The following is a 139,924-nucleotide window of genomic DNA, read 5'->3' as shown; positions in this document are numbered from 1 at the left end:
CGTCTTAAGGCCCCCTTTTTGAAAAGGCAAATCTTTTTGGGACCCCCCCTTTCCCCCAAAGGCCTTTTCCCCCCGGGGGCCCCGGGGCCTCCCCCCGGGGGGGCTCGGTTTGGGGCGCTCCCCTAAAAATGGTTTTAAAGGCGGTTTTCCCCCCTTTCCCCCCCCCCCCCGGGGTTTCCCCTCAAACCCTTTTTTGGGGGGCCCCGGTTTGGGGTCCCCCCGGGACGATCCCTGGGAAACTGCCGGGCCGCCTTTAACTGACAACTGCGGACCACCTGGGAGAGACTGATTCAGGGGAACAGGCACGCCCCCGGTGGGCAGGAACAATGGCAACTTAAACGTCGATTAACTGGTTCATGACTATATGAAAGGCGCTCTTGAAATGTCGGGAAGGCCTCACCGGCTGCAGGGCGACAGCTTCAGGCGAAGGGGCCTAACTAAGAGAGATCACTCACCCTCTAGTTCTCTCGATGGTCTCGTATCGTCCCGAGCTTAAGATTCTCTCAGGACCTAAGCCTTCATTCGCCCGGACCCCTAAAATCTTAAGGAATTTGCTATGAGCTTCTAAAAGCTCCCTACAAACGTCGGGACCACTGAGTTACTAAGATTTAAAGCCTCCCATCTGGTCTCAGATGCCTTTGAGTTCATTTCAATCCTCTTAGTGAACCTGCACTTCAGTCTGTTGCAGGCTGTATGACTCTAGTCGCCTCTAAGAAGCGCTTCCTCCTTGCAGAGCACTCAGTCTGATCTAGGCTCTCCACCTGGCTCGCGACCGCCTTTATTCGTCTAAGCTCATAGTGCTGGGAGCTCTTAGAGTGACTGATGTCCATATCCCCTCTAAGAGCTTCTCTCCTTACGGACCTGATCCTTTCTCCTCGTCTCTGGACCTCTGACAGACTTCTCCCGTCCTCCGGACACGCCTTCCCCCGACCTTACGTCTGGGCGTACACGGACCTCTTTACCACGTGCTAAACCTCGCTCTCTGCATGTATTGCAATCAGGCCTCTGCCGATGCTGCTTCCTGCTCACGTTGACTGGACTATCTGCCTCCTTTTGAGACTCTCTCATACTCTCTGCTTCTCCCAGTCTGATCCGATGGCATCGTGATCTCCATAACTGGCAATAGAGCCTCATCTCCTGCACTGGTCTGCGATCTGCACTGCTTCAGTATCAGCATGCACTTTAACCCTCTCGTCTTACACCTTCACATCTGCCTCTGATGCATGACTGTCCATCCTAGGACTTGCCTCTTACAGTTCCCCTGGCAGGCTTCCTTTTCCTCTAGGACTCTGGCCAGTTCTTCCTTGGCCCCGTCTCGTAGTTTTGAGGAGCAGGTTGCTCTCTTGTAGCCCAGCTCTCAAGCATCTCGAGGCGACTTTCATGCTAAGAGTATACCTTCTCAAATGACAGGTTCATTTCTCTCACGCGTCTCGACCTCTGCGCCTCTCCCCCGCTCTGGCCTCTACACGCTTATCCCTGCGCCCGTTCTTTACGGCCTCACGAGACTATCTCCTCGTGTCTCGGCTTAAACTGAGAAACATTCTCTCCCGTCTGGCCTCTACGCCTTCTCTCCAGCCCTCGGCCTCTACGGCCTTCTCTCCCGCATCGGGCCTCTGGCTCACGGCTATCTCCCCGTCTCGCCTCTACACGTGTTCCTCTCCCGTCACGGCCTTAGCACGGCCTTCTCTCCCTCTGGCCCTCTCGACCTTCTCCCGGAGTTCTCCCGTCTCGGCCTTCCTGACCTTCTCTCCCTGTCTCGGCCTCTAACGGCCTTCTCTACCCTGCTCAGCTCTACTGGCCTTCTCTCCCGGAGGTCTCCTCTGTTCTCTCCCACGTCTACGGCCTCTATACGGCCTTCTCTCCCCGTCTACGGCCTCTATACGGCCTTCTCTCCCCGTCTACGGCCTCTATACGGCCTTCTCTCCCCGTCTACGGCCTCTATACGGCCTTCTCTCCGTCTACGGCCTCTACCACGGCCTCTCTCCCCGTCTTCGCCTCTCGGCCTTCTCTCCTCGTCTCGGCCTCTACGCCTTCTCTCCCCGTCTCGGCCTCTACAGGCCTTCTCTCCCCTCTGGCCCTCGGCCTTTCTCTAGCCATCTGCCTTCTCTCCCCGTCTCGACCTCTGCAGCTTAAGTCCCGGCCTCTGCTCTGGACTTCTCCCCCGTCCTCTGACCTCTACAACCTTCTCTCCCGTCGTCGGCCTCTACTGACCTTCTCTCGTCTGACCTGACCTCACCACCGGCCTTCTCTCCCCCGTCTACGGCCTCTATACGGACTTCTCCCCCCGTCTACTGACACCTCTACCACAGCCTTCTCTCCCCGATCTCTGGCCTCTGCAGCCTTCTCTCTCGTCGTCTCGGCCTCTATCTGGCCTTCTCTCCCCGATCTCGTACTCTATCACCGGCCTTCTCTCCCCGATCCGGCCTCTCGGCCTTCTCTCCCCGTCCTCTGGCCTCTACAGCCTTCTCTCCCCGTCCACCACGGCCTCTACCGGCCTTCTCTCCCCCATCACCACGGCCTCTCGGCCTTCTCTCCCCGTCTCTGACCTCCTACCGGCCTTCTCTCCCGTCCCCACGTCTCGGCCTCTACCACGGCCTTCTCTCCCCGTCTGGCCTCTGCAGCCCTTCTCTCCCCGTCTCACCGGCCTCTGCAGCCTTCCTCTCCCGTCTGCGGCCTCTACCGGCCTTCTACCCCGTCTACGGCCTCTACTACCACGGCCTTCTCTCCCGTCTCGGACCTCTACGGCCTTCTCCCCGTCTCAGCCTCTACAGCAAACATTCTCCTCCCCGTCTCCCAGCTCTACAGCCTTTCTCTCCCGTCTACGCTCTATGCAACTTCCTAAATACTCTACACCCCGTCTACAGCACTCTCAGCATTCTCCCCATCTCACCCGGCCTCTACCGGCCTTCTCTCCCCGATCTCTGACCTCTATCAGCGAACCTTCTCTCCCCGATCTCGGCCTCTACGGCCTTCTCTCCCGTCTCCCCGGCCTCTATCGGCCTTCTCTCCCCCGTCTACGGCCTCTACACGGCCTTCTCTCCCTCAAATCTCCCAGCCTCTATACGGCCTTCTCTCCCTAAATCTCACGGCCTCTACCGGCCTTCTCCTCCCTAAATCTGACCTTTCTACACGGCCTTCTCTCCTGATCTGACCTCTACCAGCCTCCCACGTCTACACGGCCTCTGCACGGCCTTCTCTCCCGATCTACGTATCACTGGCCTTCTGCTCCCCGTCTACGGCCTCTCACCGGCTTCTCTCACCGTCTACGGCCTCTACTCATTCTTCTCTCCACGTCTGCTACGGCCTCTATCGGCCTTCTCTCCCCGTCTTTCCGAGGCCTCTACTCGGCCTTCTCTCGTCGGCCTCACTACGGCCTTCTCCCAGATCTCTGTACTCAAAACTACACAGCCTTCTCTCCCCCGTCTACGGCCTCTACACGGCCTTCTCTCTCCCCGATCTCACAGCCTCTACCACGGCCTTCTCTCCCCGTCTGACCTCTACGTCTGACCTTCTCTCCCCACAGTCCCAGCCTCTACAACCTTCTCTCCCCGTCTCGGCCTCTACAGCCTTCTCCCAGTCTACAGCCTCTACCGGCCTTCTCTCCCCGTCTCGGCCTCTACCACAGCCTTCTCTCCCGTCTCAGCCTCTGCTCCTTCGTTCCCCCGTCCTCACGGCCTCTACGGCCTTCTCTCCCCGTCTCCGGCCTCTACAGGACCTTCTCTCCCCGTCTCGGCCTCTGTCTGACCTTCTCTCCCGTCTCGAGCTCTCTATCGGCCTTCTCTCCCCACGTCTCGGCCTCTGTCTGCCTCTGTCTCCCCGAGCCTCTCCTCCCCGGCCTTCTCTCCCGTCTCGGCCTCTGCTCCCGGCCTTCTCTCCCGTCTCTGACCGCCTCTACGGCCTTCTCTCCCCGTCTCTGACCTCTACGACCTTCTCTCCCCGTCTCGTACACTCTACGAAGCCTTCTCTCGCCCGTCTCGGCCTCTCTCAGCCTTCTCCCCGTCTCTGAGCCTCTACGGCCTTCTCTCCATGATCTCGGCCTCTACTGCAGCCTTCTCTCCCCGTCTCTGACCTCTACCGGCCTTCTCTCCCGTCTCGGCCTCTACGGCCTTCTCTCCCCGTCTCCCGGCCTCTACCACAGCCTTCTCATCCCCGTCACGGCCTCTACCGACCTTCTCTCCCCATCTCGGCCTCTACGGCTCTGACCTTCTCTCCCCGTCTCGGACCTCTACTGCAGCCTTCTCTCCCCGTCTCGGCCTCTACCGGCCTTCTCTCCCCATCTCTGACCTCTACTCTGCCTTCTTCTCCCCTAGTCTCCCGGCCTCTATCGGCCTTCTCCCCGTCTCGGCCTCTATCACGGCCTTCTCTCCCCGTCCTACCGGCCTCTGCTCCCCGTCCTTACTGACCTTCTCTCCCCGTCTCGGCCTCTACAAGCTGCCTTCTCTCCCGTCTCACGGCCTCTACTCTGACCTTCTCTCCCGTCTCTGACCTCCTCGGCCTCTCTCCCCGTCTCTGACCTCTGCTGACCTTCTCTCCCCCGTCTACGGCCTCTACGGCCTTCTCTCCCCCGTCTACGGCCTCTACACGGCCTTCTCTCCCCGTCTCACAGACCTCTACTCCACAACGACCTTCTCTCCCCGGCCTTCTCGTCTACGGCCTCTGTCTGGCCTTCTCCCCGTCTACGGCCTCTACACGGCCTTCTCTCCCCGTCTACGGCCTCTACACGGCCTTCTCTCCCCGTCTACGGCCTCTATACGGCCTTCTCTCCCGTCTCACGGCCTCTGTGCAGCCTTCTCTCCCGTCTCGCCTCTATACGGCCTTCTCTCCCCGTCTACGGCCTCTACACGGCCTTCTCCCGCCGTCTACGGCCTCTACACGGCCTTCTCTCCCCGTCTACGGCCTCTACCTGACCCTTCTCTCCCCCGTCTGACCTCTACCTGACTTCTCCCCGTCTACGGCCTCTGTCACGGAACTTCTCTCCCCGTCTCTGGCCTCTACAGACTTCTCTCCCCGTCTCTGGCCTCTACCTGACCTTCTCTCTCCCGTCTCTGGCCTCTACTGCAGCCTTCTCTCCCCCGTCTACGGCCTCTACACGGCCTTCTCTCCCCGTCTACGGCCTCTACACGGCCTTCTCCCGCCGTCTACGGCCTCTACACGGCCTTCTCTCCCCGTCTACGGCCTCTAACCTCTGACCTTCTCTCCCCGTCTAAGGCCTCTATCCTCTGACCTTCTCTCCCCCCGTCTCTGACCTCTACCGGCCTTCTCTCCCCGTCTCCCCGGACCTCTACCACGGCCTCTGTTCTCCCCCGTCTAGGGCCTCTGCACGGCCTTCTCTCCCCCGTCTCTGGGCCTCTGCCTGACCTTCTCTCCCCATCTCTGACCTCTACCGGCCTTCTCTCCCTGGTCTACGGCCTCTACACGGCCTTCTCCCCCCGTCTACGGCCTCTACGGCCTTCTCTCCCCGATCTCGGCCTCTTTGGACCTTCTCTCTCCCCACGTCTACGGCCTCTACGGCCTTCTCTCCCCGTCTCTGGCGGCCTCTACAGGCCTTCTCTCCCCGTCTCTGACCTCCTCACCACGGCCTTCTCTCCCCGTCTCGGCCTCTACGGCCTTCTCTCCCCGTCTCTGACCTCTACCTGACCTTCTCTCCCGTCTCCCCACAGCCTCTACCGACCTTCTCCCCCGTCTCTCACGGCCTCTACTCTGAGCCTTCTCTCCCCGTCTCAGCCTCTGCAGCCTTCTCTCCCCGTCTCACAGCCTCTTGACCAGACTTCTCTCTCTCCCCGTCCTCTACGGCCTCTATCTCCCCGGCCTTCTCTCCCCGTCTACCGCCTCTACACGGCCTTCTCTCCCCGTCTCTGACCTCTGCAGCCTTCTCCCCCGTCCTCACGGCCTCTACCTGACCTTCTCCCCCAGTCTACGGCCTCTACTCTTGGCCTTCTCTCCCCCGTCTACGGCCTCTACAGCCTTCTCCCCGTCTCGACCTCTCTACTGACCTTCTCCCCCGTCTCTGACCTCTGCAGGCCTTCTCTCCCATCCGTCTGACCTCTACTCTGGCCTTCTCTCCCCGATCTCGGCCTCTGTCTGACCTTCTCTCCCCGTCTCTGACCTCTGCACACAGACCTTCTCTCCCCGTCCTACGGCCTCTATCAGCCTTCTCTCCCCGTCTCGGCCTCTGCAGCCTTCTCTCCCCGTCTCGGGCCTCTACCCGACCTTCTCTCGTCTGATATCCCCTGTCTCTCGCCTCTCTACTGACCCTTCTCTCCCCGTCTTCGGCGCCTTCACGGCCTTCTCCCCCGTCTCTGGCCTCTGCTCTGACCTTCTCTCCCCGTCTACGGCCTCTACACGGCCTTCTCCCCCGTCTACGGCCTCTACTCCCTCGTCTCCCCACGTCAGCTCTGCCTCTACCCGTCTCGAACCTTCTCTCCCGATCTGCTGACCTCTACACGGCCTTCTCTCCCCGTCTACGGCCTCTACACGGCCTTCTCTCCCCGTCTCCGGCCTCTATTAGGCCTTCTCTCCCCGTCGTCTGACCTCTACCACGGCCTTCTCTCCCGATCTCCCCAGCCTCTACAGCCTTCTCTCCCCCTCTCACAGCCTCTACCGCGACCTTCTCTCTCAATCTCCCAGCCTCTCTGACCCTTCTCTCCCCGTCTCTGACCTCTACCGCGACCTTCTCTCCCCGTCTGACCTCTGCCTCCTCTATCTTGGCCTTCTCTACAGTATTCTCCCCCGTCTACGGCCTCTACACAGCCTTCTCTCCCCCGTCTTCGGCCTCTGCAGCCTTCTCTCCCGTCTCGACCTCTGCAGCCTTCTCTCCCTCGTCTACGGCCTCTACACGGCCTTCTCCCCCCGTCTACGGCCTCTACACGGCCTTCTCTCCCTCGTCTACGGCCTCTACACGGCCTTCTCTCCCCCGTCTACGGCCTCTACCGGCCTTCTCTCCCCAGTCTCGGCCTCTACATCTAGCCTTCTCTCCCGTCTCTGGCCTCTACACTGACCTTCTCTCCCCGTCTCGGCCTCTACAACCTTCTCTCCCGTCCTAGGGCCTCTATCTGGCCTTCTCTGCCCCTCTACTGCCTCTACACGGCCTTCTCTCCCCGTCTAGTCCTCCCCGTCTCTGGCCTCTACTGCAGCCTTCTCTCTCCCCGTCTCTGGCCTCTATAACCGGCCTTCTCTCCCTAAGTCTCGGCCTCTACACTGACCTTCTCTCCCCGTCCTGAGACCCCAGTCTCAGCCTCTACAGCCTTCTCTCCCCATTCTCTGGCCTCTACGGCCTTCTCTCCCCGTCTCACAGCCTCTACCATTGACCTTCTCTCCCCGTCTCGGCCTCTACTCTGACCCCTTCTCTCCCCCGTCTACGGCCTCTACACGGCCTTCTCCCCGTCTACGGCCTCTACACGGCCTTCTCTCCCCGTCTACGGCCTCTACACGGCCTTCTCTCCCTCGTCTACGGCCTCTATACGGCCTTCTCTCCCCGTCTACGGCCTCTATACGGCCTTCTCTCCCCCGTCTACGGCCTCTATACGGCCTTCTCTCCCCGTCTACGGCCTCTACACGGCCTTCTCTCCCCCGTCTACGGCCTCTACACGGCCTTCTCTCCCCGTCTACGGCCTCTACACGGCCTTCTCTCCCCCGTCTACGGCCTCTACACGGCCTTCTCTCCCCGTCTACGGCCTCTACACGGCCTTCTCTCCCCGTCTCCCCAGCCTCTGCTCGGCCTTCTCTCCCCGTCTCGGCCTCTCGGCCTTCTCCCCGTCTCAACCTCTACCGGCCTTCTCTCCCGTCTACACGGCCTCTACAACCTTCTCTCCCCGTCTGGCCTCTACGGCCTGGCCTCTACCTTCTCTCTCCCCGTCTCTGGCCTCTACCACGTTCTCTCCCGTCTGACCTCTACCTCTATACCGGCCTCTGACCTCTCCCCGTCTCACAGCCTCTACCGGCCTTCTCGGCCTCTCCCGGCCTCTACGGCCTTCTCCCCCGTCTCGGCCTCTACCGACGTTCTCTCACCGATCAGCTCTCGGCACCACGGCCTTCTCTCTAACCTCTCTGACCTCTACACGGCCTTCTCTCCATCACCAAATCTCTGGCCTCTACACGGCCTTCGGCCTTCTCTCCCCGTCTCGGCCTCTACGGCCTTCTCTCCCCGTCTCCTGACCTCTATCGGCTCATTCTCTCCCCAAACCACGGCCTCTACCAGACTTCTCCCCCGTCTCACAGCCTCTACTGACACTCTGCTCTGACCTTCTCTCCCTCGTCTCTGACCTCTACCTGTAGCCTTCTCTCCCCGTCTCTGACCTCTACAAAGCCTTCTCTCCCGTCTCCCCGGCCTCTGACCTTCAGCCTTCTCTCCCCAAGTCCTCGGCCTCTACACGGCCTTCTCTCCCCGTCTACGGCCTCTATACGGCCTTCTCTCCCTCGTCTCTGACCTCTGTCACACGGCCTTCTCCCCCGTCTACGGCCTCTACACGGCCTTCTCTCCCTCGTCTACGGCCTCTACACGGCCTTCTCTCCCCCGTCTACGGCCTCTATACGGCCTTCTCTCCCCGTCTACGGCCTCTATACGGCCTTCTCTCCCCGTCTACTGACCTCTACGGACCTTCTCTCCCCGTCTCGGCCTCTATCGGCCTTCTCTCCCCCGTCTCCGGCCTCTACGGCCTTCTCTCCCCGTCTACGGCCTCTACACGGCCTTCTCTCCCCGTCTACGGCCTCTACACGGCCTTCTCTCCCCGTCTACGGCCTCTACACGGCCTTCTCTCCCCCGTCAAACCTCTGACCTTCTACCCCGTGCCTCTGGCCTTCTCTCCCGTCTCTGACGGCCTCTATCAGCCTTCTCTCCCACCGTCTCTGAGCCTCTACAGACTTCTCTCCCGTCTCTGACTCTGCGGCCTTCTCCCCGTCTCACAGCCTCTGCCGACCTTCTCTCTCGATCGTCTGCGGCCTCTACACGGCCTTCTCTCCCCAGTCTACGGCCTCTACGGCCTTCTCTCCTCGTCTCACTAGCCTCTACAGCCTTCTCCCCCGTCTCACGGCCTCTATACAGCTCTGACCTTCTCTCCCCGTCCTCACGGCCTCTGCTCTGCCTTCTCCTCCCCCCGTCTCCCCGGCCTCTACCACAGCCTTCTCTCCCCGTCTCGGCCTCTGCAACGCTTCTCTCCCCGTCTCGGCCTCTACCTGACCTTCTCTCCCCGTCTCTGGCGGCCTCTACGGCCCCTTCTCTCCCGTCTCTAGGAGCCTCTGACGGCCTTCTCTCCCTCGTCTACGGCCTCTACACGGCCTTCTCTCCCCGATCTCCTGACTCGTCTCTGCTCTATCTGGACTTCTCCCCGTCTGCCTCTACATTCTCTCCCCGTCTACGGCCTCTATCTCAGCCTTCTCTCTCCCCGTCTCGGCCTCTGGCCTTCTCTCCCGTACGTCTACAGCCTCTATCTGGCCTTCTCTCCCCGTCTCGGCCTCTACTCTGGCCTTCATCATGATCTCTGGCCTCTACGGACCTTCTCTCACCGTCTGCAGCCTCTACGGCCTTCTCCCCGAATCTCAAGGCCTCTGCGGCCTCAGCCTTCTCTCTCCGTCTCTGGCCTCTGCAGGCTCCCCGTCTCTGGCCTCTGTCTGACCTTCTCCCCGTCTACAACTCTATCTGCCTTCTCTCCCGTCGTCTGACAGCCTCTCTACGGCCTTCTCTCCCCGTCTCACCTCTATCTGACCTTCTCCCCCGTCTACCTCTACCTGGCCTTCTCTCCCCCGTCTACGACCTCTACTCGGCCTTCTCTCCCCGTCTGGCCTCGTGCTTACCCGTCTCTGACCTCCTTCTCTCCCCCGTCTCGGCCTCTACCGGCATTCTCTCCCCGTCTCGGCCTCTACCTTCTCCCCCGTCTCTGGCCTCTACCGGCCTTCTCCCGTCTACCCGACACTCCTGCTCGGCCTTCTCTCCCCGTCCTAAAACCTCTACCGCTGACCTTCTCTCCCGTCTCTGGCCTCTACACGGCCTTCTCTCATCTGGCTTCTCTATGACCTTCTCTCCCCACGTCTCTGACCTCTACGCTCCATCTGCCTTTCTCTCCGATCTACTGCATCTCCCCGTCTCGGCCTCTGTCGGCCTCATTCTCCCGTCTCGGCCTCTGACCTTCTCCCCAGTCTCTGACCTCTACGGCCTTCTCTCCCCGTCCGTCTCGGCCTCTAGCCTTCTCTCCGTCCCTGTCTCGGCCTCTACCGGCCTTCTCTCCCCGTCTCTGACCTCTGCAGCCTTCTCTCCCGTCTCGGCCTCTCCCGGCCTTCTCTCCCGTCTGACCTCTACAGCCTTCTCCCCGTCTCACAGCCTCTACCGGCCTTCTCCCACATCTCTGGCCTCTACACGGCCTTCTCTCCCCCGTCTACGGCCTCTACACGGCCTTCTCTCCCCGTCTACGGCCTCTACTGGCTTTCTCTCCCGTCTCACGGCCTCTATCGGTCTGCCTTCTCTCCCCGTCTCCACGTACTCTATCGGCGCCTTCTCTACTCCCCGTCTCTGACCTCTATCGACCTTCTCTCCCTCGTCTCGGCCTCTACGGCCTTCTCTCCCTAGTCTCTTGGCCTCTGCTCTGGCCTTCTCTCGATAGATCTCATAGCTCTACACGGCCTTCTCTCCCTCGTCTACGGCCTCTACACGGCCTTCTCTCCCGAATCTCTCTGACCTCTACCGGCCTTCTCTCCCCGTCTCGGCCTCTGCTCGGCCTTCTCTCCCATCTCATCGGCCTCTCACGGCCTTCTCTCCCCGTCTCAGCCTCTATCGGCCTTCTCTCCCTCTCCCATCTCTGACCTCTACTGGCCTTCTCTCCCGTCTGACCTCTACCTGGCCTTCTCTCCCCCGTCTACGGCCTCTACCTGACCTTCTCGTCTCTCCCCCGTCTCTGTACTCTATACCGGCCTTCTCCCCGTCTCTACGGCCTCTGGCCTTCTCCCCGTCTCTGAGCCTCTGCAGCCTTCTCTCCCGTCTCGTCTCTGCCTCTACTCGACCTTCTCCCCCCGTCTCGGCCTCTGACCTGCCAGCCTTCTCTCCCCGTCTCTAGCCTGCCTACTCTGACCTTCTCTCCCGTCTCGGCCTCTGCTCGGCCTTCTCTCCCCGTCTACTCAGCCTTCTCGGCCTCTACGGCCTTCTCTCCCGTCTGGCCTCTATGCGGCCTTCTCCCACGTCTCTGACCTCTATCCTTCTGACCTTCTCTCCCCGTCTGGCCTCTAGACCTTCTCTCCCCGTCTCAGCCTCTACTCTGGCCTTCTCCCGCCGATCTCGGCCTCTATAAAGCCTTCTCCCTTCTCTCCCCGTCTCAGCCTCTGTCGGCCTTCTCTGCATCTATTCTCTCCCGTCTCTGGCCTCTGACGGCTTCTCTCCCCGTCTCTTGCAGGACCTCTACTTGAGCCTTCTCTCGCCATCTACGGACTCTACGGCCTTCTCTCGTCAGATCACGGCCTCTGTCTACGGCCTTCTATCGGCCTTCTCCCCACCGTCCCTTTCTATCACGCCTTCTCCCGTCTCACGGCCTCTCTCTCTCCTTCTGATCTCATCGGCCTTCTCCCCCGTCTCGGCCTCTACTGCAACCTTCTCTCCCCACGTCTACTGGCCTCTATACGGCCTTCTCTCCAATCTGACCTTCTCTCCCCGTCTCACGGCCTCTACCGGCCTTCTCTCGCCGTCTCTGGCCTCTATCTGACACAGCCTTCTCTCCCCGTCTCGGCCTCTGCTCTGACCTTCTCCCCGTCTCGGACCTCTACAGGCCTTCTCTCCCCGTCTCAGTCCTCCTGGGCCTTCTACGATCCTCTCTCTCCCGTCTCACGGTCCTCTGCTCGGCCTTCTCTCCCGTCTGCACGTCTGACCTCTACGGCCTTCTCTCCCCGTCTACGGCTCTATCGGCACTTCTCTCCCGTCTCTGACCTCTACTCTGACCTTCTCTCCCCGTCTCTGACCTCTGCTCTGAACTTCTCTCCCCGTCTACGGCCTCTATACGGCCTTCTCTCCCCGTCTACGGCCTCTATACGGCCTTCTCTCCCACGTCTACGGCCTCTATACGGCCTTCTCTCCCACCTCTGACCTTCGTCTGGCCTCTATCTGGCCTTCTCCCTCCCATCTCGGCCTCTATCGGCCTTCTCTCTCCCGATCTCTGACCTTCTCTCCCAGGCCTCTAAGCTCTGTTACTCTACCGACCTTCTCTCCCGTCTCGGCCTCCTTCTCTCCCATCTCGGCCTCTGCTCGGCCTTCTCTCCCCGTCTCTCGGCCTCTGCTCGGCCTTCTCTCCCATCTGCAGCCTCCTCCTGCCCGTCTCCTGACGGCCTTCTCTCCCGTCCTCTGGCCTCTACTCGGCCTTCTCTCCCCGTCTAGGGCCTCTATACGGCCTTCTCTCCCGCTCTGGGCCTCTACTCTGACCTTCTCTCCCCGTCTCTGACCTCTATCGGCCTTCTCTCCCCGTCTCTGACCTCTACTCTGGCCTTCTCTCCCCGTCTCCCCGGCCTCTGCTCTGCCTTCTCTCCCCGTCTCTAAAGGCCTCTGCTCGATCTCGACCTTCTCTCCCGTCTCGGCCTCTATCGGCACTTCTCCCCGATCTCTGACCTCTGCTCCTGACCTTCTCTCCCGTCTCATCTCGGCCTCTATCGGCCTTCTCTCCCGTCTCACTCACGGCCTCTACTCGGCCTTCTCTCCCCGTCTCGGCCTCTACCATCGGCCTTCTCCCCGTCTCGGCCTCTACGGCCTTCTCTGCATCTCGGCCTCTACGGCCTTCTCTCCGTCTCTGACCTCTACGGTCTTCTCTCTCCCGTCTCTGACCTCTGGCCTTCTCTCCCCGTCTCTGACCTCTACTGACCTTCTCCCCGTCTGACCTCTACCTGACCTTCTCTCCCGTCTCGGCCTCTACTGCCTTCTCCCCGTCTCTGGCCTCTCGGCCTTCTCTCCCCGTCTAAAACTCTCGGCCTCTTTCTCTCCCCGTCTCGGCCTCTCCCGCCTTCTCCCCAAATCTCCTGGCCTCTACGGCCTTCTCTCCCGTCTGACCTCTGCTCGGCCTTCTCTCCCGTCTCGGCCTCTCGGCCTTCTCTCCCCGTCTCGGCCTCTACTCGGACCTTCTCCCCGTCTCGGCCTCTATCGGCCTTCTCTCCCTCGTCTCCGTCTGGCCTCTACGGCCTTCTCTCCCCACGTCCTCTGACTCTACCGGCCTTCTCTCCCGTCTCGGCCTCTCTACGGCCTTCTCTCCCCGTCTCTGACTCTATCGGCCTTCTCCCCGTCTCGGCCTCTGCTCGGCCTTCTCCCCGTCTACGGCCTCTATAGGCCTTCTCCCCGTCCCCGGCCTCTAAACCTTCTCTCCCGTCTCACACCTCTCTGACCTTCTCTCCCCCGTCCGGCCTCTACAGCCTTCTCTCCCGTCTCGGCCTCTGCAGCCTTCTCTCCCCGTCTCTGGCCTCTACGGCCTTCTCTCCCGTCTCGGCCTCTACGGCCTTCTCTCCCCGTCTCTGGCCTCTCGGCCTTCTCTCCCCGTCTCGGCCTCTACAACCTTCTCGTCTGGCCTCTACCTTCTCTCCCCGTCTCGGCCTCCGACCTTCTCTCCCGTCTACGGCCTCTGCAGCCTTCTCTCCCCGTCTCGGCCTCTACAGCCTTCTCCCCCGTCGGCCTCACGGCCTTCTCCCCGTCTGGCCTCTACCGGCCCTCTCTCCCGTCTCGGCCTCTACAGCCTTCTCCCCCATCTCGGCCTCTCGGCCTTCTCCCCGTCTCGCCTCTACGGCCTTCTCTCCCGTCTCGGCCTCTCTGGCCTTCTCTCCCGTCTCGGCCTCTCTCTGACCTTCTCTCCCGATCTCACGGCCTCTACGGCCTTCTCTCCTCGGACCACAGCTCTGCTCACGGCCTTCTCTCCATCTCTGCCTCTCGGCCTTCTCTCCCCGTCTCGGCCTCTACCGGCCTTCTCTCCCGTCTCACGACCTCTGTCTGACCTTCTCTCCCGTCTCGGCCTCTATCTGACCTTCTCTCCCCGTCTCGGCCTCTACCGGCCTTCTCTCCCCGTCTCGGCCTCTGTCTGACCTTCTCCCCCTCTCGGCCTCTACGGCCTTCTCTCCCCAATCTCTGACCTCTACCACGGCCTCCCCCGTCTGGCCTCTACCGGCCTCTCCCCGTCCCACAGCCTCTACCTGACCTTCTCCCCGGCCTCTCGGCCTTCTCTCCCCGTCTCTGACCTCTATCTGACCTTCTCTCCCCGTCTCGGCCTCTACTGCCTTCTCTCCCCGTCTCTGACCTCTATCGGCCTTCTCCCCCGTCTCACAGCTACTCTACCTTCTCTCCCGTCCTACAACTCTACTCTGCCTTCCCCCGTCTCGGCCTCTACGGCCTTCTCTCCATCAGGGCTCTATGCGGCCTTCTCCCCATCTGCAGGCTCCTGCCTTCTCTCGTCTCGGCCTCTATCCTTCTCTCCCCGTCTCGGCCTCTATCGGCCTTCTCCCCCGTCTCACCTCTGTCAGGCCTTCTCTCCCCGTCTCGGCCTCTATCGGCCTTCTCTCCCGTCTCGGCCTCTCTGCCTTCTCTCCCGTCTCGGCCTCTACGGCCTTCTCTCCCGTCTCCGGCCTCTGTCGGCCTTCTCTCCCCGTCTCGGCCTCTACAGCCTTCTCGCCCGTCACCAGACTCTACGGCCTTCTCTCCCCGTCTCGGCCTCTATCTTGACCTCTAAAATCTCGGCCTCTGACGGCCTTCTCCCGTCTCTGCCCTCTACTGACCTTCTCTCCCGATCACGTCTCCTGACCTCTATCGGCCTTCTCTCCCTCACGTCTGGCCTCTACAAACCTTCTCCCCGTCTCACAGCCTCTACAGCCTTCTCTCCCCGTCTGGCCTCTACAGCCTTCTCTCCCGTCTGACCTCTACGCCTTCTCCCTTCTCCCCGAGCCTCTGTCGGCCTTCTCTCCCCGTCTACCCTCTATCACGCCCTTCTCTCCCGTCTCTGCCTCTACGGCCTTCTCTCCCCGTCTCGGCCTCTATGGCCTTCTCTCCCCGTCTCGGCCTCTCTACGGCCTTCTCCCCGTCGGCCTCTACGGCCTCCCCGTCTCGGCCTTCTCTCCCGTCTGTAGCCTTCTCTCCCGTCTCTGACCTCTCGGCCTTCTCCCCGTCTGGCCTCTGGCCTTCTCTCCCCGTCTCGGCCTCTCGGCCTTCTCTCCCGTCTCTGACCTCTCTGACCTTCTCTCCCCGTCTCCCCAGGCCTCTGCCTTCTCTCCCGTCTACAGCCTCTATCAGCCTTCTCCCCGTCTCACAGCCTCTACCTGACCTTCTCTCCCGTCTCGCCTCTGCTCCTGACCTTCTCTCCCGTCAGCCTCTGCAGCCTTCTCTCCCGTCTCGGCCTCTACGACCTTCTCTCCCGATCTCGTGTGTTGTGGTTCTCCTCCTGTGATACAGCCTTCACTCACCTGGGGACACGACTGCTCACCTGGGAACCCAGCTCACCTGGGAACACCCCAGCTCACCTGGGAACACGACTGACTCACCTGGGAACACGACTGACTCACCTGGGAACACGACTGACTCACCTGGGAACACGACTGACTCACCTGGGGACACGACTGACTCACCTGGGGACACGACTGACTCACCTGGGGAACACGACTGACTCACCTGGGAACACGACTGACTCACCTGGGAACACGACTGACTCACCTGGGAACACGACTGACTCACCTGGGAACACGACTGACTCACCTGGGAACACGACTGACTCACCTGGGGACACGACTGACTCACCTGGGGACACGACTGACTCACCTGGGAACACGACTGACTCACCTGGGACGGCAGCTCACCTGGGAACACGACTGACTCACCTGGGGAACACGACTGACTCACCTGGGAACACGACTGACTCACCTGGGGAACACAGCGAGCATCCTGGATAAACTACACCGCTGTAGTTTCTTCGACGAGGAGATCTCGACCTCCATCTTGTTCCCGAGCCTCCATGACGGCGTGCTGCAGGCCGGAGGGTACGGGAAGCTAACATGCTAACGCCTCAGAGGTGAACCTGAACACGGAGCAATATGCAGAGATATATATATGATGCACACAGATGATACATACATGAAGCTCACTCATGAAAAGCGTAACTCTGGTTATGTGGAAGATTTAAAGTCTGAATAAAAACAAAGACACTAGTTGTCTTGAGGTCATGTGACACGTCGTCTTCTGCAGGTGATGGAGCAGACTGTAGGAGCATGAAGGTCACGTGACCTGTCCTTTAGTGGAGGAACGCTACACATTGTCTCGTGTTCCTCGAGTCTCAACCCTGGCAAGAAGACCACCAGCTGACCCCGACGACCTTGAAGTCCCGGCCTGCCTCCAGCGCCACACGGTGTTTACTGAACGGCTCCAACAGACGGGACTGAAGGTCATCAAGGAAACCGCTTTTTATTATTCACTGGTCACCAACACACCTGAACCTTTATTTCAATGTACACGCGTGTGAACTCAGCCCACATAGACACACACAAATATTTACCAGACGCTATTAGAAAACTAAAATAGAGGCTGCTCCTCTCAGTCTATTCCAAACAAAAGGTCCAGGACACTCGATGACACACGTTGGCTTTGGGGTCAAGGAGTCCTGACCCCGGAGGGCGACGGTCCTCCGGGGAGCGGCTACTGGTAATAAGGCCGGTAGCGGCCCTGGTCGGGGTGGTGAGGCCCGGGCATCTGGCCCTGCGGAGGACCCTGCATCCGTGGTGGGGGGGGCCCCCTGGGAGCGGGCCACATCCCGGGGCTGAGCCCCCCCGGCTGGCTGAACGGGGGGCTGAGGGTGCCCTGGTCCTCGGGGAACTGCTGCATGGCGTTGGGGTTGTAGTGGTGAGGCGGGGGGGCGTTGCCCGGCGGGCCGCTGTGCTGCGGCGGCGGTCCCGGCGGCGGGTGGTTCATATAGGGGGGCATCTGGCCCATAATGTGGCCCGGGGGCGGAGTGATGGGCGGGGGAGCGCTGGACATGGGGGGCCTGGTTGTACACCATGTGCGGCGTGCCGGAGGCCTGGGCCGGATGCTGCATGGGGTGGCTGATGGGGGAGGCGGGGCAGTGCTGCTGTGGAGCCATCATGTGGTGAGAGTGGGACCCCACAGGGGGCTGACCCGGGTAGTCCCCCGGGTGGTGGTGGGGCGGCTGAGCGGGGCCCCCGGAGAGGGGCTCCCGGGAGGAGGAGGAGTCGTCCTGGATGGGCACGGTGATGAGGTTGCTGTGCTTGCGGGTCGTCACCGTGGAGATGCGGAATGTCTCGGGGCCGAGGGCGGGCGGGGGCGGGGCTTCGTGGGACAGGCGGGGGCTGGCGTGGGGTCGTGGCCCCCGTGCTGCAGGGGGCCGGGCAGGTGAACGTGGTTCTTGGGCAGGTGGGGCGGGGGCTTGGCGGTCGAGACCTCGGACTGGGGGGGCAGGTGCACGGGCTCCTGGCGGCCGGCGGCCGGCTTGGCCGCCCCCAGGTGGCGGTGGTTGACATGCGCCTGCAGGTCGCGCTGAGACAGGTAGGTGCGCTTGCAGCCGGGCACCACGCTGCACATGTAGAGCGCGCCGCGCTGGCTCTGCTCGATGCGCTGCACCGGGTCGCTGCAGGTGTACATGGTGAGGCTGAACAGGGACACACGGTCAGAGACTCTGAAGACCAGCGGAGAGTTAGTCACGGTACGCTCACAACACGCCAACAATGTGACCACAGGCAAAGGGCTCACCCGGGACACAGCTTGTCTCCTTTCTTCTCGTGCAGCAGAGCACAGTCGTAGCAGAACACGTGTTTGCAGGGGATCTGAGGAGAGAGGGAGAGCGTGAGGCGAGGCCACGCCTCCAGACGGAGCTCCGCCTCCATACGTACCATGCGCCCGTACAGGTGGATGGGAAGCCCACATTTATCACAGAAGTGAATGGGCACGTCGTCTCTTTCTCCAATCAAATTCAACTGTAGAGAAAAGAGGAAACTCGGTCAGAACCAGGCGCGTCTCTAGGATTTGGATACATCTGGGACTTAGCCCACGGCGATCGTTGTCGACGGGGGGGGTGCTAGTGAGTTTTTCTAGTGAGAGTGTGCTCATCTGTGTGCGCGGATGTGTCAGCGCGTATCACGGCAGAGCGATGCGCGTTATGGGAGCGGCGGCGCTGGGCTTAGCCCAGAGGGTGAAGCAACGAAATGTGAACGCATAGAAACACTCTCAGACAGCAGCTTGCTGTTACGTGCGCCTGCTGCCAGCCTGACTCCGCTGTTTTGGGTGAATGACGTCACGTGCGACCTGGAGGTGTTAACCACTTGTGTGCCAAATCTTTTTCATTTTTTTTAATTAACATTGGCTAATTAAAACATCCGGCTTTAGCCCGGATGTTTAAACCCTAAAGGGACGCCACTGGTCAGAACCACCAGAACATGTCGACCGGCGGCTCTAACTCTTCATCGCCCCCGAGGAGAAGGGACACGCTGAAGGACTGGAACCACTTGGTGACTGTCAATGGAAGCAGAGGGCTCCGTCAGACACTCAACCTCAGAACACAAAGACACTTCTGTCTGTGCAGAGGAACTCCTTGTGGCTGCAGTTGACCTGTTTTACACAGAGTACCTTAAAGATAACAACAATGTGCAACCTTTGCAAACCGAGTGCAGATGTGTGAGTGATCACGTGATCTCATTAACGCTGCAATGAGCTTTCACCTAAACCTCTTTTTAAAGCTCAATGTTGAGCTCTTATTTTGAAGGGCATCAGCAGGAACGCCAAACTCAGCTGCAAGCCCGTTAACGCCGTCACCTAAACATGGCGCTCTTTATTTATTAATGACTCAGTTTACATGTCTGTGTAGTTTGTAATATGTCAAGTAATCAATAAAAGTCTTGAAATTAAAGAGTTAGCATTTCCCTCCATGCCCCCCTGGGGTCCTCTGGAGGACATGTTCACCACTCGATTGGCCTCTGCTGTTCGTGACGTACCTTATAGTCCCAGAACAAGGCCTGGGGGAATCTCCTCTGAGTCGCAAACACGTCACCGGATTTCGCTCCACAGTCAAAGCGCTCCTCCTGCTTGAAGCCAAAGTTATCTGGAACACACAAGAGGAACATCGATGTGAAGCCGGAGCGGACGGCGACACGTCGAGAACTGGAGGAAGATGATCTCTAGAATATGAACTCGGAGCTCCGCCGCGTCTCAGACGGTATTCTTTGGAGCTGAACGAAGCAAGAGGATACGACTGGTGAGCACTCGGCCGTCAGAAGCTCACACGCAATGCTCCCTGGGACACGTAGGCAGTGCTGGCTCAGCGAGCAGAACTCTCGCCTGTCGGTCCGGCTCACATGAGGCGGTGCCAGTCGAACTGCAGAGGCCAAGAGCAGAGGTTCTGTAGAGGGTCTGGGCTGCACTCTTTGGTCTCTAGAGGACTCAGTGACACCCCCTGGTGGAGCAACGGTGAACTGCATGGCGTCGCTACAGCTTCATTGTGAGAACCGGTGTAATAACTGATGGACCCGAGTTCAGAGTGGACAGGGACATCAGAACGGGTCCAACAGAACAACTGAGAAACGATGACCACAACGTGATGTCCCCGATGGGCAGAGACACAACAGACTATCAGTTATTACTCAAACGCAGATTGATCTTTTCTTTTACAAATGACACTTCATGCCCGAGACGGCCGGTCCATTCAAACTGATCTTATTACTAGGGCTGTGAAACGATTAACATTTTTAATCAGGTTAATCACAGGTTTCTGTGGATTAATCATGATTCATCACATATATACATTTACAGGCTCTCAAGACAGGCGAGAGCTCCGAGAAGAGTTGTTGACGGGGGGGGGGTGGTGCTAGTGACTTTTCATGCGTGCAGACCGGCATCGGAACTCTGCGGCGACCGCGATCGACATATGGAGCACCCCTGCATTAAAACATTAAAGAGCCGAGAGTTTTTTTCAACGTGAGAAATACGATGTGTGGCGGGAGTGCGTGAGTCTCACGCTCAATGCGTGACACTTGAGAGCCCTGCATTGCTCACCAGCATCGGAGCTCTGCTGCGCGAGACGGAGATCGGAGTCGTGTTAGCGACACTAGAGACAGAATGACACGCTGCTGGAGACGACCAACAACAGACGGATTGAAGCTCATTCTGCGCATGCGTTAAATGCGTTAAGAGAAAATAACTTGTTAAACCTGTAATTTAATTAACTGAGTTAACGCGTTATTTTTCACAGCACTACTTATTACACGACCTGCACACCTGTTCCTCAGGTATCCCTGGTACATACGGTTCCACCGCGGCCCACCAGACCCAAACCAAGTGACATCGGACACATCGGGGCGACGCCTCGTGGTCCTGAGTGCAGCGGGACAAACGTCCCCCAGTGAGACCAGAACCAGAGGCCCACCTCAACGCGTTGACTCCATTACTTTACATTTTCATACGTCACTCAACCAATGCAGGAGGAGGAGTAACCATGACGCCCTCCAGGCGGAGGCTCCTCCTCCTGATGACCACAGCTGGAGCCGCGACTCGGACCCCAGCGAGGAGCTCGTGCCTCACGGCAGCCAGCGGTTGGTCCGGTGGCCTGAACACCACGGCGGAGTCGTTGGAGGCAGCCGGCGACCCGGCGGTCCAGACTGTGTGGGTCCGGTGGTTCTGTTGGCGCCGGGGCTCGATCGACAGCTTCCGCATCAAACAAGCCGGATCCCAGGGGCCACAGGCCCGATGGGTCGTGGGTGTGACGCCACGGCTGCAGAATGTGCCTACCGGGTTCCACAGGCTCGGTCTTGGCGGGCCGGCTGCCGGGCCTCGGGGCGCGGGCCGGGGGCTTGGTCCTGATGGGCTGCTTGGAGATGAGCTTGATGGGGATTCGTCTCCGGACATCCGGGCCGCCCAGAGTCCCAGAGCCGTCGCTTCCTTGCAGGTCATTGTCTGTGGGGGAGACACAGCTGCTTCAGAGGCGGGTCACTCACTACAGACACACCAGAACCAGAACCGCAGGTCGACGTTTGTGTTTCACATACAAGGAAGGCGTCATGGCGGTGCGAGACGACTCAGAGCGAGGATGAGGAAGATAAACATGGGATGAAGGGCACAGACGGGCCGGCTTCAGAACTTTAACCAGTCAGTTTAAAGTGACGCGCTGTGAGTTCAGTGAATAACTCGAGGTCGAGTCGGCGGTGCACCTGTGCGATAGGTGCAGGACACTTCTTGGACATCTGTTGTAACATTAATCGTTAATTAATAGTCCTTTTGGAGACGGCTTTAAACCGGCTGTCAGACTCATGTGGTCCAAGTCGTGATGCGCAACAAGCACCGAGACCGCGAGGCTCACCTGACGGACACGTGACTCTCAGGTGAGGAGCACACCTGTCTGAGAGCCTCGTCAGACAGGTGTGCTCCTCCCTTTGATCTCCTGAGAGGAGCGCCCAGGTGAACTCATCCTCAAAGGAGCACACCGGTCTGTCAAACTGATATCCCGGAACAGCGATGTCTGTCGAGCCCGAGCGGCCTGCCGCCCCGACCGGAGACAAGACGCTCAGAGCCTCGACCAGCACCGGAGGACGGGAGCAGCTGTGGCGGCGCGTAGCTAACGTTCATTAGTTAGCACGATGCTAACGTCGATGTAGCATTCGCGCCGCAAGTCAACCGGAGCACGAGCAGCATTCACCGTTCGCCCCCGGTAGTTCCGGTGTGAGCACGGGACCGAGCGGCTTCTCTATACCGTAACGGTAACTTATTGCTCGGCATGGCGCCGCTGCTCTATCGAGAGCCAGATGGAAGCTAACGTTAGCCTGTAGCACGTTAGCCGCAATGCTACTCTGGCACTAAAGTGGAGGTCGGAGCAGAACAATGTGCCGAGAGGAGGACGTGAGGCTATCCGAGGAGCCGAGGCCCCCACCCGGGGGCCCGCGAGGGGCCACGGGCACCGGGGGGCACATGAAGATAGCGAACGGCCGCCTGCCGGGAGGCTTAGCTTACCGCTCGGGTCCATGATCCAGCGAGTGACCGCAGTGCATTGTGGGATGGAGAAGAGGGGGAGAGGACAAGGGAGGTGAAGAAGATTAATATAAATTAAAAGAAAAAGCATTTAGAAGGTAAATGAAAGGATGCATTGTGTGAGGAGTCCTCGGGCTGTGGAAGCAGAGCGGCCCTTCATGTTGGAACTGTGTATGTATATATATATATATATATATATATATATGTATATATACAGGACTGTCTCAGAAAATTAGAATATTGTGATAAAGTTCTTTATTTTCTGTAATGCAATTAAAAAAACAAAAATGTCATGCATTCTGGATTCATTACAAATCAACTGAAATATTGCAAGCCTTTTATTCTTTTAATATTGCTGATTATGGCTTACAGCTTAAGAAAACTCAAATATCCTATCTCTAAATATTAGAATATCATGAAAAAGTATACTAGTAGGGTATTAAACAAATCACTTGAATTGTCTAATTAACTCGAAACACCTGCAAGGGTTTCCTGAGCCTTGACAAACACTCAGCTGTTATAATCTTTTTTTGCTTGGTCTGAAAATATTAAAATTTTATGAGATAGGATTTTGGAGTTTTCTTAAGCTGTACCATAATCAGCAATATTAAAGAATAAAAGTCTGCAATATTTCAGTTGATTGTAATGAATCCAGAATCATGATTTTATTTTATTACATGTACACATGTAAACATACATGTGTACATACTGTCGCCTACATGAATACATGTATACATGTATACATACATGTGTACATACTGTCCGCCTACATGAATACATGTAAACATACATGTAAACATACATGTATACATGTAGGCGGACAGCATGTACACATGTATGTTTACATGTACACATGTATACATGTATGTTTACATGTGTACATGTATGTGTACATGTATGTTTACATGTGTACATGTATGTGTACATGTAGGCGGACAGCATGTACACATGTATGTTTACATGTACACATGTATACATGTACACATGTAAACATACATGTATACATGTACACATGTAAACATACATGTATACATACTGTCCGCCTACATGTATACATACATGTAAACATACATGTATACATACATGTAAACATACATGTATACATACTGTCCGCCTACATGAATACATGTAAACATACATGTATACATGTACACATGTAAACATACATGTGTACATACTGTCCGCCTACATGAATACATACATGTAAACATACACGTACACATGTACACATGTAAACATACATGTGTACATGTTGTACGCCTACATGAATACATGTAAACATACATGTATACATGTACACATGTAAACATACATGTGTACATGCTGTCCGCCTACATGTACACATGTAAACATACATGTATACATGTACACATGTAAACAAAAATGTGTACATGCTGTCCGCCTACATGTACACATACATGTATACATGTACACATGTAAACATACATGTGTACATGTGTACATGTACACATGTATACATACATGTATGCATGTACACACACATGTATACATGTATACATGTGGCGGACAGCATGTACACATGTATGTTTACATGTACACATGTATACATGTATGTTTACATGTGTACATGTAAACATGTAAACATACATGTATACATACAACATGTATGTATACATGTGTACATGTGTACATGTAAACATACAAACATACATGTATGCATGTAAACATACATGTATGTACATGTGTACATGTACATGTATACACATGTAAACATACATGTATACATAAATGTAAACATACATGTATGTATACATGTAAACATACATGTATACATACTGTACGCCTACATGAATACATGTATACATACATGTATACATGTACACATGTAAACATACATGTGTACATGTACACATGTAAACAAAATGTGTACATGCTGTCCGCCACATGTACACATGTAAACATACATGTATCCATGTACACATGTAAACATACATGTGTACATGCTGTCCGCCACATGTACACATACCATGTACACCATGTAAACATACATGTACCCATGTACACATGTAAACATACATGTGTACATGCTGTCCGCCTACATGTACACATACATGTATACATGTACACATGTAAACATACATGTATACATGTGTACATGTACACATGTAAACATACATGTATACATGTGTACATGTAAACATACATGTGTACATGCTGTCCGCCTACATGTATACATGTATGTTTACATGTACATGTAAACATACATGTGTACATGCTGTCCGCTACATGTACATGTAAACATACATGTATACATGTACACATGTAAACATACATGTGTACATACTGTCCGCCTACATGAATACATGTAAACATACATGTATACATGTATACATGTAAACATACATGTGTACATGCTGTCCGCCTACATGTACACATGTAAACATACATGTATACATGTACACATGTAAACATACATGTGTACATACTGTCCGCCTACATGAATAAATGTATACATACATGTAAACATGTATACATGTAAACATACATGTGTACATGCTGTCCGCCTACATGTACACATGTAAACATACATGTACACATGTAAACATGTAAACATACATGTCCACATGTACACATGTACACATACATGTATACATGTACACATGTAAACATACATGTGTACATAATGTCCGCCGACATGTATACATACATGTATACATGTAAACATACATGTGTACATGCTGTCCGCCTACATGTACACACATGTAAACATACATGTATACATGTGTACATGTAAACATACATGTACATGCTGTCCACCTACATGTACACACATGTATACATGTACACATGTAAACATACATGTGTAAATGCTGTCCGCCTACATGTACACATGTAAACATACATGTATACATGTACACATGTAAACATACATGTCACTGTCCGCCTACATGAATACATGTAAACATACATGTATACATGTGTACATGTAAACATACATGTGTACATGCTGTCCGCCTACATGTACACATGTAAACATACATGTATACATGTACACATGTAAACATACATGTACACATGTAAACATACATGTGTACATACTGTCCGCCTACATGAATACATGTAAACAATAAACATACATGTATACATGTACACATGTAAACATACATGTGTACATACTGTACGCCTACATGAATACATGTATACATACATGTATACATACATGTGTACATACTGTCCGCCTACATGAATACATGTAAACATACATGTAAACATACATGTATACATGTAGGCAGACAGCATGTACACATGTATGTTTACATGTACACATGTATACATGTATGTTTACATGTGTACATGTACACATGTATACATGTATGTTTACATGTGTACATGTATACGTATGACATGTATACAGCATGTACACATGTATGTGTACATGTATACATACATGTAAACATACATGTACACATGTACACATGTAAACATACATGTGTACATACTGTCCGCCTACATGAATACATAGATGTAAACATACATGTATACATGTGTACATGTAAACATGTAAACATACATGTATACATGTAAACATACATGTATACATACTGTCCGCCTACATGTATACATGTAAACATACATGTATACATGTGTACATGTAAACATACATGTGTACATGCTGTCCGCCTACATGTACACATGTAAACATACATGTATACATGTACACATGTAAACATACATGTATACATACTGTCCGCCTACATGTATACATGTAAACATACATGTATACATGTAAACATACATGTATACATGTACACATGTATTATACATACTGTCTCATGTAAACATACATGTATACATAAATGTAAACATACATGTATACATACATGTAAACATACATGTATACATACTGTCCGCCTACATGTATACATGTAAACATACATGTATACATACATGTAAACATACATGTATACATACTGTCCGCCTACATGAATACATGTAAACATACATGTATACATAAATGTAAACATACATGTATACATACATGTAAACATACATGTATACATACTGTCCGCCTACATGTACACATGTAAACATACATGTATACATGTACACATGTAAACATACATGTATACATACTGTCCGCCATGTATACATGTAAACATACATATAAATGTAAACATACATGTATACATACATGTAAACATACATGTATACATACTGTCCGCCTACATGAATACATGTAAACATACATGTATACATGTGTACATGTAAACATACATGTATACATACATGTAAACATACATGTATACATACTGTCCGCCTACATGTATACATGTAAACATACATGTATACATGTGTACATGTAAACATACATGTGTACATGCTGTCCGCCTACATGAATACATGTAAACATACATGTATACATGTGTACATGCTGTCCGCCTCCATGTGTTGGCTCTATGATAGCTGCTGTCTGAGTCCCTGGTGTCCATCGGCTCCTCCATCTCCTCTATCAAGATGTTAAACTGTTCAACATAATGCTCGCATGGTGTCGTTATGATGCATGAGGGATAACTTTATGTTATAAGTGCGGCTGTAGCTCAGTGGGGTAAGAGGGCCGTCCTGCAACCGCAAGGTTGTGGGTTCGATCCCCGCTCTCCCCATTAGTTGCAAGTCGAAGTGTCCTTGAGCAAGGCACTGAACCCCCAGTTGCTTCCCGGGCGCTTCACCGCAGCCCACTGCTCCTTAATAACTAAGGATGGGTTAAATGCAGAGAACTAATTTCCCCTTGGGGATTAATAAAAGTGTATATTTATTTATTTATTTAAGTGTCGCAGCTCCAACGGCTCATCGAAGCTGGAGTCAGTGCGCGTGCACCGCGGAGGGCGATGCGCGCGCTCGTAACCATGACGCCATTTTGATTCGCAAAAATATGACAGAGTTTTTCCTGCTTTGCGTCTTAAACTTCTCCCCGCGGTGGAATCACTGTGCGCGGGAGTGAAGGAGCCCCTCCGCGCGACGGACCGGCTGCCGGTACCGTTGTCAAGTGGCCGTGACCGTCTGGGAACCGTGGATTTGATAGACTTGAAAACACCAATGGACTAACGCGAGCTAAGTTGAGCTAGCTCCCAGTAGCGGACTGCCTCTTCACAACAAACCACTGATGGTGGAGCTAACGGCTAGCTCGCAGCTAGGCTAGGAGCTCGCTGCCGGACGGGGAACTCAACTACCAACCTCGGACCAACGGAAGGAGTAGCAGCGGTATTTTGTTAGCCAAAGGTACGTTTAGAGCGCCGATGTGGCGGCGAGCTGGGAGCGATGTCCCGGTGACTCGGTGACCCGGTGACCCGGTGCACCGCGAAGTTGAGCCAGTTGGAGAGCTCGTGAAGCCGTCTCACGGGGACTCAGGAGCTTCACTGTTAGCTGACGGGCTAATCAGGGGAAGGAGGAACTCACGTGAAGTTAGCGACATTGTTTATTTTACATAACTTTGTGCCTTTTTAAACTCGTCGATTAATAGATGTTTAATAAACTCGTGTTAGCTCATCGGCTAACGTCGCCGTATCTCGCGGTTTGATGACGTTACTCAAGAGTCCCGTGACATGGCCGGTAAGTCGTGACATGGCCGGTAAGTCGTGTTTGTTCTGTGACCCTCCACCGCGCACGCGCTGCTGCACGCGGGGACGCGCTCCTCCTCCGGAGTCAGCCGAGGCCGACAGCGACGAGGAACGCACCGCCTCTGTTAATTGGTGCCTTGCTCACGGGCGGGCTGCAGAAGGAAGGGACCCGGTGGCCGCGGGCCGCCTCGTGATGCTCCGGTCATTATTGGGTCGAGGTGTCTCCACTGAAGCTGAAGGCAGCAGACACGTGAGCCCCTCAGTCAGGTGACGTCACTCGCTCCAGCAGCACAGTGTCTCCTGTTGGGTGGAGGTGGCCTGGTGGGTGGAGTGGCCTGTTGGGTAGAGGTGGCCTGTTGGGTGGAGGTGGCCTGCTGGGTGGAGTGGCCTGTTGGGTAGAGGTGGCCTGTTGGGTGGAGGTGGCCTGCTGGGTGGAGTGGCCTGTTGGGTAGAGGTGGCCTGCTGGGTTGAGGTGGCCTGGTGGGTAGAGGTGGCCTGTTGGGTGGAGTGGCCTGTTGGGTAGAGGTGGCCTGGTGGGTAGAGGTGGCCTGGTGGGTGGAGGTGGCCTGTTGGGTAGAGGTGGCCTGGTGGGTAGAGGTGGCCTGCTGGGTGGAGTGGCCTGTTGGGTAGAGGTGGCCTGGTGGGTAGAGGTGGCCTGCTGGGTGGAGTGGCCTGTTGGGTAGAGGTGGCCTGGTGGGTAGAGGTGGCCTGCTGGGTGGAGGTGGCCTGTTGGGTGGAGTGGCCTGTTGGGTGGAGGTGGCCTGTTGGGTAGAGGTGGCCTGTTGGGTAGAGGTGGCCTGGTGGGTAGAGGTGGCCTGCTGGGTGGAGTGGCCTGGTGGGTAGAGGTGGCCTGCTGGGTGGAGTGGCCTGTTGGGTGGAGGTGGCCTGTTGGGTAGAGGTGGCCTGGTGGGTAGAGGTGGCCTGTTGGGTGGAGGTGGCCTGTTGGGTGGAGGTGGCCTGTTGGGTGGAGGTGGCCTCTGGATGTAAAGCGTCTCCTGCTCCGTGTCCACAGGGAGCGTTCAGATGGTTATTATTGCCCTTGTCCTCTAAATGTATGAGGCTGCTGCATGGGAGGGCCCTCCTGAGGAAGCGAAGGAGGAAGCGCTTTGATTTCCCCCTCAGGTTTCCTTCCCTGATCTACAGTTGGTCGCATGTTGCTCAGAGCCACACGTTGGCGTGGGAGGAGCCAGCGCACAGCGTTGGTTTCAGGTGTTTTAGGTCAGTCGCCACGGTAACCACACGAGGAAAAACTAACCCAACGTACCTGAGATGTCACAAACGTGTGAAACGTCTATTCTTCATAATTTCTTGAATGGTATTGTTTGGAAGAGACGGAGTGAAGTTGTCTCCATGAGGTCGGCAGCTCTGCATGATGCAGCTCTGCGCTCACATGGAACATGCATGTCGCTGACGTGTTGCTGGTTCCTCTGTTCCAGCGGGTGATGGAGAGGCCCGTGTGTTAGGCCCACGCTGGTCGCCGCCTCGCCGCTCTCTGCACACACTCAGATGCCCGGCTGCCCGCGGGGGAGGGCCGAGTGAAGAGGTCCACGGGTACCACGCCTCTCTGCCGAGGGTAACCACGGAGACGCCATCTGCATCCTTCATATGAGCTGCTGCCCCCACAGAGCGTCCTGAACGGCTGCATTGACGAGGCAGCCCTCACGTGTGGGAGGACCGGTGCTGCCGCTCCATCCCTCCTCTTCCTCTCTGTTGTGTGGCTGCTGCTCGCCCTCGGTCCTCACCCTTCACCTCCTCTTCCTCCTGTGTTGTGTGGCTGCTGCTCGCCCTCGGTCCCCACCCTTCACCTCCTCCTCCTCCTCTCTGTTGTGTGGCTGCTGCTTGCCCTCGGTCCTCACCCTTCACCTCCTCTTCCTCCTGTGTTGTGTGGCTGCTGCTCGCCCTCGGTCCCCACCCTTCACCTCCTCCTCCTCCTCTCTGTTGTGTGGCTGCTGCTTGCCCTCGGTCCCCACCCTTCACCTCCTCTTCCTCCTCTCTGTTGTGTGGCTGCTGCTCGCCCTCGGTCCCCACCCTTCACCACCTCCTCTTCCTCTCTGTTGTGTGGCTGCTGCTCGCCCTCGGTCCCCACCCTTCACCACCTCCTCTTCCTCCTCTGTTGTGTGGCTGCTGCTCGCCCTCGCCCTCGGTCCCCACCCTTCACCTCCTCCTCCTCCTCTCTGTTGTGTGGCTGCTGCTCGCCCTCGGTCCTCACCCTTCACCTCCTCTTCCTCCTCTCTGTTGTGTGGCTGCTGCTCGCCCTCGGTCCTCACCCTTCACCTCCTCTTCCTCCTCTCTGTTGTGTGGCTGCTGCTCGCCCTCGGTCCCCACCCTTCACCTCCTCTTCCTCCTCTGTTGTGTGGCTGCTGCCTCGGTCCCCACCCTTCACCTCCTCTTCCTCCTCTGTTGTGTGGCTGCTGCTCGCCCTCGGTCCCCACCCTTCACCTCCTCTTCCTCCTCTCTGTTGTGTGGCTGCTGCTCGCCCTCGGTCCCCACCCTTCACCTCCTCTTCCTCCTCTGTGTGGCTGCTGCCTCGGTCCCCACCCTTCACCTCCTCTTCCTCCTCTCTGTTGTGTGGCTGCTGCTCGCCCTCGGTCCCCACCCTTCACCTCCTCTTCCTCCTCTCTGTTGTGTGGCTGCTGTCCTCGGTCCCCACCCTTCACCTCCTCCTCCTCCTCTGTTGTGTGGCTGCTGCTCGCCCTCGGTCCCCACCCTTCACCTCCTCCTCCTCCTCTGTTGTGTGGCTGCTGCTCGGTCCCCACCCTTCACCTCCTCCTCCTCCTCTGTTGTGTGGCTGCTGCTGCCTCGGTCCCCACCCTTCACCTCCTCTTCCTCCTCTGTTGTGTGTGGCTGCTGCTCGCCTCGGTCCCCACCCTTCCTCCTCCTCCTCCTCTCTGTTGTGTGGCTGCTGCTCGCCCTCGGTCCCCACCCTTCACCTCCTCTTCCTCCTCTCTGTTGTGTGGCTGCTGCTCGCCCTCGGTCCCCACCCTTCACCTCCTCCTCCTCCTCTGTTGTGTGGCTGCTGCTCGCCCTCGGTCCCCACCCTTCACCTCCTCCTCCTCTGTTGTGTGGCTGCTGCTCGCCCTCGGTCCCCACCCTTCACCTCCTCCTCCTCCTCTGTTGTGGCTGCTGCTCGCCTCGGTCCCCACCCTTCACCTCCTCCTCCTCTGTTGTGTGGCTGCTGCTCGCCCTCGGTCCCCACCCTTCACCTCCTCCTCCTCTCTGTTGTGTGGCTGCTGCTGCCTCGGTCCCACCCTTCACCTCCTCTCCTCCTCCTCTGTTGTGTGCTGCTGCTCGCCCTCGGTCCCCACCCTTCACCACCTCCTCTTCCTCTCTGTTGTGTGGCTGCTGCTCGCCCTCGGTCCCCACCCTTCACCTCCTCCTCTTCCTCTCTGTTGTGTGGCTGCTGCTCGCCCTCGGTCCCCACCCTTCACCTCCTCCTCCTCTGTTGTGTGGCTGCTGCTCGCCCTCGGTCCCCACCCTTCACCTCCTCTTCCTCCTCCTCTGTTGTGTGGCTGCTGCTCGCCCTCGGTCCCCACCCTTCACCTCCTCCTCTTCCTCCTCTCTGTTGTGTGGCTGCTGCTCGCCTCGGTCCCCACCCTTCACCTCCTCTTCCTCCTCTGTTGTGTGGCTGCTGTGCCTCGGTCCCCACCCTTCACCACCTCCTCTTCCTCTCTGTTGTGTGGCTGCTGCTCGCCCTCGGTCCCCACCCTTCACCTCCTCCTCCTCTGTTGTGTGGCTGCTGCTCGCCCTCGGTCCCCACCCTTCACCTCCTCTTCCTCCTCTGTTGTGTGGCTGCTGCTCGCCCTCGGTCCCCACCCTTCACCTCCTCTTCCTCCTCTGTTGTGTGGCTGCTCGCCCTCGGTCCCCACCCTTCACCTCCTCCTCCTCCTCTGTTGTGTGGCTGCTGCTCGCCCTCGGTCCCCACCCTTCACCTCCTCCTCTTCCTCTCTGTTGTGTGGCTGCTGCTCGCCCTCGGTCCCCACCCTTCACCTCCTCCTCCTCCTCTGTTGTGTGGCTGCTCGCCTCGGTCCCCACCCTTCACCTCCTCCTCTTCCTCTCTGTTGTGTGGCTGCTGCTCGGTCCCCACCCTTCACCTCCTCCTTCTCTCTGTTGTGTGGCTGCTGCTCGCCCTCGGTCCCCACCCTTCACCTCCTCCTCCTCTGTTGTGTGGCTGCTGCTCGCCCTCGGTCCCCACCCTTCACCTCCTCTTCCTCCTCTGTTGTGTGGCTGCTGCTGCCTCGGTCCCCACCCTTCACCTCCTCTTCCTCCTCTGTTGTGTGGCTGCTCGCCTCGGTCCCCACCCTTCACCACCTCCTCTTCCTCTCTCTGTGTGGCTGCTGCTCGCCCTCGGTCCTCACCCTTCACCTCCTCTTCCTCCTCTGTTGTGTGGCTGCTGCTCGCCCTCGGTCCTCACCCTTCACCACCTCCTCTTCCTCTCTGTTGTGTGGCTGCTGCTCGCCCTCGGTCCCCACCCTTCACCTCCTCCTCCTCCTCTCTGTTGTGTGGCTGCTGCTCGCCTCGGTCCCACCCTTCACCTCCTCTTCCTCTCTGTTGTGTGGCTGCTGCTCGCCCTCGGTCCCCACCCTTCACCTCCTCTTCCTCCTCTGTTGTGTGGCTGCTGCTCGCCCTCGGTCCCCACCCTTCACCTCCTCTTCCTCCTCTGTTGTGTGGCTGCTGCTCGCCCTCGGTCCCCACCCTTCACCTCCTCTTCCTCCTCTCTGTTGTGTGGCTGCTGCTCGCCCTCGGTCCCCACCCTTCACCTCCTCTTCCTCCTCTCTGTGGACAGGGCTGTGCCCCCCATCCCGGCGGCCACCATGTTTTGGAAGTTCGACCTGCACACCACGTCCCACATCGACCAGCTGCTGGACAGGGAGGACGTGACGCTGAGGGAGCTGATGGAGGAGGACGACGTCCTGCAGGAGTGCAAGGCCCAGAACCGCCGGCTGCTCCTCTTCCTCTCCCAGGACCACTGCATGCACGAGCTGGTCAGCCTCATCACCACCGAGCCGCCGGCCGAGCTGGAGGAGCGCAGCCGCTTCAAGTGAGTGACCGCTGGGCTCTGACCGGCGGCCGGTGGTGACTGGTGACCGGCGGCCGGTGGTGACCGGTGACCGGTGACCGGCAGCCCTACTCTCACCGTCTCTTGAAAACACAATAAAGCAACATTTGGCTTTGAGTTGCTGCTCCGCTCAACATGAAGGACTTCTTCTCGTTGTCCGTCTGTTTTCTTTGAAAGGTTTCCCAACATCGCCTGTGAGCTCCTGACATCCGACGTGTCCATCATCAACGACAAGCTGGTCACCAACGAGTCCCTCCTCGAGGTGCTCTACCACTTCCTGGAGCAGGACCCGCCCCTCAACCCGCTCCTGGCCAGCTTCTTCAGCAAAACCATCGGCAACCTCATCGCCAGGAAGACCGAGCAGGTACATGGGAAGAGGTGGTGTCTTGATGGTTCCTTCTGTGAATCCATGGCACTGGGACGCCCTCCAGACCGGCGAGAGGGGCCTAACGCGGGGAGCGCTGTGTTTGGGTCTCCAGGTGATCTCCTTCCTCAAGGTAAAGGAAGGCTTCATCGGTCTGGTGCTGAAACACATCGACGCCTCGGCCATGATGGACCTCCTGCTCCGCCTCATCAGCTGTGTGGAGCCCGCCCCCTTGAGGCAGGAGGTCCTCCATGTAAGCGTCTCTGCACTTCCCTCAGTGAACACGGCCGCTGAATGTCCTGCTCACCCCGTCCAACCGACGACGGAGGGAAGCCACTCGTCCTCTGGCCGCACGTACATTTTAGTGCGTGTGCCCTGGTGCCCCCCCCCTCTGGTTCTCCCCTGGTGTTTGCAGTGTCAGCCCGCTAGCTGCTCGCCGCCGTGTGGACACAACACATGTGCTCTGCATTAGTATTGAGCATGTTTTGATCGGTCTAACTCATTTATGTTCTCCCCCAAGTGGCTGAACGAGGAGAAGCTGGTCCAAAGACTCACGGAGCTCATCCACACCGGCGACGACGAGGAGGCGAGTGTCCCGTCTCGCTGCACGTTGACAACATTAAAGGTCTTCATGAGGTTTTTCTAATCCATTGATTCACATTTCAGAGACAATCAAATGCATCCCAAACGCTCTGTGACATCATCCGCCTTAGTCGAGACCAGGCCAATCAGATGCAGGAGAATATGGAGGCCGACCCCCTATTGGCCGTGCTGGAGTCGTAAGTACACGATGCTCTTGCTTTGTGGCCATTGGCTGCTGCTCACGCTGCCACGTCATTGGCCGGTTCCTCTGACGCGTTGCTTTGTCTTTGACTCCGTCTGAGGGTCGACCTGAAAGAAGTGAGTTCTTCCACGTGGACACGAGCGAGTAAACATACTGAACGCTGCCACCAGGGAGCTCCGAGTTCTTCAGACACGTGTTCTGTGTCCGAAGAACTGCTCAATGACCTCTTGAGGAGAACCGCTGAGACGCGTGTCACCGTCCGGTGTCCTGTCTCCCAGAGCAGGAGGCGTGCTTGAACTCCTGAAACGCATGTTCGAGGAGAAGGCTGAGCCATCATCGATCAGACTCAAGTGCTGCTCACCTTACTGGAACCAGGCGGTCTGGGTGAGTCACGTGCTTCTGAGCCGCTGTCACAGGAGCTTTCTGATGTGTTGCTCTGTGTGTGTCCCAGGTTGGAGGGCTGGATCTGTATTCTCAGAGGTTATGAAGCGGTCTTACACTGTCAGCAGTATTCTAAATACCATTGAGCCCCATTTAAAGGACTTCCAGCAGATTCTCGTGGGTCCCAGTGAAAGCCCGACGCAAGCCCTCCCTGAGGCCGTGTGTGTACCTGATGGGTGTGGTCCCGCTCTGCCCCTGACTAAACACCCGTCGTGCTGTTCTCATTGGGCGTCTGCAGAAAATTGCAATATTGGCGGCCCGTCGGCGTCCTGGAGCAGCAGCTGGGGGCGCCCGCCTTCACGTGGCCGGGCTGGTGGCGCCCTGCGCAGACCAAACCCCGGCGTCTGCCAGCAGCTCACAGACTATACCATGGAGCAGCTACTACTGGTAGGCTGAAGCCGGGCGTGGCGTGTTGACCCTCCCCTTCCTGTCGTGTGCTATCTGTAAACCGTTCGTCAGATTTGCACAAGGTTGGTCGTGGTGGCAGCTCTGAAGACCAAAGGGCAGCGGCTCATAGGGCTGTGTGTGAACTCTGTAACCATGGCGTCTCCTCATGCTCCACCAGGCATGTGTCAGAGGTCAAGCTGACATAGCTGTTAGTCATTCTGATGCGGATGGACATCTGGGCTGAGTCAATCAGTCTGCTCACATGCGTAACTCTCTCTCTCCTCTCCCCCCTCTCTCCTAGATAGGATCTGTTCTTCATCTCCTGGAATAACTTTTTGCACTTCCAAGTGGAGCTGTCGTGGCGGCGATCCTGAGCCATCCTTCCTCAGACGAGCGGCCCGGCCCATCCCTCCAGAACCACGGCGGGCGGCCCGCGGCGTCTCCCCCCCCCGAGGAGCACAACGCCATCCACAACGACCTCGTAGCACATGTAGGCGGCTTCAGCGGCTCGCCGGCCGACACCTTCGCGCCCGCGTGGCCCTCGGCCTCAACCCCTCACTGGCTCTGTTTGTGTTCAGCTCTTCCAGGAGAGTAAACTGGTGCAGAGGATCCTGGACGCCTGGGAGGAGAACGACAAGATACAGTGAGCATGTCTCTAAGTTAACCACGGCCAGGTCGAGACGTCATAAGACATTCAAAGAGCTCCACAGAAGCTGTGACTGTTTAACATGACCTTCGTTTCAGACGTCCTAAAGTTGTTTTTTTATTAGGTCTCAAACTCGTGAACCAGATTTTTTCAAATTTGTTGAAGTGTTTCGGGTTTAATATGCGAATGACAATTTCACAACATAGGATCAAACGTGGATGTAAACTGTAACTTAGAAGTTGGTGGAGGCTCTAATGCCAGTTGGTGTTGATTATGTGATTAAAATAAAGGGAAATATATGCAATAAAATAAAGAAAGCTCATGTTTGAGATCACAGCGCGAGTCAAACCAGACTCCCTCATCATAGCCGGTTCACACACCTGTCCAACACCTACAACCAGAACCTTCCTCCAACTCTTTACATCTGCTAAACTGCTCCGTGGTGAAGCTTTACGCCAAGTGAACCGTCTTGTGGATCTTAGGAGTGAAGGCGCCCCCAGGAGAGGAAACATGGGTCACCTGACCAGGATCGCCAACATGGTGGTCCAGAACCTGGAGAAAGGACCAGAACCGTCCCAGATCATCGACCTCATCAAAGGTAAGCGCCGCTGCGCCGGCTGCCAGGTGGCGTTCCCGGTGAAGTGAGTGAACATGACGTCTCTGCAGAGCTGCCAGAGGAGTGCAGAGGGCGCTGGGAGAGCTTCGTGGACGAGAAGCTGAGGGAGACCAACCGGAGGAACACCGTGGAGCTGGTGAGGCGCTGCCCGGGAGCCCTGGACTCCTTCTGCATGCTCAGCTCCTCCCTCTGTTTAAGCCCCTCCCCCAGGATGCCGGCGTCCTGAAGCCCCTCCCCTTCCCTTTGAACAGCAGCGTTAATAAACACAGAAACGTTTGGTGTCCCAGCATGCAACACATCCTCATCTCTGAAGAGAACATATCCATTTCCTTTGATTCCTGATGCATCTTTCACTAGAGGAGGTACTAGGGGAGGTACTAGGTCTTCACAGGGAAGGAAAGGTCTTCACAGGGAAGGACAGGTCTTCACAGGGAAGGACAGGTCTTCACAGGGAAGGACAGGTCTTCACAGGGAAGGAAAGGTATTCACAGGGAAGGAAAGGTATTCACAGAAAAGGAAAGGTATTCACAGAAAAGGAAAGGTCTTCAGGGAAGGAAAGGTCTTCACAGAAAAGGACAGGTCTTCACAGGGAAGGAAAGGTCTTCACAGGGAAGGAAAGGTATTCACAGGGAAGGACAGGTCTTCACAGGGAAGGAAAGGTATTCACAGGGAAGGAAAGGTATTCACAGAAAAGGAAAGGTCTTCACAGGGAAGGACAGGTATTCACAGAAAAGGAAAGGTCTTCACAGGGAAGGAAAGGTCTTCAGAGAAGGAAAGGTCTTCAGGGAATGAAAGGTCTTCACAGGAAAGGTCTTCACAGGGAAGGAAAGGTCTTCACAGGGAAGGAAAGGTCTTCACAGAAAAGGAAAGGTCTTCAGGGAAGGAAAGGTCTTCAGGGAAGGACAGGTCTTCACAGGGAAGGAAAGGTCTTCAGGGAAGGAAAGGTCTTCACAGAAAAGGAAAGGTCTTCAGGGAAGGAAAGGTCTTTACAAACGAGGCTCAGCATGATGTCTGTCCCGTGTTGACCCCTGACCCCTGCCCTCAGGTGAGCACCCACAACATGCACTCGTCCAGTGAGGACGACGACATGGAGAGCCCCTTCCCCAACGACCTGTCCCTGCAGCAGGTAGGTGGCCTCCTCTAGGGAGACGCTGGTCTTCAGGTCTAGCGATATGCATAACCATGTGACCCTGTGACCTTCCAGGCCTTCTCTGACTATCAAATCCAACAGATGACTGCCAACTTTGTGGATCAGTTTGGCTTCAACGACGAGGAGTTCAGCGAGCACGACGAGAACATAAACATACATGTACACATGTACACATGTAAACATACATGTGTACATACTGTCCGCCTACATGAATACATACATGTAAACATACATGTATACATGTGTACATGTAAACATGTAAACATACATGTATACATGTAAACATACATGTATACATACTGTCCGCCTACATGTATACATGTAAACATACATGTATACATGTGTACATGTAAACATACATGTGTACATGCTGTCCGCCTACATGTACACATGTAAACATACATGTATACATGTACACATGTAAACATACATGTATACATACTGTCCGCCTACATGTATACATGTAAACATACATGTATACATGTAAACATACATGTATACATGTACACATGTATACATACTGTCCGCCTACATGTATACATGTAAACATACATGTATACATAAATGTAAACATACATGTATACATACATGTAAACATACATGTATACATACTGTCCGCCTACATGAATACATGTAAACATACATGTATACATGTGTACATGTAAACATACATGTATACATGTACACATGTAAACAAAAATGTGTACATGCTGTCCGCCTACATGTACACATACATGTATACATGTACACATGTAAACATACATGTGTACATGCTGTCCGCCTACATGTACACATGTAAACATACATGTATCCATGTACACATGTAAACATACATGTGTACATGCTGTCCGCCTACATGTACACATACATGTATACATGTACACATGTAAACATACATGTGTACATGCTGTCCGCCTACATGTACACATGTAAACATACATGTATCCATGTACACATGTAAACATACATGTGTACATGCTGTCCGCCTACATGTACACATGTAAACATACATGTATACATGTGTACATGTAAACATACATGTGTACATGCTGTCCGCCTACATGTACACATACATGTATACATGTACACATGTAAACATACATGTGTACATGCTGTCCGCCTACATGTACACATACATGTATACATGTACACATGTAAACATACATGTGTACATGCTGTCCGCCTACATGTACACATGTAAACATACATGTATACATGTACACATGTAAACATACATGTATACATACTGTCCGCCTACATGAATACATGTAAACATACATGTATACATGTGTACATGTAAACATACATGTGTACATGCTGTCCGCCTACATGTACACATGTAAACATACATGTATCCATGTACACATGTAAACATACATGTGTACATGCTGTCCGCCTACATGTACACATGTAAACATACATGTATACATGTACACATGTAAACATACATGTGTACATACTGTCCGCCTACATGAATAGATGTAAACATACATGTATACATGTGTACATGTAAACATACATGTGTACATGCTGTCCGCCTACATGTACACATGTAAACATACATGTATACATGTACACATGTAAACATACATGTATACATACTGTCCGCCTACATGAATACATGTAAACATACATGTATACATGTGTACATGTAAACATACATGTGTACATGCTGTCCGCCTACATGTACACATGTAAACATACATGTATCCATGTACACATGTAAACATACATGTGTACATGCTGTCCGCCTACATGTACACATGTAAACATACATGTATACATGTACACATGTAAACATACATGTGTACATACTGTCCGCCTACATGAATACATGTAAACATACATGTATACATGTGTACATGTAAACATACATGTGTACATGCTGTCCACCTACATGTACACATACATGTATACATGTACACATGTAAACATACATGTGTAAATGCTGTCCGCCTACATGTACACATGTAAACATACATGTATACATGTACACATGTAAACATACATGTATACATACTGTCCGCCTACATGAATACATGTAAACATACATGTATACATGTGTACATGTAAACATACATGTGTACATGCTGTCCGCCTACATGTACACATGTAAACATACATGTATACATGTACACATGTAAACATACATGTACACATGTAAACATACATGTGTACATACTGTCCGCCTACATGAATACATGTAAACAATAAACATACATGTATACATGTACACATGTAAACATACATGTGTACATACTGTACGCCTACATGAATACATGTATACATGTATACATACATGTGTACATACTGTCCGCCTACATGAATACATGTAAACATACATGTAAACATACATGTATACATGTAGGCGGACAGCATGTACACATGTATGTTTACATGTACACATGTATACATGTATGTTTACATGTGTACATGTATACATGTATGTTTACATGTGTACATGTATGTGTACATGTAGGCGGACAGCATGTACACATGTATGTTTACATGTACACATGTATACATGTACACATGTAAACATACATGTATACATGTACACATGTAAACATACATGTATACATACTGTCCGCCTACATGTATACATACATGTAAACATACATGTATACATACATGTAAACATACATGTATACATACTGTACGCCTACATGAATACATGTAAACATACATGTATACATGTACACATGTAAACATACATGTGTACATACTGTCCGCCTACATGAATACATGTATACATACATGTAAACATACATGTACACATGTACACATGTAAACATACATGTGTACATACTGTACGCCTACATGAATACATGTAAACATACATGTATACATGTACACATGTAAACATACATGTGTACATGCTGTCCGCCTACATGTACACATGTAAACATACATGTATACATGTACACATGTAAACAAAAATGTGTACATGCTGTCCGCCTACATGTACACATACATGTATACATGTACACATGTAAACATACATGTGTACATGCTGTCCGCCTACATGTACACATGTAAACATACATGTATACATGTACACATGTAAACATACATGTATACATGTAGGCGGACAGCATGTACACATGTATGTTTACATGTACACATGTATACATGTATGTTTACATGTGTACATGTAAACATGTAAACATACATGTATACATGTAAACATACATGTATGTTTACATGTGTACATGTAAACATGTAAACATACATGTATACATGTAAACATACATGTATACATGTAAACATACATGTATACATGTGTACATGTAAATATACATGTATACATGTATACATGTAAACATACATGTATACATACATGTAAACATACATGTATACATACATGTAAACATACATGTATACATACTGTCCGCCTACATGAATACATGTAAACATACATGTATACATGTGTACATGTAAACATACATGTATACATGTACACATGTAAACAAAAATGTGTACATGCTGTCCGCCTACATGTACACATGTAAACATACATGTATCCATGTACACATGTAAACATACATGTGTACATGCTGTCCGCCTACATGTACACATACATGTATACATGTACACATGTAAACATACATGTATCCATGTACACATGTAAACATACATGTGTACATGCTGTCCGCCTACATGTACACATACATGTATACATGTACACATGTAAACATACATGTGTACATGCTGTCCCTACATGTACACATGTAAACATACATGTATACATGTGTACATGTAAACATACATGTGTACATGCTGTCCGCCTACATGTACACATACATGTATACATGTACATGTAAACATACATGTGTACATGCTGTCCGCCTACATGTACACATGTAAACATACATGTATACATGTACACATGTAAACATACATGTATACATACTGTCCGCCTACATGAATACATGTAAACATACATGTATACATGTGTACATGTAAACATACATGTGTACATGCTGTCCGCCTACATGTACACATGTAAACATACATGTATACATGTACACATGTAAACATACATGTGTACATACTGTCCGCCTACATGAATAGATGTAAACATACATGTATACATGTGTACATGTAAACATACATGTGTACATGCTGTCCGCCTACATGTACACATGTAAACATACATGTATACATGTACACATGTAAACATACATGTATACATACTGTCCGCCTACATGTACACATGTAAACATACATGTATCCATGTACACATGTAAACATACATGTGTACATGCTGTCCGCCTACATGTACACATGTAAACATACATGTATACATGTAAACATACATGTGTACATGCTGTCCGCCTACATGTACACATGTAAACATACATGTATACATGTGTACATGTAAACATACATGTGTACATGCTGTCCACCTACATGTACACATACATGTATACATGTACACATGTAAACATACATGTGTAAATGCTGTCCGCCTACATGTACACATGTAAACATACATGTATACATGTACACATGTAAACATACATGTATACATACTGTCCGCCTACATGAATACATGTAAACATACATGTATACATGTGTACATGTAAACATACATGTGTACATGCTGTCCGCCTACATGTACACATGTAAACATACATGTATACATGTACACATGTAAACATACATGTACACATGTAAACATACATGTGTACATACTGTCCGCCTACATGAATACATGTAAACAATAAACATACATGTATACATGTACACATGTAAACATACATGTGTACATACTGTACGCCTACATGAATACATGTATACATACATGTATACATACATGTGTACATACTGTCCGCCTACATGAATACATGTAAACATACATGTAAACATACATGTATACATGTAGGCAGACAGCATGTACACATGTATGTTTATGTACACATGTATACATGTATGTTTACATGTGTACATGTACACATGTATACATGTATGTTTACATGTGTACATGTATACATGTATGTACATGTATGACAGCATGTATACATGTATGTGTACATGTATACATACATGTAAACATACATGTACACATGTACACATGTAAACATACATGTGTACATACTGTCCGCCTACATGAATACATACATGTAAACATACATGTATACATGTGTACATGTAAACATGTAAACATACATGTATACATGTAAACATACATGTATACATACTGTCGCTACATGTATACATGTAAACATACATGTATACATGTGTACATGTAAACATACATGTGTACATGCTGTCCGCCTACATGTACACATGTAAACATACATGTATACATGTACACATGTAAACATACATGTATACATACTGTCCGCCTACATGTATACATGTAAACATACATGTATACATGTAAACATACATGTATACATGTACACATGTATACATACTGTCCGCCTACATGTATACATGTAAACATACATGTATACATAAATGTAAACATACATGTATACATACATGTAAACATACATGTATACATACTGTCCGCCTACATGTATACATGTAAACATACATGTATACATACATGTAAACATACATGTATACATACTGTCCGCCTACATGAATACATGTAAACATACATGTATACATAAATGTAAACATACATGTATACATACATGTAAACATACATGTATACATACTGTCCGCCTACATGTACACATGTAAACATACATGTATACATGTACACATGTAAACATACATGTATACATACTGTCCGCCTACATGTATACATGTAAACATACATGTATACATAAATGTAAACATACATGTATACATACATGTAAACATACATGTATACATACTGTCCGCCTACATGAATACATGTAAACATACATGTATACATGTGTACATGTAAACATACATGTATACATACATGTAAACATACATGTATACATACTGTCCGCCTACATGTATACATGTAAACATACATGTATACATGTGTACATGTAAACATACATGTGTACATGCTGTCCGCCTACATGAATACATGTAAACATACATGTATACATGTGTACATGCTGTCCGCCTCCATGTGTTGGCTCTATGATAGCTGCTGTCTGAGTCCCTGGTGTCCATCGGCTCCTCCATCTCCTCTATCAAGATGTTAAACTGTTCAACATAATGCTCGCATGGTGTCGTTATGATGCATGAGGGATAACTTTATGTTATAAGTGCGGCTGTAGCTCAGTGGGGTAAGAGGGCCGTCCTGCAACCGCAAGGTCGTGGGTTCGATCCCATTAGTTGCAAGTCGAAGTGTCCTTGAGCAAGGCACTGAACCCCCAGTTGCTTCCCGGGCGCTTCACCGCAGCCCACTGCTCCTTAATAACTAAGGATGGGTTAAATGCAGAGAACTAATTTCCCCTTGGGGATTAATAAAAGTGTATATTTATTTATTTATTTAAGTGTCGCAGCTCAACGGCTCATCGAAGCTGGAGTCAGTGCGCGTGCACCGCGGAGGGCGATGCGCGCGCTCGTAACCATGACGCCATTTTGATTCGCAAAAATATGACAGAGTTTTTCCTGCTTTGCGTCTTAAACTTCTCCCGCGGTGGAATCACTGTGCGCGGGAGTGAAGGAGCCCCTCCGCGCGACGGACCGGCTGCCGGTACCGTTGTCAAGTGGCCGTGACCGTCTGGGAACCGTGGATTTGATAGACTTGAAAACACCAATGGACTAACGCGAGCTAAGTTGAGCTAGCTCCCAGTAGCGGACTGCCTCTTCACAACAAACCACTGATGGTGGAGCTAACGGCTAGCTCGCAGCTAGGCTAGGAGCTCGCTGCCGGACGGGGAACTCAACTACCAACCTCGGACCAACGGAAGGAGTAGCAGCGGTATTTTGTTAGCCAAAGGTACGTTTAGAGCGCCGATGTGGCGGCGAGCTGGGGGCGATGTCCCGGTGACTCGGTGACCCGGTGACCCGGTGCACCGCGAAGTTGAGCCAGTTGGAGAGCTCGTGAAGCCGTCACACGGGGACTCGGGAGCTTCACTGTTAGCTGACGGGCTAATCAGGGGAAGGAGGAACTCACGTGAAGTTAGCGACATTGTTTATTTTACATAACTTTGTGCCTTTTTAAACTCGTCGATTAATAGATGTTTAATAAACTCGTGTTAGCTCATCGGCTAACGTCGCCGTATCTCGCGGTTTGATGACGTTACTCAAGAGTCCCGTGACATGGCCGGTAAGTCGTGACATGGCCGGTAAGTCGTGTTTGTTCTGTGACCCTCCACCGCGCACGCGCTGCTGCACGCGGGGACGCGCTCCTCCTCCGGAGTCAGCCGAGGCCGACAGCGACGAGGAACGCACCGCCTCTGTTAATTGGTGCCTTGCTCACGGGCGGGCTGCAGAAGGAAGGGACCCGGTGGCCGCGGGCCGCCTCGTGATGCTCCGGTCATTATTGGGTCGAGGTGTCTCCACTGAAGCTGAAGGCAGCAGACACGTGAGCCCCTCAGTCAGGTGACGTCACTCGCTCCAGCAGCACAGTGTCTCCTGTTGGGTGGAGGTGGCCTGGTGGGTGGAGTGGCCTGTTGGGTAGAGGTGGCCTGTTGGGTGGAGGTGGCCTGCTGGGTGGAGTGGCCTGTTGGGTAGAGGTGGCCTGTTGGGTGGAGGTGGCCTGCTGGGTGGAGTGGCCTGTTGGGTAGAGGTGGCCTGCTGGGTTGAGGTGGCCTGGTGGGTAGAGGTGGCCTGTTGGGTGGAGTGGCCTGTTGGGTAGAGGTGGCCTGGTGGGTAGAGGTGGCCTGGTGGGTGGAGGTGGCCTGTTGGGTAGAGGTGGCCTGGTGGGTAGAGGTGGCCTGCTGGGTGGAGTGGCCTGTTGGGTAGAGGTGGCCTGGTGGGTAGAGGTGGCCTGCTGGGTGGAGTGGCCTGTTGGGTAGAGGTGGCCTGGTGGGTAGAGGTGGCCTGGTGGGTGGAGGTGGCCTGTTGGGTGGAGTGGCCTGTTGGGTGGAGGTGGCCTGTTGGGTAGAGGTGGCCTGTTGGGTAGAGGTGGCCTGGTGGGTAGAGGTGGCCTGCTGGGTGGAGTGGCCTGGTGGGTAGAGGTGGCCTGCTGGGTGGAGTGGCCTGTTGGGTGGAGGTGGCCTGTTGGGTAGAGGTGGCCTGGTGGGTAGAGGTGGCCTGTTGGGTAGAGGTGGCCTGTTGGGTGGAGTGGCCTGGTGGGTAGAGTGGCCTGTTGGGTGGAGGTGGCCTCTGGATGTAAAGCGTCTCCTGCTCCGTGTCCACAGGGAGCGTTCAGATGGTTATTATTGCCCTTGTCCTCTAAATGTATGAGGCTGCTGCATGGGAGGGCCCTCCTGAGGAAGCGAAGGAGGAAGCGCTTTGATTTCCCCCTCAGGTTTCCTTCCCTGATCTACAGTTGGTCGCATGTTGCTCAGAGCCACACGTTGGCGTGGGAGGAGCCAGCGCACAGCGTTGGTTTCAGGTGTTTTAGGTCAGTCGCCACGGTAACCACACGAGGAAAAACTAACCCAACGTACCTGAGATGTCACAAACGTGTGAAACGTCTATTCTTCATAATTTCTTGAATGGTATTGTTTGGAAGAGACGGAGTGAAGTTGTCTCCATGAGGTCGGCAGCTCTGCATGATGCAGCTCTGCGCTCACATGGAACATGCATGTCGCTGACGTGTTGCTGGTTCCTCTGTTCCAGCGGGTGATGGAGAGGCCCGTGTGTTAGGCCCACGCTGGTCGCCGCCTCGCCGCTCTCTGCACACACTCAGATGCCCGGCTGCCCGCGGGAGGGCCGAGTGAAGAGGTCCACGGGTACCACGCCTCTCTGCCGAGGGTAACCACGGAGACGCCATCTGCATCCTTCATATGAGCTGCTGCCCCACAGAGCGTCCTGAACGGCTGCATTGACGAGGCAGCCCCCACGTGTGGGAGGACCGGTGCTGCCGCTCCATCCCTCCTCTTCCTCTCTGTTGTGTGGCTGCTGCTCGCCCTCGGTCCTCACCCTTCACCTCCTCTTCCTCCTGTGTTGTGTGGCTGCTGCTCGCCCTCGGTCCCCACCCTTCACCTCCTCCTCCTCCTCTCTGTTGTGTGGCTGCTGCTTGCCCTCGGTCCTCACCCTTCACCTCCTCTTCCTCCTGTGTTGTGTGGCTGCTGCTCGCCCTCGGTCCCCACCCTTCACCTCCTCCTCCTCCTCTCTGTTGTGTGGCTGCTGCTTGCCCTCGGTCCCCACCCTTCACCTCCTCTTCCTCCTCTCTGTTGTGTGGCTGCTGCTCGCCCTCGGTCCCCACCCTTCACCACCTCCTCTTCCTCTCTGTTGTGTGGCTGCTGCTCGCCCTCGGTCCCCACCCTTCACCACCTCCTCTTCCTCCTCTGTTGTGTGGCTGCTGCTCGCCCTCGCCCTCGGTCCCCACCCTTCACCTCCTCCTCCTCCTCTCTGTTGTGTGGCTGCTGCTCGCCCTCGGTCCTCACCCTTCACCTCCTCTTCCTCCTCTCTGTTGTGTGGCTGCTGCTCGCCCTCGGTCCTCACCCTTCACCTCCTCTTCCTCCTCTCTGTTGTGTGGCTGCTGCTCGCCCTCGGTCCCCACCCTTCACCTCCTCTTCCTCCTCTGTTGTGTGGCTGCTGCTCGCCCTCGGTCCCCACCCTTCACCTCCTCTTCCTCCTCTGTTGTGTGGCTGCTGCTCGCCCTCGGTCCCCACCCTTCACCTCCTCCTCCTCCTCTCTGTTGTGTGGCTGCTGCTCGCCCTCGGTCCCCACCCTTCACCTCCTCTTCCTCCTCTGTTGTGTGGCTGCTGCTCGCCCTCGGTCCCCACCCTTCACCTCCTCTTCCTCCTCTCTGTTGTGTGGCTGCTGCTCGCCCTCGGTCCCCACCCTTCACCTCCTCTTCCTCCTCTCTGTTGTGTGGCTGCTGCTCGCCCTCGGTCCCCACCCTTCACCTCCTCCTCCTCCTCTGTTGTGTGGCTGCTGCTCGCCCTCGGTCCCCACCCTTCACCTCCTCCTCCTCCTCTGTTGTGTGGCTGCTGCTCGGTCCCCACCCTTCACCTCCTCCTCCTCCTCTGTTGTGTGGCTGCTGCTCGCCCTCGGTCCCCACCCTTCACCTCCTCTTCCTCCTCTGTTGTGTGGCTGCTGCTCGCCCTCGGTCCCCACCCTTCACCTCCTCCTCCTCCTCTCTGTTGTGTGGCTGCTGCTCGCCCTCGGTCCCCACCCTTCACCTCCTCTTCCTCCTCTCTGTTGTGTGGCTGCTGCTCGCCCTCGGTCCCCACCCTTCACCTCCTCCTCCTCCTCTGTTGTGTGGCTGCTGCTCGCCCTCGGTCCCCACCCTTCACCTCCTCCTCCTCCTCTGTTGTGTGGCTGACCTCCTCCTCCTCTGTTGTGTGGCTGCTGCTCGCCCTCGGTCCCCACCCTTCACCTCCTCCTCCTCTCTGTTGTGTGGCTGCTGCTCGCCCTCGGTCCCCACCCTTCACCTCCTCTTCCTCCTCTCTGTTGTGTGGCTGCTGCTCGCCCTCGGTCCCCACCCTTCACCACCTCCTCTTCCTCTCTGTTGTGTGGCTGCTGCTCGCCCTCGGTCCCCACCCTTCACCTCCTCCTCTTCCTCTCTGTTGTGTGGCTGCTGCTCGCCCTCGGTCCTCACCCTTCACCTCCTCCTCCTCCTCTGTTGTGTGGCTGCTGCTCGCCCTCGGTCCCCACCCTTCACCTCCTCTTCCTCCTCCTCTGTTGTGTGGCTGCTGCTCGCCCTCGGTCCCCACCCTTCACCTCCTCTTCCTCCTCTCTGTTGTGTGGCTGCTGCTCGCCCTCGGTCCCCACCCTTCACCTCCTCCTCCTCCTCTGTTGTGTGGCTGCTGCTCGCCCTCGGTCCCCACCCTTCACCACCTCCTCTTCCTCTCTGTTGTGTGGCTGCTGCTCGCCCTCGGTCCCCACCCTTCACCTCCTCCTCCTCTGTTGTGTGGCTGCTGCTCGCCCTCGGTCCCCACCCTTCACCTCCTCTTCCTCCTCTGTTGTGTGGCTGCTGCTCGCCCTCGGTCCCCACCCTTCACCTCCTCTTCCTCCTCTGTTGTGTGGCTGCTGCTCGCCCTCGGTCCCCACCCTTCACCTCCTCTTCCTCCTCCTCTGTTGTGTGGCTGCTGCTCGCCCTCGGTCCCCACCCTTCACCTCCTCCTCTTCCTCTCTGTTGTGTGGCTGCTGCTCGCCCTCGGTCCCCACCCTTCACCTCCTCCTCCTCCTCTGTTGTGTGGCTGCTCGCCCTCGGTCCCCACCCTTCACCTCCTCCTCTTCCTCTCTGTTGTGTGGCTGCTGCTCGCCCTCGGTCCCCACCCTTCACCTCCTCCTTCTCTCTGTTGTGTGGCTGCTGCTCGCCCTCGGTCCCCACCCTTCACCTCCTCCTCCTCTGTTGTGTGGCTGCTGCTCGCCCTCGGTCCCCACCCTTCACCTCCTCTTCCTCCTCTGTTGTGTGGCTGCTGCTCGCCCTCGGTCCCCACCCTTCACCTCCTCTTCCTCCTCTGTTGTGTGGCTGCTGCTCGCCCTCGGTCCCCACCCTTCACCACCTCCTCTTCCTCTCTGTTGTGTGGCTGCTGCTCGCCCTCGGTCCTCACCCTTCACCTCCTCTTCCTCCTCTGTTGTGTGGCTGCTGCTCGCCCTCGGTCCTCACCCTTCACCACCTCCTCTTCCTCTCTGTTGTGTGGCTGCTGCTCGCCCTCGGTCCCCACCCTTCACCTCCTCCTCCTCCTCTCTGTTGTGTGGCTGCTGCTCGCCCTCGGTCCCCACCCTTCACCTCCTCTTCCTCCTCTCTGTTGTGTGGCTGCTGCTCGCCCTCGGTCCCCACCCTTCACCTCCTCTTCCTCCTCTCTGTTGTGTGGCTGCTGCTCGCCCTCGGTCCCCACCCTTCACCTCCTCTTCCTCCTCTGTTGTGTGGCTGCTGCTCGCCTCGGTCCCCACCCTTCACCTCCTCTTCCTCCTCTCTGTTGTGTGGCTGCTGCTCGCCCTCGGTCCCCACCCTTCACCTCCTCTTCCTCCTCTCTGTGGACAGGGCTGTGCCCCCCATCCCGGCGGCCACCATGTTTTGGAAGTTCGACCTGCACACCACGTCCCACATCGACCAGCTGCTGGACAGGGAGGACGTGACGCTGAGGGAGCTGATGGAGGAGGACGACGTCCTGCAGGAGTGCAAGGCCCAGAACCGCCGGCTGCTCCTCTTCCTCTCCCAGGACCACTGCATGCACGAGCTGGTCAGCCTCATCACCACCGAGCCGCCGGCCGAGCTGGAGGAGCGCAGCCGCTTCAAGTGAGTGACCGCTGGGCTCTGACCGGCGGCCGGTGGTGACTGGTGACCGGCGGCCGGTGGTGACTGGTGACCCGGTGACCGGCAGCCCTACTCTCACCGTCTCTTGAAAACACAATAAAGCAACATTTGGCTTTGAGTTGCTGCTCCGCTCAACATGAAGGACTTCTTCTCGTTGTCCGTCTGTTTTCTTTGAAAGGTTTCCCAACATCGCCTGTGAGCTCCTGACATCCGACGTGTCCATCATCAACGACAAGCTGGTCACCAACGAGTCCCTCCTCGAGGTGCTCTACCACTTCCTGGAGCAGGACCCGCCTCAACCCGCTCCTGGCCAGCTTCTTCAGCAAAACCATCGGCAACCTCATCGCCAGGAAGACCGAGCAGGTACATGGGAAGAGGTGGTGTCTTGATGGTTCCTTCTGTGAATCCATGGCACTGGGACGCCCTCCAGACCGGCGAGAGGGGCCTAACGCGGGGAGCGCTGTGTTTGGGTCTCCAGGTGATCTCCTTCCTCAAGGTAAAGGAAGGCTTCATCGGTCTGGTGCTGAAACACATCGACGCCTCGGCCATGATGGACCTCCTGCTCCGCCTCATCAGCTGTGTGGAGCCCGCCCCTTGAGGCAGGAGGTCCTCCATGTAAGCGTCTCTGCACTTCCCTCAGTGAACACGGCCGCTGAATGTCCTGCTCACCCCGTCCAACCGACGACGGAGGGAAGCCACTCGTCCTCTGGCCGCACGTACATTTTAGTGCGTGTGCCCTGGTGCCCCCTCTGGTTCTCCCCTGGTGTTTGCAGTGTCAGCCCGCTAGCTGCTCGCCGCCGTGTGGACACAACACATGTGCTCTGCATTAGTATTGAGCATGTTTTGATCGGTCTAACTCATTTATGTTCTCCCCAAGTGGCTGAGCGAGGAGAAGCTGGTCCAAAGACTCACGGAGCTCATCCACACCGGCGGCGGCGAGGAGGCGAGTGTCCCGTCTCGCTGCACGTTGACAACATTAAAGGTCTTCATGAGGTTTTTCTAATCCATTGATTCACATTTCAGAGACAATCAAATGCATCCCAAACGCTCTGTGACATCATCCGCCTTAGTCGAGACCAGGCCAATCAGATGCAGGAGAATATGGAGGCCGACCCCTATTGGCCGTGCTGGAGTCGTAAGTACACGATGCTCTTGCTTTGTGGCCATTGGCTGCTGCTCACGCTGCCACGTCATTGGCCGGTTCCTCTGACGCGTTGCTTTGTCTTTGACTCCGTCTGAGGGTCGACCTGAAAGAAGTGAGTTCTTCCACGTGGACACGAGCGAGTAAACATACTGAACGCTGCCACCAGGGAGCTCCGAGTTCTTCAGACACGTGTTCTGTGTCCGAAGAACTGCTCAATGACCTCTTGAGGAGAACCGCTCGGGACCGCGTGTCACCGTCCGGGTGTCCCCTTGTCTCCCAGGCAGGAGAGCGTAGCCGGGCTCCTGAAGAGCATGTTCGAGGGGGAGAGGAGCCAGGCCGCCATCGTCAACGGAACTCAAGTGCTGCTCACCTTACTGGAGACCAGGCGGTCTGGGTGGGTCCACGTGCTTCCTGACCGCTGTCACCGGGAGCTTTCTGATGTGTTGCTCTGCTTGTGTGTCCCAGGTTGGAGGGGCTGACGGATCTGTATTCTCAGGGTTATGAACGGTCTTACACTGTCAGCAGCAGTATTCTAAATGCCATTGAGCCCCATTTAAAGGACTTCCAGCAGATTCTCGTGGATCCCCCAAAGGTAAAGCCCACGGCCTGAAGCCCCTCCCCCTCCCTGAGGCCGTGTGGCTGTACCTGATGGGTGTGGTCCCGCTCTGCCACGACTAAACACCGTCGTGCTGTTCTCATTGGCGTCTGCAGAAAAGTGCAATATTGACGACCGTCGGCGTCCTGGAGCAGCCGCTGGGGAACGCCCGCCTTCACGTGGCCAGGCTGGTGGCCGCCCTGCTGCAGACCAGAGCCCCCGGCATCTGCCAGCAGCTCTGCAGACTGGCCACCATGGAGCTACTACTGGTAGGCTGAAGCCGGCGTGGCCGTGTTTGAGCCCTCCCCCTTCCTGTCGTGTGCTATCTGTAAACCGTTGCGTCAGATTTGCACAAGGTTGGTCGTGAGGTGGCAGCTCTGAAGACCAAAGGGCAGCGGCTCATAGGAGCTGTGTGTGAACTCTGTAACCATGACGTCTCCTCATGCTCCAGCAGGCAGCCGTGTCAGAGGTCAAGCTGACATGGCTGTTAGTGTTCTGAGTACGGATGGACATCTGGACGGCTGAGTCCGTCAGTCTGCTCACAGCACGCTAACTCTCTCTCTCTCTCTCTCCCCCCCTCTCTCCCTGAATAGGATCTGTTCTTCAAATACTCCTGGAATAACTTTTTGCACTTCCAAGTGGAGCTGTGCGTGGCGGCGATCCTGAGCCATCCTTCCTCAGACGAGCGGCCCGGCCCATCCCTCCAGAACCACGGCGGGCGGCCCGCGGCGTCTCCCCCCCCCGAGGAGCACAACGCCATCCACAACGACCTCGTAGCACATGTAGGCGGCTTCAGCGGCTCGCCGGCCGACACCTTCGCGCCCGCGTGGCCCTCGGCCTCAACCCCTCACTGGCTCTGTTTGTGTTCAGCTCTTCCAGGAGAGTAAACTGGTGCAGAGGATCCTGGACGCCTGGGAGGAGAGCGACAAGATACAGTGAGCATGTCTCTAAGTTAACCACGGCCAGGTCGAGGCGTCATAAGACATTCAAAGAGCTCCACAGAAGCTGTGACTGTTTAACATGACCTTCGTTTCAGACGTCCTAAAGTTGTTTTTATTAGGTCTCAAACTCGTGAACCAGATTTTTCAAATTTGTTGAAGTGTTTCGGGTTTAATATGCGAATGACAATTTCACAACATAGGATCAAACGTGGATGTAAACTGTAACTTAGAAGTTGGTGGAGGCTCTAATGCCAGTTGGTGTTGATTATGTGATTAAAATAAAGGAAATATATGCAATAAAATAAAGAAAGCTCATGTTTGAGATCACAGCTGAGTCAAACCAGACTCCCTCATCATAGCCGGTTCACACACCTGTCCAACACCTACAACCAGAACCTTCCTCCAACTCTTTACATCTGCTAAACTGCTCCGTGGTGTAGCTTTCGCCAAGTGAACCGTCTTGTGGATCTTAGGAGTGAAGGCGCCCCAGGAGAGGAAACATGGGTCACCTGACCAGGATCGCCAACATGGTGGTCCAGAACCTGGAGAAAGGACCAGAACCGTCCCAGATCATCGACCTCATCAAAGGTAAGCGCCGCTGCGCCTGCTGCCAGGTGGCGTTCGGTGAAGTGAGTGAACATGACGTCTCTGCAGAGCTGCCAGAGGAGTGCAGAGGGCGCTGGGAGAGCCGTGGACGAGAAGCTGAGGAGACCAACGGAGGAACACCGTGGAGCTGGTGAGGCGCTGCCCGGGAGCCCTGGACTCCTTCTGCATGCTCAGCTCCTCCCTCTGTTTAAGCCCCTCCCCAGGATGCGGCGTCCTGAAGCCCCTCCCTTCCCTTTGAACAGCAGCGTTAATAAACACAGAAACGTTTGGTGTCCCAGCATGCAACACATCCTCATCTCTGAAGAGAACATATCCATTTCCTTTGATTCCTGATGCATCTTTCACTAGAGGAGGTACTAGGGGAGGTACTAGGTCTTCACAGGGAAGGAAAGGTCTTCACAGGGAAGGACAGGTCTTCACAGGGAAGGACAGGTCTTCACAGGGAAGGACAGGTCTTCACAGGGAAGGAAAGGTATTCACAGGGAAGGAAAGGTATTCACAGAAAAGGAAAGGTATTCACAGAAAAGGAAAGGTCTTCAGGGAAGGAAAGGTCTTCACAGAAAAGGACAGGTCTTCACAGGGAAGGAAAGGTCTTCACAGGGAAGGAAAGGTATTCACAGGGAAGGACAGGTCTTCACAGGGAAGGAAAGGTATTCACAGGGAAGGAAAGGTATTCACAGAAAAGGAAAGGTCTTCACAGGGAAGGACAGGTATTCACAGAAAAGGAAAGGTCTTCACAGGGAAGGAAAGGTCTTCAGAGAAGGAAAGGTCTTCAGGGAATGAAAGGTCTTCACAGGAAAGGTCTTCAGAGAAGGAAAGGTCTTCACAGGGAAGGAAAGGTCTTCACAGAAAAGGAAAGGTCTTCAGGGAAGGAAAGGTCTTCAGGGAAGGACAGGTCTTCACAGGGAAGGAAAGGTCTTCAGGGAAGGAAAGGTCTTCACAGAAAAGGAAAGGTCTTCAGGGAAGGAAAGGTCTTTACAAACGAGGCTCAGCATGATGTCTGTCCCGTGTTGACCCCTGACCCCTGCCCTCAGGTGAGCACCCACAACATGCACTCGTCCAGTGAGGACGACGACATGGAGAGCCCCTTCCCCAACGACCTGTCCCTGCAGCAGGTAGGTGGCCTCCTCTAGGGAGACGCTGGTCTTCAGGTCTAGCGATATGCATAACCATGTGACCCTGTGACCTTCCAGGCCTTCTCTGACTATCAAATCCAACAGATGACTGCCAACTTTGTGGATCAGTTTGGCTTCAACGACGAGGAGTTCAGCGAGCACGACGAGAACATCAAGTGAGTGGAGCAGCGTGGTCCCAATGCAGCTTTGTTTCGCTAGCTCACCTAGCACACTGAGCGACAGCCGAGGAGGACGCCATTAATGTCTCCACGGAGTCCGTCCTCTCGTCCAGGGGGAGTTCACAGGGGTCGTACGGTCACCTGGAACACCTGGAAAGGTTATGACATGTTAAAATGGTTATTTCCAGGCCTGGAACTCAGAAGCAAACACAAAAGTTTAAAAACAATATCTTCTCGGGTATCTACACCGAGATTACACAACACAAGTACATTTGGTTTAAAGTCCCAGAGACCCATTGGTCATGTGGATGAACCTGTTCATTGGTCATGAGGATGAACCTGTTCATTGGTCATGAGGATGAACCTGTTCATTGGTCATGAGGATGAACCTGTTCATTGGTCATGTGGATGAACCTGTTCATTGGTCATGAGGATGAACCTGTTCATTGGTCATGAGGATGAACCTGTTCATTGGTCATGAGGATGAACCTGTTCATTGGTCATGTGGATGAACCTGTTCATTGGTCATGTGGATGAACCTGTTCATTGGTCATGTGGTTGAACCTGTTCATTGGTCATGAGGATGAACCTGTTCATTGGTCATGAGGATGAACCTGTTCATTGGTCATGAGGATGAACCTGTTCATTGGTCATGAGGATGAACCTGTTCATTGGTCATGTGGATGAACCTGTTCATTGGTCATGAGGATGAACCTGTTCATTGGTCATGAGGATGAACCTGTTCATTGGTCATGAGGATGAACCTGTTCATTGGTCATGGATGAACCTGTTCATTGGTCATGAGGATGAACCTGTTCATTGGTCATGTGGATGAACCTGTTCATTGGTCATGAGGATGAACCTGTTCATTGGTCATGAGGATGAACCTGTTCATTGGTCATGAGGATGAACCTGTTCATTGGTCATGTGGATGAACCTGTTCATTGGTCATGAGGATGAACCTGTTCATTGGTCATGAGGATGAACCTGTTCATTGGTCATGAGGATGAACCTGTTCATTGGTCGAGGATGAACCTGTTCATTGGTCATGAGGATGAACCTGTTCATTGGTCATGAGGATGAACCTGTTCATTGGTCATGAGGATGAACCTGTTCATTGGTCAGGAGGATGAACCTGTTCATTGGTCATGAGGATGAACCTGTTCATTGGTCATGAGGATGAACCTGTTCATTGGTCATGAGGATGAACCTGTTCATTGGTCGTGTGGATGAACCTGTTCATTGGTCGTGTGGATGAACCTGTTCATTGGTCGTGTGGATGAACCTGTTCATTGGTCGTGTGGATGAACCTGTTCATTGGTCATGGTGATGAACCTGTTCATTGGTCGTGTGGATGAACCTGTTCATTGGTCGTGTGGATGAACCTGTTCATTGGTCATGAGGATGAACCTGTTCATTGGTCATGTGGATGAACCTGTTCATTGGTCGTGAGGATGAACCTGTTCATTGGTCATGTGGATGAACCTGTTCATTGGTCATGAGGATGAACCTGTTCATTGGTCGTGAGGATGAACCTGTTCATTGGTCGTGAGGATGAACCTGTTCATTGGTCGTGTGGATGAACCTGTTCATTGGTCATGTGGATGAACCTGTTCATTACCGTCGCATTGATGTTTTGGTTATGTATTGATCCGTGTATTTATTTGTATGCGTGTTATTCGCAAATCTCAAAAAGTATTGAACCGAATCGCATGAAATTTGGTGGGATGATTGTTTATTATCCGGGGACCAGTTGACTAGATTTTGGGATCGATCGAGTCAAAGGTCAAGGTCAAAGGTCATGAACAGGTCAAAATGTTCTTGAATCGCCTGAAATTTGGTGGGGTGATTGGTTATTATGGGCAGCACGGTGGCTCAGTGGTTAGCGCTGTCGCCACACAGCAAGAAGGCCCTGGGTTCGAATCCCGGTCGTCCCAGGTCCTTTCTGTGTGGAGTTTGCATGTTCTCCTCGTGTCTGCGTGGGTTTCTCGGGTATCCGGTTCCCCACCATCATAAGACATGCACCTCACTCGGTTCGTATGGATGTGAATGAGTGTTGGTGGTGGGGAGGGGCGTGGCTGATTGGCTGCCACGCTTCTGTCAGTCTGCCCAGGGCAGCTGTGGCTACTGATGACTCTTTTTTTTTTTTTTTACGATTTACCATGTTTTTTGTCATTTGGTCAACAACTAATGCCAAAATGTCAATTGGCAACTTGTGCAAAATGTTATTGATATGTCAAGGTATCGCCCTAGTGCCCATTCTAGTTGGTCATGTGGATGAACCTGTTCATTGGTCATGTGATGAACCTGTTCATTGGTCATGAGGATGAACCTGTTCATTGGTCATGAGGATGAACCTGTTCATTGGTCATGAGGATGAACCTGTTCATTGGTCATGAGGATGAACCTGTTCATTGGTCATGTGGATGAACCTGTTCATTGGTCATGTGATGAACCTGTTCATTGGTCATGAGGATGAACCTGTTCATTGGTCATGAGGATGAACCTGTTCATTGGTCATGTGGATGAACCTGTTCATTGGTCGTGTGGATGAACCTGTTCATTGGTCGTGTGGATGAACCTGTTCATTGGTCGTGTGGATGAACCTGTTCATTGGTCGTGTGGATGAACCTGTTCATTGGTCGTGAGGATGAACCTGTTCATTGGTCATGTGATGAACCTGTTCATTGGTCGTGAGGATGAACCTGTTCATTGGTCATGTGGATGAACCTGTTCATTGGTCGTGAGGATGAACCTGTTCATTGGTCGTGAGGATGAACCTGTTCATTGGTCATGTGGATGAACCTGTTCATTGGTCATGTGGATGAACCTGTTCATTGGTCATGTGGATGAACCTGTTCATTGGTCATGTGGATGAACCTGTTCATTGGTCGTGTGGATGAACCTGTTCATTGGTCGTGAGGATGAACCTGTTCATTGGTCAGCATGTGGATGAACCGGTTCATTGGTCATGAGGATGAACCTGTTCATTGGTCATGTGGATGAACCGGTTCATTGGTCGTGAGGATGAACCTGTTCATTGGTCATGTGGATGAACCTGTTCATTGGTCATGTGGATGAACCTGTTCATTGGTCATGTGGATGAACCTGTTCATTGGTCATGTGGATGAACCTGTTCATTGGTCATGTGGATGAACCTGTTCATTGGTCATGAGGATGAACCCTGTTCATTGGTCATGTGATGAACCTGTTCATTGGTCGTGTGGATGAACCTGTTCACTGGTCGTGTGGATGAACCTGTTCATTGGTCATGTGATGAACCTGTTCATTGGTCATGTGATGAACCTGTTCATTGGTCATGTGGATGAACCTGTTCATTGGTCATGTGGATGAACCTGTTCAGTTCTCTCATATTTTAATATCTTTTCTCCTCAGTGCTACATTTGATAGAATTGCAGAAATCAACTTCAACCTGGATGCTGACGACCACAGTGTGAGTGAGAGGTCACCGAGGTCATGTGACCGCTGCTGGAGACCCGCTGGTGGTTAACGTGTGTGTGTGTGTGTGTAGGCCAACGCGGTGGCGTTCGAGGCCTGCTGTAAAGAGAGGATCCGTCAGTTTGACGACGTGGAGGAAGAGGACATCTGGGAGGAGAAGGAGATGAACTATGCAACGCAGGCCAAGTCCAGAACCCGGTAAACCTGTTGGACCCCACGGAGCGCTGGGCCCCCCCTCCACCCGTTAACCCTTTCACCGCCACCAGGTTCGGGGTCTCCCAGAGCTCCGAGGAGAGCCCCAGGAGCAGCATGGAGAACGGAGGCCGGGAGCGGGACCACGGGTCTGGATCCGACGAGGACCAGGACTGTGAGCAGAACCCATCAGAACCAGGTGAGAGGACGGCAGCCGCACGGCCTCATGGAGACCCGGAGCACCTCGGACACTAGTCTCTTGTGTCGGTCTCGTCTGCAGCTCCAGCTCCAGGTCCGGGTCCAGGTCCAGGTCCGGGTCCAGGCTGGACGGCACATTTCAGGGAGTCTGGAGGGAACGCGGCGTCCCAAACGCCAGCCGGGTGGGACAGCTCGTCCAGGACCGGCGCCGAGACGCAGGGGAGTGGCTGGGCCACCTTCACTGAGTTCCAGCCCTTCTCCAGGTGAGACCACGGGCCGCTCTGATTGGTGGAGCAGAGCGATGGTCAGGACCGCTGGAGCTCCAACGTCCCGGGGACAGTGAACCCAGCGCCTTAACCGGGGGTGTCTCCCCTGCAGCACCGGGGGGGGGCCCCGCTGCAGCTCTCCTGTGGAGTCGGGCAGCGGAGACGCAGCAGCAGCCGGCCAGGAGGCGAGCAGCGAGCGGCCCCGGCCTCCTGGCGCCTCCTCTCAGGGGGGGGAGGGGGAGGAGGACGCCGCCCGCCAAAGGTTTGCAATGTTTGTGCTGAGCGGTCCTCTGTCTCCGGACCGGGACCTGAGGAGACCTGAAGGGACCTGAGGGGACCTGAGGGGACCTGAGGGGACCTGAGGGGACCTGAAGGGACCTGAGGGGACCTGAAGGGGACCTGAGGAGACCTGAAGGGACCTGAGGGGACCTGAAGGGACCTGAGGAGACCTGAAGGGACCTGAGGGGACCTGAAGGGACCTGAGGAGACCTGAGGAGACCTGAGGGGACCTGAAGGGACCTGAGGGGACCTGAGGGGACCTGAAGGGACCTGAGGGGACCTGAAGGGACCTGAGGAGACCTGAGGAGACCTGAGGGGACCTGAGGGGACCTGAAGGGACCTGAGGAGACCTGAGGAGACCTGAAGGGACCTGAGGGGACCTGAAGGGACCTGAGGAGACCTGAGGAGACCTGAAGGGACCTGAGGAGACCTGAAGGGACCTGAAGGGGACCTGAAGGGGACCTGAGTCTCTGGGCCAGACGAGCGCTCAGTGGCGCCTTTGGGCTCCTGAAGTCGTCCTTTATCTTCATGAACCTCCTACATCAGGGCTGCTGGGGGAGGAGCCTATCCTTAGCTCCTGAGGTGTGTGTGTTGCAGTGAGCCCGTGTCTCTGGAGAAGCTCTCCCTGTCGGATCCTCCTGAAGCTGCTGAGGACTCCATCACGCCGCTCCACAGGAGGTACGAGCCCTGTGATGACCCCTGACCTCCAGCGAGGCTGCTCTCGTCTGTGATGTTCCCTCCACACGGCCTCCTGAAGGTCACTGACCTCCACACTCTACTCCTCTTCCTCTGCTCCTCAGGGAGGAAACGCCAGCGCCCCAGGAAGTGTTGGTCAACGGTCCGGTCTGAGCCGGTCCTCCATCGGTGCCGTGGCCCGCCGGCCTCCTCCAGTGACTCCTCCCCCTCGTGTCCTCCTGCTCTGGTCCTGTTGGACCTGGACACTGCCACCACGGAGCCAGAGGAGCATCCAGAGCCTTCATCATGTAGCAGGACCTGAGGGGACATCTTCATCTTCATTATTTTTCTATGTCCTGAACGATTTCCCTCCTGCAGCCGTTGGACTCGTGGGGGAGCGGCCGGCGCCCCCTAGTGGAGCGCAGGCAAACTTTATCGTTCATGACGCGCGACAATAAATCACGTTTTTTCTCCTCGTTTTTTGAAGGAAAAAAAACATTTTTCTTTCTTCCAGCTTCAGAAGCACTTGGCGTCGCCGGGCCGAGGTTCTGGAGGCCGTTATGTCTCACGTGCAATAATGTCAACATTTATATTTAACATGAAATTCACACCTTTGTCTTTTTAAGAAGAATCAATCTGGTGTTTGGCCATAAATCTGGATTTAATCTCACGTGCTGGTTTAATTCTTCTGTTGGTGCATGTGGACCCGGTTCTGTTGACCTCGCTAGTGACCTACGACCTTCTGATTGTAACGACCTTCATGTCCCCCAACCACCGACGAGGTCGGCCTGTACGCGAATATCTACATTTAAAAGTCTTTTACAAGTAGTCTGGGGTTCTGGGTCCTTCTTCCATCGCGGTGGTCGGGGGGGGGGTCCGGTCTGCAGGGTCCGGTCTGCAGGGCCCGGCCTCTGGTGGACAGCTTCTACGATCTTTGTTGAACAAACGTTTAAATTAGTGTCTGCTTGTCTCTGAACAGCTGATCTGCATATGAAGGGACCCCACAGAGGGGGTCAGAGGTCACGGCTCTACTTCACATTTCCGCAGAAGGAAAACATTTATATTAAATGTCCACTTTTTAAACCGTTAATCTGACGAGTTTCTCTTGTTAAACATCAACATGAGATCTCGTGATCACGAGATCACGCGACCAGGTGATCAACATGCTGCACAGGTTCCAGTTTACCTGTGCGGCCAGCAGGGGGCGCTAGTGTACAGGGTGTCCGCGGGTCCTTAAAAAGTCTTAAAAAGTCTTAAATTGCTTTTCCTAAAAATAAGGCCTTAAAAAGTCTTAAGTCTTAAATTCAGATTGGATTGGTCTTAAATGTTTTGGGTGTCATGTCATTATGAATATGAGGCAATCTGTTCCGCCAGGTCTAATATTTTGCTCCGGTTGCTCTGCGGCGTCTCTGGTGTCACCGGGCCACGCCCCTTCTCTTAAAGGGGCCCCGCGTATTCGGTCCCATCCCCTACAACGTGAAGCATCGGCTACTTTAGAAAACATGGCAGGATGCAAGTTCAACAACGGCTTGAAGAGAACGAGTGTTTCTGGTCACGGTCGGTGAAATGCTTCTGAAGCTGCGTTATGTGTCGGGAGACTTTCCAGCGGTGGAATCTCACGAGCAAAGCAAGAAGCACAGAGACTAGCGAAGGCCGCCAGCAGCGCGCGGGGCTAGCTGCTGCTCCGCCGCTAGCTGCTGCTCCGCCGCTAGCTGCTGCTCTGCCGCCCGCAACGACGTCAACGCTACAACGCTGGAGGTCACCGGAGGAAATCCAGCGCCGTGCAACAAAGAGCTCATCACCGAAGACCAACAGGGCGACGCGTTCTTCATTCTGTTCCATGAGACTCTGGACCAGACCACCATGAGACTCTGGACCAGACCACCATGAGACTCTGGACCAGACCACCATGAGACTCTGGACCAGACCACCACGAGACCCTGAACCAGACCACCACGAGACTCTGGACCAGACCACCACGAGACCCTGAACCAGACCACCACGAGACTCTGGACCAGACCACCATGAGACTCTGGACCAGACCACCATGAGACTCTGGACCAGACCACCACGAGACCCTGAACCAGACCACCACGAGACTCTGGACCAGACCACCACGAGACTCTGAACCAGACCACCACGAGACTCTGGACCAGACCACCACGAGACTCTGGACCAGACCACCACGAGACTCTGGACCAGACCACCACGAGACTCTGGACCAGACCACCACGAGACTCTGGACCAGACCACCACGAGACTCTGAACCAGACCACCACGAGACTCTGGACCAGACCACCACGAGACTCTGAACCAGACCACCACGAGACTCTGGACCAGACCACCACGAGACTCTGGACCAGACCACCACGAGACTCTGGACCAGACCACCACGAGACTCTGGACCAGACCACCATGAGACTCTGGACCAGACCACCATGAGACTCTGGACCAGACCACCACGAGACTCTGGACCAGACCACCATGAGACTCTGAACCAGACCACCACGAGACTCTGGACCAGACCACCATGAGACTCTGGACCAGACCACCACGAGACTCTGAACCAGACCACCATGAGACTCTGGACCAGACCACCACGAGACTCTGGACCAGACCACCACGAGACTCTGGACCAGACCACCACGAGACTCTGGACCAGACCACCATGAGACTCTGGACCAGACCACCACGAGACTCTGGACCAGACCACCACGAGACTCTGGACCAGACCACCACGAGACTCTGGACCAGACCACCACGAGACTCTGGACCAGACCACCACGAGACTCTGGACCAGACCACCACGAGACTCTGAACCAGACCACCACGAGACTCTGGACCAGACCACCACGAGACTCTGGACCAGACCACCATGAGACTCTGGACCAGACCACCACGAGACTCTGGACCAGACCACCACGAGACTCTGGACCAGACCACCACGAGACTCTGAACCAGACCACCACGAGACTCTGGACCAGACCACCACGAGACTCTGAACCAGACCACCACGAGACTCTGAACCAGACCACCACGAGACTCTGGACCAGACCACCACGAGACTCTGAACCAGACCACCATGAGACTGAACCAGACCACCACGAGACTCTGGACCAGACCACCACGAGACTCTGAACCAGACCACCACGAGACTCTGGACCAGACCACCACGAGACTCTGGACCAGACCACCACGAGACTCGACCAGACCACCATGAGACTGAACCAGACCACCACGAGACTCTGGACCAGACCACCACGAGACTCTGGACCAGACCACCACGAGACTCTGGACCAGACCACCATGAGACTGAACCAGACCACCACGAGACTCTGAACCAGACCACCACGAGACTCTGGACCAGACCACCACGAGACTGAACCAGACCACCACGAGACTCTGGACCAGACCACCACGAGACTCTGAACCAGACCACCACGAGACTCTGGACCAGACCACCATGAGACTCTGGACCAGACCACCATGAGACTCTGGACCAGACCACCGCGAGACTCTGGACCAGACCACCGCGAGACTCTGGACCAGACCACCACGAGCAGACAGCTGGACTTCATGTGCTCTCGGTTCAGTGACCCGGTCCAGTCAGGATCCTATGGAGCACAGCTCATGGGCCGTGACACCAGGACCGACTTCAGCATCTCAAAGTAAGTCTAACATAAATATATATGTATTAACTAACCTCATGTATATGAGTCTGTGTTTCATATAGTTAAGCTTTACTCGTGTGTCAAGTTAATAACAGCTATGCATAGGCGCACTACACATTAATTAGACTAATAAAAAATAGTTTTAGAATGGTAGTAGAGTGGTGTTTACCTGTCAATATGTCTCCATAGTGTTCACTAGGCTCAAGGGATGGCTCACGTTGCTTCATGTGGTGTCATGAAGAGATGTGGTGACTGTTGGCTAATGTCTGCCTTTTCTTTCTTTTTTCCAGGAGAATGGACCAAATGTCAACTGGAAGTTTTTATATTAATACAGTTTGAAAAGGATTGTTTTCCTAGTATATTCACAAAAGCTCAGGAGTAGACATGAACCTGTGACAAACATCCATCACATACAGTGCGGTTACATGCAATCGAATTATTGGCTTAGTCGGACTGAAATCGAATTATCCGTTTCATGTCAACACCTTAGTCGGACTATGCGGTCCGACTTCGGTCCGATTAACACCCTGGATAGCTCGGTCTGATCCAGTTGATAATTCGACTCTCGCGGCATGTAACTCTGAATTCGATTCGGAACTGGACTTTGCGTCTTTGCGCATGCTCGAGATCCCGCCGCCCTCCTCCCTCCCTCCCATGTCGTGACCCGGAAGTCGAAAGAGACGATAAATTTAATTCTCCGTGTACCTTCGGCGACGGCGTCTTCTCTCCGTTATCAACTCAGCCAATAGCGCCATTTGCATTCGCTGTCCTCCTATGAACACCATGGAATAGTAGAGGGATGTAGCTTCGCTCTCTGTTCGCCATCTTTCTCCAAATGTTGTTGTTGGTGGTGGTGAAGAGGTCAAGCGGAAATGGCTGTATCACCACGAGTTGTCATGAAAACAGCGCCGCCTATGGTATCGGATATGACATGCTTTCAAAGGCCAATGAATTACTCACTGCATGTATATTGGGATAACAGCTGATCCCCCAAAAGATAGCATAGTCCGACTAAAGCAAGATTCGAATTATACCATCATGTAAACGCACTGATAGAGACATGAGAACTCACACTCACTCACCCACACACACATACATTCTATTATGTAAATGAATTTGCATTTTAAAAGCAGCTGGAATTGTTATTTGTTATTTTATAGATGATTTTTTGTTCAAAAGGAACTATGTTGCCTGTATTTTTAAAATATATTTACTTGATATAAGCATTTGTTCATGGGACTTAAATGTTCTGAAAATATATTAATAAATATAATTTACAACAGCAATGACATTTGTGTTATCCTTTTGCATTACACCATACTGTTAATTTTAAACAGACATCAGTGTGTTTACTTTGAATTAGTTTATTTAGATTAATGTATATTTCCATCGTAAGTTAGGTCTTAAATTTTATTTCGACGTGGTCTTAAAAAGTCTTAAATTTCACTGGTTTATTCCTGTAGACACCCTGGTGTAGCTGCATCGTGGTTCACACACACACATTTAAACCCACAGTTTTTATTGGGATCCTAGACGATGTTGACATGACGACACAACCGGCTCAGAAAGTCATTTCTAATTAAAAAAATATTTAAAAGAGGAAAAATAAATAAAAAGTTTGACGTAGTTATGTTAAGCTGTCGAGCGTAACCACGGAGACGAGTACGCTAGAGGCGCAGGACCACTTCCTGCTGCCGCCATTTTGGTCCATCTGCTCGGGAAGTTACGCAAGCGTTACGCAACTCACAATGAAGTCAATAAAATGTCTTCGGCTGCCGGTCAGACATTTAAAACGCTGGACGTCTGGCCCCGGATGGCCTGAAGGTCACCTGAAGGGCGAGTGCCGACCCGAGGGAGGCCGCTCATCACTCCACAGTAGGAGGACGTTGGCCTCGAGACTCGTCCGCTCACTAGTCCATGAACATAGAGGTCCAGCAGAACCCTGCAGAACATCCAGAGCAACATGTCTTGACCCAGAGGTGGTATTGCGTAACAGTGAAACAGGAACACATGGCACGTGGAATTAAACAGGAGGGGGAGGAGCTTCAGACTGAGGACACAAAGTTAAATAAATTACGACCGTAAACGTTACGTACAAATCTGGAGTATATACAAAGTTATTAAAGACTATACAATTTAAAATGAAAAGTTCAACGACAGCAGGTGAACGTATTTTACAGGGGGGGGGGGGGGGGGCAGTCTGACGTGTTTGAACCCTTCCAGCTGACTGTACTGAAGGGGCGTGGCCTCTGAGCAGGAGGGGGCGTGGCCTCACGCCTTGGACCCGAGTCCGTTTCCAGTTAAACTCTCACAGCTGAATAAAAAGTACAAAATAATAATAATTACATTTTGAGCACTAACAACAGGATCGTGACGGATCACACAGTGGTCAGAAAGTAGTCCTCTTCTCTTGTGGAGGCGTAGGGATCTACTTTAGTGAACAGGCTGAACCAGACGTCACAGCTGGGAGCCTGCTTCCCTGAGGAACCAATCAGAGAGCTGCATTTATGTGGCTACACACATATATACACACACACACGTATATATATATATATACATATATATCTATATATAGATATAAATATACATACATATAAATATCTATATATACATCTATATATAGATATCTATATATTTATATATATATAAATATATATACATATATAAATATCTATATATATATATACATCCATATAAATATCTATATATACATCTATATATAGATATATTTATATATATAAATACATACATATAAATATCTATATAGACATCTATATATATATATTTATATATATAGATGTCTGTATCTGGGTGCCGCGGCTCGCCCGGTTTCAGGGTATTCCTCCATCATGTGACCCCAGCTGACCTCCAGGTCGTTGTCGTAGTGGTCGTTAATGTTGAACACAGAGCAGTCAGCTCAGTGGGGGGTCTACTTTGTAAACACTCTCAGCGACCGGTTCACGCCTCGTGCTTTGATCTGAGTCACGGCTTCACAGTACACACAGATAGAGAAGTAGAGAAGTATCGCTGACCTCTGACAAAAAAATAAATCCTTCATGACCCCTGACCCCCCCGAGCAGCCGGGCCGGTTCCCCGTGTCGTGGTCCTGGACCGACCACGGCTGCTCAGGTCTTACAGGACTCTCAGCGGGGGCGGGGCTTCCCGCTGGTCCACATAGTGGTCAGACTCTCAGGGGGGGCGGGGCTTCCCGCTGGTCCACGCTGTAAGAAGCGTCACAGAAATGCTCCACTAAGGTTTTCACGTGCATAGTGGTCCGGGGGGGGGGGGGGGGGTCTTCACGGACATCGTTCTTTATTCCTTGTTTTGGTTCTTTTTCTGATATTTTTTTCATAAAACCAAAACACTGAAACGTGGTGACGCAAAGTTATTAGTTCGACACGGCGCTGACGAGGTGGGAGGAGCTTGAGCCCCCCGCTCTCGAGGCTCCTTAGTCCCGCCCCCTCAGGCGTCGGACAGGCAGCTCTGGATGCTGTCCATCCACAGCTGAGCGTTCAGGCGGTCCTGGGCGCACAGGTTGTAAACACGCCTCGTCGTCTTGAGCTGGAAGAGACGAGTGCACGTGAGCTAGTGCACGTGGACTAGTGCAAGTGGACTAGTGCATGTGAGCTAGTGCACGAGAGCTAGTGCACGTGGACTAGTGCAAGTGGACTAGTGCACGTGAGCTAGTGCACGAGAGCTAGTGCACGTGAGATAGTGCAAGTGGACTAGTGCAAGTGGACTAGTGCAAGTGGACTAGTGCAAGTGGACTAGTGCACGTGAGCTAGTGCACGTGAGCTAGTGCAAGTGGACTAGTGCAAGTGGACTAGTGCAAGTGGACTAGTGCATGTGAGCTAGTGCACGTGAACTAGTGCAAGTGGACTAGTGCACGTGAGCTAGTGAAAGTGGACTAGTGCAAGTGCTGCCAGTGCACTGAGCTGGTGCACGTGAGCTGGTGCCTGCGTGAGCTGGAGTACTGCGTGAGCTAGTGCACATGAGCTAGTGCACGTGAGCTAGTGCACGTGAGCTAGTGCACATGAGCTAGTGCACGTGAGCTAGTTGAAGTGGACTAGTGCACGTGAGCTAGTGCACGTGGGGACTTCCCCAGCCCTTGAGCAAGGCAGTGTTCATGTGGTGTACGGGTCCTCACATCAAAGAAGGCTTTCTCCTCGATGTTCTTCGGCGCTCCCATGGCCGACGCCCCCGCCACCACGGACTCCACGTCGCCCAGCTCGATCACACCTTTACACTCCTTGTCCTGCCGGGTCTCGTAGTACCGCAGCTGGAGGGGGGGGGGGGTCACATGACATCGGCAGGTCACATGACAGCGGCAGGTCACATGACCTCTCCTCTCACCTGGTGTTTGGTCTTGTCCAGCACGAACCAGCGCGGCTTCCATGGTTTCAACATGGCGCCCTTCTTAAACAGGATGCCCTCAAAGCTCCTGGGGGAGGAGCCACACATTATGGGAGGAGACAAGTGTTCAGGGAAGGAGGCGTGTTGAGGGAGGAGGCGTGTTGAGGGAAGGAGGCGTGTTGAGGGAGGAGGCGTGTTGAGGGAGGAGGCGTGTTGAGGGAAGGAGGCGTGTTGAGGGAGGAGGCGTGTTGAGGGAGGAGGCGTGTTGAGGGAAGGAGGCGTGTTGAGGGAGGAGGCGTGTTGAGGGAAGTAGGCGTGTTGAGGGAGGAGGCGTGTTGAGGGAGGAGGCGTGTTGAGGGAGGAGGCGTGTTGAGGGAGGAGGCGTGTTGAGGGAAGGAGGCGTGTTGAGGGAGGAGGCGTGTTGAGGGAGGAGGCGTGTTGAGGGAGGAGGCGCGTTGAGGGAGGAGGCGTGTTGAGGGAAGGAGGCGTGTTCAGGGAGGAGGCGTGTTGAGGGAGGAGGCGTGTTGAGGAGTGTTGAGGAGGCGTGTTGAGGGAGGCGTTGAGGGAGGCGTGTTGAGGGAAGGAGGCGTGTTGAGGAGGAGGCGTGTTGAGGGAGGCGTGTTGAGGGAGGAGGCGTGTTGAGGGAGGAGGCGTGTTGAGGGAAGGAGGCGTGTTGAGGGAGGAGGCGTGTTGAGGGAAGTAGGCGTGTTGAGGGAGGAGGCGTGTTGAGGGAGGAGGCGTGTTGAGGGAAGGAGGCGTGTTGAGGGAGGAGGCGTGTTGAGGGAAGGAGGCGTGTTGAGGGAGGAGGCGTGTTGAGGGAAGGAGGCGTGTTGAGGGAGGAGGCGTGTTGAGGGAGGAGGCGCGTTGAGGGAGGAGGCGTGTTGAGGGAGGCGTGTTGAGGGAGGAGGCGTGTTGAGGGAAGGAGGCGTGTTCAGGGAGGAGGCGTGTTGAGGGAGGAGGCGTGTTGAGGGAAGGAGGCGTGTTGAGGGAGGAGGCGTGTTGAGGGAAGGAGGCGTGTTGAGGGAGGAGGCGTGTTGAGGAGGAGGCGTGTTGAGGAGGAGGCGTGTTGAGGAGGAGGCGTGTTGAGGGAGGCGTGTTGAGGGAGGAGGCGTGTTGAGGGAGGCGTGTTGAGGAGGCGGTTGAAGGAGGCGTGTTGAGGAGGAGGCGTGTGGAGGGAGGAGGCGTGTTGAGGAGGAGGCGTGTGGAGGGAGGAGGCGCGTGGAGGGAGGAGGCGTGTTGAGGGAAGGAGGCGTGTTGAGGAGGAGGCGTGTTGAGGGAGGCGTGTTGAGGGAGGAGGCGTGTTGAGGAGGAGGCGTGTTGAGGGAGGAGGCGTGTTGAGGGAGGAGGCGTGTTGAGGAGGAGGCGTGTTGAGGAAGGAGGCGTGTTGAGGAGGCGTGTTGAGGGAGGAGGCGTGTTGAGGAGGAGGCGTGTTGAGGAGGAGGCGTGTTGAGGAGGCGTGTTGAGGAGGCGTGTTGAGGGAGGCGTGTTGAGGAAGGCGTGTTGAGGAGGAGGAGGCGTGTTGAGGGGAGGCGTGTTGAGGAGGCGTGTTGAGGGAAGGAGGCGTGTTGAGGGAGGAGGCGTGTTGAGGGAGGAGGCGTGTTGAGGAGGGCGTGTTGAGGAGGCGTTGAGGGAGGCGTGTTGAGGAGGAGGCGTGTTGAGGGAAGGGCGTGTTGAGGAGGCGTGTTGAGGGAGGAGGCGTGTTGAGGGAGGCGTGTTGAGGAGGAGGTGTTGAGGAGGGCGTGTTGAGGAGGAGGCGTGTTGAGGAGGAGGCGTGTTCAGGGAGGAGGCGTGTTGAGGGAGGAGGCGTGTTGAGGGAAGTAGGCGTGTTGAGGGAGGAGGCGCGTTGAGGGAAGGAGGCGTGTTCAGGGAGGAGGCGTGTTGAGGGAGGAGGCGTGTTGAGGGAGGAGGCGTGTTTAGTTATCAAGCTCCTCTTCTATGGAACCAGCTTCACCTTCAGTCCGGGAGGCAGACACAGTCACCTCGTTTAAGAGTAGACTTAAGACCTTCCTCTTTGACAGAGCTTATAGTTAGGGCTGAATCAGGTTCACCTGGTCCAGCCCCTTGATATGCTGCTATAGGCTTATAGCTGCGGGGGCGTTAGGATGCACTGAGTACCTATCTCCTCTTTTTTCTCTCCTTAAGGATGAATTTTCATCTCTCAATCACACCTTACTAACTCTTTCTCCCCGGAAGTCCTTTTGACTTTACGTCTCATGGGGTCATCGGACCCTATGAGACGGCATAGATCCTATCTGCCTGATGGATCGTCGAGGTCTGGGTCGTGGAATTCCTGCTCATGACTACGCCACTGTCCTGTTGAGACTCCGCCCACTCCTCCTCCCCACCGCCATCTGCCTGATGGATCGTGGAGGTCTCCATCATGGAATATGCCTACTATGAACTATTCATACACTCTGTCATATTCATTGAATGTATTTTAACTCTAAATCTGTCCTTCTGGTCACATGACATCTATTGTTCTGTCCATCCTAGGAGAGGGATCCTCCTCTGTTGCTCTCCTCCAGGTTTCTTCCCTTTTTTTCCCCCTGAAGGGTTATTTGGGAGTTTTTCCTGGTCCGATGTGAGGTTTTGGGGCAGGGATGTCTATGTGTACAGATTGTAAAGCACTCCGAGACAAATTTGTAATTTGTGAAATTGGGCTATACAAATAAACTGAATTGAATTGAATTGAGGGAAGGAGGCGTGTTGAGGGAGGAGGCGTGTTGAGGGAAGGAGGCGTGTTCAGGGAGGAGGCGCGTGAGGAGGCTCACCTGTTCTCGCTCTCCGTGCTCTGGAACTGGCTGTACAGAGAGCTGCTGCTCGGCCGGCCGGCGGCGGGCGTGGAGGCGGAGCCAGCTTCTCCGTCCAGGTGGAGGGAGGAGCCTCCGGCGCTCTCCTGCAGGTAGACGCGCTGAGAGCGCCGCTGGTGGCTCAGGTTGGACGCCAGGAGCAGCGAGCTGGAGGACGACGGCTGAGGAGGAGGAGGAGGAGGAGGCATGAGGAGGCAGGAAGTAGACGGGTAGCGCTCCGAGGAGCAGAGGCCCTGGAGGTCCGGTTCCCCCTGGAGGTCCGGTCCCCCTGGAGGTCCGGTCCCCCTGGAGGTCCGGTCCCCCCTGCAGGTCCGGTCCCCCCTGCAGGTCCGGTCCCCCTGGAGGTCCGGTCCCCCTGCAGGTCCGGTTCCCCCTGCAGGTCCGGTCCCCCTGGAGGTCCGGTCCCCCTGCAGGTCCGGTCCCCCTGGAGGTCCGGTCCCCCTGGAGGTCCGGTCCCCCCTGGAGGTCCGGTCCCCCTGCTGGTCCGGTTCCCCCTGCAGGTCCCTGGGTCTCACCTGGCTCTCGGGCCTCTGGGCCGTCTTCACCTTGTCCCAGGTGTCCCTCCACCTGTCCGGCGTGTGTCCTAGCTCCGCCTCCAGGCCGTGCAGGTGGAGCAGCAGCGTGGTGATGGCGTCGGGCAGCGCCTCTCTCAGGCCGTCGTAGCACGGCCACACGGCGCGGCGCCGCGAGGCGGGCGCGTCCTCCGGCGCCGCCCGCTCCGGCCGGGCCCTCGGCTCCCCGTCGTAGGGCGGGCCCTCGGAGAGCGTCTCCTCCAGGTAGAAGGCCCACACCTTCAGGTTGGAGGGGAAGGTGTAGGGCCGCAGCACCTGAGCACAGAGCCGGGCGGTGAGCGGGACAGCTAGCATGCTAACTCCACCATGACGCAGAGCTGCTAGCGGGACAGCTAGCATGCTAACTCCACCATGACACAGAGCTGCTAGCGGGAGAGCTAGCATGCTAACTCCACCGTGCTGCAGAGCTGCTAGCGGGACAGCTAGCATGCTAACTCCACCATGACGCAGAGCTGCTAGCGGGACAGCTAGCATGCTAACTCCACCATGACGCAGAGCTGCTAGCGGGAGAGCTAGCATGCTAACTCCACCATGACACAGAGCTGCTAGCGGGAGAGCTAGCATGCTAACTCCACCATGACACAGAGCTGCTAGCGGGAGAGCTAGCATGCTAACTCCACCATGACGCAGAGCTGCTAGCGGGAGAGCTAGCATGCTAACTCCACCATGATGCAGAGCTGCTAGCGGGACAGCTAGCATGCTAACTCCACCATGACACAGAGCTGCTAGCGGGAGAGCTAGCATGCTAACTCCACCATGACGCAGAGCTGCTAGCGGGAGAGCTAGCATGCTAACTCCGCCGTGCTGCAGCTCACCTCCTCGTCCTCGGGGGAGAACAGGTAGTTGTAGAAGACGGGCGTCTTCTTGTTCAGGCGCTCGATGTAGTCCCACACAGAGCGGCACACCTGGGGACTCCTCTCTCCTTTCTCCTCATACAGGACGCCTGCACACAGGACATGAGACATGAGGACAGAGGACAAGAGGACATGAGACAAGAGGACATGAGACAAGAGGACATAAGACAAGAGGACATGAAACAAGAGGACAGAGGACATGAGACAAGAGGACAGAGGACATGAGACAAGAGGACATAAGACAAGAGGACATGAGACATGAGGACATGAAACAAGAGGACATGAGACAAGAGGACATGAGACATTAGGACAGAGGACATGAGACAAGAGGACATAATAATAAGAATATACACTTTTATTAATCCCCAAGGGGAAATTAGTTCTCTGCATTTAACCCATCCTTAGTTATTAAGGAGCAGTGGGCTGCGGTGAAGCGCCCGGGAAGCAACTGGGGGTTCAGTGCCTTGCTCAAGGACACTTCAACTTGCAACTAATGGGGAGAGCGGGGATCGAACCCACAACCCTGCGGTTGCAGGACGGCCCTCTTACCCCACTGAGCTAAAGCCACCCCCAAGAGGACATGAGACATGAGGACAGAGGACATGAGACAAGAGGACATAAGACATGAGGACATAAGACAGAGGACATGAGACATAAGACAAGAGGACATAAGACATGAGGACAGAGGACATGAGACAAGAGGACATGAGACATAAGACAATAGGACATAAGACAAGAGGACATGAGGACAGAGGACATGAGACAAGAGGACATAAGACATAAGACATGAGAAGAGGACATGAAACATGAGGACATAAGACATGAGGACAGAGGACATAAGAAGAGGACATAAGACATTAGGACAGAGGACATAAGACAAGAGGACAGAGGACATGAGGACATAAGACAAGAGGACATGAGACATGAGGACATGAGACATTAGGACAGAGGACATGAGACAAGAGGACATAAGACAAGAGGACATGAGACACGAGGACATGAGACATGAGGACAGAGGACATGAGACCATAAGACATGAGGACATAAGACAGAGGACATGAGACATAAGACAAGAGGACATAAGACATGAGGACAGAGGACATGAGACATAAGACAAGAGGACATAAGACAAGAGGACATGAGGACAAGAGGACAGAGGACATGAGACAAGAGGACATAAGACATAAGACATGAGAAGAGGACATGAAACATGAGGACATAAGACATGAGAAGAGGACATAAGACATGAGGACAAGAGGACATAAGACATGAGGACATAAGACATTAGGACAGAGGACATAAGAAGAGGACAAGAGGACATAAGACATTAGGACAGAGGACATAAGACAAGAGGACAGAGGACATTAGGACAGAGGACATAAGAAGAGGACAGAGGACATAAGACATGAGAAGAGGACATAAGACATGAGGACAGAGGACATAAGACATTAGGACAGAGGACATTAGGACAGAGGACAGAAGACATTAGGACAGAGGACATAAGACATTAGGACAGAGGACATAAGACATTAGGACAAGAGGACATAAGACATTAGTACAGAGGACATAAGGACATGAGAAGAGGACATGAAACATGAGGGCATAATACATGAGAAGAGGACATAAGACATGAGGACAAGAGGACATAAGACATTAGGACAGAGGACATAAGACATTAGGACATAAGACATTAGTACAGAGGACATAAGGACATAAGACATTAGGACAGAGGACATACGACATTAGGACATAAGACATTAGGACATAAGGACAAGAGGACATAAGACATTAGTAGAGAGGACATAAGACATGAGGACATAAGACAAGAGGACATAAGACATTAGTACAGAGGACATGAAACATGAGGACATAAGACATGACAAGAGGACATAAGACATGAGGACATAAGACATGACAAGAGGACATAAGACATGAGAAGAGGACATAAGACATGAGGACAGAGGACATGATACATGAGAAGAGGACATAAGACAAGAGGACAAGAGGACATAAGACATGAGGACATGAGAAGAGGACATAAGACATGAGGACAGAGGACATGAGACAATAGGACATGAGACAAGAGGACATGAGGACATAAGACATTAGGACAGAGGACATGAAACATGAGGACATGAGACAAGAGGACATAAGACAAGAGGACATGAGACAAGAGGACATGAGACATGAGGACATGAGACAAGAGGACATAAGACAAGAGGACATAAGACAAGAGGACATGAGGACATGAGACAAGAGGACATAAGACATTAGGACAGAGGACATAAGAAGAGGACATAAGACATGAGGACATAAGACAAGAGGACATAAGACATTAGGACAGAGGACATAAGAAGAGGACAGAGGACATAAGACATAAGAAGAGGACATAAGACATGAGGACATAAGACATTAGGACAGAGGACATAAGACATTAGGACAGAGGACATAAGAAGAGGACAGAGGACATAAGACATGAGGACATAAGACATAAGGACAGAGGACATAAGACATTAGGACATAAGACATTAGGACAGAGGACATAAGGACAAGAGGACATAAGGACACGAGAAGAGGACATGAAACATGAGGACATAAGACATGAGAAGAGGACATAAGACATGAGGACAAGAGGACATAAGACATGAGGACATAAGACAAGAGGACATCAGACATTAGTACAGAGGACATGAAACATGAGGACATAAGACATTAGGACAGAGGACATAATACATGACAAGAGGACATAAGACATGAGGACATGACATGAGAAGAGGACATAAGACATGAGGACAGAGGACATAAGACATGAGAAGAGGACATAAGACATGAGGATAGAGGACATGATACATGAGAAGAGGACATAAGACAAGAGGACATAAGACATGAGAAGAGGACATGAGACATGAGAAGAGGACATAAGACATGAGAAGAGGACATGAGACATGAGGACAGAGGACATAAGACATGACAAGAGGACATAAGACATGAGACATGAGAAGAGGACATAAGACATGAGGACAGAGGACATGATACATGAGAAGAGGACATAAGACAAGAGGACATGAGACATGAGAAGAGGACATAAGACATGAGGACATGATACATGAGAAGAGGACATAAGACATGAGGACATGATACATGAGAAGAGGACATAAGACAAGAGGACATAAGACATGAGAAGAGGACATAAGACAAGAGGACATAAGACATAACGACAAGAGGACATAAGACATGAGGACATGATACATGAGAAGAGGACATAAGACATGAGGACATAAGACATGACAAGAGGACATAAGACATGAGGACATAAGACATTAGGACATGAGGACACCAGCCCCATGTGGACTCACCCAGCTCGATGCGCTCGTAGTCCGAGTCCAGCAGGAAGGTCCGGAACCGGCTGGACACGGAGTGGTAGGCCAGGAACTTCAGGTAGTACTGGCTGAACTCAAACTCCATGGGGAACTGCAGGTGGATCTGAGGGGGTCAGAGGTCAGAGGTCAGGGCGACGCTTAAAGAGGCTCACGTGTGCTACACATCAGCTGGCTCCGCCCCCCTCCACAGTCAGGGGGCGGAGCCAGCCCCGTGTCCACAGGGCTGGCTTTCGTGAAGGCGACCCTGCCCCTGACCCCTGACCTCCCCCCCATGAGGACCACAGCGACCCACCTGGTGGACGCAGTCCAGGAACTGCAGGAAGACGGGCGTGACGCCGCTGCTCTGGCTGCCGAGCGTCTGCGCCCCCCGGTGGCTGAACCGGTGGCCGAAGGAGAGCCACTCCTTCTCCACCAGCAGCCGGAAGCCATCGAACGTCCGGTAGTACGGGTCTGACAGCAGCTGCACCAGAGACACCACCTGCACACACACACAGCGTCACTCACAGCGGGGGGGGCGGGGCTTCTGGAGGGAGGCGGGGCTTCTGGGCGAGGCTGACCTGCGTGGTGACGTCCCAGCCGTCCTCCAGGCTGACCATGACCGACGAGCCCGAGTCCAGCAGCGCCACCACCAGCACGGACACCTGCAGCACCTTGTGGAGCTACACACACACACACACACACACACACACACACTCACACACACACACACACACAACTTGCTCCGGTTGCCCTGAGCTGGAAGGAGCAGCGCTGTGTACTCTGAGGCCGTACGAACCAGAACCATCCACTCGGACTCCTCCAGGCAGCGCAGGAAGCTGAGGTTCTGGTCCGGTCCGGAGCAGCTGGGCACGCAGGCCTTCATCAGCTTCTTGAAGCTGCTCTTCACCTGCCGCGCGTCACACACCTCGATGGGAACCACCTCCCACTGCTGGAACGAGTCCTGCTTCCCGGCCTGAAGGCAAGCACAGGGCAGTCAGTACTGGCGCCTGCCACCAGGTGGCCCTCAGTACCGCCCCCCCCAGGTACCTTGAGCTGCGCCTTGTCCCCGATGATGTAGAGGAAGGCCTTCTGCTGGCGGAGGAACAGCGCCTCGCTCGGGCCCCCGTTGGGCTGCGGGGCCTCCTGCACGGCCAGACGAGGGCCCACGTCGGGGTTGTAGGCGCTGAGGCGCCCGCTGCCCCGGATGCTGCCCCACTTCCCTGAGACACACACACACACAGTTGAGTCTTCATCAGCTGAGGAGGCCGAGGAGGAGCTCACGCTGCAGAACCAGAGAGACCAGGCCCACACACACACACACACACACAGTGAGACAGGATGGAGGGGGCGTGGCCTACTGTACCTCTAGGGGGGGTCCTGGCCTGGCCAGACACTTTGGGCTGGGAGAGGGAGATGACTTTGGCCCTTTGACCCAGAGCTGAGGTCAAAGGGCAGAGAGAGTTAACCAACAGCGCCACACAATGGAGGATGGACACACACAAACGCACGCGCACACACACACGCACGCGCACACACACATGCGCACACACACGCACACACATGCGCACACACACACATGCGCACACACACACACGCACGCGCACACACACACGCGCGCACACACACGCACACATGCGCACACACACGCGCACACACACACATGCGCACACACACGCACACACATGCGCACACACACGCACACGCACGCGCACACACACATGCGCACACACACATATGCGCACACATACGCACACACATGCGCACACACACGCACACACATGCGCACACACACACGCACACACATGCGCACACACACATGCACACACGCGCACACACATGCGCACACACACGGGCACACATGCGCACACACATGCACACACACATGCACACACGCGCACACACATGTGCACACACATGCGCACACACACATGCGCACACACACACACACACATGCGCACACACATGCGCACACCTACGCACACGCACACACATGCGCACACACACGCATGCGCACACACACACACGCACATGCGCACACACACACACACATGCGCACACACACACACACACACGCGCACACACACACACGCGCACACACCTCCTCTGCTGAAGGTCTCCTCCTTGGTGCCCATCACCTGCTTCATCAGAGCTCCGATCTTGGGCTGCCTCAGCTTGTCTGAGGAGTCTGTGGACGGGAACCGTCAGTCATGTGACCCCAGGTGTGTGTGTGTGTGTGCGTGTGTGTGTGTGTGTGTGCGTGTGCGTGTCCACCCACCGGAGCTGCTCATGTGGGTGGAGGTGAAGCCGCCGAGTGTGTTCCTGCCGCCGCCCTCGCTGTAGCCCGGCATGGAGCTGACGATGGCCTGCAGGTACTTCTCCTGCTCCAGGCCGGTGGAGTCGGCCTGCGAGGGTCCTGCAGAGGACAGGAGGACGGCCTTCATACCTGGACCACCGGGTCATGACCTCTGACCTCCTGAGCGGAGGAGCTCGAGCCTCCAAAGGACAAGCGGCAGCAAGAGCAGGCCGTACCTGAGGACGGGGCGTTGGGGGACTTGAAGAAGCCCACCACCCCCTTGGCGTGGAGGCCGGCCGAGCGCAGCAGCACCGCCTTGGTCCGCGGGTTCCTCCAGCACACCACGGGGAGGCGGTTCTGCCGGTAGCAGCGGCAGATCCTCTGGATGGTCGTGTCCGGGATGCTCTGAGGAACGATCAGCAGCCCGGGGTAGCTGCACACACACACACACACGCCGTGGTCAGCAGGAGGGTCAAGCCCTGGCCCGCGTGCCGGCCGGCCTCACCTCCTGCAGACGGTGTACATGCGGTTGGCGGTGGAGATCCTGAAGGGCTCGTTCTTGCAGCGCGTCAGGCTGCTGCTCAGCGTGCCCAGGCCCAGGCGCTGGTAGTCACGGCAACAGGCGCGCTCCACCACGTTGCTCATGGTCTGCCGGTCGGAGGAGGAGGAGGAGCGCATGGTGGAGGACAGGGTGAGCGAGCTCGGCTCCGCCTCCTCAGACACTGCGGCACACGGAGATGTGGTGACGGAGATGTGGTGACGGAGCTGCACCGCGGCTCACCTGCAGCAGCTCCACCTACCTGAGACCTGGTCCTCCTCCAGCTCCGCCTGGAAGCTGCTCTCCCAGGCGGGGGCCGAGAACTTCTTCCTGGTCACGTACTGCCGGCCGATGGTCCTCTTGGCGGTCTTCACCAGGTTCTTGGAAAGTGTCCTGAAGAAGGGGGGGGGGGGGTCTCTACATGGAGGTCTCTACATGGAGGTCTCTACATGGAGGTCTCTACATGGAGGTCTCTACATAGAGGTCTCTACGTAGAGGTCTCTACGTGGAGGTCTCTACATGGAGGTCTCTCCGTGGAGGTCTCTCCGTGGAGGTCTCTACATGGAGGTCTCTACATAGAGGTCTCTCCGTGGAGGTCTCTCCGTGGAGGTCTCTCCGTGGAGGTCTCTCCGTGGAGGTCTCTACATGGAGGTCTCTACATAGAGGTCTCTCCGTGGAGGTCTCTACATAGAGGTCTCTCCGTGGAGGTCTCTCCGTGGAGGTCTCTCCGTGGAGGTCTCTCCGTGGAGGTCTCTACATGGAGGTCTCTACATAGAGGTCTCTCCGTGGAGGTCTCTACATAGAGGTCTCTCCGTGGAGGTCTCTCCGTGGAGGTCTCTACATAGAGGTCTCTACATAGAGGTCTCTCCGTGGAGGTCTCTCCGTGGAGGTCTCTCCGTGGAGGTCTCTCCGTGGAGGTCTCTACATAGAGGTCTCTCCGTGGAGGTCTCTCCGTGGAGGTCTCTCCGTGGAGGTCTCTCCGTGGAGGTCTCTACATGGAGGTCTCTACATAGAGGTCTCTCCGTGGAGGTCTCTACATAGAGGTCTCTCCGTGGAGGTCTCTCCGTGGAGGTCTCTCCGTGGAGGTCTCTCCGTGGAGGTCTCTCCGTGGAGGTCTCTCCGTGGAGGTCTCTCTGAGGTCAGCAGGTCGCGGGTCCTTACTTGAGGGACTGGTTCTTGTCCTTGGCCTTGTGCTCCGCCACCATCTTGCCGCTCTGGCCCACGGTGAAGGCGAAGGTGCTCTGGACGTGCTGAGGGTAGCGCAGCTTGTGCAGGTGCTTCCTGAAGACCTCGGCCAGGTCGGAGGCCACCTCCTCATCGAAGGCGATCTTCATCAGCTGCAGACGAGGAGGAGGGTCAGCACTGGGGGGGGGGGGGGGGGGCGTGAGGGGGGGGTACCTGGAAGGTGCAGGAGCGCAGCTGGAGCCCCTCCTGGACGGAGTGGTCCATGGCCAACGTGACGGAGATCCTCTTCTCCTTGGTCAGAGAGGCGATGGGGAACGAGCGAGTCACCACCTTCTCACCCACTGCAGACAAGGAGAAGGGCTTAGAACGCCCACAGGCATGGCCAGAGGGAAGCAAGGAAGGAAGGATGGATTGAAGAAAGAAAGAAGAAAGAAAGGAAGGATGGAAGGAAGCAAGGAAAGAAGGATGGAAGCAAGCAAGGAAGGAAGGAAAGAAGGAAGAAAAGAGGGAAGGAAGCATGGTCTCACCCAGCGGGTCGTGGGGCGTGCCCTTGAAGATGAGCCGGTAGGTGGTGAGGAAGATGGCGCCCTCGGCGGGCAGCAGCGCCGCCCCCCCCGTGAGCCCCGTGGCCTCCTCGCGCCCGTCGGGGATCAGGTGGACCCGCATGCCGTCCATCACCAGCTCCTCGCCGGGCAGCAGCGTGGGCCGCAGCAGCTTGGGCTGGAGGGGGGGAGGAGTTACACCACCAGGTCGTCGTAGAGTCCATGGCGACCCTCCGTGTTCATGGAGCCGCTCCATGTAGAGCGGCAGCAGGAGAGCCACCATGTTACACCTCTACAGGACCACTGCAGCCACATGCAGGAGGAGGAGCCTCACACAACGCCATCTGGGAGGGCGGGGGAGGGGGCCGAGGAGGGGCGTTGGAGGGTGGGAGGGTGGAGGAGGGTGGAGGATGGCGGAGGAGAGTGGGAGGGTGGAGGATGGCGGAGGAGGGGGCCGAGGAGGGGCGGGGGAGGGTGGAGGATGGCAGAGGAGGGCGGAGGAGGGGAGGGTGGAGGAGGGAGGTGGAGGAGGCGGGGAGAGGCAGGGGAAGGGCAGAGGAGGGCGGGGAAGGGCAGAGGAGGGGCGTGGGAGGGTGGAGGAGGGGTGGGTGGATGAGGGTGGAGGAGGGGTGGGAGGGTGGAGGAGGGGCGGGGAGGGTGGAGGAGGGGTGGAGGATGGCGGAGGAGGGCGGGGAGGCGGAGGAGGGGCCGAGGAGGCGGGGAGGGTGGAGGATGGCGGAGGGAGGTGGAGGAGGGCAGAGGAGGCGGAGGAGGGGCGGGGAGGGAGGGTGGAGGAGGCGGGGAGAGGCAGGGAAGGGCAGAGGAGGCGGGAAGGGCAGAGGAGGCGTGGGAGGTGGAGGAGGGGTGGGTGGAGGGAGGGTGGAGGAGGCGGGGAAGGGCAGAGGAGGCGGGGAAGGGCAGAGGAGGCGTCGGGAGGGTGGAGGAGGGTGGAGGGTGGAGGAGGCGGGAGGGTGGAGGAGGGGTGGAGGATGGCGGAGGAGGGGCGGGGAGGCGGAGGAGGGGCCGAGGAGGCGGGGAGGAGGAGGGCAGAGGAGGCGGAGGAGGGGTGGGGAGGGGCGGGGAGGGTGGAGGAGGGAGGGGTGTGGGAGGGAGGGTGGAGGGTGGAGGAGGGATGGAGGATGGCAGAGGAGGGGGCAGAGGAGGGGCGTGGGAGGGTGGAGGAGGGGTGGGAGGAGGGGAGGGTGGAGGAGGGGCGGGGGAAGGGTGGAGGAAGGGCGGGGCACAGGTCTTCAGTGGAGGCCTCGTCGACGCACCCTTCAGACTGAAGGCACAACAAGGCGGTGCGGGTTACCCAGCATGCACTGCTCGGGCGTGCTGGCGAGTCGCGGGGCCTCCGGCAGACGTACCTGCGTTGCCACGGTGCGCTGCAGGGATTGGTGGAGAGGGGGGTGGGCGGGGCCGGCGGGGTTCTGCGTGGCCGAGGTCCGGCGTAAAGAGAGGAGTTACCTTGAGGACGGCCGGCAGCCTCTTGCTCTCCCGGTGGACGGCGTCCAGCGTCTCCATGTGCATCTGCACGATGTCTGGGGAGAGAGGGGCGGTTGGCTGGAGCTCTGGGGGGGGGGGGGGGGGGGGCGTACCTGGGATCATGGCGTGCAGGGCCTTCAGGTGCTCGTTGGTCACGCCGCTCTCGTTGCACACCTTGTCCACGAAGCGGTTGATGAAGCGCACCGCGGCGTTGGCCACGTCGGAGCTCTCGGCGTCCTCGAAGCCGCTCTCCGTGTCGTAGCTCTCCGCCACGCTACCGGCAATGCTGCAGCAGAAGAAGAGTCCTTAGGAGACACTGAGCTCCTCTCTCCTCTCCTCTCTCCTTATGGACGCTTAGGAGACACTGAGCTCCTCTCTCCTCTCTCCTTATGGACGCTTAGGAGACACTGAGCTCCTCTCTCCTCTCCTCTCTCCTTATGGACGCTTAGGAGACACTGAGCTCCTCTCTCCTCTCCTCTCTCCTTATGGACGCTTAGGAGACACTGAGCTCTCCTCTCCTCTCTCCTTATGGACGTTTAGGATACACTGAGCTCCTCTCTCCTCTCTCCTTATGGACGCTTAGGAGACACTGAGCTCCTCTCTCCTCTCTCCTTATGGACGTCTAGGATACACTGAGCTCCTCTCTCCTCTCTCCTTATGGACGTTTAGGATACACTGAGCTCCTCTCTCCTTATGGACGTTTAGGATACACTGAGCTCTCCTCTCCTCTCTCCTTATGGACGTTTAGGATACACTGAGCTCCTCTCTCCTCTCTCCTTATGGACGTTTAGGATACACTGAGCTCCTCGCTCCTCTCCTTATGGACGCTTAGGAGACACTGAGCTCCTCTCTCTCTCTCCTTATGGACGTTTAGGATACACTGAGCTCCTCTCTCCTCTCTCCTTATGGACGCTTAGGATACACTGAGCTCCTCTCCTCTCTCCTTATGGACGTCTAGGATACACTGAGCTCCTCTCTCCTCTCTCCTTATGGACGTTTAGGATACACTGAGCTCCTCTCTCCTCTCTCCTTATGGACGCTTAGGAGACACTGAGCTCCTCTCCTCTCTCCTTATGGACGTTTAGGATACACTGAGCTCTCCTCTCCTCTCTCCTTATGGACGTTTAGGATACACTGAGCTCCTCTCCTCTCTCCTTATGGACGCTTAGGATACACTGAGCTCCTCTCCTCTCTCCTTATGGACGTCTAGGATACACTGAGCTCCTCTCTCCTCTCTCCTTATGGACGTTTAGGATACACTGAGCTCCTCTCCTCTCTCCTTATGGACGCTTAGGAGACACTGAGCTCCTCTCTCCTCTCTCCTTATGGATCTAGGATACACTGAGCTCCTCTCCTCTCTCCTTATGGGCGTTTAGGATACACTGAGCTCCTCTCTCCTCTCTCCTTATGGACGCTTAGGATACACTGAGCTCTCCTCTCCTCTCTCCTTATGGACGTCTAGGATACACTGAGCTCCTCTCTCCTCTCTCCTTATGGACGTTTAGGATACACTGAGCTCCTCTCTCCTCTCTCCTTATGGACGCTTAGGAGACACTGAGCTCCTCTCTCCTCTCTCCTTATGGACGTCTAGGATACACTGAGCTCCTCTCCTCTCTCCTTATGGACGTTTAGGAGACACTGAGCTCCTCTCTCCTCTCTCCTTATGGACGTCTAGGATACACTGAGCTCCTCTCTCCTCTCTCCTTATGGACGTCTAGGATACACTGAGCTCCTCTCTCCTCTCTCCTTATGGACGTTTAGGATACACTGAGCTCCTCTCTCCTCTCCTCTCCTTATGGATGAATTCTCTCCATCACACATTATTAACTCGGCTTCCTCTCCTGAGTCCTTGTGACTTCACGTCTCAGAGGGTCCTGCTGGTATGATGTTGCTAACGTACCTGTTGGTGACGTAGATGTTGCTAACGTACCTGTTGGTGACGTAGCTGTTGCTAACGTACCCGTTGGTGACGTAGCTGTTGCTAACGTAACCGTTGGTGACGTAGCTGTTGCTAACGTAACCGTTGGTGACGTACCTGTTGCTAACGTACCTGTTGGTGACGTACCTGTTGCTAACGTACCTGTTGGTGACGTAGCTGTTGCTAACGTAACCGTTGGTGACGTAGCTGTTGCTAACGTAGCGGTTGCTACCGTACCTGTTGGTGACTTAGCTGTTGCTAACGTACCTGTTGGTGACGTAGCTGTTGCTAACGTACCTGTTGGTGACGTAGCTGTTGCTAACGTACCTGTTGGTGACATAGCTGTTGCTAACGTACCTGTTGGTGACATAGCTGTTGCTAACGTACCTGTTGCTAACGTACCTGTTGGTGACGTAGCTGTTGCCAGGGTGTCTACAGGAATAAACCAGTGAAATTTAAGACTTTTTAAGACCACGTCTAAATAAAATGTAAGACCTAACTTACGATGGAAATATACATTAATCTAAATTAATTAATTCAAAGTAAACACACTGATGTCTGTTCAAAATTAACAGTATGGTGTCATGCAAAAGGATAACACAAATGTCATTGCTGTTGTAAATTATATTTATTAATACATTTTCAGAACATTTAAGTCCCATGAACAAATATCTATAAAATTAAGTAAATATATTTTAAAGATACGTGCAACATAGTTCCTTTTGAACAAAAACAATCTATAAAATAACATAAATAACATTTCCAGCTGCTTTTAAAATGCAAATTCATTTACATAATAGAATGTGTGTGTGTGTGTGTGTGTGTGTTCTGATGTCTCTATGTGATGGATGTGTGTGTCACAGGTTCATACGTCTCCTCCTGAGCTTTTGTGAATATACTAGGAAAACAATCCTTTTCAAACTGTATTAATATAAAAACTTCCAGTTGACATTTGGTCCATTCTCCTGGAAAAAAGAAAGAAAAGGCAGACATTAGCCAACAGTCACCACATCTCTTCATGACACCACATGAAGCAACGTGAGCCATCCCTTGAGCCTAGTGAACACTATGGAGACATATTGACAGGTAAACACCACTCTACTACCATTCTAAAACTATTTTTTATTAGTCTAATTAATGTGTAGTGCGCCTATGCATAGCTGTTATTAACTTGACACACGAGTAAAGCTTAACTATATGAAACACAGACTCATATACATGAGGTTAGTTAATACATATATATTTATGTTAGACTTACTTTGAGATGCTGAAGTCGGTCCTGGTGTCACGGCCCATGAGCTGTGCTCCATAGGATCCTGACTGGACCGGGTCACTGAACCGAGAGCACATGAAGTCCAGCTGTCTGCTCGTGGTGGTCTGGTTCAGAGTCTCACGGTGGTCTGGTCCAGAGTCTCGTGGTGGTCTGGTCCAGAGTCTCGTGGTGGTCTGGTTCAGAGTCTCACGGTGGTCTGGTCCAGAGTCTCGTGGTGGTCTGGTCCAGAGTCTCGCGGTGGTCTGGTTCAGAGTCTCACGGTGGTCTGGTCCAGAGTCTCGCGGTGGTCTGGTCCAGAGTCTCGTGGTGGTCTGGTCCAGAGTCTCGTGGTGGTCTGGTCCAGAGTCTCGTGGTGGTCTGGTCCAGAGTCTCGTGGTGGTCTGGTCCAGAGTCTCATGGTGGTCTGGTCCAGAGTCTCACGGTGGTCTGGTCCAGAGTCTCACGGTGGTCTGGTCCAGAGTCTCATGGTGGTCTGGTCCAGAGTCTCATGGTGGTCTGGTCCAGAGTCTCATGGTGGTCTGGTCCAGAGTCTCGCGGTGGTCTGGTCCAGAGTCTCGTGGTGGTCTGGTCCAGAGTCTCGTGGTGGTCTGGTCCAGAGTCTCGTGGTGGTCTGGTCAGAGTCTCGTGGTGGTCTGGTCCAGAGTCTCGTGGTGGTCTGGTCCAGAGTCTCGTGGTGGTCTGGTCCAGAGTCTCGTGGTGGTCTGGTCCAGAGTCTCGTGGTGGTCTGGTCCAGAGTCTCGTGGTGGTCTGGTCCAGAGTCTCGTGGTGGTCTGGTCCAGAGTCTCGTGGTGGTCTGGTCCAGAGTCTCGTGGTGGTCTGGTCCAGAGTCTCGTGGTGGTCTGGTCCAGAGTCTCGTGGTGGTCTGGTCCAGAGTCTCGTGGTGGTCTGGTCCAGAGTCTCGTGGTGGTCTGGTCCAGAGTCTCGTGGTGGTCTGGTCCAGAGTCTCGTGGTGGTCTGGTCCAGAGTCTCGTGGTGGTCTGGTCCAGAGTCTCGTGGTGGTCTGGTCCAGAGTCTCGTGGTGGTCTGGTCCAGAGTCTCGTGGTGGTCTGGTCCAGAGTCTCGTGGTGGTCTGGTCCAGAGTCTCGTGGTGGTCTGGTCCAGAGTCTCGTGGTGGTCTGGTCCAGAGTCTCGTGGTGGTCTGGTCCAGAGTCTCGTGGTGGTCTGGTCCAGAGTCTCGTGGTGGTCTGGTCCAGAGTCTCGTGGTGGTCTGGTCCAGAGTCTCGTGGTGGTCTGGTCCAGAGTCTCGTGGTGGTCTGGTCCAGAGTCTCGTGGTCTGGTCCAGAGTCTCGTGGTGGTCTGGTCCAGAGTCTCGTGGTGGTCTGGTTCAGAGTCTCGTGGTGGTCTGGTCCAGAGTCTCGTGGTGGTCTGGTTCAGAGTCTCGTGGTGGTCTGGTCCAGAGTCTCGTGGTGGTCTGGTTCAGAGTCTCGTGGTGGTCTGGTCCAGAGTCTCGTGGTGGTCTGGTCCAGAGTCTCATGGTGGTCTGGTCCAGAGTCTCGTGGTGGTCTGGTCCAGAGTCTCGTGGTGGTCTGGTCCAGAGTCTCGTGGTGGTCTGGTCCAGAGTCTCGTGGTGGTCTGGTTCAGTCTCATGGTGGTCTGGTCCAGAGTCTCGTGGTGGTCTGGTCCAGAGTCTCGTGGTGGTCTGGTTCAGAGTCTCGTGGTGGTCTGGTTCAGAGTCTCGTGGTGGTCTGGTCCAGAGTCTCATGGTGGTCTGGTCCAGAGTCTCGTGGAACAGAATGAAGAACACGGCGCCCTGTTGGTCTTCGGTGATGAGCTCTTTGTTGCACGGCGCTGGATTTCCTCCGGTGACCTCCAGCGTTGTAGCGTTGACGTCGTTGCGGGCGGCGGAGCAGCAGCTAGCGGCGGAGCAGGAGCTAGCGGCGGAGCAGCAGCTAGCCCCGCGCGCTGCTGGCGGCCTTCGCTAGTCTCTGTGCTTCTTGCTTTGCTCGTGAGATTCCACCGCTGGAAAGTCTCCCGACACAACGCAGCTTCAGAAGCATTTCACCGACCGTGACCAGAAACACTCGTTCTCTTCAAGCCGTTGTTGAACTTGCATCCTGCATGTTTTCTAAAGTAGCCGATGCTTCACGTTGTAGGGGATGGGACCGAATACGCGGGGCCCCTTTAAGAGAAGGGGCGTGGCCCGGTGACACCAGAGACGCCGCAGAGCAACCGGAGCAAAATATTAGACCTGGCGGAACAGATTGCCTCATATTCGTAATTACATGACACCCAAAAAAAATTAATTTAAGACTTTTTAAGGCCTTATTTTTAGGAAAAGCAATTTAAGACTTTTAAAGACTTTTTAAGGCCCCGCGGACACCCTGTGTTGCTAACGTACCTGTTGGTGACGTACCTGTTGCTAACGTAGCGGTTGCTAACGTACCTGTTGGTGACGTAGCTGTTTGTGACGTACCTGTTGGTGACGTAGCTGTTGCTAACGTAGCGGTTGCTAACGTACCTGTTGCTAACGTACCTGTTGGTGACGTAGCTGTTGCTAACGTACCTGTTGATAACGTACCTGTTGGTGACGTAGCTGTTGCTAACGTAGCGGTTGCTAACGTACCTGTTGCTAACATACCTATTGCTAGCGTACCTGTTGCTAACGTACCTGTTGGTGACGTAGCGGTTGCTAACGTACCTGTTGCTAACGTACCTGTTGGTGACGTAGCTGTTGATAACGTAGCGGTTGCTAACGTACCTGTTGGTGACATAGCTGTTGCTAACGTAGCGGTTGCTAACGTACCTGTTGCTAACATACCTGTTGCTACCGTACCTGTTGGTGACGTAACTGTTGCTAACGTAGCGGTTGCTAATGTACCCGTTGGTGACGTACCTGTTGGTGACGTAGCTGTTGCTAACGTAGCGGTTGCTAATGTACCCGTTGGTGACGTACCTGTTGGTGACGTAGCTGTTGCTAACGTAGCGGTTACTAATGTACCTGTTGCTAATGTACCCGTTGGTGACGTACCTGTTGGTGACGTAACTGTTGCTAACGTAGCGGTTGCTAATGTACCCGTTGGTGACGTACCTGTTGGTGACGTAGCTGTTGCTAACATAGCGGTTGCTAACGTACCTGTTGGTGACGTAGCTGTTGCTAACGTAGCGGTTGCTAACATACCGGTTGCTACCGTACCTGTTGGTGACGTAGCTGTTGCTAACGTAGCGGTTGCTAATGTACCCGTTGGTGACGTACCTGTTGGTGACGTAGCTGTTGCTAACGTACCGGTTGCTACCGTACCTGTTGGTGACGTAGCTGTTGCTAACGTAGCGGTTGCTAATGTACCCGTTGGTGACGTACCTGCTGGTGACGTAGCTGTTGGTGACGTAGCTGTTGCTAACGTACCTGTTGGTGACGTAGCTGTTGCTAACGTAGCGGTTGCTAACATACCGGTTGCTACCGTACCTGTTGGTGACGTAACTGTTGCTAACGTAGCGGTTGCTAACGTACCTGTTGCTAATGTACCCGTTGGTGACGTACCTGTTGGTGACGTAGCTGTTGCTAACGTAGCGGTTACTAACGTACCTGTTGCTAATGTACCCGTTGGTGACGTACCTGCTGGTGACGTAGCTGTTGCTAACGTAGCGGTTGCTAATGTACCTGTTGGTGACGTAGCTGTTGCTAACGTAGCGGTTGCTAATGTACCCGTTGGTGACATACCTGTTGGTGACGTAGCTGTTGCTAACGTAGCGGTTGCTAATGTACCCATTGGTGACGTACCTGCTGGTGACGTACCGGTTGCTACCGTACCTGTTGGTGACGTAGCTGTTGCTAACGTAGCGGTTGCTAATGTACCCGTTGGTGACGTACCTGCTGGTGACGTAGCTGTTGCTGACGCTCTCCAGGTCCCCGAGGCCCGTGGAGCGCAGCAGCCGGTTCTTGCTGGTGTCCAGCGGCAGCAGCAGGTAGCTCATCCTGTTGGCGTAGTGGATGGCCTGGCTGAACACCGTGCTCTCCTCCTTCTGCACGCGCTCAGTCTGCTGCTCCCTGCTGAGCGCGGGCCACAGCCGGCTCTGCTCCGCCGCCAGCTCCAGGGCGCCGACCTCCCTCCCGTCGCCCGACACGTCCTCCTGAGGACCGGTGGGAGGAGAGGCTTGTGAGTGACTCGTCTAGACAAAGGGACGGGCGGGTCTTCTTCACGCTCACGTGGTCGTTCTGCTGCTCCTCTTCTTCGGTCTCCAGGTACAGAGCTCTGATGTGGCTCTGCACGTCGCTGTAGAACATGGCCTCCCAGAACTGCATGGTGGTCCAGACCATGTGCTCCTGAACGCAGCTGTAGGCGAACTGGGTGGTGCCCGCGCCCATTTTCTGTCAGGCAGACACGGGGAGAATGTTTACGAGGAGCCGGCCAGATTCACATTCAGCATCCCTCAGGTATCAGCGAGGGATCCCGGATCAATGGCTCGCTGCTGGTTCTGGACTCACCCTGCAGAAGGCGGTGACCAGTGGCAGGAGGGCAGCAGCGATGCCCTGCTCGTCGATGTGAGAGCAGTCCTAAACAAGAGGAGGAGGCGTGAGGCGGTGCTCAGACTCACCTGTAGGGTGCAGTTCATCATATGGACTCCAGGTGATGCTCAGACTCACCTGTAGGGTGCAGTTCATCATCCTGACCACGCAGTCGAACTGCTGGTCGTCCAGCACGGCTCGGTTCTGCAGGACGTGCTGATTGAGCTCCTGGGTCAAGCAGACCCGGGCCGCCCGGCCCTTCAGCGCCCGCAGCACCGCCGGCATCAACTGGAGGAGCAGACAGGTCAGCTGCTCCTCTCCTCTCCTCTCCTCTCCTCTCCTCTCCTCTCCTCTCCTCTCCTCTCCTCTCCTCTCCCTCCTCCTCTCCTCTCCCTCTCCTCTCCTCTCCTCTCCTCTCCTCTCCTCTCTCTCTCCTCTCTCCTCTCCTCTCCTCTCCTCTCCTCTCCTCTCTTCTCTTCTCTTCTCTTCTCTTCTCTTCTCTTCTCTTCTCTTCTCTTCTCTTCTCTTCTCCTCTCCTCTCCTCTCCTCTCCTCTCCTCTCCTCCACCTCTCTTCTCCTCTCCTCTACTCACCTTCTTGGCCTCCAGCATCTTGTTCTCAAAGATGTAGGTGATGCAGTTCCTCACCACCTCCAGCCGCCGGGCGCTGTTGGCGAGCACGTGGCCGTTCCTGTCCACGATGTCTCCTGGAGAAGAGATCACGAGCTCATTCACCACATCAGCACAGGGGGGGGGGGCTCCCACAGCGAGGGGGGGAACCCCGACACCGAAGCCCTTCAGGTCTTCTTCTCATTAGAAATGGTCCCAACAGGTGAAGACCTGATGGAGCAAACCCCCCCCCCCCCACACTGAACCTTCTCGTCCTCTCCCAGCTCACCCAGTGGAGGCCCCGACGGCACCATGGCCTTGACCTCCACCCTGACCACAGCGGGCGCCGTCCTGAGCTTGGAGGCGGCGTGGTCGATGAAGAGCTGCACCGCCACGTCGTCCAGCGCGGGGAACAGAGACGCCGTCTGAGCCGCGCTCTGGCTGCGCTCCGACGGCCGCTGGACTTTGTGCATCGCAACGGAGGGATACGGGTTCTCCTGGGGGGGGAGGGGGGAGAGAGAGAGACAGAGAGAGAGGTCAATGTGGAGGACCGAGGGAGATGGAGAGAGCAGAGGAGCGACTCAGAGTCAGCTGTAGCTCCTTGGGATGAGTGGTCGTCATGGTAACCACCAGGTCCCCGGTTCACTCCCCGCTCTTCCCATAGTTCATGTTGAAGTGTCCTTGAGCAAGGCACTGAACCCCAGTTGCTCCTTCATAATCCAGGATGGTCCATGCAGAGCAGACGTTCCCCACGGGGTATGTCTGCACGATCAATATTATTATTATTATTAACCTGGTAAGTAGTAAAAGACACGAGTGAGCGTCCTGTAACGTCAGTGTTTGGGTATGTGGTATGTGACATGTGACATGTGGTATGTGACATGTGACATGTGATGTGATATGTGACATGTGGTATGTGACATGTGGTATGTGACAGGTGACATGTGATATGTGACATGTGGTATGTGACATGTGGTATGTGACATGTGGTATGTGACATGTGACATGTGACATGTGATATGTGACATGTGACATGTGATATGTGACATGTGACATGTGGTATGTGACGTGTGGTATGTGACATGTGATATGTGACATGTGACATGTGACATGTGATATGTGACATGTGACGTGTGGTATGTGACATGTGGTATGTGACATGTGGTATGTGACATGTGATATGTGACATGTGGTATGTGACATGTGATATGTGGCATGTGGTATGTGACGTGATATGTGACATGTGACATGTGGTATGTGACATGTGGTATGTTACATGTGATATGTGACATGTGATATGTGACATGTGATATGTGACATGTGACATGTGACATGTGGTATGTGACATGTGACATGTGACATGTGGTATGTGACATGTGATATGTGACATGTGGTATGTGACGTGATATGTGACATGTGGTATGTGACGTGATATGTGACATGTGGTATGTGACATGTGACATGTGGTATGTGACATGTGGTATGTGACATGTGATATGTGACATGTGGTATGTGACGTGATATGTGACATGTGGTATGTGACATGTGATATGTGACATGTGATATGTGACATGTGATATGTGACATGTGGTATGTGACATGTGGTATGTGACGTGATATGTGACATGTGGTATGCGACATGTGACGTGATATGTGACATGTGATATGTGACATGTGATGTGATATGTGACATGTGACATGTGATATGTGACATGTGGTATGTGACATGTGGTATGTGACGTGATATGTGACATGTGGTATGCGACATGTGACATGTGGTATGTGATATGTGACATGTGACATGTGACATGTGACATGTGATATGTGACATGTGATATGTGACATGTGATATGTGACATGTGGTATGTGACATGTGGTATGTGACATGTGATATGTGACATGTGGTATGTGACGTGATATGTGACATGTGACATGTGGTATGTGACATGTGACATGTGGTATGTGACATGTGACATGTGGTATGTGACATGTGATATGTGGTATGTGATATGTGGTATGTGACATGTGGTATGTGACGTGTGGTATGTGACGTGATATGTGACATGTGGTATGTGACGTGTGGTATGTGACATGTGGTATGTGACGTGATATGTGACATGTGGTATGTGACATGTGACGTGATATGTGACATGTGATATGTGGTATGTGACATGTGACATGTGACGTGGTATGTGACATGTGGTATGTGGTATGTGACGTGATATGTGACATGTGATATGTGGTATGTGACATGTGATATGTGACATATGACATGTGGTATGTGACATGTGATATGTGGTATGTGACATGTGATATGTGACATGTGATATGTGACATGTGACATGTGGTATGTGACATGTGGTATGTGACATGTGATATGTGACATGTGACATGTGGTATGTGACGTGATATGTGACATGTGACATGTGGTATGTGACATGTGACGTGATATGTGACATGTGGTATGTGACATGTGATATGTGACATGTGGTATGTGACATGTGACATGTGGTATGTGACGTGATATGTGATATGTGACATGTGGTATGTGATATGTGACATGTGACATGTGGTATGTGACATGTGACATGTGACATGTGACATGTGATATGTGACATGTGGTATGTGACGTGATATGTGACATGTGACATGTGGTATGTGACATGTGATATGTGACATGTGGTATGTGACATGTGGTATGTGACATGTGATATGTGACATGTGGTATGTGACATGTGGTATGTGACATGTGGTATGTGACATGTGGTATGTGACATGTGATATGTGGTATGTGACGTGATATGTGACATGTGATATGTGACATGTGACATGTGGTATGTGACATGTGACATGTGGTATGTGACATGTGACATGTGGTATGTGACATGTGACATGTGGTAAACTAAATGGTGACGCAGCACCAGAGAGAGGAAGAGGAGCTGGTCCTCACGTTTCTGAAGAGCTGCTCGGCCAGCTCTCGGACGTGGCTCAGGACTTTGTGTGGACACGCCTCCTCTTGTCGTATCCGCTCCACGTGATTGGCCACCAGCTGAGGAACCGAGATAGAGATGTTATCTTTGATATCAGAGCCGACGGGGGGAGGGGGAGACTCACATCATCGAACAGGTCGGTGGCGCGGTACGGGGGCCCTCGCTCCGACACGAAGCCTGCGAACGCCATGCCGTCCAGCACCTTCATGAGGAAGTCCTCCTCCGTCAGCGACCTCTGACCCAGGAAGGCGGCCTACGGGGAAAACACACCACGGCATTTAGAGCACACGGCTGATTGGTCGGAGGGCCGGCGGCGTGCGGCGCAGACCTTGTGGAAGCGGATCACGGGTTCTGGGTGGATGCGGATGATGTGCAGACACCAGCGGTAGCCCTGGAAGAGCTGAGCGAACAGCCACAGGAACACAGCCCGGAGCTCCTTGTCCTGGAACACACTCAGGTTAGAGACACACTCAGAGACACAGAGACACACAGAGACACAGAGAGAGACACACACACAGAGAGACACAGAGACACACACACAGAGACACACAGACACACACAGAGACACAGACAGACACACACACAGAGACAGAGAGACACACACACAGAGAGACACAGAGACACACAGACACACACAGAGACACAGACAGACACACACACAGAGACACAGAGAGACACACACACAGAGACACACACACAGAGAGACACAGAGACACACACACAGAGACACACAGACACACACAGACACAGAGACACACACAGAGACACACACAGACACACACACACACACAGAGACACACAGACACACACACACACAGACACACACACAGAGACACACACAGAGACACAGAGACACACACACAGAGACACACAGACACACAGAGACACACAGACACACACAGAGACACACACAGAGACACACAGACAGAGACACACACACACACACAGAGACACACACAGAGACACACACATAGAGACACACACACAGAGACACACAGACACACACAGAGACACACACACACACACAGAGACACACACACACAGACACAGACACACACAGAGACACACACACACACACACAGAGACACACAGACACACACACACACAGAGACACACACACAGAGAGACACAGAGACACACACACAGAGACACACAGACACAGAGACACACACACACACAGACACACACACAGAGACACACACAGAGACACACACACAGACACACAGACACACACACACAGAGACACACACACACATACACAGAACTAGAGGGTGTGGGAGTCGTCAGGAGTCCAGGTCCAACTGTTTCCATGCCAACCAGGATAAGGAGTAAAGGCTTTACTCCAGGAGAGTGGAACCCTCTATAAGCTCCGCCTTGCTGTCGGTTCCTAACCACAGAAGAAGAAGTGGACTTCCTGTTCTCACCTGGATCTTGAGCGCTGAGGGCTGCGTGGAGGGGGGGGGGAAGGCGTGGTCGGCGAGCTCCAGCTCGGGATCCAAAACCTGCACACGACAAACACAGAGCACCCGTCAGGCTCAGGACCCAGCCCAGCAGAACACTACCGGGTCCAACCACAAGGGGACCAGTACCAGCAGAAGAGATGGTCCCCTCTGTCTCCTGCTCCGACCACCAGACATCTCCTCGTTTCATACACACTGATGACAATTCAATTCAATTGAATTTTCAAGCAATGAACCTGTGTATTTATATATATATATATATATAAATATATAAATATATATATATATATATATTAGGGCTGTCAGCATTAACGCATTAATCTATGCGATTAATTTGGCCGCGATTAACGCAACTTTGTTTCCTTCCGGTGTCGTTGAAGTTGTTTCTCTCCTCTGAGTGTCGAGCCGCGGCAGTCCGCCTCCTTCCTCCCGTCTGCTCCTCCATATTCACTGAGAAGCAGAGGGCGACGTGTCGGTGACGCGGGCGGAAGGTAAAGGTGGAGCTCTACGGAGAGCCGAGAAGAGTGACCGACACGTGGAGACAGAATGACATGCTGCTGTAGAGACGACCAACAACAGACGTTTAGTTTAATATAAGAATAAAGACGTCTCTAAGGAAAGAACCGTACATTACTTCTGCTGGAGGCGACCAACAACAGACGTTTAGTTTAATAAAGAACAAAGGCGTCTTGAAGGAAAGAACCGTACATTACTTCTGCTGGAGGCGACCAGCAACAGGCGTTTAGTTTAATAAAGAACAAAGGCGTCTTGAAGGAAAGAACCGTACATTACTTCTGCTGGAGAGACGACCAACAACAGACGTTTAATAAAGAACAAAGACGTCTCTAAGGAAAGAACCGTACATTACTTCTGCTGTAGGGCGACCAACACCAGGCGTTTGGTTTAATAAAGAACAAAGAGGCCTTGAAGGACAGAACCGTACATTACTTCTGCTGGAGGCGACCAACAACAGGCGTTTAGTTTAATAAAGAACAAAGACGTCTCTAAGGAAAGAACACATTACTTCTGCTGGAGAGCGACCAACAACAGACGTTTAGTTTAATAAAGAACAAAGGCGTCTCTAAGGAAAGAACCGTACATTACTTCTGCTGTAGAGCGACCAACAACAGGCGTTTGGTTTAATAAAGAACAAAGACGTCTCTAAGGAAAGAACCGTACATTACTTCTGCTGAGAGGCGACCAACAACAGGCGTTTAGTTTAATAAAGAACAAAGACGCTCTAAGGAAAGAACCGTACATTACTTCTGCTGAGAGCGACCAACAACAGACGTTTAGTTTAATAAAGAACTAAGACGTCTAAGGAAAGAACCGTACATTACTTCTGCTGGAGGCGACCAACAACAGGCGTTTGGTTTAATAAAGAACAAAAGGCGTCTCTAAGGAAAGAACCGTGCATTACTTCTGCTGGAGAGCGACCAACAACAGGCGTTTAGTTTAATAAAGAACAAAGGCGTCTCTAAGGAAAGAACCGTACATTACTTCTGCTGGAGAGGCGACCAACAACAGGCGTTTAGTTTAATAAAGAACAAAGGCGTCTCTAAGGAAAGAACCGTACATTACTTCTGCTGGAGACGACCAACAACAGGCGTTTAGTTTAATAAAGAACAAAGGCGTCTTGAAGGAAAGAACCGTGCATTACTTCTGCTGGAGAGACGACCAACAACAGGCGTTTAGTTTAATAAAGAACAAAGACGTCTCTAAGGAAAGAACCGTACATTACTTCTGCTGGAGGCGACCAACAACAGACGTTTAGTTTAATAAAGAACAAAGGCGTCTCTAAGGAAAGAACCGTACATTACTTCTGCTGGAGGCGACCAACAACAGGCGTTTAGTTTAATAAAGAACAAAGACGTCTTGAAGGAAAGAACCGTACATTACTTCTGCTGGAGACGACCAACAACAGGCGTTTAGTTTAATAAGAACAAAAGGCGTCTTGAAGGAAAGAACCGTACATTACTTCTGCTGGAGGGGCGACCAACAACAGGCGTTAGTTTAATAAAGAACAAAAGGCGTCTCTAAGGAAAGAACCGTACATTACTTCTGCTGGAGGCGACCAACAACAGACGTTTAGTTTAATAAAGAACAAAGACGTCTCTAAGGAAAGAACCGTACATTACTTCTGCTGGAGAGCGACCAACAACAGGCGTTTAGTTTAATAAAGAACAAAGGCGTCTCTGAAGGAAAGAACCGTACATTACTTCTGCTGGAGGCGACCAACAACAGGCGTTTAGTTTAATAAAGAACAAAGGCGTCTCTAAGGAAAGAACCGTACATTACTTCTGCTGGAGGCGACCAACAACAGGCGTTTAGTTTAATAAAGAACAAAGACGTCTCTAAGGAAAGAACCTTACATTACTTCTGCTGGAGGGCGACCAACAACAGACGTTTAGTTTAATAAAGAACAAAGGCGTCTTGAAGGAAAGAACCGTACATTACTTCTGCTGGAGGCGACCAACAACAGACGTTTAGTTTAATAAAGAACTAAGACGTCTAAGGAAAGAACCGTACATTACTTCTGCTGGAGGCGACCAACAGGCGTTTAGTTTAATAAAGAACAAAGACGCTCTAAGGAAAGAACCGTACATTACTTCTGCTGGAGGCGACCAACAACAGGCGTTTAGTTTAATAAAGAACAAAGGCGTCTCTAAGGAAAGAACCGTACATTACTTCTGCTGGAGGCGACCAACAACAGGCGTTTAGTTTAATAAAGAACAAAGGCGTCTTGAAGGAAAGAACCGTACATTACTTCTGCTGGAGGCGACCAACAACAGGCGTTTAGTTTAATAAAGAACAAAGGCGTCTCTAAGGAAAGAACCGTACATTACTTCTGATGGAGGCGACCAACAACAGGCGTTTGGTTTAATAAAGAACAAAAGGCGTCTAAGGAAAGAAACCGTACATTACTTCTGCTGGAGGCGACCAACAACAGGCGTTTGGTTTAATAAAGAACAAAGGCGTCTTGAAGGAAAGAACCGTACATTACTTCTGCTGGAGACGACCAACAACAGACGTTTAGTTTAATAAAGAACAAAGCGTCTCTAAGGAAAGAACCGTACATTACTTCTGCTGTAGGGCGACCAACAACAGGCGTTTAGTTTAATAAAGAACAAAGGCGTCTCTAAGGAAAGAACCGTACATTACTTCTGCTGTAGAGGCGACCAACAACAGGCGTTAGTTTAATAAAGAACAAAGGCGTCTCTAAGGAAAGAACCGTACATTACTTCTGCTGGAGGCGACCAACAACAGGCGTTTAATAAAGAACAAAGGCGTCTCTATGGAAAGAACCGTGCATTACTTCTGCTGGAGGGCGACCAACAACAGACGTTTAGTTTAATAAAGAACAAAGGCGTCTCTAAGGAAAGAACCGTACATTACTTCTGCTGGAGGCGACCAACAACAGACGTTTGGTTTAATAAAGAACAAAGGCGTCTCTAAGGAAAGAACCCATTACTTCTGCTGTAGAGGCGACCAACAACAGGCGTTTAGTTTAATAAAGAACAAAGGCGTCTCTAAGGAAAGAACCGTACATTACTTCTGCTGGAGAGCGACCAACAACAGGCGTTTGGTTTAATAAAGAACAAAGGCGTCTCTAAAGGAAAAGAACCGTACATTACTTCTGCTGGAGGCGACCAACAACAGGCGTTTAGTTTAATAAAGAACAAAGGCGTCTCTAAGGAAAGAACCGTACATTACTTCTGCTGGAGGCGACCAACAACAGGCGTTTAGTTTAATAAGAACAAAGGCGTCTCTAAGGAAAGAACCGTACATTACTTCTGCTGAGGCGACCAACAACAGGCGTTTAGTTTAATAAAGAACAAAGCGTCTCTAAGGAAAGAACCCATTACTTCTGCTGGAGGCGACCAACAACAGGCGTTTGGTTAATAAAGAACAAAGACGTCTCTAAGGAAAGAACCGTACATTACTTGCTGGAGAGCGACCAACAACAGACGTTTAGTTTAATAAAGAACAAAGACGCTCTAAGGAAAGAACTGTGCATTACTTCTGCTGGAGAGACGACCAACAACAGACGTTTAGTTTAATAAAGAACAAAGACGCCTCTAAGGAAAGAACCGCATTACTTCTGCTGGAGAGCGACCAACAACAGACGTTTAATAAAGAACAAAGACGCTCTAAGGAAAGAACCGTACATTACTTCTGCTGGAGAGACGACCAACAACAGACGTTTAGTTTAATAAAGAACAAAGACGTCTCTAAGGAAAGAACTGTACATTACTTCTGCTGGAGAGACGACCAACAACAGACGTTTAGTTTAATAAAGAACAAAGACGTCTCTAAGGAAAGAACCGTACATTACTTCTGCTGGAGGCGACCAACAACAGACGTTTAGTTTAATAAAGAACAAAGACGTCTCTAAGGAAAGAACCGTACATTACTTCTGCTGGAGAGCGACCAACAACAGACGCTTAGTTCAATAAAGAACAAAGTCGTCACTAAGGAAAGAACCGTACAGTACTTCTGCTGGAGAGCCGACCAACAACAGACGTTTAGTTTAATAAAGAACAAAGACGTCTCTAAGGAAAGAACCGTACATTACTTCTGCTGGAGAGGCGACCAACAACAGACGTTTAGTTTAATAAAGAACAAAGACGTCTCTAAGGAAAGAACTGTACATTACTTCTGCTGGAGAGACGACCAACAACAGACGTTTAGTTTAATAAAGAACAAAGACGCTCTAAGGAAAGAACCGTACATTACTTCTGCTGGAGAGACGACCAACACCAGATGTTTAGTTTAATAAAGAACAAAGACGTCTCTAAGGAAAGAACCATACATTACTTCTGCTGGAGAGACGACCAACAACAGACGTTTAGTTTAATAAAGAACAAAGACGTCTCTAAGGAAAGAACCGTACATTACTTCTGCTGGAGAGCGACCAACAACAGACGTTTAGTTTAATAAAGAACAAAGACGTCTAAGGAAAGAACCGTACATTACTTCTGCTGGAGAGCGACCAACAACAGACGTTTAGTTTAATAAAGAACAAAGACGCTCTAAGGAAAGAACCGTACATTACTTCTGCTGGAGAGCGACCAACAACAGACGTTTAGTTTAATAAAGAACAAAGACGTCTAAGGAAAGAACTGTACATTACTTCTGCTGGAGAGAAGACCAACAACAGACGTTTAGTTTAATAAAGAACAAAGACATCTCTAAGGAAAGAACCGACATTACTTCTGCTGCGACCAACAACAGACGTTTAGTTTAATAAAGAACTAAGACGTCTAAGGAAAGAACCGTACATTACTTCTGCTGGAGAGACGACCAACAACAGACGTTTAGTTTAATAAAGAACAAAGACGTCTAAGGAAAGAACCGTACATTACTTCTGCTGCAGAGACGACCAACAACAGACGTTTAGTTTAATAAAGAACAAAGATGTCTCTAAGGAAAGAACCCTACATTACTTCTGCTGGAGGCGACCAACAACAGACGTTTAATAAAGAACAAAGGCGTCTCTAAGGAAAGAACCGTACATTACTTCTGCTGGAGGCGACCAACAACAGGCGTTTAGTTTAATAAAGAACAAAGGCGTCTCTAAGGAAAGAACCGTGACATTACTTCTGCTGGAGAGACCAACAACAGACGTTTAGTTTAATAAAGAACAAAGACGTCTCGAAGGAAAGAACCGTACATTACTTCTGCTGGAGAGAAGACCAACAACAGACGTTTACTTTAATAAAGAACAAAGACGTCTCTAAGGAAAGAACCGTACATTACTTCTGCTGGAGAGACGACCAACAACAGACGTTTAGTTTAATAAAGAACAAAGACGTCTCTAAGGAAAGAACCGTACATTACTTCTGCTGGAGAGACGACCAACAACAGACGTTTAGTTTAATAAAGAACAAAGACGTCTTGAAGGAAAGAACCGTACATTACTTCTGCTGGAGAGACGACCAACAACAGACGTTTAGTTTAATAAAGAACAAAGACGTCTCTAAGGAAAGAACCGTACATTACTTGATGTAGAGCGTCTCTAAGGAAAGAAACCGTAGATTACTTCTGCTGGAGAGACGACCAACAACAGACGTTTAGTTTAATAAAGAACAAAGGCGTCTCTAAGGAAAGAACCGTACATTACTTCTGATGTAGAGACGACCAACAACAGACGTTTAGTTTAATAAAGAACAAAGACGTCTTGAAGGAAAGAACCGTACGTTACTTCAGCTGTAATCTGGCGCTTAGAGAACATGACAGGGGGGCGGGGCCTCACCCTGATAGAATGGTGGGGGAAACACTGGGATGTGTCACATGCAAAAGACTTTAAAAGTTGAATTTACATTGTTTTGTAAAACCGAGTAAATGCTCCCAGAGCCTCCAGAGGGTTAACGTGACATATGTCAGTTTACCAAGGCCACTGGTTCTGCTGTTCAGTGTTAAAGATGACAGGACCAATGTGTCTCTAATACACCTTGTTTACTAATCTGATGTTTCACTGAAGAAACAATTTATCATCCACGATCTTAAATACCTCGCTGGCACTTTATAGGTAGGAGCCTCTTTGAAAACACAGCTCTGTGTGAAGTTGTGTCTTTAAAAAAGAATACAATTAAACAAGTGTCTGAAATACACGCCGTCTGAAGGGATTACTCGTTCATTTACAAGATTTAGTCTTTAGAAGAAAAACAACCTTTTAATCGCGATTAATGAATTTCAAAATGTGCGATTTATTAGTTAATTTTTTTAAATCGATTAACAGCCCTAATATATGTGTATATATACATACGTATATATATATATATACGTACGTATACAGGACTGTCTCAGAAAATTAGAATATTGTGATAAAGTTCTTTATTTTCTGTAATGCAATTAAAAAAACAAAAATGTCATGCATTCTGGATTCATTACAAATCAACTGAAATATTGCAAGCCTTTTATTCTTTTAATATTGCTGATTATGGCTTACAGCTTAAGAAAACTCTAAAATCCTATCTCATAAAATTTTAATATTTCCTCAGACCAAGTGAACAAGCAGACTTATAACAGCTGAGTGTTTGTCAAGGCCCAGGAAACCCTTGGGTGTTTGAGTTAATTAGACAATTCAAGTGATTTGTTTAATACCCTACTAGTATACTTTTTCATGATATTCTAATATTTAGAGATAGGATATTTGAGTTTTCTTAAGCTGTAAGCCATAATCAGCAATATTAAATATTAAAAGAATAAAGGTTTGTAATATTTCAGTTGATTTGTAATGAACCAGAATGGGCGACATGTTTTGTTTTTTAATTGCATTACAGAAAATAAAGAACTTCATCACAATATTCTAATTTTCTGAGACAGTCCTGTATATATACACATATATATACATATATATAAACGTATATATATATATTAGTGCTGTGAAAAATAATGCGTTAACTCAGTTAATTCAATTACAGGTTTAACTAGTTTTTGTTTTTTAACGCATTTAACGCATGCGCAGAATGAGCTTCAATCCACCACTAACCTGAACTCTGTCCGCTCTCATGCAGACGGTCTGTTCATCGGTAATGATCCTTCCGCATGAGTTCACTCCTCGGAAACCTTGTGAGCGACTTTTACCCTGTAGATCAGGGTCTCAACACGTCATCGCGACCTGCCAGTCGATCGCGGCGTAGTGTCGGTAGATCGCATGACATTAAAGAGATTGGCCGCCCGACATGTTCTCTAGAGCCGTCTTTGTTCTTTTATTAAACTAAACGTCTGTTGTTGATCGTATCTCCACAGCAGCATGTCATTTCTGTCTCTTCGCGTTGCGTTAACATATCGATCTCCGTCTGGCGGCGCCTGGGCGTCTGGCGCGCATCGGGACCGAGCAAAACAAAAAATAAAAGTCACTTGTCAATCTGTCCACCTTTAGATTGTATCATGGTGGAGTTAATGGTTGACAAACAAGAGAAAAAATGCTCTGTTTAACCTCCTGTTACCTTTACATTTACTAACATATTTTACCCTAAAGGGAGGTCAATTTGACCCCAGCAATTAAAACCTCCAGAAAATTATTAGAATTAATATTGCTTCCCAAGTTTAAGTGTGAGGTACTTATGTTTGTTTGTTGACTACCTAAATTGCCCTTTAAATAAATAAAAAGTTGATATTTCTGATATGTTTGACACAGTGAAAACAGCCTGGGGTCAAATTGTAAAAGAACACCGACATTAAACATTGAATGGGGTCAAATTGACCCGAAGGTAACAGGAGGGTTAAACATTCTGTTTAGGATGAAGATGTATTAATGTTCCATATGGAAGAAAACTGCTAAATAACTGCTGAGTTGCAGCACCATTGTATAGAAGAATGTGGCAAATGTATATATCCGCCTTTTGTCATAAATCTCTATGTTCTCACAAAATATACCGAGAATATCGTAATATGTGATTAATCATGATTAATCCACAAAACCTGTGATTAATCCGATTAAAAATTTAATCGTTCACAGCCTAATATATATTAGGGCTGGTATATGCTAATCTGGCGTTAATCTTGCGTTAACGCTGGGGCTGCAAATTCACGATTATTTTGATAATCGATTAATCGCTGATTATTCTATCGATTAATCGGATTTAAAAATAACTTTAATTTTCAACCCTTTATTCAAAACAGGGTCCGTCACGGTCATGGAAAACCTGGAAAGTCATGGAGTTTTTAAATGGCTATTAGCAGGCCTATAAAAGTAATTGAAAAATAAAAATCTAAAATATTTGGAAAGTAATGCAAATGTTTTATTCATTTTAAACCGGTTAAAACATTTTGGGAAATTTCTCAAAAATACCATTTTACGCCAAAGACAGGTTTTTCACAAAAGTTTAACATGGAAAGGAAAGCGGGAAAGGCCAGCCACTGGTCCCATGGGAAAACCTGTTCACTGGTACCAATAAACCCCAAAAAAGACTGACATTTTTTGAGAGTGGCCCCTTCCCGCCCCTGAAAAACCCAGAGACATTTTTTTTTTCCCGGGCCTTTTCTGAAAGGTTGCACAGCTTTTGGGAATTTGGTTAGTTAAAGTCCCACCCCCTGGCCAGGCACGGTGACTGCAAAAAAAAGACTCTTAAAAACGTGTGTTTAGCTTTTTATTTGTTTTCTTGGCATAACCAGGCCCCCGTTAAATGTCTGGCCAGGCCCAAGGGTGGGGGGCACTTTTTTTAAAAATTTCCGCATCCCCCAGGAATAAAAAACCCCCCAGTTATTTTTTTAAAAACCAAAGGGAAAGTCCCCCTTTTGGGCAAACGTCAAACCAGTGGAATTCTCCGACAGTAAGCTTCCGACCACGCCACTGAGAGCCACCAAAACACAAAAAGGGAGCACTCAGCTGATTGGCCCAAACGCAGGGTTCCCCTTTTGCCCGCGGGGGTAAATCAATTTTTTATATCCTGTTTTTGAGGCGAAAAGGAAAAGTGAAAAAAAAGCTAAATTTTTTAAAATATTTTTGTTTTATACTTTTTAGTGAAGCAAAAAATTTTTACGGAAATTATTTTTTCGGTTGCAGGTTTTTTTTTTTAATTTTGGGGGCCGGGCTTTTATTTTGTGCTGCTCTGTTTCCCAAAAAAAAATCTTCCGGAAAAAAGGGAAAAGGTCGGAGTTTTTAAAGGGCCTTTTTTTCAATTAAAGTTCTTAAAAGGGCGGAGCACGAAAAAAATGAACCCACTCCCAAATGAATTGTTTTATACCAGATTCCCAGCCTTTAAATTTTTTAAAGCTAAAAATTTGGGCCCCAAAAATCAACAACCAAAACAAGGGAGAGGGAACCAAGAAAAAACCCAAACCCCAAAGGGAAGTACCCTTGGTTGTAAACCCGGTCTGAAAAACAGAGAACTAAAAAATGAGGCAGGTATGAACGCCCGAGCCCGAAACCAAAAATCCGGTATAAAAGGGGGCCAAACACCCCCTTTTGCCCAGGGACCTGGCACACCGGGCCCGCCTGGAGTTTTTTTTGGCTTATTTGTAGAAGGGGGCTTTTTTACACCCCTGAATGAAAACGGGGCTTTGCAACTTTTAATTTGCAAGAGTAAAAATAAAGTAAACTACAAAGCCCCAAGTGTCCTGTCAAGAGTTGACCCCCCGTTGGGTTAGGTTCGGCCCGAAAAAGTCGTTGGTTTCCCAAGTAGAAATTGGGGGGGCCTTTAAAACCCCCAGAAGGCAGAATTAGCAAAACAAGTTCTCAAAAAATGCGGCCAAAACCGGGTTCTATCTGGCATGTAAAAGCTGGAAACGAAACCAGGGGGTACCCCCACCCTTTGTTGAATAACTAAAAGGGACAAACTGAAATTAGCCTCCGGGTAGGATTTTTTACAAAGACTTTTGTTGGGGAAAAAAAAATGTTAAATCAATAAATTTGGGAATTTTTTGTTTGTGCTTTTTTTTACGAAGGGGATTATTTTTGTTGCTAACTAACTTTTGGGAGGGAAAGCTTTAGTTGGGGTTGTTTTGCCATTGTTTAAGTGAGATTTACCCCAAGTTAATTAAATTAAAACGACTAAACCCCAAAAATCCCCCTGATTTAAGTTGTTGTTGGGACCAATTAAGGCCCTAAATTATACCCAGACTAAAGGGGGAGGTTATCCCCACTTTTGGAAAATTATTGGAAAACCCAAAGAAAAAATCCCAAAAGAAAAATTCCCTTTTGGCGTTACCCGGCGTTTTAAAAAAAAGGTAATTTCGTTGCCCAAAAGGCCCCCCATAAAATTCCTGTCCATTAGATTTAAAAATGGGTAAAATAGGCCCAAACCCCCAATCCCCCCCTGAAAAGGTTGTTTTCTTTGTGGTCATTTTAAAAAAGAGTTTTTTAATCTGAAAAGAAAAACGGTTGTTAAAAGGTTTTCGGGCAAAATTTTGTGGTCACAAATGTACAGGTCTGGTTGGGTTGGGTTATTTTACTAAGTTTTTTTTATCCCCGAGGGGGGGGCTGTTTTTAAATTTTTCCTAAACTTTTTCCAAAAAAGGGCCAAGGGTTTTCTGAACATGGCATTTTAAACTTTTTTTTCCCAAAAAACCCATGCCCCCCAGTTTGTTTTTTTAATCGAAAACTTTTTGCTAGCCCCGGGATGTCAAAGGGAAGGTTTGGGAAAAAAAAAAATGTCTTTACAAAAAACCCTTTGGTTTTTCTTTTTTTGTTTTTTTGGACGAAATGAACACTTTTGGGGTGTTCCCAAACATTAACCCCGGGAGGGGTGTTTTTTTTGGGTTTTTTTTGAAAATTTTTTAAGTTGATTTTAAAAAAGTTTTTTTTTTTAATGTCTATATTGCTGTTTTAAGTTTTTGTTTCCCAAACATTTAATGGTTTTATTTAGGGCGTTTAAAAAAAGTGTTCCTTTTTGTTAATTTTTTTTTAAAAAGGATTTGCGTTAGGGGCGTTAATGGAAAAAAATTGTAATTTTCCCCGTAAAATTTATTTAACTTGTTTAAAAATTTTGGTTTGGTTCGTGTGAAGTTCGGGTGTTTTTTAAGTTCTTTAAAAAAAAGAGGTTCTTAATGGGGGAAGCCGTTTTGGGTTTTTCCGGGGCAAAAGGGCTGGGCCCACAAAAAAATTTTTACACGGGGGTTTTGCTGCCTTCATCACGTTTTGATCAGCAAGAAACACCACAACCCCAAAAACCCACAAACCAAAAAACAAGGGTTTCCCTGGACACTTTGCATCCATTTTGAAACCATTTCCTGACGGCCCCAATGCCCATACCCGGGCCCAAAACCACCCAACCCCAACCTTTAAAGATGTGTTTTGTTGAGGGTTTTTGGTTGTTTATTTTGGCCGGGTTGATGCTAAAATGGTAAGGGCGTGTAAGTGGGGGAAGGCTGGGTCCGAAGAACCCCCGGTCTGTTTGAGATGGTGTGTTAAAGTTCGTTAAATGTTTTTTAAGGGGTTTCTGTAATGGGTTGGTTTTTGGGGAATCGGTAAAATTGAAGGTCCCCGTCCAGGTCTCCAGGGCCCCCACCGCCCCTGGTCTCCGAGCGGGGGAGGAAGATGGGGGTGGGGTGTGGACCCCCGTTCCCGGCAGGAGGGGAACGGGGTAACAACACGGGGGGGGCAACCACCCAACACAGGGCCTCGGAGGAGGAGGGGACCCCCACCTGTACTTGAGGGGGAACATGAGGGCCAGCAGGCCGCGGCAGGCGTCCGTCAGCCTCTGGTAGCTGCTGGACAGGAACAGGATCTTGTGCTCCGTCAGCGCCGCGCAGAACAGGAACAACACGTTGACGATGCCTGAGGGAGGTGAGACAGGTGAGGACCTCCAGACCCACAGCAGGAGCGTGGGTCTGAGGAGAGCGCATAAATATGTTGGGCGTCTGAAGAAGAAGAACAAGAAGAAGAACAAGAAGCCGTACCGAGCTGTCTGAAGAGCTGGGCCACCGCAAGCCATGGCTGACTGGGCAGAGCATCGACATGGCGGGCGATCTACTATCTTGGCGGTCTCCAGCTCCGAGCGTGATGGTCCTCTGTAGACCAGCAGGGACAGAGGAGGGTCAGATGGGTCCTCTGTAGACCTGATCAGTGTGGTGGAGCAGCGGGAGGACAGAGCGCCGAGCAGAGGCCACAGAGCCACGTCCAACCACCGGCACAACGGCAATATGCCATGCTAACGACTGCTGCCACGACGACAGCGCCAACCTGCGTCACACACACATGAGCCTCCATGGGGGGGCATGAGCTCATGGGGGGCAACAGTAGAGTCATGTGAGCCTCCATGGGGGGCAATAGGAGTCATGGAGCTCATGGGGGGAGGGCAACAGGGAGTCATTGAGCTCATGGGGGTAGAGCTATGAGCCCATGGGGGGCAGCAGGAGTCATGAGCCTCCATGGGGGGGCAGTAGGAGTCATGAGCCCTATGGGGGGGGAGCTATGAGCCTCCATGGGGGCAGAGGAGTCATGAGCCCAGGGGCAAACAGGAGCCAAGAGCTCCAAAGGGGGGCAGCAGGAGTCATGAGCCTCCATGGGGGTAGGGCAGGAGTCATGAGCCTCCAGGGGGGCACACAGTGAGCTGGGCATGAGCCTCCCATGGGGGCCATGAGCTCTGAAGCAACAGGAGCTCAGTGAGCCCAAAGGCCATGGAGCTTGAGCTCTGGGGCAACAGGAGTCATGAGCCCATGGGGGCAGGAGTCATGAGCCCCATGGGGGGGCAACAGGAGTCATGAGCCCAGGGGCAGAGTCATGAGCTCATGGAAGTAACAGGAGTCATGAGCCTCCATGGGGGGGCAGCAGGAGTCATGAGCCTCCATGGGGGGGGGCAACAGGAGTCATGAGCCTCCATGGGGGGGGCAGCAGGAGTCATGAGCCTCCATGGGGGGGGGCAACAGGAATCATGAGCCTCCATGGGGGGGGCAGCAGGAGTCATGAGCCTCCATGGGGGGCAGCAGGAGCCATGAGCCCATGGGGGGGGCAGGAATGAGCTCCCTGCTACAGTAACAGAATCATGCCCATTTCATCAGGGCAGCAGCAGAGTCACAGAGCTCTGGGGGGCAACAGGAATCATGCACTTTCATCAGGGCAGCCACCAGGGGGAGAGAGAGATCACCTCCAGCGTGAAGAAGGCTTCACCAATTGGTCTTGATGGAGAAGGATCACCTCTCTACCCTCACAGCAGTGAGGCACTACTACTTTAAGACTGTGACCACCAGAGGCTGCTAGAGGACGATCAGCTGGTGGTCACATCCAATCATTTCACTTCAGCCGCAAGAGGTGTGCACGGATTGGCTGAGGGGAATGGGAGGAGCACAGGAAGCAGAGGAGGCACACACACACAGTCTGTACAGGTGAGTGTGTGTGAGTGTGTCTTTGTGTGTCTGTGTGTGTTGAGCCCTAGAGAAGTGAGTTCAGGTTACCTGGGAGCCTCGCTGCAGCAGGAGAACAGGTGATCAGCTTGACTAAGACTGTGACCACCAGCTCAAGGCTGCTTAGAGGATCCGATCAGCTGGACGGTCAGGTCACATCCACCATTCTGTTCAGCCGCAGAGGTGTGCACGGGATTGGCTGAGGGAATGGGGAGTACCAACCCACACCTCTGATCCAGCAGAGGGATAAGCACACCTGTGGACACATTGTGTACAGATCTGTAAGCAGTGTGAGTGGTTGTTGTTGTTGTTGTCTGTGACTATGTGTGTTAGAGACCTCCTGTGTCCTTCCATAATCTCTTCCAATGGATGTTTGAGACCTTGAAGCTAAACACAGATGGGGGATGATTACAGGTGCTCGCTCAGAAACGCATTAAACTCCAATTGCGGCTGTTTCCAAGGGACCGTGGAGGCAGTTTGTCTCAATGGACGAGGGGGTAGATCAACCCCAAACAGTTCTGTTCAGAGGTCAGAGGTCAATGAAAGTAGAGGAGCACTAACTCCACACCTCTGATCCAAGGACAAGACACTCGTGGAATACATTGTCTCAGGATGGTGTATGTGCTGGCTGTGGTTGTTGTTGTTACAGACCTATGTAATGCCCTCTAAGCCAGACCTCCATCCTCTTTAAATGGATGTTTGAGACCTGAAGTTTAAACACAGATATATTTACAGCTGCTCGTTCTACAAAGAAACGTAACATTAAACCTCCCCTCGGCCTCCAGAGGCTGCAGAGCATCTTGAGAGCAGTTTGTTGTTGATAACGCGGTGACTATGAGGTGATGCAGGTGCCAGACTCCTGTATCCTTCCTCTCTTTAAATGGTGTATGGAGACTCCTGAAAGTTTAGGTGGTGTATGTGATGTATTTACAGCTGCTCGCTCACAAAGAACGAATATCAAACCCTGGGCTCCAGAGGCTGCAGACATCTTGAGAGCAGCTTGTCCTGAGCAATGAGATGTAGGGCGATGTGAAAGTGGCAGGGGGTGGTGTAGGTGGAGGAAGGGTATGTGATGTAGGTGTGGTGGTATGTGGTGTATGGTATGGTGCATGTGGTGTGGGGATGTATGTGGTAGGTGGTATGTGATGCAGGTAGGTGATGCATGATGGTGGGGTGGTGGTAAGATGGTGGTGCCCAGGATGGTGGTGTAGGTGGTGTGTGTGCAGGCGTAGGTAGTGTAGGTGATGTATGTGGGTGGTGGTGATGCAGGTAGGTATGTGATGTATGCGGTGGTGTAGGTATGTGGTGTATGGTGTAGTGGTAGGTGGTATGGATGTAGGTGTATCACCGTATGTGATGTATGTGATGTATGTGGTGTATGTGGTGTAGGTGGTATAGGTGATGTAGGTGGTGTATGTGGTGTATGTGGTGTAGGTGATGTATGTGGTGTATGTGGTAGGTGGTAGGGTGGTGTATGGTGTGGTGGTAGGTGGTGTAGGTGGTGATGGCAGGTGGTAGAGGTGGTATGGTGTATGTGATGTATGTGATGTAGGTGATGTATGTGGTGTAGGTGATGTATGTGGTGTAGGTGGTGTATGTGGTGTAGGTGATGTATGTGGTGTAGGTGGTGTATGTGGTGTAGGTGATGTATGTGGTAGGTGGTGGTGGTAGTGATGTATGTGAGGTGGTATGTGGTGGTGGTGGTATGTAGTGTGATGTGGATGTAGGTGGTATGTGGGTGCAGGTGATACAGGTAGGTGGCATGGTAGGTGATGTGGTAGGTGGTGTAGGTAGGTGATGTATGTGGTGTAGGTGGTATGTAGGTGGTAAGCAGTGGTGGGGTGTACAAGGGATGGTGGTATGTGGTAAGGATGCATGTGATGCAGGTGGTGTGATGGTGGTGTATGTGGCAGGTGGTGTGCGGATGGCAGGTGTAGGTGATGCATGTAGGTATGTGAGAGGTGATGGTAGTGTATGGTGCAGGTAGTAGGGTGTGCATGTGATGGTGGTGGAGGATGTGATGGTGGTGGTGAGGCTGTGGTGGCAGGATGTAGGTGGTGTGTGTGTATGCATGGTGTAGGTGATGTAGTGATGCATGTGGTGCAGGTGGTGTATGTGTGGTGGTGGTGGATGCATGTGGTGTAGGTGATGTATGTGGTGCAGGATGGTGGGCATGTAGGTGGTGTAGGTGATGTAGGTGGTAGGTGGTGTGTGGTGTAGGTGGTGCATGTGGTAGTGTGCATGTGGTAGGTGGTGCATGTGGTGTAGGTATGTGGTATGGGTGATGCAGGTATGTGGCATGTGTGTAGGTGGTGTATGTGGTGGTGGTGGCAGGTGTGCGTGGTGCATGGTGCAGGCAGGTGATGCAGGTGATGGTGGTGGTGGCAGGTGGTGGTGTATGTGGTAGGAAGTTGGCAGGTAGGTGATGTATAGGTGGTGCATGGTGGTGCAGGTGATGTAGGTGTAGGTGGTATGGTGTATGTGGTGCAGGTGATGGCGATGTATGATGCGTGCGGTGTATGTGTGCATGTGGTGCATGGTGCATGATGGCAGGTGCATGTGGTGGTGGTATGATGCATGTGTGGTGGTGTGTATGTGGTGTATGTGGTGTGGCATGATGCATGTGGTGTATGTGGTGTAGGTGGTGCATGTGATGCATGGTGGTGTATGTGTGGTAGGTGGTGTATGGTATGTGGTGCATGTGTATGTGGTGCAGGTGATGCATGGGTATGGTGGGTAGTATGTGATGCATGTGGTGCACGTGGTGCATGTGATGCACGTGGTGCATGTGGTGCATGCGATGTGGTGCATGTGATGCATGTGTGGATGCATGTGGATGCATGGTGGCAGGGTGCATGGTGTATGTGGTGTAGGTGGTATGTGGTGTATGGTGTATGTGGTGCATGTGGTGCACGCGGTGCATGTGGTGCATGTGTGTGGTGGTGTATGTGATGCATGGGCAGGTGGTGTATGTGGTATGTGTATGTGGTAAGGTGGTGCATGTGGGTGTATGTGGTGTAGGTGGTGTATGTGATGCATGTGGTGTAGGTGGTGTATGTGGGCGTATGTGGTATGTGGTACAAAGTATGTGGTGGTGGTAGGTGGTGGTGGTGTAGGTGGTGTGGTGTGGTGCAGGTGGTGCATGTGTAGGTGGTAGGTAGTATGTGGGTGGTGGTGTAGGTGGTGCATGTGATGCATGTGGTGGTATGTGGTGGTGATGCATGTGGTGTAGGTGACAAGTGTATGTGGTGTAGCGATGGTGCTGGTGTATGTGGTGTATGTGGTGTAGGTGATGTGGGATGTAGGTGGTGTAGGTGGTGTAGGTGGTGCATGTAGTGTGGCATGTGGTGGTGATGGATGGTGGCATGTGGTGCATGTGGCAGGTGATGGCATGTGGTGGTGCATGTGGTGTATGTGGTGTGGCGTGGTGTATGTGATGCATGGTGTAAGGCGTAGGGTGGTGGTATGTGATGCATGGTGGTGGTGGTGTGGTGGTGTATGTGGTGCATGTGGTGCATGTGATGCATGTGGTGCATGTGGTGTAGGTGGTGTATGTGATGCATGTGGTGTAGGTGGTGTATGTGGTGTATGTGATGTATGTGGTGTAGGTGTGTGGTAATGTGGTGTAGGTGGTGTAGGTGGTGTAGGTGGTGTACGTGGTATATGTGGTGTAGGTGGTGTAGGTGGTGTAGGTGGACTGGTCCTGGTGCCGTACCCTGAAGACCTCCGTGAGGTCCAGTCTGGAGACCAGCACCAGGCTCTTGGGGGCGTAGACCCGAGTCGGCTCCTCGTCCTCCTCGTCCTCCTCGTCCTCCTCGCCGGCCTTCTGCCTGCAGCTGCAGGGGAGAAGCGGTGAGACGCCACGCCGGGTCTCCAGGAAGCCCCTCCCCCATGAGGACCGGGCGCTAAGCCCCTCCCCCTCAAACTGACTGGCCAATCAGAGCTGTGCCCGGGACGCCGCTCCGTTAGCGCTGTGCTGCTGGGCTCATGCCCAGGGAAACGGCTGGTGCTCATGGGGGAACATCTTAAACTATGACTCCACGAGGGGAGGGTCTCCCCCGTGGGGAGGGTCTCCCCCGTGGGGAGGGTCTCACCTGTGGGGAGGGTCTCACCTGTGGGTTGTCCAGGCCCTCCCAGAAGGTGAAGCAGGCACAGTAGTGACGGTCTGAGTTGATGTCCGTCAGAACCGCTACGAAGAACGAGGCCGGCTGGCGCTCAGGAACCAGCTGCCAACCGCTGGGCTGACAGAACTAGAGGGGGGGGGAGAGGAGGTTAGAAAGGGTTAAAGGTTAAAGGTCAGAGCGTGTTCCACAGCTGGCCACATACCAGATAATAAGGTCACATGCTCATCAAGGCTAAGCTATCAACAAAACAGGCTCTGAAGAGGCTCCGCCTACTTTAATAACGATGACATCACCACAGCTGAACGTCTGGTTCTCTTCTAATCACGATGTCTGAAGAGGTTACGGAACGTCCTTCAGAAGAACAGGAGCCACATGTTGGTTACCAAACAGCTCTCAGGACACAGGGGTCATCATTCATGAAGCACACGACAGCCCAGAGACCCGGACCCTCAGGGGGGACGGGTCCAGGATGGATCTACAGGCCTGAGGGGGGACGGGTCCAGGATGGATCTACAGGCCTGAGGGGGGACGGGTCCAGGATGGATCTACAGGCCTGAGGGGGGACGGGTCCAGGATGGATCTACAGGCCTGAGGGGGACCGGGTCCAGGATGGATCTACAGGCCTGAGGGGGACCGGGTCCAGGATGGATCTACAGGCCTGAGGGGGACCGGGTCCAGGATGGATCTACAGGCCTGAGGGGGACCGGGTCCAGGATGGATCTACAGGCCTGAGGGGGGACGGGTCCAGGATGGATCTACAGGCCTGAGGGGGGACGGGTCCAGGATGGATCTACAGGCCTGAGGGGGACCGGGTCCAGGATGGATCTACAGGCCTGAGGGGGACGGGTCCAGGATGGATCTACAGGCCTGAGGGGGACCGGGTCCAGGATGGATCTACAGGCCTGAGGGGGACCGGGTCCAGGATGGATCTACAGGCCTGAGGGGGACCGGGTCCAGGATGGATCTACAGGCCTGAGGGGGACCGGGTCCAGGATGGATCTACAGGCCTGAGGGGGGACGGGTCCAGGATGGATCTACAGGCCTGAGGGGGGACGGGTCCAGGATGGATCTACAGGCCTGAGGGGGGACCGGGTCCAGGTTGGATCTACAGGCCTGAGGGGGGACGGGTCCAGGATGGATCTACAGGCCTGAGGGGGACCGGGTCCAGGATGGATCTACAGCCCTGAGGGGACCGGGTCCAGGATGGATCTACAGGCCTGAGGGGGGACGGGTCCAGGATGGATCTACAGGCCTGAGGGGGGACGGGTCCAGGATGGATCTACAGGCCTCAGGGGGGACGGGTCCAGGATGGATCTACAGGCCTGAGGGGACGGGTCCAGGATGGATCTACAGGCCTGAGGGGCGGGTCCAGGATGGATCTACAGGCCTGAGGGGACCGGTCCAGGATGGATCTACAGGCCTGAGGGGAGGGGTCCAGGATGGATCTACAGGCCTGAGGGGACGGGTCCAGGATGGATCTACAGGCCTGAGGGGGACCGTCCAGGATGGATCTACAGGCCTCAGGGGGGACGGGTCCAGGATGGATCTACAGGCCTGAGGGGGGACGGGTCCAGGATGGATCTACAGGCCTGAGGGGACCGGGTCCAGGATGGATCTACAGGCCTCAGGGGGACGGGTCCAGGATGGATCTACAGGCCTGAGGGGACCGGGTCCAGGATGGATCTACAGGCGTGAGGGGGGACCGGGTCCAGGATGGATCTACAGGCCTGAGGGGACCGGTCCAGGATGGATCTACAGGCCTGAGGGGACGGGTCCAGGATGGATCTACAGGCCTGAGGGGACGGGTCCAGGATGGATCTACAGGCCTGAGGGGACCGGGTCCAGGATGGATCTACAGGCCTGAGGGGACGGGTCCAGGATGGACTACAGGCCTGAGGGGACCGGGTCCAGGATGGATCTACAGGCCTGAGGGGACCGGTCCAGGATGGATCTACAGGCCTGAGGGGACCGGGTCCAGGATGGATCTACAGGCCTGAGGGGACGGGTCCAGGATGGATCTACAGGCCTGAGGGGACCGGGTCCAGGATGGATCTACAGGCCTGAGGGGACGGGTCCAGGATGGATCTACAGGCCTGAGGGGACCGGGTCCAGGATGGATCTACAGGCCTGAGGGGACCGGGTCCAGGATGGATCTACAGGCCTGAGGGGACGGGTCCAGGATGGATCTACAGGCCTGAGGGGGACGGTCCAGGATGGATCTACAGGCCTGAGGGGGACGGGTCCAGGATGGATCTACAGGCCTGAGGGGACCGGGTCCAGGATGGATCTACAGGCCTGAGGGGACGGGTCCAGGATGGATCTACAGGCCTGAGGGGACGGTCCAGGATGGATCTACAGGCCTGAGGGGGACGGGTCCAGGATGGATCTACAGGCCTGAGGGGACCGGGTCCAGGATGGACTACAGGCCTCAGGGGACGTGTCCAGGATGGATCCACAGGCCTGAGGGGACCGGGTCCAGGATGGATCTACAGGCCTGAGGGGGACCGGGTCCAGGATGGATCTACAGGCCTCAGGGGGGACGGGTCCAGGATGGATCTACAGGCCTGAGGGGGGACGGGTCCAGGATGGATCTACAGGCCTGAGGGGGACGGGTCCAGGATGGATCTACAGGCCTGAGGGGGGACGGGTCCAGGATGGATCTACAGGCCTGAGGGGGGACGGGTCCAGGATGGATCTACAGGCCTGAGGGGACCGGTCCAGGATGGATCTACAGGCCTCAGGGGGGACGGGTCCAGGATGGATCTACAGGCCTGAGGGGGGACGGGTCCAGGATGGATCTACAGGCCTGAGGGGGACCGGGTCCAGGATGGATCTACAGGCCTCAGGGGGGACGGGTCCAGGATGGATCTACAGGCCTGAGGGGGGACCGGGTCCAGGATGGATCTACAGGCCTGAGGGGGACCGGGTCCAGGATGGATCTACAGGCCTGAGGGGGGACGGGTCCAGGATGGATCTACAGGCCTGAGGGGACCGGTCCAGGATGGATCTACAGGCCTGAGGGGACGGGTCCAGGATGGATCTACAGGCCTGAGGGGACCGGTCCAGGATGGATCTACAGGCCTGAGGGGACGGGTCCAGGATGGATCTACAGGCCTGAGGGGACCGGGTCCAGGATGGATCTACAGGCCTGAGGGGACGGGTCCAGGATGGATCTACAGGCCTGAGGGGACCGGGTCCAGGATGGATCTACAGGCCTGAGGGGGGACGGGTCCAGGATGGATCTACAGGCCTGAGGGGGGACGGGTCCAGGATGGATCTACAGGCCTGAGGGGGACCGGGTCCAGGATGGATCTACAGGCCTGAGGGGGGACGGGTCCAGGATGGATCTACAGGCCTGAGGGGGACCGGGTCCAGGATGGATCTACAGGCCTGAGGGGGACCGGGTCCAGGATGGATCTACAGGCCTGAGGGGGACCGGGTCCAGGATGGATCTACAGGCCTGAGGGGGACCGGGTCCAGGATGGATCTACAGGCCTGAGGGGGGACGGGTCCAGGATGGATCTACAGGCCTGAGGGGGGACGGGTCCAGGATGGATCTACAGGCCTGAGGGGGGACGGGTCCAGGATGGATCTACAGGCCTGAGGGGGACCGGGTCCAGGATGGATCTACAGGCCTGAGGGGGGACGGGTCCAGGATGGATCTACAGGCCTGAGGGGGACCGGGTCCAGGATGGATCTACAGGCCTGAGGGGGGACGGGTCCAGGATGGATCTACAGGCCTGAGGGGGGACGGGTCCAGGTAGACCCCCGACACCTGCCGGCCTTTAAAGAAGCTTCAGCGGTAGAACTGAAGACGCCAACAGATCCACAGCGGTCACCTCTCCGGTCCAGAGGGCCGTGAAGGTATCGACCCTACGACCCCAGGGAACTGAACCCCTCCCCCAGACAGGCCTCAGAGCCTTGTTTTACCCACAATGCAGTGCTGTACTCACCAGCTCTACGCCCTGTGGGAAGGGGCTGTCCTCCCAGTCCTTCTCAGGAAACCGCTGCAGAATGCGACCTTGACCTTCGCCCTCCGCTGTGGACAGAGAGGTCAGCGCAGGTCAAAGACTGGAACAACCAGAACATTGTTGTGTGACGCATGTTGACATGTAAACAAACATCAGAGATATGAGCATCCTGCATGAAGACTCCCTCATCAGGACCTCTCAGAGACCTCTACATCCAGAGGACTCCTCCTCTCTGAGACCTCTACATCCAGAGGACTCCTCCTCTCTGAGACCTCTACATCCAGAGGACTCCTCCTCTCTGAGACCTCTACATCCAGAGGACTCCTCCTCTCTGAGACCTCTACATCCAGAGAGGACTCCTCCTCTCTGAGACCTCTACATCCAGAGAGGACTCCTCCTCTCAGAGACCTCTACATCCAGAGGAGGAGTCCTCCTCTCAGAGACCTCTACATCCAGAGGAGGACTCCTCCTCTCAGAGACCTCTACATCCAGAGGACTCCTCCTCTCAGAGCCCTCTACATCCAGAGGACTCCTCCTCTCAGAGACCTCTACATCCAGAGGAGGACTCCTCCTCTCAGAGACCTCTACATCCAGAGGAGGACTCCTCCTCTCAGAGACCTCTACATCCAGAGGAGGACTCCTCCTCTCAGAGACCTCTACATCCAGAGAGGAGTCCTCCTCTCAGAGACCTCTACATCCAGAGAGGAGGACTCCTCCTCTCAGAGACCTCTACATCCAGAGAGGAGGACTCAGGGTTTTTCCTGGGTCAAAATGGGTCTTCGGTGCTCCCAAACAAACATTTGTTCTGTGTTGCCATGTCACCGTAATTAGCAGACATCTATGTATTTTTTTCTTCTTTTTTCTTCACATAAATAATGGAGGCTATGCTTGAGGAAATCATTTTGCTTCCACTTTAGATTAAAATAGATCGGCTAATAGATTGAGAACTAGAGATGCACCGATCAGGTTTCTAGTGCCGATCACTGAAATCAGTATCTGCCGATCCGATAATACCGATCACCGATCACGGTGTCGATTGAAGCATTCTATTTATTGTGTAGCATTATTGCTATGAGGACTATGAGGAAATACATATATAAAGCACCTCAAACATGAAAGAAATTACAGATTTCTTTAAACATTTAGGATTTTTACTTTGAAAAATGTCCTAATTGATACATTAAAATTGATTAATTGCCAGTGATGGGGATTTCAGATATGTATGGAACACATCTGCATCATTCATTTCCTGGAACTCTTGGGGAGATCTATTTACAGGACTTTTCTTAACATACAAAAGTCTGACTTATTTGTATAAACTCTTCCTTGGTACAGTAAAAATGTTTTAATGTTAACATAATTGAAGCTAAATCTCAGAAACGATCTATAAAGATACAAAATCAGTTCATTGTTTACTTGTATATGTTCGTGTATGATTTGTCAACATCTTATTTTAAAAAACGGATGTTTCACGTGGTTCTTTCCGCTAACTTTGCAAAACCGGATGTTGTCACTTAAATGCTTCCGCTAACGTTATCAAACCCCTCTCGCTCCCGATGGAATGTGTTTAGCGTGAGCGTCTCTAGGGGCAGACATGTGAGAGTCGGCTGAGTCGACCCAGAGATTCAACTCGGGACGGGACGCCGCGGTGGTGAGGATCCTCTGACCTCTGCGCTCGCGGGCGCATCGCCTCCTGCGATTGAAACGTCTGGTAGTTCTCGCAGATGTTACGTCATCTGATCGGCCGTTTTGAGAACACCGATCAAAACCGATAATGAGAATATCGGCCGATATGGATCGTCAGACGTCCTCCACCACGTCAGAGACGTCCTCCACCACGTCAGAGACGTCCTCCATCACGTCAGAGACGTCCTCCACCACGTCAGAGACGTCCTCCACCACGTCAGAGACGTCCTCCACCACGTCAGACACGTCCTCCATCACGTCAGAGACGTCCTCCACCACGTCAGACACGTCCTCCACCACGTCAGACACGTCCTCCACCACGTCAGACACGTCCTCCACCACGTCAGACACGTCCTCCACCACGTCAGAGACGTCCTCCACCACGTCAGACACGTCCTCCATCACGTCAGAGACGTCCTCCATCACGTCAGACACGTCCTCCATCACGTCAGAGACGTCCTCCATCACGTCAGACACGTCCTCCATCACGTCAGAGACGTCCTCCACCACGTCAGAGACGTCCTCCACCACGTCAGAGACGTCCTCCACCACGTCAGAGACGTCCTCCATCACGTCAGAGACGTCCTCCACCACGTCAGAGACGTCCTCCACCACGTCAGACGTCCTCCATCACGTCAGAGACGTCCTCCACCACGTCAGAGACGTCCTCCATCACGTCAGACACGTCCTCCACCACGTCAGAGACGTCCTCCATCACGTCAGAGACGTCCTCCATCACGTCAGAGACGTCCTCCATCACGTCAGACACGTCCTCCATCACGTCAGAGACGTCCTCCATCACGCCAGAGCCCTCCATCACGCCAGAGACCTCCACCACGCCAGAGACGCCTCCACCACGCCAGAGACGCCTCCATCACGCCAGAGACGTCCTCCATCACGTCAGAGACGTCCTCCATCACGTCAGAGACGTCCTCCACCACGTCAGAGACGTCCTCCACCACGTCAGACACGTCCTCCATCACGTCAGAGACGCCTCCATCACGCCAGAGACGTCCTCCACCACGTCAGAGACGTCCTCCACCACGTCAGAGACGTCCTCCACCACGTCAGAGACGTCCTCCACCACGTCAGAGACGTCCTCCACCACGTCAGAGACGTCCTCCACCACGCCAGAGACGCCTCCACCACGCTGGAGACGTCCTCCACCACGTCAGAGACGTCCTCCATCACGTCAGAGACGTCCTCCATCACGTCAGACACGTCCTCCACCACGTCAGAGACGTCCTCCACCACGTCACACGTCCTCCATCACGTCAGAGACGTCCTCCACCACGTCAGAGACGTCCTCCACCACGTCAGAGACGTCCTCCATCACGTCAGACACGTCCTCCACCACGTCAGAGACGTCCTCCACCACGTCAGAGACGTCCTCCATCACGTCAGACACGTCCTCCACCACGTCAGAGACGTCCTCCATCACGTCAGACACGTCCTCCACCACGTCAGAGACATCCTCCATCACGTCAGAGACGTCCTCCATCACGTCACACGTCCTCCATCACGTCAGAGACGTCCTCCACCACGTCAGAGACGTCCTCCATCACGTCAGACACGTCCTCCACCACGTCAGAGACGTCCTCCATCACGTCAGAGACGTCCTCCACCACGTCAGAGACGTCCTCCATCACGTCAGAGACGTCCTCCACCACGTCAGAGACGTCCTCCATCACGTCAGACACGTCCTCCACCACGTCAGAGACGTCCTCCATCACGTCAGAGACGTCCTCCATCACGTCACACGTCCTCCATCACGTCAGAGACGTCCTCCACCACGTCAGAGACGTCCTCCATCACGTCAGAGACGTCCTCCACCACGTCAGAGACGTCCTCCATCACGTCAGAGACGTCCTCCATCACGTCAGAGACGTCCTCCACCACGTCAGAGACGTCCTCCATCACGTCAGACACGTCCTCCACCACGTCAGACGTCCTCCACCACGTCAGAGACGTCCTCCACCACGTCAGAGACGTCCTCCACCGTCGCCAGACGTCCTCCATCACGTCAGATGTCCTCCACCACGTCAGACACGTCCTCCATCACGTCACACGTCCTCCATCACGTCAGACACGTCCTCCACCACGTCAGAGACGTCCTCCATCACGTCAGAGACGTCCTCCACCACGTCAGAGACGTCCTCCACCACGTCAGACGTCCTCCACCACGTCAGAGACGTCCTCCATCACGTCAGAGACGTCCTCCACCACGTCAGAGACGTCCTCCATCACGTCAGACACGTCCTCCACCACGTCAGAGACGTCCTCCATCACGTCAGAGACGTCCTCCACCACGTCAGACGTCCTCCATCACGTCAGACGTCCTCCACCACGCCAGACGCCCTCCACCACGTCAGACGCCCACCACCACGTCAGACGTCCTCCACCACGTCAGAGACGTCCTCCACCACGTCACACGTCCTCCATCACGTCAGAGACGTCCTCCACCACGTCAGAGACGTCCTCCATCACGTCAGAGACGTCCTCCATCACGTCAGAGACGTCCTCCATCACGTCAGACGTCCTCCACCACGTCAGACGTCCTCCATCACGTCAGAGACGTCCTCCACCACGTCAGAGACGTCCTCCATCACGTCAGACACGTCCTCCACCACGTCAGAGACGTCCTCCATCACGTCAGAGACGTCCTCCACCACGTCAGACGTCCTCCACCACGTCAGAGAAGTCCTCCACCACGTCAGAGACGTCCTCCACCACGTCAGACGTCCTCCATCACGTCAGACGTCCTCCATCACGTCAGAGACGTCCTCCATCACGTCAGAGACGTCCTCCACCACGTCAGAGACGTCCTCCACCACGTCAGACGTCCTCCACCACGTCAGAGACGTCCTCCATCACGTCAGAGACGTCCTCCACCACGTCAGACACGTCCTCCACCACGTCAGACACGTCCTCCACCACGTCAGAGACGTCCTCCATCACGTCAGAGACGTCCTCCACCACGTCAGATGTCCTCCACCACGTCGGAGACCTTCTGCATCCCTTCCAGGACAAGGGGAGAGCCTGTGGGTCTGCAGAGGATGCATCAGGAGGCGACAGTGGCTGCCGGTGGGGACCCTCAGCCACGGTGCCGGGGGTGTTTCAGACACTGCCTCCCCCTAGAAACACGGCTCATAAGGTTCCAGTAAACAGTGAGGTGGCAGCAGAGGGTTCAACGTCAACAACCATCATCACCCTCAAGTGTTTGGTTTTTACGAGGCCTGGGAGCCAGAGTGGCTCTGATGTCTGCCTCCCAGATGCTCTTAACGGGCTGGTTGTGCAGCGCTGCATTCAGGGTGCAACAGGAAGGAGGCTTTCTGCAGCGCCCACGTTATAACATCCTGTATGCAACACACACACACACACACACACACACACACACACACACACACACACACACACACACACACACACACACACACACACACACACACACACACACACACACACACACACACACACACACACGTTGGAGATGCGGCTTGAATATTTCATGAATAAACGCGCCATTATCCTGCAAAGATGTCGGCCATGGCCCCGCGGAAGGGAGGGCGCTGGGGGCCCGGATAACGGTCCGAACCCCCGGCCCAGAAACAGAGCTCCGGTCCGAGGGGGGGGGGGGCAAAGCCGTCCCGGGTTAATCCACCAAACACAAAGAAAACCATCAGCAACTCGATTTACAGTTGAAACGTCACGCCTGAAATAAAGTCCCAGACCCAGCGGGGCGTCCGGGGCTCGGGCCGGGGCTGTCCCCTCGTCCCGAGCCCCGGCCCGAGCCCTCGACCCCCGGCCCGCAGACACGAGTCCGTCCGGCTGCGCGGAGGTTTATAAATGACACTCAACCTGAACCTGCAGACCAGATGCAGCTGAAACTGAATAAATCAGTTTCAGGTCCCAGTCGACCGAGCAGCCGCCTCCCTCGGAGCTAGCCTAGGCTAACGTCAGCTAGCTCTTAGCCACAACAGTTAGCCTCACTTTGCTGTCAAATAGAGCGCGAGCGCTTCTTTAGCTAAAGTGAGACCGGAAGCTCCCCCCCCCCCCCGGACCGCGGGGCGCCGGCGGACAGGCTAGCAGCTAGCAGCGCGAGCAGCTAGGCGCACTAATCCCGTGAGGCCTTCACGTCCTCGGCGTCGAGTTGAAGGCGAGCCGCCAGCCGCGGCGTCTCTCGTCGGTCCCTCCCGAGCGGAGACCCGTCCCCGCCTCCCCGGCTACAGCTAGCGGGCTAACTCAGTACCCACCTCGCTTGTCGAGGTCGTAGCCGACCACTAGATAGTAGTCGGCGAGCCGGGCCATCTTCTAGGCTCACGGCGACGAGCCCTCCTCGCGTAATCCTCTCCTCTCGGGGCCGTCAGTAGTGCTCGTACGTCCCGCCGGCGGTAGACACATCACGGGCGACAGTAGCATCCTTCCAGCTGCACCCCGCCGCCATACTGTCAGCTCGCCCTGACAGCGGAGAGCCGCGCGCATGCGCAGAGAGGCCTTCAGGGAGGGGCCGTGGACAGGAATGTCCCATGTGAAGGAGCCAGACCATAATACACACCACGGCTCCGTCGCTGGAGGGCTGTCCCCTTGGCTCTTGTATCTTGGACTACTTGTGAATAAATATGGGTTATTAAAGTCAGATGTCTGTGTGTGTGGCCCCTCCATGCTGGAGGAGACGCTGTGGCCCTTTGTCCACCACAGGGGCCGCTCCACACACTGGACACACGGCTGTGTTCAGGAGACTGTTGGTGCTTTGGAGAGGGGACGCAGGATGACGTCATGCTCGTGGTAAGTGACGGTGTGGAGGCCATGCTGTGTGTCTCTCCCTGCTCAACCTGTCCTTCCAAAACAGTTGAAAATGGTCAAAGCCGCCAAAACATTGACTTCAATTTGATGATGTCATGAGTTATGAAGGCCTGAGAGAGGCGTGATGTGTGTGTAGACCTCAGGAGTCACTCCATGAGCGTAGGCCCAAAGACAGGGGGCCACACCACTTGTGTCCAGGAACATGTGCTATAAGAGAGATGGATTCCACCACACTGCTAGCAGGACGCGTTCATCTCAGTTTTTGTTGCAAAACAATTTCCCAAACTCCAATTTATCTCTTTTATTCCAGAGAGATCCATCGTGACAGAGGAGCCCGAGGGAAGAGGACGAAGTGATGACCGGCTCCATGTTGAACCTTTGCCTGGGACACACGACCGTCAGAGGAGCCCTTGTTGTGATGTCCCTGTGGCCCAGGTGACGTGTGAGGGAGCCACATCCTGGGCCTCCAGAGAAGACCGACACTTCCTGTGACCTCTGACCTGCAGAGCGTATCTGGCTGAAAAACAATCTGCATTTGATGCTGCATCTTTCCCTCAGAGCTCAGGAACAACTCTTTTCTCCCTCTGATGGCCTGGACAATGTTAGCGGGAGATAACCTGAGACTCGGGCTGTGGGCCCGGAGCTGACCGCTGGGGCTCCACTGGGTGGTCAGCTTGAACCAATCACACTGTGACCAGCTGCATGTGGAGCATGGCGGGCTGAGGGGAGTGGTGCGCTGGCTCTGGAGAGCGTGGACACCGGCCTCACCTCCTGACGAGGCTGTGTGAGGGCAGGGCGGCAATATTATCAATATAGGTGTCTGATATTCAAATAGTGACGGTGGAGGAGCGCCTCGACACGGTCTCCATGCACCGCTGATCCTCCTCAGGAACGGTGGAAATCTTGTATTTTTGGGAATGAAGCAGTAGAAGACAGTCAGCTCTTCAATCAGTATGCAGAGTCACTCTCTGCAGGATGCGACCGCGTGTCACTTCCTGCAGACGAACCGACGCACAGGAAGTGGTCTGAAGGCCTCGTGCACATCGCTGCTCTTCATGAGGCTCTGATGAGGCTCTCATGAGGCTCTCATGAGGCTCTGATGAGGCTCTGATGAGGCTCTCATGAGGCTCTCATGAGGCTCTGATGAGGCTCTCATGAGGCTCTCATGAGGCTCTGATGAGGCTCTGATGAGGCTCTGATGAGGCTCTCATGAGGCTCTGATGAGGCTCTGATGAGGCTCTCATGAGGCTCTGATGAGGCTCTCATGAGGCTCTCATGAGGCTCTCATGAGGCCCTTATGAGGCTCTTCATGAGGCTCTTATGAGGCCCTCATGAGGCCCTCATGAGGCTCTCATGGATAACTTCACTATAATAAAAGTGCTGTGGCTAGTGTGAGACACATTGATGTAAATATTGCTCAAAATGCTATAGAAGTGTGAATGAAGCCCTGAAATCGATTCTTCTTTCCCATAATGCAATAGTGCTCCCTCTGTAATGCTTTCTGTCAGCATGACATCATCATGGGCGGTGGCCTCAGCCTCCAGCTGCTTGACAGTCACAGAGGACATTTTTAAAGGATGAACACTTTATTACGCCACATGTTGGAAGCCGGCTGCAGGGACTGTGCCCCCCCCCCCCCCCACACACACACACAGGTGGGGGGGGGGGGTTCTGGGTCATCTTAATGGGTGTTGGATGAGTTGAGGTGAGTCCTCAGGTGAACTCCTTGTGGAGCCGGCCTCATACACACACCGGCCTCATACACACACACTGAGCGGCCATGCCAAACCAGCTGACTGAGGCCCTCATGCGGAGCATCAGAGGAGCTGCACGGAGTGTCATTGTACCATGAGGTCCACTAGGGGGCAGCACTCGTTAGACTACCACCCTGAGCCCTGAGGAGCCTCAGACAGGAAGAGGGACTCCACGAGAGCAGAGAGGTGCCCCTCACCTCTGTGTGTGTGTGTGTGTGTGTGTGTGTGTGGGGGGGGGGGTGATGAGCCCATTGGTCCAGCTGTCCTTCGCCCCACATCACCGTCTCTGCAAATGAACATTGCGCAACAGGGACATGTGAGGACAGGTGAGGGACATGTGAGGGACAGGAGAGGGACAGGTGAGGGACATGTGAGGACAGGTGAGGGACATGTGAGGGACAGGAGAGGGACATGTGAGGGACAGGTGAGGGACATGTGAGGGACAGGTGAGGACAGGTGAGGGACAGGTGAGGGACATGTGAGGACAGGTGAGGGACATGTGAGGACAGGTGAGGGACAGGTGAGGGACATGTGAGGACAGGTGAGGGACATGTGAGGACAGGTGAGGGACATGTGAGGACAGGAGAGGGACAGGTGAGGGACAGGTGAGGGACAGGTGAGGGACAGGAGAGGGACAGGAGAGGGACAGGTGAGGGACATGTGAGGACAGGTGAGGGACAGGAGAGGGACAGGTGAGGGACATGTGAGGGACAGGTGAGGACAGGTGAGGGACAGGTGAGGGACAGGTGAGGGACAGGAGAGGGACAGGTGAGGGACATGTGAGGGACAGGACAGGTGAGGGACATGTGAGGACAGGTGAGGGACATGTGAGGGACATGTGAGGACAGGTGAGGGACAGGAGAGGGACATGTGAGGACAGGTGAGGGACATGTGAGGACAGGTGAGGGACATGTGAGGGACATGTGAGGGACATGTGAGGACAGGTGAGGGACATGTGAGGACAGGTGAGGGACATGTGAGGACAGGTGAGGGACATGTGAGGACAGGTGAGGGACAGGAGAGGGACAGGAGAGGGACATGTGAGGACAGGAGAGGGACAGGAGAGGGAAAGGTGAGGGACAGGAGAGGGACATGTGAGGGACAGGAGAGGGACAGGAGAGGGACATGTGAGGGACATGTGAGGGACAGGAGAGGGACAGGAGAGGGACATGTGAGGACAGGAGAGGGACAGGAGAGGGAAAGGTGAGGGACAGGAGAGGGACAGGAGAGGGAAAGGTGAGGGACATGTGAGGGACAGGAGAGGGACAGGAGGGAAAGGTGAGGGACATGTGAGGGACAGGAGAGGGACAGGAGAGGGACATGTGAGGGACATGTGAGGACTCGTGATCCTCTGAGGTGGGTCCCCTGAGTCATGGCGGTGAGGACCTGTTGAGACCTGCAGGGTGAGGAGAACTGGAACTGGTTCCTAACTGTGGTCCTAACAGACTCAACAACTCCTGTACACACACACACACACACACACTGTACACACTGTGTGTGTACAGTGTGTGTGTGTGTGTGTGTGTGTGTGTGTGTGTACAGTGTGTAACAGCTGCTTCCCATCAGCCTCTAAGTGATGACAACAGCAGTAACCTGCGTCACAAGAAAAGACATCAACCCTCACAGGTGGGACGTGGTGAGAGAGGGTTCTGAGAGGGTTCTGAGAGGGTTCCGTAGGGTTCCTCAGGGTTCAGAGAGGGTTCTGAGATGGTTCAGAGAGGGTTCCTTAGGGTTCCTCAGGGTTCAGAGAGGGTTCTGAGAGGGTTCTGAGAGGGTTCCGTAGGGTTCCTCAGGGTTCAGAGAGGGTTCTGAGATGGTTCAGAGAGGGTTCCTTAGGGTTCCTCAGGGTTCAGAGAGGGTTCTGAGAGGGTTCAGAGAGGGTTCCGTAGGGTTCCTCAGGGTTCAGAGAGGGTTCCTTAGGGTTCTGAGAGGGTTCAGAGAGGGTTCCTTAGGGTTCTGAGAGGGTTCAGAGAGGGTTCAGAGAGGATTCAGAGAGGGTTCAGAGAGGGTTCAGAGAGGATTCAGAGAGGGTTCAGAGAGGGTTCCTCAGGGTTCCTCAGGGTTCCTTTGGCTTCCTTAGGGTTCAGAGAGGGTTCCTGAGGGTTCTGGGTATTCAGAGGGGGTTCTGGATATTTCCTCTATCTGGCTCACACACTTGGCTGTGGGCAGCGATAAGAGATAAGACGGCTCAGGGGCATTTTTCGAGAAATTCATGCTAATTGAGTCTCTTCCCCTCATGGAGATTATAGTGAAGCACTCAGTGTATACCTTAAGACACCTTAAAACACCTTAAAATACATTAAACCACCTTAAAATACATTAAAACATCTTAAAACACCTTAAAATACATAACACACCTTAAAATACATTAAAACACCTTAAAATACATTAAAATACATTAAAACACCTTAAAACACCTTAAAATACATTAAAACACCTTAAAATACATTAAAACACCTTAAAACACATTGAAATACATTAAAATACCTTAAAATATCTTAAAACACTTTCACATCTCTTCTTATCTCTTCACATCTCTTCCTCCTGGGGGAGAGGTTCTCCTCCTCGGGGGAGCTGCTGCTGCACCCAGCTCATCGGGATGTGACAGCAGCACCTTGCCCACCGGCTCCGAGGCAGTAGGCTCCGCCCACTCGCTATGTAAACCCCAGCGTCCGCCGCTGCGCACTGACAACCTGGGGACCACGGAGCAGGAGGTAAGGCGGCCCTTCTTCTTCTTCTTCTTCTTCTTCTTCTTCTTCTTCTTCTTCTTCTTCTTCTTCTTCTTCTTCTTCTTCTTCTGTGTGTGTTAGTGCGTTAAACAGCTCCTCTCTTTTCTGTGACGTCATCATGTATTAACCCTGATCCCCTCTTCTCCCCATAGGTTTCATCCACGTGGATATTTCAGCCTCACTTCATCCTTTTGGGAACTTTATTTATTGTTTGCCTCGTTATTGTCTCCTCCACCTCCTCCACCTCCTCCGCCTCCTCCGCCTCCGTGTGGCCCGGAGATGCGGTCCCTCCTCCCGCTTGCGGTGTGTTGCATCAGCCTGGTTTCCCTCCAGCCGCCGGATCCCGCCAGGTGAGGTTCATGAGTAAAGTGTTATAGCCGTATGACACGTCACTGAGCTGTAATGACGTCACGTTTATATTATATATGTGTATATATATTTATATATATTATATTTATATTTATATATATATTTACATATATATTTATATATATATTTAGATGTGTATATATATATATTTATATATATCATATTCTATTTATATATATATATGTGTATTCATATTATGTGTATTCATATTTATATGTGTATATATATTTATATATATTATATTATATTTATATATATATATGTGTATATATATATATATATATATATATATATATCGTTGTGAATATATATTTAAACCATATACATGGTTTAAATATAGGCTGTTATGTGTGTGCGTGTTGGGGGGTGGAGGGGGGGCAAAGGTAAGCGTGGGGGCCCATATAAAAATATATATATATATATATATATATACATATATGGCAGTAATAACTTTATAATGTGTATATATATATTTAAACACATATTTAAAAACTTAATGATGAATACATGGAGCCTGGAGGTCGGTGTGTTTGGGCTCAAGGTCAAAGGCCCTGGTGATAACATATATATATATTTAAATATATATATATATATAAATATATAATATATATATATTTATATATTATATAATATATACATATATAAATATGTATATATTATATATATCTATATTTATATAAAAATAATATAAAGCTGTCAGTCTCCTAAGATAAGATGCTGTGTGAGGTGTAAATACATACATGTCTATCTATGATTGTCGTGTTATGGGAAACTCGGTTATCACTCCTCTTCCTCCTCCTCTTCTTCCTCCTCCTCCTCTCCTTCTCTTCTCCTCCTCCTCCTCTTCTTCCTCATTCTCCTCCTCCTCCTCTTCTCCTCTCCTCCTCCTCTTTTCCTCTCCTCCCCTCCTCTCCTCCTCTTCTCCTCCTCCTCTTCTCCTCTTCTCCTCTCCTCCTCCTCCTCTCCTCTTTTCCTCTCCTCCTCTCCTCCTCTTCTCCTCCTCCTCTTCTCCTCCTCCTCTTCTCCTCTTTTGGTTCTATTGTTACTTGCGAGGTGTGAAACCATTATCCCCATGCTGGCCCTCAGTAGAGGATCTGGTCCCACGCTGGCCCTCAGTAGAGGATCTGGTCCCATGTTGGCCCTCAGTAGAGGATCTGGTCCCATGTTGGCCCTCAGTAGAGGATCTGGTCCCACGCTGGCCCTCAGTAGAGGATCTGGTCCCATGTTGGCCCTCAGTAGAGGATCTGGTCCCACGCTGGCCCTCAGTAGAGGATCTGGTCCCATGTTGGCCCTCAGTAGAGGATCTGGTCCCATGCTGGCCCTCAGTAGAGGATCTGGTCCCATGTTGGCCCTCAGTAGAGGATCTGGTCCCATGCTGGCCCTCAGTAGAGGATCTGGTCCCACGCTGGCCCTCAGTAGAGGATCTGGTCCCATGTTGGCCCTCAGTAGAGGATCTGGGGATCTGGTCCCATGTTGGCCCTCAGTAGAGGATCTGGTCCCATGTTGGCCATCAGGAGAGGATCTGGTCCCATGTTGGCCCTCAGTAGAGGATCTGGGGATCTGGTCCCATGTTGGCCCTCAGTAGAGGATCTGGGGATCTGGTCCCATGTTGGCCCTCAGTAGAGGATCTGGTCCCATGTTGGCCCTCAGTCGAGGATCTGGTCCCACGCTGGCCCTCAGTAGAGGATCTGGTCCCATGTTGGCCCTCAGAAGAGGATCTGGTCCCATGTTGGCCCTCAGTCGAGGATCTGGTCCCATGTTGGCCCTCAGTAGAGGATCTGGGGATCTGGTCCCATGTTGGCCCTCAGTAGAGGATCTGGTCCCATGTTGGCCATCAGGAGAGGATATGGTCCCATGTTGGCCCTCAGTAGAGGATCTGGTCCCACGCTGGCCCTCAGTAGAGGATCTGGTCCCATGTTGGCCCTCAGTAGAGGATCTGGTCCCATGTTGGCCCTCAGTAGAGGATCTGGTCCCATGTTGGCCATCAGGAGAGGATCTGGTCCCATGTTGGCCCTCAGTAGAGGATCTGGTCCCATGTTGGCCCTCAGTAGAGGATCTGGTCCCATGTTGGCCCTCAGTAGAGGATCTGGTCCCACGCTGGCCCTCAGTAGATCTGGTCTGGCTGAGGGCCCCGTGGTGGAGGCCCGCCTGCAATACGCCTCTGGGGGGGAGCCGGTGTGTGAATGCCCCCTGGTGGTGGGTTTTATATCCAGATGTGCTTACAGTCAGCACTGAGAGGGATATGTGTGTGTTGGGGGTCAAAGGTCAGCGTGGGGCCCTGTGGGCCCCTAGCAGCCCCTTGAAGTGGCGCCTGAGGGAAGTGAAGGAACACGTTTCCTACGCTGTGGCGAGGACGGTTATAACACGTTGATAGAACGGGCCCTCGGTGGAGCGCATACCTTCACATATCACAAGATGGGCATTAAGTTATCAACATTTTGGCATTAGTTGCCAATTGGATAACAATTGACCGCGCTATGGTAAAAAGAAGATTTTGACCTTTTCATGACCTTGACCTTTGACCCGATCGATCCCAAAATCTAATCAAATGGTCCCCGGATAATAACCAATCATCCCACCAAATTTCATGCGATTCGGTTTAAAACTTTTTGTGTTATGCGAGTAACACGCATACAAATAAATCAATAAATAAATCAATAAATAAATAAATACACGGCGATCAAAACATTACCTTCTGCATTTTCAATGCGAAGGTAATAACCTTAACGGCCTCTCTGGAGTGAGAGGTCTCTGGACCCTCATTCAGGGCTCATCTTCATCACGCCTCCTCCAACTCTTCCTCAGTGAGGAGTGGACTTTAAATCCTGCACCTCACATGATACCCGTATGGGAATGTTTCCTTTGTGTGTGTGTGTGGTGAACACCTGCTGCTCCTGTGGGTTGTGTTCAGGGTGAAGCAGCAGCGTAGGACTTGTTATATTCGTGTCTCGTTGGTTATCCACATTTAACTGTTTTTACTATTTTGGTTCTTGTTCTGACGTCGTAGACGAGTCGTCTCCTCAGAGGACCTCAAATAAAATATACAGCACAACGTCCACCAGACCCCCTACGAGAGCTCTGCTCCGCACAGTGGTGGTGCCTTCACTGACCCATGGTGCCTTCACTGACTCATGGTGCCTTCACTGACCCATGGTGCCTTCACTGACCCATGGTGCCTTCACTGACTCGCCTGGTGCCTTCACTGACCCATGGTGCCTTCACTGACCCATGGTGCCTTCACTGACTCGCCTGGTGCCTTCACTGACCCATGGTGCCTTCACTGACCCATGGTGCCTTCACTGACTCGCCTGGTGCCTTCACTGACCCATGGTGCCTTCACTGACCCGCGTCCTGTGATCAGGACCGGTGGACCCCCATGGGGTCCTCAGGTCCCCGTGGCGGTCCCTGAGGACCTCCCGTTCCTCGCGTGGCTCCTGAAGTCCTTCCTGTCTCCGGAACGTTCTGTTCCCTCTCGCTCTGCACGGCGATCCCGGCGCCGCTCGCATGCCGGTCATTCCTCCGCGATAAGGAGGCGGAGTCCAGAGACGTCTGAACAACGGCCGGCGCTTCCCAAACGAGGACGACGTGCAGCTTCTGGGGAGGAGGCGCTCCTCCTCTGGAGGCGCTCCTCCTCTGGTGGCGCTCCTCCTCTGGTGGCGCTCCTCCTCTGGTGGCGCTCCTCCTCAGGTGGCGCTCTTCCTCTGGAGACGCTCCTCCTCAGGTGGCTCCTCCTCTGGGCGCTCCTCAGGTGGCGCCTCTGGAGACGCTCCTCCTCTGGTGGCGCTCCTCCTCTGGTGGCGCTCCTCCTCAGGTGGCGCTCTTCCTCTGGAGACGCTCCTCCTCAGGTGGCGCTCCTCCTCTGGTGGCGCTCCTCCTCAGGTGGCGCTCCTCCTCTGGAGGCGCTCCTCCTCTGGAGGCGCTCATCCTCTGGACCGGAGACCCGCTGTGGTTCCCATGGAGCTCCGGTGAGGTGGCTTGTGGGAGGAGCCTGTGATGTCTCAGCAGCAAGACGCTGGAGGGACATTTCATTTCACCTCCGAGGCCTCTGATTGGACCATTCATAAGCACCTTATCTTTGTTTCTGGGAACCAGATTACAATGTTCCCTCAGGACACAGGGCTCCGTCGCCGTGGTTACCGGGCTGCAGCCCAGCGGAGCATCACGGCCACGCGGTCGGACCACCTGCTGTGTTCCCTAAACAAAGTCATTAGAGCTTTGAGAGAGGAGCCGGTGTCCACAGAGACACAGAGACAGAGACACAAGGACACAGAGACACAGAGACAGAGACACAGAGAGACACAGACACAGAGACACAGAGACACATAGACACAGAGACACAGACACAGAGACAGAGACACAGAGACAGAGACACAGAGACAGAGACACAGAGACACAGAGACACAGAGACAGAGACACAGAGACACAGAGACAGAGACACAGAGACACAGAGACACAGAGACACAGAGACACAGAGACAGAGACAGAGACAGAGACACAGAGACAGAGACACATAGACACAGAGACAGAGACACAGAGACACAAGACAGAGACACATAGACAGAGCCACATAGACAGAGACACATGAACAGAGACACAGAGACAGAGACAGAGAAGGACAGAGACACATAGACAGAGACACAGAGACACAGAGACACAGACACAGAGACACAGAGACAGAGACACAGAGACACAGAGACAGAGAGACAGAGACACATAGACAGAGACACAGAGACACAGAGACAGAGACAGAGACAGAGACACAGAGACAGAGACACATAGACAGAGACACAGAGACACAGAGAGACAGAGACACAGAGACAGAGACACATAGACAGAGACACAGAGACACAGAGACACAGAGACAGAGACACATAGACAGAGACACAGAGACACAGAGACAGAGACACAGAGACAGAGACACAGAGACACATAGACAGAGACACAGAGACAGAGACACAGAGACAGAGAGACAGACAGAGACACATAGACAGAGACACAGAGACAGAGACACAGAGACAGAGACACAGAGACACATAGACAGAGACACAGACACATAGACAGAGACAGAGAGACAGAGACAGAGACACATAGACAGAGACAGAGACACATAGACAGAGACACAGAGACACAGAGACAGAGAGACAGAGACACAGAGACAGAGACAGAGACACATAGACAGAGACACATAGACAGACAGAGACACAGAGACAGAGACACAGAGACACAGAGACAGAGACACAGAGACAGAGACACATAGACAGAGACACAGAGACAGAGACACATAGACAGAGACACAGAGACAGAGACACAGAGACAGAGACACATAGACAGAGACACATAGACAGAGACACAGAGACACATAGACAGAGACACAGAGACAAAGACAGAGACAGAGACACATAGACAGAGACACAGAGACACATAGACAGAGACACAGAGACAGAGAGACAGAGACACAGAGACAGAGAGACACAGAGACAGAGAGACAGAGACACAGAGAGACACAGAGACACAGAGACAGACAGAGACACAGAGACAGAGACACAGAGACAGAGACACAGAGACAGAGACAGAGACAGAGACACATAGACAGAGACACAGAGACAGAGACACATAGACACAGAGACAGAGACAGAGACAGAGACAGAGACACAGAGACACAGAGACAGAGACACAGAGACACAGAGACAGAGACACAGAGACACATAGACAGAGACACAGAGACACAGAGACAGAGACACATAGACACATACAGAGAGACAGAGACACAGAGACAGAGACACACAGAGACAGAGACACAGAGACACACAGAGACAGAGACACAGAGACAGAGACACAGAGACAGAGACACATAGACAGAGACACAGAGACACATAGACAGAGACAGAGACAGAGACACAGAGACAGAGACACACAGAGAGACAGAGACACAGAGAGACAGAGACAGAGACAGAGACACATAGACAGAGACAGAGACACATAGACAGAGACACAGAGACACAGAGACACATAGACAGAGACACATAGACAGAGACACAGAGACACATAGACAGAGACACAGAGACACAGAGACAGAGACACATAGACAGAGACACAGAGACACAGAGACAGAGACACAGAGACAGAGACACATAGACAGAGACACAGAGACAGAGACACATAGACAGAGACAGAGAGACACAGAGACACAGAGACAGAGACACAGAGACAGAGACAGAGACAGAGACACAGAGACAGAGACAGAGACACAGAGAGACACAGAGACAGAGACATAGACAGACAGAGACAGAGAGACAGAGACACAGAGACAGAGACACAGAGACAGAGACAGAGACACAGAGACAGAGACAGAGACACAGAGACACAGAGACAGAGACAGAGACAGAGACAGAGAGACACAGAGAGACAGAGACAGAGACAGAGACACAGAGACAGAGACACAGAGACAGAGACACAGAGACACAGAGACAGAGACACAGAGACACAGAGACAGAGACACAGAGACAGAGAGACAGAGACACAGAGACACAGAGACAGAGACACAGAGACACAGAGACAGAGACACAGAGACAGAGACACATAGACAGAGACAGAGACACATAGACAGAGACACAGAGACAGACACATAGACAGACAGAGACACAGAGACAGAGACACAGAAACAGAGACACAGAGAGACACAGAGACAGAGACACATAGACAGAGACACAGAGACACATAGACAGAGACACAGATAGACACAGAGACACAGAGACAGAGAGACAGAGACACAGAGACACAGAGACACAGAGACAGAGACAGAGACACAGAGACACAGAGACAGAGACACAGAGACAGAGACACAGAGACAGAGACACAGAGACACAGAGACAGAGACACAGAGACAGAGACACATAGACACAGAGACAGAGAGACAGAGACACAGAGACAGAGACACAGAGACAGAGAGACACAGAGACACAGAGACACAGAGACAGAGACACAGAGAGACACAGAGACAGAGACACAGAGACAGAGACACATAGACAGAGACAGAGAGACAGAGACACATAGACACAGAGACAGAGACACAGAGACAGAGACACATAGACACAGAGACAGAGACACATAGACACAGAGACAGAGACACAGAGACAGAGAGACACAGAGACAGAGACAGAGACACAGAGAGACACAGAGACAGAGACATAGACACATAGACAGAGACAGAGACACATAGACACATAGACAGAGACACAGAGACAGAGACACAGAGACAGAGACACAGACAGAGACACATAGACAGAGACACAGACAGAGACACATAGACAGAGACACAGAGACACAGAGACAGAGACACAGAGACACAGAAACACAGAGACACAGAGACAGAGACAGAGAGAGACAGAGACACAGAGACAGAGAGACAGAGACACAGAGACAGAGAGACACAGAGAGACAGAGACACATAGACAGAGACACAGAGACAATAGATGGACAGACATGATGGTCAGGGTGGGCTCCATGGTAGCCGGGCGGCGGGCCCACCTCCTCTCTGGCCCCGCCCCCTGCTGAAGCCCCTTCCGATGTGAAGCTCCAGGACCCTCATGAAGCTGCTGTGTCTCCTCAGGCTGGACCTCCTCCACGAGCTCGCCGCCCAGAGGGAGGACACGGCCTCGGGGTCAGAGACCAGGACCGGCCTCGCCGCCCAGAGGGAGGACACGGCCTCGGGGTCAGAGACCAGGACCGGCCTCGCCGCCCAGAGGGAGGACACGGCCTCGGGGTCAGAGACCAGGACCGGCCTCGCCGCCCAGATGGAGGACACGGCCTCGGGGTCAGAGAGCCGGACCGGCTTCGCCGCCCCCCCGCCCGGCGTCCTGAGCCTCCGACCGGCTTCGGGGGTCCGGGTGGCTCCGCCGAGCCTGACGTGGGCCCGACCTGCCGGGATGTCGTCGGCCGAGCCGAGGGCGCCGAGAGCTCGCCGCCACGCCCACTCCGGTCACCACGGCAACCAGCACGGGCAGCTGATGAGGGTGGGCTGCGTCCTGGGAACCTGCCAGGTACAGAACCTCAGCCACCGGCTCTACCAGCTCATTGGCCAGAGCGGCCGGGAGGAGGCGGCCCCCGTCAACCCACGGAGCCCCCACAGCTACGGCTGAGCCAGAGACCCTCAGACCCTCAGACCCTCAGACCCTCAGACCCCTCAGACCCTCAGACCCTCAGACCCTCAGAAGACCCTCAGACCCTCAGACCCTCAGACCCTCAGACCCTCAGACCCTCAGACCCTCAGACCCCTCAGACCCTCAGACCCTCAGACCCCCTCAGACCCTCAAACCCCTCAGACCCTCAGACCCCTCAGACCCTCAGACCCTCAGACCCTCAGACCCTCAGACCCTCAGACCCTCAGACCCCTCAGACCCTCAGACCCCTCAGACCCTCAAACCCCTCAGACCCCTCAGACCCTCAGACCCTCAGACCCCTCAGACCCTCAGACCCTCAGACCCCCTCAGACCCCTCAGACCCTCAGACCCTCAGACCCCCTCAGACCCTCAGACCCCCTCAGACCCCTCAGACCCCCTCAGACCCTCAGACCCCTCAGACCCCTCAGACCCTCAGACCCCTCAGACCCCTCAGACCCCTCAGACCCTCAGACCCCTCAGACCTCTCAGACCCCTCAGACCCTCAGACCCCTCAGACCCCTCAGACCCCTCAGACCCCTCAGAACCCTCAGACCTCTCAGACCCCTCAGACCCCTCAGACCCCTCAGACCCCTCAGACCCCCTCAGACCCTCAAACCCCTCAGACCCCTCAGACCCCCTCAGTGTTTCTGCTGCTCTGCTCTCGTCTTTGATGTAATCCATAACTTCTGTTAACGATCTCCAAATGACATTTATACGTCAGAAGGACGTCGTGCCTCTACTCTCTGAAGACTGGATCCAGAATGTTGACGGACTGAATCCTTGAGACAGCGTGAGTCCTCCCACCGCGCCGTCTGCCTTCATCAGGACTCAAGTCTCAGAGAGTTTCTGGTTCTCCTCAAAGCTCCTGTGACGTCTTGATCCTGAGGCCTCACCTGGTCCTGAACAAAGCCCCTCAAAGCCACCGCATTCCCAGAAACCTCAAAGGACCCGATGAGGGGGAGGTCAGACCGTCAGAAGCCAAAGCCCCCGTGACGCTGCAGCAGGTGTTGCTGCTGAGATCTTTAATCACATTCACCAGCTGACGGACTCTCCTCGTTTGTATCGGGGAGGAGATCTCCGTCCAGGGTCAGGGGTCAGATACAGGGTCAGGGGTCAGGGTCAGCGTGGTGAACAGGTGGGACCAACATGTTAGGTGAGCCCAGTTTTAATGTCCATAAAAAGTCACACAACAGGCCACGCCTCCAACGTCTCCTTCATCTGGGCCTCCTGACTGCTGTCTGTGTGCGGTAGTGATGCTGAGGCCTCAGGGGGGGGCCGAGGCTCCTTGTTTGAGGCCTCAGGGGGGGGGCCGAGGCTCCTGGGTCTTAAGGCCGTCTGCTGTAACCGAGCCTCTCACTGATGGTCATTAAAGGCTTTAAACAACCTGGTGGATCTCTCTGCTTTCAATAGGGTTCTACTGTCCAGTAGAGCCTCCAGGGTCCATTAGAGCCTTCAGGGTCCAGTAGAGCCTCCAGGTTCCAGTAGAGCCTCCAGGGTCCAGTAGAGCCTTCAGGGTCCAGTAGAGCCTCCAGGGTCCAGTAGAGCCTCCAGGGTCCATTAGAGCCTCCAGGGTCCAGTAGAGCCTCCAGGGTCCAGTAGAGCCTTCAGGGTCCAGTAGAGCCTCCAGGGTCCAGTAGAGCCTCCAGGGTCCAGTAGAGCCTCCATGGTCCAGTAGAGCCTCCAGGGTCCAGTAGAGCCTCCCAGTCTCGTGGTGAGGATGTTTCTCTTGTGACTGAACGCTCCTGTAAAAACTCTCTTCTATATTTATATATTTATATGTGTTAGTATTTAAGTGACCTTTGAGGTCATCAGTCTTTTGACCTTTGAGGTCATCAGTCTTTTGACCTTTGAGGTCACCAGTCTTTTGACCTTTGAGGTCACCAGTCTGCTGACCTCCAGCTGAAGTGTTCTCTGTGGTCTGTGGAATAAAGAAGCTGACTGCCGCATGTTGTTTCTCACTGATTCATGAGAGTTCATGAGGTTTAAAGGTGACTTTCTTTGTTTTGTCATTTTATTGTTCTGACCACACATCTAAATAATGATAAACAGTTTAAGAACAAAAGTCCTCCTCTGACTCAGCCCTGTAATAATGATAGTAATAACAAATATACATCGTCATTATCAGTGGCGGCTGGTGAATTTTTTTTTTGGGGGGGGGCGCAGTTTAAATATCACTCAACAATGAGAAGAAAAGAGGTTTTGAGTAGAATATTGTAAAAAACAAAGCTTTATTTCAAGAACACAGCGTGCTCAACACGGTCCAACAACAACTAAACACACTGTGGACGCACCGCCACTGGTCATTATATATAATATGTTAAAGTCATTCATGAACATTCCTCCAGCCCTGTCCCTGGAGTCTTCTCTCTGTTGTCACGACAAGCCGTCATAACATTTACATTCCAACTCGCCCCCCCCACGCCGTCATGTGACTGATGTACTGCTGTTCCTCCAGAACCCGACAGACACTCCGAGTCTTGAGTCCTGAGTCCTGATCTGCACCTCAAAGACCCAGATGGATGCAGCTGGTGGACACAGTGTGGGAGGAGCCTCCACAGAGCCGAGCGTCTCTCTGGCGGTCAGCGCCGTCACCAGAACCCAGCAGTGAGATTCAAGGCCTTTGGGTTCCTGCTGCTCCTCAGAACCATCAGAGCCGAGTCAGCCAGAGGCCAGAGGCGGGAGGCCAGAGGCCAGAGGCCAGAGGCCAGAGGCGAGAGGCTAGAGGCCAGAGGCGAGAGGCCAGAGGCGAGAGGCCAGAGGCGAGAGGCCAGAGGCCAGAGGCTAGAGGCCAGAGGCCAGAGGCGAGAGGCCAGAGGCTAGAGGCCAGAGGCCAGAGGCGAGAGGCCAGAGGCTAGAGGCCAGAGGCGAGAGGCTAGAGGCTAGAGGCCAGAGGCGAGAGGCGAGAGGCCAGAGGCGAGAGGCCAGAGGCTAGAGGCTAGAGGCCAGAGGCTAGAGGCCAGAGGCGAGAGGCCAGAGGCGAGAGGCTAGAGGCCAGAGGCTAGAGGCCAGAGGCTAGAGGCGAGAGGCCAGAGGCGAGACACCCAGACAATTTTGTGTCTTCCATGAAAAATCACACTATTATTTATCAAATGAATATAAAATATAGTCAAGACATTGACAAGGTTAGAAATAATGATTAATATTTGAAGTATTAATTTTGTTCTACAAACTTCAAGCTCAAAGGAAGGCCAGTTGTATAGCTTATATCACCAGCATAACTGTTTTCAGCTGTGCTAACATAATTGCACGGGTTTTATAATCATCCATTGGTCTTCTAAGGCGATTAGCAAACACAATGTACCACTAGAACACTGGAGTGATGATGAAATGGGCCTCTATACACCTCTGGAGATATTTCATTAGAAACCAGACGTTTCCACCTAGAATAGTCATTTACCACATTAACAATGTAGAGAGGGTATTTATGATTAATGTTATCTTCATTGAAAAAACAGTGCTTTACTTTGAAGAATAAAGTCATTTCTAAGTGATCCCAAACTTTTGAACGGTAGTGTATATATATTTATATTTATATAGATATATATACGAATATCCATATATATATATTAGGGCTGTCAATCGATTAAAAAAAATTAACTAATTAATCGCACATTTTGAAATTCATTAATCGCGATTAATCGCAATTAAATGTTAAAAGTTAAAAGTTCATTCTTTTTAAAGACCAAACTTCACACAGAGCTGTGTTTTCAAAGAGGCTCCTACCTATAAAGTGCCAGCGAGGTATTTAATATCGTGGATGATAAATTGTTTCTTCAGTGAAACATCAGATTAGTTAAAAAAAAGAAGTATATTGAGACCCCATTGGTCCTGTCATCTTTACCACTGAACAGCAGAACCAGTGGCCTTGGTGACTGACTGACATTCACATATGTCACGTTAACCCTCTAGAGGCTGGGCTCATGTTCTCCATTTTACAACAACAACAAAATTCACCTTTTAAAGGCGTTTGCATATGACACACCCCCACGTGTTCTACATCAAACATTCCAGAACAATCTCAGCTCTATTCAATGAGCCTCATTGTCCTCGCGCCGTGTTCTCTGCTCTCTGACTGACAGGCTGCTATAGAGCCTCACCTGTGTGGTGGGAGGTCCTTTGTGATTTACTGAGTGTTCATTGGTTGTTTTTTCCCCAAAATGTTGACAGACAAACGGATTGACCAATCACGGTGAAGGTTTCGTGCAGACGAGTTCTTTCCGCGCCGCGTCCCCGACACGTCGCCCCTCTGTTCCTCTGTGTGTCAGAGGGGGAGACGGGAGGAAGGAGAGCAGGAGGAAACCCGACTGATTCATCCACGAGTTAAACTGATTTATGATCCTTATTTTCGCGGAGAAATAATTGTTTTAAAAACGGAAACAGTGTTAAACCGTACTGCCGCCGTTTGACACTCGGTTTGAGTGTAAACACTTCAACGAACACCGGAAGTAAACAAAGTTGCGTTAATTGCGTTAAAATATTTTAGGGCGTTAACGCGGCCAAATTAATCGCAGAGATTAACGCGTTAACGCTGACAGCCCTAATATATATACAAATATATATATATTTGTATGTATATATATATACAAATAAAAAATATATATATTTATATGCCCCTGTGGTGGGAACGAATGATGCAACAGAAGCCCAGAGGGAGATGCATTGTGACCGCATATTACACATAAGTGAATATACTATCGTCCCGAGTGAGTGTTTGTGGCAGCGGCACGGTGTGTGTGTGTGTGTGTGAGCTGAGGTCAAAGTAAACTGCAGTGTGTGTGTGTGTGTTCATGGTGACGAAGGAACAGGACACGCAGATATAGTTATCAGGCACATGCTTATTAACAAGATACTTTCATTGTTTATCTTTCAAATGTGTGTGTGTGTATGTGTGTTTGTGTGTGTATGTGAGAAAACCTCCGAGCAGGAAAAACTGTCGGGCATGCAGTGACTGCTATTCAGATTACGTGGAAATAAATGTGACTAGACACAATGTTCCCCCCACACACATACACACACACACACACACATACACACACACACACACACACACACACACACACACACACACACACACACATACACACACACACACACACACACACACACACACACACACACACACACACACACACACACACACATATATACACACACATATACACATATATACACACACATACACATATATATATATATACACACACATACATATATATTTAAACACACACACATATATATATATACACATATATATATATATACATATATATTTATATATCTATCCCTACATATATATTTATCTAT

General features: G+C 52.9%; 4 protein-coding genes, 1 long non-coding RNA gene and 1 pseudogene across 5 annotated transcripts; 3 read left to right on the top strand and 3 right to left on the bottom strand.

The window, feature by feature from the left end:
* Positions 1–16,525: 16,525 nt before the first annotated feature.
* Positions 16,526–21,969, bottom strand: LOC130200490 (E3 ubiquitin-protein ligase Hakai-like). Its single transcript, XM_056424831.1, is given in 8 exon segments — positions 16,526–16,961; positions 16,963–17,296; positions 17,299–17,582; positions 17,684–17,757; positions 17,824–17,907; positions 18,922–19,028; positions 20,711–20,875; positions 21,926–21,969. Coding segments are annotated over 8 exon segments (1,407 nt in total). The 5' UTR covers positions 21,939–21,969; the 3' UTR covers positions 16,526–16,615.
* Positions 21,970–26,793: 4,824 nt separating this feature from the next.
* Positions 26,794–43,117, top strand: LOC130200928 (serine/threonine-protein phosphatase 6 regulatory subunit 2-like). Its single transcript, XM_056425506.1, is given in 20 exon segments — positions 26,794–27,181; positions 28,956–29,092; positions 32,303–32,557; positions 32,753–32,939; positions 33,055–33,192; positions 33,460–33,525; positions 33,606–33,718; positions 34,002–34,051; positions 34,054–34,111; positions 34,182–34,342; positions 34,443–34,481; positions 34,484–34,551; positions 34,857–34,905; positions 34,908–35,041; positions 35,130–35,194; positions 35,680–35,795; positions 35,864–35,949; positions 36,859–36,939; positions 37,018–37,122; positions 43,046–43,117. Coding segments are annotated over 18 exon segments (1,815 nt in total). The 5' UTR covers positions 26,794–27,181; positions 28,956–29,092; positions 32,303–32,330.
* A 427-nt stretch (positions 43,118–43,544) lies between these two features.
* On the top strand, positions 43,545–59,550 carry LOC130200298 (serine/threonine-protein phosphatase 6 regulatory subunit 2-like; annotated as a pseudogene).
* A 4,503-nt stretch (positions 59,551–64,053) lies between these two features.
* Positions 64,054–121,238, bottom strand: sbf1 (SET binding factor 1). The gene is made up of 39 exons (XM_056425505.1): positions 121,060–121,238; positions 115,103–115,188; positions 111,120–111,275; positions 110,741–110,848; positions 107,517–107,543; positions 105,583–105,619; positions 105,297–105,460; positions 93,199–93,276; positions 92,103–92,216; positions 91,899–92,027; positions 91,735–91,833; positions 89,074–89,281; positions 88,770–88,882; positions 88,316–88,465; positions 88,157–88,225; positions 87,878–88,039; positions 87,542–87,801; positions 80,656–80,828; positions 80,525–80,598; positions 79,043–79,235; positions 78,729–78,856; positions 78,492–78,667; positions 77,593–77,723; positions 77,298–77,514; positions 77,029–77,225; positions 76,775–76,912; positions 76,598–76,684; positions 75,863–75,937; positions 75,547–75,719; positions 75,296–75,472; positions 75,078–75,179; positions 74,813–74,998; positions 74,497–74,623; positions 71,102–71,229; positions 70,230–70,541; positions 69,676–69,875; positions 66,905–66,992; positions 66,699–66,830; positions 64,054–66,112 (listed from the first exon to the last, which is right to left on the bottom strand). The coding sequence occupies exons 1-39, from the start codon at positions 121,112–121,114 to the stop codon at positions 66,014–66,016; spliced, it is 5,328 nt and encodes a 1,775-aa protein (XP_056281480.1). The 5' UTR covers positions 121,115–121,238; the 3' UTR covers positions 64,054–66,013.
* On the bottom strand, positions 83,070–84,259 carry LOC130200312 (uncharacterized). Its single transcript, XR_008832982.1, has 2 exons — positions 83,719–84,259; positions 83,070–83,425 (listed from the first exon to the last, which is right to left on the bottom strand). It is a non-coding gene; the product is annotated as an uncharacterized LOC130200312 (long non-coding RNA).
* A 5,012-nt stretch (positions 121,239–126,250) lies between the features above and the next one.
* On the top strand, positions 126,251–134,666 carry adm2a (adrenomedullin 2a). Its single transcript, XM_056425180.1, has 2 exons — positions 126,251–126,442; positions 134,071–134,666. The coding sequence occupies exons 1-2, from the start codon at positions 126,372–126,374 to the stop codon at positions 134,597–134,599; spliced, it is 600 nt and encodes a 199-aa protein (XP_056281155.1). The 5' UTR covers positions 126,251–126,371; the 3' UTR covers positions 134,600–134,666.
* The last annotated feature ends 5,258 nt before the right edge of the window (positions 134,667–139,924 follow it).

Source organism: Pseudoliparis swirei, chromosome 10 (genome assembly GCF_029220125.1).
Source record: "Pseudoliparis swirei isolate HS2019 ecotype Mariana Trench chromosome 10, NWPU_hadal_v1, whole genome shotgun sequence".
Lineage (NCBI taxonomy): Eukaryota > Metazoa > Chordata > Actinopteri > Perciformes > Liparidae > Pseudoliparis > Pseudoliparis swirei.
Note: the sequence above shows the minus strand (reverse complement) of the source record. Positions and strands in the feature narration are given on the sequence as shown.

Coding starts and splice junctions, on each gene's coding strand:
- adm2a (XM_056425180.1), top strand. CDS start 126,372: ATGCGGTCCCTCCTCCCGCTTGCGGTGTGTTGCATCAGCCTGGTTTCC. Junction 126,443..134,070: donor CAGCCGCCGGATCCCGCCAG/GTGAGGTTCATG, acceptor GTGTCTCCTCAG/GCTGGACCTCCTCCACGAGC.
- sbf1 (XM_056425505.1), bottom strand. CDS start 121,114: ATGGCCCGGCTCGCCGACTACTATCTAGTGGTCGGCTACGACCTCGAC. Junction 74,624..74,812: donor TCCTGGACTGCGTCCACCAG/GTGGGTCGCTGT, acceptor TGACCCCCTCAG/ATCCACCTGCAGTTCCCCAT. Junction 71,230..74,496: donor CTACGAGCGCATCGAGCTGG/GTGAGTCCACAT, acceptor TCCTGTGTGCAG/GCGTCCTGTATGAGGAGAAA.